The 144,179-nt window shown below is 43.9% G+C and overlaps 1 protein-coding gene across 1 annotated transcript; it reads right to left on the reverse strand.

Moving 5' to 3' along the window:
• Positions 1 to 394: 394 nt before the first annotated feature.
• Positions 395 to 102,349, reverse strand: LOC134339369 (adhesion G protein-coupled receptor E2-like). Its single transcript, XM_063035811.1, has 25 exons — positions 102,337 to 102,349; positions 97,158 to 97,176; positions 93,142 to 93,245; positions 87,966 to 88,085; positions 87,177 to 87,314; positions 73,411 to 73,550; positions 72,409 to 72,550; positions 70,967 to 71,107; positions 69,969 to 70,109; positions 66,086 to 66,226; positions 63,640 to 63,780; positions 57,336 to 57,467; positions 51,573 to 51,658; positions 47,470 to 47,556; positions 44,579 to 44,753; positions 36,285 to 36,404; positions 21,036 to 21,223; positions 14,763 to 14,933; positions 11,936 to 12,130; positions 10,296 to 10,531; positions 9,034 to 9,100; positions 7,321 to 7,412; positions 4,248 to 4,416; positions 2,672 to 2,758; positions 395 to 604 (listed from the first exon to the last, which is right to left on the reverse strand). The coding sequence occupies exons 1-25, from the start codon at positions 102,347 to 102,349 to the stop codon at positions 563 to 565; spliced, it is 3,087 nt and encodes a 1,028-aa protein (XP_062891881.1). The 3' UTR covers positions 395 to 562.
• Positions 102,350 to 144,179: the final 41,830 nt, after the last annotated feature.

The raw sequence follows: 144,179 nt of genomic DNA on the forward strand, positions 1-144,179 counted from the left end.
TAGACTCTTAGTACAATAAGATTTACTTTTTTAAGATACTTCTATTTTATAAATTTTGATCAACAGTCGTGATTTTGAAGCATGAACAAATTCATAAATAAAGAGCTTTATTCCTCCTAAAAATATCATATTTATTTCTTGTACATATGGTTTTAAAAGGGATGTAGCGCACTACACTGGCAGTGAGTTTCCATTTATAAAGGCAGAAGAGGAGAGGCGTGATGCTTCTCTGGTGCTGAGTTACCCAATAACAGGATATCTGTGCAAAACTTGGAAATTTTTCAAAAATACTGAAATTTATTAAAAATCGCACTCATAATAACAACAAACCGCATACACATTCCTACACAGACTCACTTTCATATTCACACACGTTTAGACATCAAGTTAGATGGTGCCTTTTTACAAGCTCATACAAGCCATATAATTCTGGAGTTGTCACCAGTCCTGCAATGCAACTCACGGTGCTTGGCAGTGGGTCTTGAACCCACAATCTTCAGAGCCAGATGTACAGTGAGGGCAAAAGGGAATTTAAAAAGTAGCTTCACTGAGAAGAATGTTGTCACTGGGTCTTGTCAGCCTCTGCTTGGAATTTTTTATAAGTCTAGGTAAAACAAAATGAGATTGCTATTATTTGTTTTGCTCCAGACAAAATCTAGTTAAGACCAACTTTATGGAGGTAAAATCCTTCTATTCACTGCCCTGGGGGTTCTGCCAGGAGAGTCAAAGCTCCTTGGGATTCATGGTCAGCAGGAGGACTTGAATGGGAATGAGAACCACAGTGTGTTCATCACCTGCGTTGGCCCACAATAGTCTGTTGGAACTCTGACGCCTCCTTGTGTGTGGTGGGCAAAGGATGGGGCAAGGTCAAGATACCTTGCCGAGACCCTGCAGACACCACTCCCAGCAAGGGGAGCAAGCTACCGTGATATTCAATCATTAGATCTGATACAACAGCAGAGGGCAGCAAAAGACAAGTGGAGGCAGAAACATACCCAGCATTTCCATGGATCAGAGCTTTAGCTGTGTGGGTTCACTCTCCATTGTCAGGAGCAGTAACCCCACCAATGTGGGACAAATTGGTGGTTCTGGGAGCTCTGTGGGTCTTGAGCTGAGATCATGAGAGAATGTTGTAGGAATCCAGCAGTGTGTCGGGCCCACTATTGTCACCAAGTGATTCACAGTCATAGAGTTCCTTGTCGGGAGACCAATCATTATGGATCAGTTATAACATCTCCTCCTCACTGACAGTCAAGGATGTGTGCTGAGCTCATAGCTCCACTCTGTCCAAACTCGTGTGGCTCGACCCTGCTCAAGTACCATCTCCTTCATTAGGAGTTCGAGGAGATTCAAGAAGGCGCATCCATCCTTAAAGACCCTCACCATCCGGGACATGCCTTCTTCTTGTTACTACCATCAGGGATGAGGTTTAGGAGATGTCTATCATCAGATTTATGAACAGAACATGAACTCTATCCAGTTGCCTTTTGCACTATTTATTTTGTAACTCTGAGTAACGTTGATGTATTGCACAGTTCCGGGACCAGAAAACAAGTAATTTCACAACATATGTCAGTGATAATAAACATGTATTGTAGGGGAACGAATTGTGAGGGCTAATAATTAGTAAATAGTGATGTGTATTGTGTTAATGTGGTAAAAGGAAACCACAGACAAAGGCAGAGACATAAAATGCAGCAGCGATGACACCCAAGTTTCAGTAACTTCACTAATTATGCAATAGCATGTACTCATTGTTGTGATAGAAAATTGGATTTATTGCTATACATATGGATAATCGTTTTATTCTGCAATCTGACCTAGACTCAATTAACTCTCCCTGTAGATGCCATTCTATTGTCAAAATGTAGTTTTACAGGTAGTCTCATCAACTGAGAATGTAAAAGCTGCATCAAATTCATGTTCAGCTAGATCGGCTTTGCTTGGTTTCCTGGTGTTCAATGGTTCAAATTAATATCAGAGAATGTATACAGTGTACAGCCTGGAACTCTCACTCTTCTCAGACATCCACAAACAAAAAATACCCTAAGAATGACTGACAGAAACATCAGAACCACAAGACCCACCCTCCCCTCTCCCATGCACAAGAATTGATCCTCTGGACCAATTGGTCTATGCTAACAAGAATGCCCCATCCAAGCTTATCACATTTCTCTCATTTGAGCCTCAATTTCTCTGAAATTTTCCTATCTATTTACATCCAACTACCATTTAAAAGTTGTTTTCGCACCTAACTCAAGCACTTCCTCTGGCTGCTCATTCCACATGTACACTACAGTAAATGTGGCTGGTCTGGTTCAGTTAGTTAATGGTGACAGCTCCAGGATGTTGATGGAAGGGACTCAATGACATCATTGAATCTCAGGGGTAAGTGGATTGATGTGCTCTTGATGGAGGTGGTGATTGATTGTCTGTGAATTATTTCTCATTTCTCAGTCCATGCCCGGTTGGAGGACTGAAGGTTCTGAAAAAATTCACTCTTTCTCCCTCTACGGATGTCAAAACAGACCATCAATGTTTGGGTGGATGATCTTTCATTGGAGGAGTTTTGATGGAAGATCATCGACTCAAGTCATTCAGTTTGTTTCTGCCTCCGTGGACACAGCCCAACCTTCTGAATGTTTCTGTCCTTCTGGAGAAAGCTTCTCACCTCAGTCGTGTTCATCTCCACCTGTGAGGGCCCTATGGTGAAGCTCTTCTGTTTACTGGTCAACCATTTCCATAATTTATCAAACACCTTCAATGAAATGAGAATGATACATTAGTCACACCCAGTTTAAATGAATTTTATTTTTGCACAATTAAATTGTTTGATTCTTTGTGCTAATCATGAATTTTGAACCTGTCCTTCATTTTCTGTTATTTATTTTTGCAATGGTCATCGCTATCTATTTTTGTGATGGTTATGCAAATGTCATAACATGGTTTTGAGTGGTGAGAGAAACCTTTAGACACTAACTATTATTTTGTAGCACTCTTTGAAGAATTTGTTAATTTCTACCTAGTAGAATAAAACTACCCTTCAATCACCCTTCAGAGTCCCAAAGTCAAGTAAGAATTAAATTTTATATTGTAACTGCATCCCATTTGCACCTCCAGTGGATCACTCAGACAGAACCAAGTCCACCAAATTTCTTTTATCAAAGAGCAATGAAATCATGATCTTTGAAAAAATTTACAGAGAAGTGGGGAGCTTCTGGATAGGGAGGTGAACGTTTATAAAGGGGGGATGAAAATGAAGATTAGAGGTCACAATCACATCAGCCTGATCAGATTAAATGGTGATGAAAACCTAAGGGACCATATGGCTGACTCTTGCTTCAAATTCATAGTTCAGTAAAAGTCTCTCTAACCATTCATCACTATGATGATCATATGCGGAGAGTAAGATCAGGAGGAGAAATTCACAGAGTTCTGGAGTCATCGAGCAATACAGTTTGGATAGAGGCCCTTCGACCCAACAAGCTCATGCCAGCCACGGTGCCCACCCCGTTAGATCCAAATTCCTGTGTTACACCATGAGGCATTGAAGCAGGATTGGTCCATTCGACCCATTGAGTCTGCTCCTTTCAACCCACAACCCTCAAAGCCCCAACCCTCCATGTACATAACCAAATACTTCTTAAATTATACCACTGTACCTGCCTCAACCACTTCTTCTGGCAGGTCATTCCATATACTCATCATACTCACCACCCTCTACCTCTCAGGTCCCTTTTAAATGTTTCCCCTCTCATCCTAAATCTATGTCCCCTAGTTCTGGTCTCCCCAACCATGTGGAAAGGATTTATCACCCATCTTATATATGTTTCTCATTTGTTTAAACATTTCTACAAGGTTGACTCTCATTCTCCAAAGTTCCAAGGAATAGAAACCGAAGCTGGTCAACCTCTTCCTATCACTCAGGACCTCTAATCCTGAAAACATCCTCAAATATTTTCTGTGCTCTTTCCAGTTTAAAAACAACTTTCCTACAACAGGGTGACCAAAACTATACACAGTATTCCAATTGCATCGTCACCAACAACTTATGAAACTGCAAAATAATGTCCAATCTCCGATGGTCATTTTCTTGACTAATGAAGGCCAGTGTGCCAAATGCCTTTTACACCACCCTGTCCACCTCTGACCCTGCTTTCAAACTCATACCCCTGGGTTCCTCTGTTCCTTTACACCCCGAGTGCCCAACCATTCATAGTATGTGTCCGTAGGGAAGAGATTCTTACCCGGCGATTGAAAACGCAGTAAATAAGGAAAATGAACAGACCCTGGAGACTGTTGATGACCGTGAATAAGTCGGAGAACACTGTAGTGCTCTCATCAACTTGAAATATTCCAAAGATCCATGTGGATCCCAAAACAAACATCCGTGCTGCAGCCTTAATGGTTAGGGATCTGTAGAGAAGAAGGAAAAAGAGACCAGGTGAATGAAAAACACAGGAATGATGAAATTCCTTTCAAGCGGGATCTTTCATACCCTCAGGGTTTTCTCAGCAGCCAACAGCATATTCTTGTGTTTATTGGATACATTGCTGGGCACCAGGCATCACTGGACAGGATATTGCTTACTGCATCAAAACTGCCCTTGAGAAGGCGATGGTGTGCCACTGCCTAGAAATGCTGCTTTCCTTCTGGTGCAGGTGCTCCCACGAAATGGTGGGAAAATGAGTCCCAGGATTTAGACTTGTCATGGCAGAGGAGAAGCAATATATTGCTAATTCGGGATGCGGTGTTACATAAGACACAAAATGGGAGCAGGAATTGGTCTCTTGAACCTGACCTGTGATTTGTTAGGGTCATGGTTGGTCTAATCCTGGCTTCCACAATGCTCTCCTGTTCTCCACAAATCCATTGACTCTCCCATAGCTCAAACATTTGTCAATTTCTGTCTTTAGAATATTCAATAACTGCACATCGGCATCATTCTGGGGTAGAGATTCATTATCTTTCAAATAAAGAAGTGTCCCCTGATTCCATTTTGTAATGCGTCACCCTCTATCTGAAATCTGTTCATTATTCTAAGTAATGAACACCATCCTCTCACATCTTCTCTATCCCCCTCATAATCTTCTATTTTGCAAAGTGGGCCCTTCTCAGCCTTCTAAACTATAATGAGTGAAGATCTGTTCTGCTTAAATGTCTCTCGAACAGCAACTCAGCCGAGGAATCAGCCTGGTAAACCTTCTCTGCAGTGCACACCAGTCAATTTGTGCACAAACAGGAACACAACAATGTAACGTCATCTGGTCATGTTAATGTTGGGTAAATTGACCTCTTCCTTTCATAAAGAACCCAGAGACCAAGAGTTGGGTTTGGAATGCCTGGTGTGTCGGACACTGATGACAGGCCAACAGGTTATTGTCTTTAGCCTGTGATCAAACCTCAGCGTTAGTAGACAGGATTTAATCAACTGACTGATGGGGCTCCATGCTAATAGAATTCAGGAAAATAGGGCTAGATATGCTTTACTTATGTTTAGGGTGGCTGATGGATTTGGTTGTGGTGCTACCACACACCCTCTGGCCCCATAAACAAGAATGGATCCTGAGGGTGAGTGGGAAGAAGCCTTCAGGGCTGCTGAGAATCACCTCATCTGTCTGTGCAGATCTGACTGCAGCAGGAGTACTTTTGTCAGGAAGAAAAGCCCAAATCCTTCTGAAAACCCAATGGCTCCTCCTTCTCTACCTTATTTATTATTAGAGTGACGATAGGAAACATGAGTTTCCCTTCATGATACAATGTTGGCTCTGCTTGTTATGCTCAGATTATTGAAGTGCCTTCTGAATGAGCCCTTAATGCTGTGTCCCATCTTTTAGTGATACCATCAACCTTACATTGTCTGTGCTCCCGTTCCTGGTCATTGGGTTTGAGGGTAAGTGGCAGCAACCGTGTCAGTCCTGACACTGTTCTCACATGGCATGGATGCAAGTATATTTCCCAAAGGCATCTCCAGCCAATGATCTGAACACTGGCCGACAAGCTCCCCACTTCCAAAGTTGCATTGGCAGAGATCAGCACCATGGACAGAGACCCTTCCTGGGAAGCTGCTAACTCTCAACCATAAATATCGTGATATACTCTCAGTGGTCACTTTATTAGACACTGCTGTAAACCTGTTCATTAATGCAAATACTTAATTAGCCAATCATGTAGCAGCAATTCAATATATAAAAACATGCGGACATGTTCAGGAGGTTCAGTTGTTAATGAGAATGGGGAAGAAAATGAACTAAGTTACTTTGATTGTGGAATAGCAGTTGGTGCCAGATGGGGTGGCTTGAATATCTCAGAATCTGCTGCTATCCTGGGATTTTTATGCTCAACAGTATCTAGAATTTACAGAGAATGGTGCAATTTTTTAATCCAGTGAATGGCAGTTCTGTGGGCTAAAACACCTTGTTAATGACAGAGGTCAGAGTAGAATGGTCTAACTGGTTCAAGCTGTAAGGAAGGTAACAGTAACTCAAATAACCATGCATTACAACAGTGGTGTTCAGAAAAGATTCTTTGAACACACAACACATCAAACCTTGAAGCAGATGGACTACAGCAGCAGAAGGTGTTGGTGTATCTAACAGATATGCCTAATAAAGTGACCATCAGTATGTCAGTGATAATGAAGTTTTTCAGTGATAACAAACCTGATTCTGATTCTGAAAGGTGAGGTATGTGCAAGGAGGTCATGGTGACCCCTCCCCCTAATTATCTAAAGAGGATGCAAGTGCATATATTTACTTTGTAACATCAAGGATGCCTGAGACATTTGGAACATAGCCACATGGGTCATGTGCTGTTGGCTCTCAGTAGGGGTGTCTCTGTGTTTTGCCAGGTCATGATCAACAGCAGCTTCCTTGCCAGGAGTCTGCCCCATGTCAGGGTCCCGAGAAGCTGGGCTGGTGATGGACACATAGTGGAACATAGAACAGAGAACACGGCACAGTACAGACCCTACAGTCCATGATGTTGTGCTAAACTTTCAACCTACTCCAAGATTAAGCTAACCCTTCCCTCCCACACAGGGCTTCATTCTACTTTTATCCATGTGCCTATCTAATAGTCTTTCAAATGTCCCTAATGTACCTGCCTCTCCCACCACCCCTGGTAGTGTGCTCCACACTCCCACCACTTTCTGTGTGAACAACTTACCTCTGAGAATCACCACCCTCCCACCCAATACTTCTCCTCCAATCACCTTAAAACTATGCCATCTCATATTAGCCATTGTTACTCTGGGAGAAAGATGCTGGCTGTCCACTTCATGCCTCATATCATCTTATATACATCCATCAAGTCACTTACTTGGTTTCCTTCAGCTTCGACACCTCCTTGTTGCACGAGTTGAAATGGCATCTCAGTAAGTAGAGAGTCGCAAATAAAAGGACTGTATTGACCTGGAGAGAGAGAAAGAGAGAGTGCGAGAGAAGGAGAGATTGCAAGAAAGAAAGAGTGTGTGAGAGAAAGAGAGTGTGTGAGAGAATGATGGAAGGAAAACGAGAGAGTGAGAGAAAGACTGATATTCATGAGCAAGGCAGAACGGATCCCCCAAATCCCGCACTCAATTCACCCCTCCTACTTTCCATTCTCACTCACTGACACTCACACTTACTCCTCAATGATCTCTCTTTCTTTATCTAAAACTCTGCTTCTCTCCACAAAATGCAGCATCGATGCAAAACAGTACAGTTAATATTTCGGGCCTAGGCCCTTCAGCAGTTTCTGAGAAGATTTAAACTTCTTCAGGGTAGATATCCCTGGAAGAGACTTAACTGTACGGCAATTAAATCACAAACAAGAGAAAATGTGCAGATGCTGGAAAGCCAAACAACACACACTAAATGCCCCTGAAGAGTCTCAACCAGAAACGTCGATTGTACTTTTTTCCCCAGGTGCTGCCGTCAGCTGAGTTCCTCCAGCATTATCTGTGTGTTGTTTCAATTTTTAACATCAGCAAATTTTTTCTTTTTTCTGCTTATCCCCCATGTCTCCCCCTCACACTCTTCACTCAATATTTTGGCAAACCAACATTATTCCAGTTGTAACCCACAGGATGAGGTTTTCCATATAATCCGGATCCTAGGAAACCCAGGAGAAGAATTAACTGGGAATTGTTCACCACTCACCACTATGATGAGTCAGTGGGATCTGTCAGCTGGGAATTCCAGGCCAGAAGATTGGGAAGCAGGCCCCCAGTTTCTCTGCTTCTTTCCTCCATCTTGCCCTGAGTCAAAGACCCGGTGCCCCTCAACCTGCCTATTCCTCCTTGCTGCTCCTTTTAGTTATGCAGACGGACACAACCAAACCTAAACCTAGGCCCACCCTACTCAGTGATAAGTAATAGGACAATGAAGATGGTGGAAAGAGATACCATACTTTAACAACAAGAACTTGCTTTTAGATGAAAATCTTTCATCATCTCCAAAGCGTGAAGTATTTTATGAACTGTCCCAACACTTGGGGTAAAGTGGTATCTAATCTGCAAATGTGCCAATGTCTCAAAGGGATGAAAGCAACTATGAGGATTCCGTTATCACTGGGCCCAGTGCACACACGACTCAGAGAGGATCTGGGGGGTGGGGGGGGGGAAATGATGTATGAAAGTACCCAGGGTGTGCAGGCTGGGTGCATCCTTTGTGTTGCTCAGTGGGTGGGGATCAAGATAACACAGGGTTCAGGTTGTTGGGGGCAGTGACACAGGGTTTAAAGTGAAAGCAACAGATCAGAGGTCAAAGGCCAGCCCCTAGGTCAGAGGTGCAATTGACACACACACCTGAGGGCCAGGTTCTCTGATATTTCTTCAGTTATCAAATGTGCTGATCACACTGAGTGTCAGACACATTAACATTGAGAGGACACCGATGCTTCTCACAGTCCATGAGTGATTCGTGAGGGGTTGTGACACTGGACACGGCCCCTCAGCAGAGGCACCACCCCTGACTGTGATCCTTCCCCACTGAGCTTTTGGAGAACCCCGGTCTGGAACGGTTGCAGTGCAGAGAGAAACAGGAAGCTTACCAGAATCACGAAACAGACTGGGCCCTGGAAACTCCAGTTAAACCCCAACTCGTGCTTCAGCCAACAGCTGTGAGGATGGAAGAGTTTCATCACTGGGTGGCAGTCAGTTTGTTAAATACATTGAGAACGTCAGTGGATCGACAGTGCAGGAAAACGGCAGCCAGTCTCTGCATGGCAAGATCCTAAACAATAACAGTGCGCTGATGACCAATCAATGCCATTGGTTAAAGGAAGTCGGCCTGAATGTGGGGAAAAATGGCCCGTGCTCTCCTTTTTTATAGTTTGTTTGGATAACTTCTGTCCATCTGAAACTACAGACCGGACTTGGCTACGATATCTCCTCCAATAACAGCACCAGTGACAATGTGATTCCTCCTCGGCTCTGCACTGGAACTCAATCTCTGTCCACAGAGTTGGGCATCTGTCAGTAAACTGGGAAGGCAGAGCCACCTAGCACAGGAGAGAATTGAGAAGGACGGGGCGGGGCACCACGCCTTCTCCCTCCCTGCTCCACATGCAGAGACTGGGGTTGATAGTGACCAAGTCTCACAGCATCAGGCAACTGGTGTTTCAACAGAAGCCTTGTTTGCCTCTCTCATTGTGGTCAATCCCAGAAGAAGTTGAGGGAATGATTAGCCATTAGCTGACCAGTTCTGCAATGTTCTGTGATGCTGGGATCTCAGCCAGACTCACTTCTGCAGGTCCCTGGATGTAAATCAGTGTGATATCAGGTCACTGCAAACTCTCCCCTTTGATCACAGGTCAACAGGCTGCCGAGGTGGGTGGACACTTGTTCGATCAGGATGTAAAGACTGTGGACCTAGACTAGGGAAATGGGATCCAGTCAGGTTTGATTGGTCGAAACTTTGAGATGCCAAATTGTCTTCTCCTGTTGCCCCTATGATTCCTAGGATTCTCCTCCTGTCCATGGCCAATCTCAGACCTCTCAGTGGTTCAGCAGCTGAGATCAGTTGGGAGAGGATCTGTCAGCGGGTGAATTCAAACCCTCCCCAGTCCCCGGGAGCAACTCAGATAATACCCACAATAACCCTCGCAAGTCTTTTCCTTTTTACAAGTTTCACGGCAACTGCTCCATGCAATCACCATTTAGGGAATATTGAATACAATACTGTCAAGGTTTGATCCCACCTCCCAACAGTGTGTTATTGACAGTAAATTACCCCTTGTTCTGGGTGGGTGGAGAAAGCATCAAACAGTCAGTTGTATCACTCTATCACATTTCCTTATCATTTAATACTCACGCGGTTTCTGTTCCATAGCCTCCAGGGTATATTGCCGCTGAGATAATGACTATCACAGCAGGAACAGCATAAGCAGAAACGTACAGGTATTTTCGTTTGATGATATGTGTGCGAGTGTAATTGGTGACTGTCAATTTTCTGGACATGATGAAAAGCTGCAGACTGTCCAGGAACATCCAGACGAAGACGGCAAGGAAGAGGTAATGCAGACACCCGGCAATCAGGGCGCACACAACCTAAAGAAAGAGGCAACGCAGTGGATAGTGGGCAGCTCGGGGCAAAAGCAGAGGACAGTCAGAGACAGAGATGCAGGCAGGAACATGCGGAGACGGGTCAGAGAGACACAGACGGTTACACACAAGTGGAAAGAAACAGAAAGAGATAATCACAGCTAAAGACATTCACATGGACACAGAGAAAAACACACAGTCAGAAACAGACTGATATTGGAACTGGAACACAGAGAGAAACACAACTTTTTCCAGCTCCCCTCTACCTTTTCTCTTCTCTTCTCCTGCCCATCACTTCCCCCTGGTTCCCATCCTTCCCTTTCTCCCCTGCTCCATGTTCCCATCTGATCAGATCCTTTCTCTTCAGTCCTTTAACTTCTTCACCTCTCACCTCCCGGCTGCTGCATTCATGCACCTCCCCCACCCACACTCCTTCCCCCTCACCTCATCTCACCTATCACCTGTCAGCTTGTATTCCTTCCCCTCTCCTCTCCTCTGATTGTGACTTCTGCCACCTTCCTGTCCAATCCTGATGAAGGGTCTCAGCCTGAAATCTCAACTGTTTATTCCCCTGCATAGATGCTGCCTGACCCACTGAGTTTCTCCAGCATTTTGTGTGTGTATCTCAGAGATACAAACACAGAGACTCTGACATAAATCAGTACACAAACACCTGTACACAATGGAAGAGATAATCTGCAAACATATAAAGAACACGGTGGTGATATACACCGAAGATTTATTAATTAGTAGTAAATTAGTGATAAAATTAGAATAATACACAAAGAAGATGGAGGAACTCCAAGGGTCAGTAGGTATCTATGAAGGGACACGGACAGTAGACGTTTCCCATTGCCTGACCTCCTCTGTTCCTCCAGCTCCTTTGTGATTTGCTCCAGATCTCCAGTGTTTACAAACTCTTGTGAGTCCATAAACTTAGAACAACTTTGGTACTTTTTACAAAATATCTTGTTGCAGCTCCAGATCTGCAAAGTGTTCTGATGTCACTCATTCTCCAGTGACCGGGAAACTCAGTGACAGGGCTAATCCACTGCACCCCAGGGTGAATGTGAATGAGGAGGTTTGGAGTGTCCCGTGAGGTCATTGGGCAGGAGGGCAGAGGGAGGGAAAGGGCAACGTTCTGTGGTGACAAGACTGTGGGGAAGGGGTGAGACTCCAATGCTCGAGGGCTTTGGCTACCGTTGCAATGAGCATCTGATTAAAGGGATGGCACGCTGGTCATGATGAGCCAATGGGAGGAGAGGACACCAGAGGAGAGTGGTGGGAGAGCAGGGGCTGAGATCCCACTACACCCACATTAAGTCTGGCTTTGCTGCAGAATTTGACCAACTGCACATTCAGAAACTCTATGAGAATTAGAGTTTGGTTTTGGTAATGTGGTTTTCTTACCGACTGCTTAACCTGCATTCCGATCAGAAAGATGAACTGTGCCAGGAAGAGGGTGATACTCAGGTGCTTGTGAAGATTGGTGTTAGCATTCTGGATGGATTTGAAGTTGACAAATCCGATGACAGAGGCAGCGAGGCAGAAAAGGGAGATGATGAGGCCGATGTAGGTGATCAGCTCCAAGTGCCAGTCGTCAGTCTGCAAGCACAAAGTGGGGAGCCACGTTCAGGAATCGACTGTGATAGAGTCTCCAGGGACAGAGTCACTGTGATAGAGTCTCCAGAGACAGAGTCACTGTGATAGAGTCTCCAGGGACAGAGTTACTGTGATAGAGTCTCCAGGGACAGGATTAGACAGAGTTACTGTGACAGAGTCTCCAGGGACAGAGTTACTGTGATAGAGTCTCCAGGGACAGGATTAGACAGAGTTACTGTGATAGAGTCTCCAGGGACAGAGTTACTGTGATAGAGTCTCCAGGGACAGCATTAGACAGAGTTACAGTGATCGAGTCTCCAGGGACAGGGTTACTGTGATAGATTCTCCAGGGACAGTATTAGACAGAGTTACTGTGATAGAGTCTCCAGGGACAGAGTTACTGTGATAGAGTCTCCAGGGACAGGATTAGACAGAGTTACTGTGATAGAGTCTCCAGGGACAGAGTTACTGTGATAGAGTCTCCAGGGACAGCATTAGACAGAGTTACAGTGATCGAGTCTCCAGGGACAGGGTTACTGTGATAGATTCTCCAGGGACAGTATTAGACAGAGTTACTGTGATAGAGTCTCCAGGGACAGTATTAGACAGAGTTACTGTGATAGAGTCTCCAGGGACAGCATTAGACAGAGTTACTGCAAGTTTACACTCATGGGATGTCCAGCCCTTACAGTCCTGTGTTGGTGATTCTGTTCCACACATGGGTCCTCCCTCTCCTCTTTATCCAACCCATCAATTCACCCCTCCACCACTTATCAGTAGTTCCTTCACTATAGATTACTAGATCCTGACAATCTGGGATCTCTGATTCTGACCCCTTACTCTCTAAACCAAAAACAAGATTGGATTTATTTGTCACATGTAGATCGAAACATCAAAACATGTTGTGAAGTGTGTCATTTTACGTTGATAACCAACCCAGACTGAGGATCGTGCTGGGAGCAGCCGATAAATGCTGCCACACTTCCAGCACTAATATAACATGTCCACAACTCACTAAACCGAACCCAAATCGTACGTCATCGGAAAGTGGGAGGTAATCGGGGCATCTGGAGGCAACTCACGCGGTCACGGGGAGAAAGTACAAACTCCTTACAGGCAGTGGTGGGAATCAAACCACAATTGGTGATCACTGGTGGTACAAAGCGATTGTGCTCACCGCTATGCTACCATGCCATCCACACCAAATACTGTACTGTATCCTTGGCACAATTAATAAAGGTAGGAATGCTACAGTTCCATCCATAACTAATACCATACCATAACCTTGGCACAACTAATAAAGGTCGGAGCATTAATTGATCTGTTGGAGGAACTCAGCGGGTCGAGCCGTGTCTGTGGGAGGAAAGGAACTGTCAGTGTTTTGGTTTGAAATCCTGAATCAGAACCAGAATGTCACCTCAGTCCTGATACAGGGTTCGGACCTGAAATTTTGACAATTCCTTTCCCCCTACAGATGCTGCTCGACCCGTTAAGTTCCTCCAGCAGATTGTTTGTTGCTCCTCAGTCCAGCGTCTGTGGTTACTCGAGTATCTGTAATAAGGGTAGGTCTTACAGAGTGAATGGTGAGGACCTGCTGTGTGGAGGAACAGTGTGTAAAGTCAATGTGTTCCTGAAGGTGGAAATAGAGGTTGCTAAGGCAGTAAAGAAGGCATCGGTTACTTCCTGCATTAGTCAGGGAATAAAATATAAATACAGTACAGGCAGGAAATGGTAAAAGTCTAAGCAACATTATCTAGACCACAGCTAGAGTGCTGCTGAGTGAGCTGCTGACTTGTTCTCTGTAACTGAGGCTACATAATTTTCTGAGAAATGGTGACAGAGGGACTCCTTCTGTTACAAGCCTCCTGCCAACATTTGGCGGTTTCCTGTCTCCCTCTGCATTGTGCGAAAGTGTCATGAAAAATATCAATGGAGAGGGTGAAGAGGTGATTCACGAAGCCCTAGCTCACCCAACCCATCCACATAAGACATGCTTTCCAATCGTAAATCCCCTCTGAAGCCTCTCTAAATCTTCCACAGCGTTCCTATAGTGAGGCAAACAGAACTGAACACAGTACTCCGAGGGCAATCTAACCCAGAGTTATCTCGAGTTAGAATATTTCTTTTTGGTTCTTGAACACAACCTCCCCTCAACCCATCCGACTAAGGAAGGCCAACACACCATATGCCTTCTGAACGACCCTTTTGACTTTCATAGCATCATTCTTTTGTTTTCCTTGGAGCAGAAGATGTTGACAGAGCATGGAATGAATAGATACTGGGAAAATTTACACCATAGCAGAAGTGTCGAAATGCAGACAGTAGAGGTTGAGAGGAAGGGGTGTGGATTTTGAAGGGATTTGTGGAAGGATTGTTTCACCCTTTGGGACACACTGCCTTGAGGGGGTGGCACAGGCAGGTGCATCACCACATTTCAGTGACATTTAGAGGAGGATTTGTATCACCAATATATAGAAAGCTACAGAACAAATTTTAATGTAGATGATTGTTAATGGTCAGCATGGAGAATGTGGGCTGAAGGGTCTGTTTCTGAGTTTGTGTCTCTTTCAATCTGACTCTCTTCATTCACCCCTTTTTATCTGACTACAGATTTTTCTATTGAATGATCTCTTACCTCAATCTTAACTGGAGCCATTAAAATAGCAAAGCTTGTCAGATGGTTACACTGGCAGGTTACATGGGTCTGATTGGAATCGATCCGTTCACAACCATCAGATTTCCAGACACTGTTCTTTTTGGTATTACTCCAATAGACACATACTGGCTCTTTGCCGACTTCCTTTTCCTGTTTCCAGATAAGGAGAAATTCTTTTCACCATTATTGAAAATATTCTAATAACAAGTTAAATATTTACAAATCCCAAAGTAGTACAAATGCAGAAATTGTTAGGTACACCCTAATCCCATAGATACAGCAAACAGAATTATCTCCTGTAGGTGGGAAACAAGTCACAGAATTGCACTTAACACAAAAGAGGGAATATCATTCTAACCAATCCCATGGCACTGTTCCATCAAACAGTCCCAGGACAGGAGACACTGGTTAGAAACAGAGCGAAGCTCCATCTACATTGTCCCATGACACTGACTTGCGGAGGGGGGTAGACAATATAAATGGAAAATGGAACTCCCAGAATATCTCATCAAAATTTTGAAGTGCAGTTAATAAAATTAGAAGAGATTACCTTTATTTGCCTCATGAACATAAATTGAAATGTACAGTGAAATGCATCATTTGTGTCAAAGACCAACACAGTGTTTGATGCATCATTTGTGTCAGTGGATGAAGATGAGATTACTTCACCAAGCACAGATGACGTGGTCTTTTCAACCACTGATTCACAAGCCACAGCGATTCACTCTGGAGAGAGTCATCATACTCCAGGTCAGACGAGAGATAACCCAGGTCAGGTTTCAGACCACAGTACCCAGGTAGATCCTTTGCATGATGGTAGAAGTGAGGAGGTAGAGAAGAAGAGGAAGGTCAAGTGGCCAGCAATGGCAGATAAGAAGGCTCGGCATGTATTTGATGAGGATATCAGTATGATGTTGGAGAACACTCTCAGGGGAACATCAAAGAGAAAGTTGGAAGTGACGGGTGATATAATTTATGATGTTGGAAAGTACAGGTTTGGTTTGGTTTGGTTGAGATGAAGAAAGCAAAGCCTACACAGCAACCAAGCAGGCGCCAGAAGATTAGTAGGTTGAGGAGAGAGCTTTGATCGTTGAGACAGAGGTGAGGGTGACAAGCCAAGGCTTGCTTATCTCCGAGAGCATTTTCGAATAAAGTTAGCATCACTCCATCATGTGGAGTCACAATGTAAAAAGAGAAAGAAGAGAGAGAAGGCAAGAAAGTCATTCTTTGAGAACCCTCATGAGTTCACAAAGAAACTGTTTGAACAAAGTAAGAGCGGGCAGCTTAACATCTCTCAACAAGAACTTGAGGATCACCTGGCAAGCACTTACTCTAACAAACAGCGGGAGGCTCCTTTGCTTGACATTTCGGGGCTTGTGAAGCCTACCCAGCCAGGAGTGAAGTTCGATCTGTCAGAACTCAAACTGGCAGAAGTCGAACTGTTCATCAGAAAGGCAAGGTCAGGATCAGTGCCAGGACCTAATGCAGTGCCGTATAAGGTGTTCAAGAAGTGTGATGAGCTGAGGAAATACTTGTGGAGATTGTTAAAGGTGGTGTGGAGACAAGGTGTTGTTCCTTTGTTGTGGAGTGAGGCTGAAGGAGTATATATCCCAAAGGAAGAGAATCCTTCTACATTGAATCAGTTCCGACCAATTTCACTTCTGAATGTAGAGGGGAAGATTATGTTTGGCATTCTGGCAGAAAGAATATTTTCATTTGTGATAGAGAATGGATTAGTAAATACATCTGTGCAGAAGGCAGGAATACCAGGCTTCCCAGGATGCCCTGAACATTCTAATATGATATGGCATACCATCCAGGAGTCAAAAAGGTTGAGAAGAAATCTGGCTGTAGTTTGGCTTGATCTGGCAAATGCGTATGGTTCTGTTCCCCATGTCCTGATTGAGTTTGCGATGGAATTCCTATGGATTCCTGCTAAGGTGAGGAACTTTGTTATGCAGTACTACAACGATTTCTGGATGAGGTTTTCCACTCAGCAGTTTACAACTAGGTGGCAGAGCTTGGATGTTGGAATCCCAATGGGATGTGTGATTTCACGCATCCTTTTTGTGTTAGCCATGGAGGTCATTGTGAGGGCTGTAGAATCAGTGGAACCAGATGTCCCACTTGATGGCGGAGGGGAGTTACCACCAATATGAGCGTTCATGGACAATCTCACCCTTTTGGGTCCCAGCATGGAGGAAGTGGAAAATGTACTACCTGGACTCGATGAGCTAATGGATTGGGGAAGGATGAAGTTCAAGACCAAGAAGTCAAGGAGCTTTGTTCTTAGGAGAGGAAAGCTGGTTGACTTTCATTTCACCCTTTGTGGAGAGGAGATTCCATCCATTCAGGAACAACCAGTTAAGAACCTCGGGCGATGATACACAGAGGAGCTGAGAGACACCAAGTGGGTTCAAGAGACAGGAGAACAGATCAGCAGAGGTCTGATGTCCATTGACAAGTGTGGCTTGCCTGGCAAGTTGAAGTTGTGGTTCTTGCAGTACGGACTGATGCCACGGATAATGTGCCACTAACTGTCTATGACGTGGCAGTGTCCCATGTTGAGGCAATGGAACGGAAGATCACCAAGTATGTGAAGAAGTGGGTTGGAGTACCGAGCAGACTCACCAACGTTGCAATCAACAGTAGCCAGACAAAGCTTACCATCCCAGTGCAATCCCTTGTTGAGGAGGTCAAGGTAGCCAAGGTAAGATCATTCTTGATGCTTCGAGACTCAAAAGACCCCGTCATCAAGAACACCTAGTTGGACGTGAGATCAGGCAGGAAGTGGTCAGCCCATGTAGCAGTTGATGAGGCAGAGTCTAGATTGAAGCACAAGGAGATGGTTGGGACTATCCAGCTAGGCCGCCAGGGACTTGGATAGACAACCCACGTGGTGGTCATCTTCTACAGGTAAGGAGCGCCGTGAGCTTGTAACACCAGAAATCCAAGAGGTAGAAGAAAGAAGAGGTTAGCTAAAACAGCTGGCCTGACCAAACAAGGGGCTTGGACCTGGTGGGAAAGTGTTGAACAACGACATCTATCTTGGAATGTTCTGTGGCGGATGGAACCGCTCCGCATTTGTTTTCTATGCAGAGCAGTGTAGGATCTGCTCCCAACACCTGCCCACCTCAGCACCTGGTATGAAGATAAGACAGACAGGTGTGCTGCTTGTGACGAGAAGGGAACACTTCAACATATCTTGAGTGCATGCAGAGTCAATCTTTCCAGCAGCATGTACACTTGGAGACATAACAACGTTCTCAAAGTTGTAACAGAAGCGGTTGAGCAGAGAGTACTGCAGCACAACTTATCCCATGCCCCATGCTGCACAGAACATCGCATATCGTTTGTGAAAGAAGGCTCCAAGTCAAGGGTGTACAGTGCAGGCTCACGATCAAGCATACCTTCTTCAGCCAATGATTGGTGTGTCAAGGCTGACCTGGACGGGAAAGGGAGTTTCCCAGAGCAAATAGCTATCACCACATTGCGTCCAGATATAATCATATGGTCTGACACCAGTAGAGAAGTGGTTATTGGTGAACTCACAGCCCCTGGGAAGACAACATCGATGAAGCCCATGAGCGCAAGTTAACCAAGTATGCAGAATTAAGATCAGAGTGCAGAGACAGAGGGTGGAAGGTCTCATGCTATCCATTCAAAGTAGGCTGCCGTGGGTTTATTGCATTCACTCTCCAGAAGTGGCTGCGTGACCTTGGCTTCACTAGAAGAGAGATCAAGTCATCCAGCAGGGCTGTAGCTGAGGCAGCAGAGAAAGGATCAGCATGGGTGTGGACCAAGTATGTCCAGAGGGGCAGATAGTCAGACAGTGTATACATATCTTGCAAACCCTTCAGTAGTTGCATAGACACCTGAAGAGCAGACTATCTGTTGGATGGAAGTGACTGATAGAGGCAGATGCCAAGTTTTTAAGCTCACCAGTGGGAGGTGGTGCTTTTGCATTACTGGCCCACCACCTCGAGGGAGTCTTGATCATAAGCGGGCCGAAACTCCTGAAGACAGGTGGCAGATCAACTGATGATCCCACTGGTGATAGCACAGGACAGTTATCATCTTAGTCCACATGTATTTTTTAACTCATGAAACCCATGTGATCACGAAGAGAAAGTACAAACTCCTTACAGACAGTGGCGGGAATTGAACCCCTGTCTTATTGCTGGCACTGTAAAGCGTTATGTGAACCACTCTGCTACAGTGCAAACTCGATGGCTGAATGGGTAATTACAGTAATGCAGTAATGGGTATTTTCCTTTCAGTGAAATGGTGGTTGTACTTTGTAACCAGTTACTCAATGACCTGAGAAATGACAGCAAGGGACTCCTCCTCCTCTGTGTCTCTCCACCAGTCTCTAAACAATTCCCCGTCTCTCTCAGATGAGGGATCTCCACTTCCTCTATCAGGCCCCACTGTACTGTCCCTGAGTAATGGGGACTAGAAAGGCCATCATAAAATGACCTGCAATGGCCCAAACCCAGTTTCCATAGAAATCTAAACACGAGGAAATCTGCAGATGCTGGAAATTCAAGCAACACAGACAAAATGCTGGTGGAACACAGCAGGCCAGACAGCATCTGTAGGAAGAAGCACAGTCGACGTTTCAGGCTGAGACCCTTCATTAGGACTAACTGAAAGAGGACATAGTAAGAGATTTGAAAGTGGGAAGGGGAGGGGGGGATCCAAATTGATAGGAGAAGACAGGAGGGGGAGGGATGGAGCCAAGAGCTGGACAGTTGATTGACAAAAGGGATACAAGGCTGGAGAAGGGAGAGGATCATGGGATGGGAGGCCTAGGGAGAAAGAAAGGGGGAGGGGAGCACCAGAGGAAGATGGAGAGCAGGCAAGGAGTTATAGTGAGAGCGACAGAGAGAGAAAAAAGAGAGAAAAGGGAAAAATAAAAAAATAACAAACAAATAAATAAATAAATAAATAAATAAGGGATAGGGTAAGAAAGGGAGCAGGGGCCTTAGCGGAAGTTAGAGAAGTCAATGTTCATGCCATCAGGTTGGAGGCTACCCTGACGGAATATAAGGTGTTGTTCCTCCAACCTGAGTGTGGCTTCATCTTGACAGAAGAGGAGGCCGTGGATAGACATATCAGAATGGGAATGGGACGTGGAATTAAAATATGTTGCAACTGGGAGATCCTGCTTTGCCTGGCAGACAGAGCGTAGGTGTTCAGCAAAACCATCTCTCAGTCTGCGTCGGGTCTCGCCAATAGGCTGCATTGGGAGCACCGGACGCAGTATATCACCACAGCCGACCCACAGGTGAAGTGTCGCCTCACCTGGAAGGACTTTCTGGGGCCCTGAATGGTGGTGAGGGAGGAAGTGTAAGGGCATGTGTAGCACTTATTCCACTTACAAGGATAAGTGCCGGGAGAGAGATTGGTGGGAAGGGATGGGGGGGACGAATGGACAAGGGAGTCACGTAGGGAGCGATCCCTGCAGAAAGCAGAAAGAGGTGGGGAGGGAAAGATGTGCTTGGTGGTGGGATCCCGTTAGAGGTGGCGGAAATTACGGAGAATTATATGTTGGATCCGGAGGCTGATGGGGTGGTAGGTGAGGACAAGGGGAACCCTATTCCTAGTGGGGTGGCGGGAGGATGGGGTGAGACCAGATGTGTGTGAAATGGGAGAGATGAGTTTGAGAGCAGAGTTGACTTCTCTAACTTCGGTTAATGCCCTCCTCCCCTTCTTACCCTAGCCTGCCTGCCTGCCTGCCTTTCTTTCTTTCTTTATTTATTCATTCAGTCATTCATTCTTTTCCCCTTTTTTCTCTCTCTTTTTTCTCCCTCTGTCCCTCTCACAGTAACTCCTTGCCTGCTCTCCAACTTCATCTGATGCTCCCCTCCCCCTTTCTTTCTCCCTAGGCCTCCTGTCCCATGGTCCACTCATATCCCTTTTGCCAATCAACTTTCCAGCTCTTAACTCCATCCCTCCCCCTCCTGTCTTCTTCTATCTTTTCAGATCTCCCCCTCCCCCACCCACTTTCAAATCTCTTACTATCTCTTCTTCAGTTAGTCCTGACGAAGAGTCTCGGCCCGAAACATCAACTGTGCTTTTTCCTATAGATGCTGCCTGGCCTGCTGCGTTCACCAGCATTTTGTATGTGTTCTTTCCATGGAAATGTCATACCTAAACCCAGGCTCAGCGCCTGTTCAACCTCCCATTTTGCCTTTTAGCAGGAAGATCATTTTCAATTGGGGAACATCACAGATTGTATCTACAAACCTGGTTGAGTTTCAGAGCCAAATTGAACTTTTCCTTCCGATTAGAGCTGACAGCTTTGTTGCTGATGGTGGCGGCTATCACCTTGGAGTTTAATGAGACATTGTTCTGAGATGAACGGCCGCCCTTAATCTCTTGGTTCAGCAGGGATTCCAAGTCTTTGAACACAATTAAGGAAACAGCCTGAAACTCTGTGGAGATAATAGATCAGCCTTTGGTGAATGTGGAGAAACATCACTGAAACACTCCAGCAACTGGATATAAAGGCAGGTCAACACAAAACACACCCATTGCAGTAGCGCTTTGTAAGTCTTTGAGTATCAAAATCAGCTCTCGATGGGGATGGACAAGGAGATCATCATGTGGGCTGCTTTATCGTGGATGGTGTTAAGTTAATTTGTGTTGGTTAAGCTATACTCTTCCAGGTCAGTGGGATTTTATCACATTCCTGACCTTTGTCTTGTGGATAGTCCAAAATCTGGAGATCCACAGAAAATGGTGCCTTTCTGGGAAAGAAGATAAGACCATAAGACAAAGGTGCAGAATTAGGCCATTCAGCCCATCGAGTTTACTCCACCATTCCATAATGACTGATTTATTATTCCTCTCAACCCCATTCTCCTTCCTTCTCCACGTAAACGTTGATGCCTGGCTAACCAGAATCAGAATTATGTTTAATACAGAGACACCTCTTTTTCCTTTATGAGGGAGAGTGCAAGCCTGGGGTATGTCGAATTACTGGGTGAAGGAGTAGTCGTCGGGGTACTGCAAGTCTGTGTCTTTATTGATTATTTGCTACACACTCAACTGTTTGCTGGGGGGCACCGATTCTTTTTTGCTGGTGGGAGAGGGAGAGATCATTGTTTTGCTGCTGCTTACATGTGGGAGGGAGGAGCTGGGGGGGGCGGCTTTGGGTTCAAACATTTAACCGTTATTCATTCTTTGGGGCACTGCTCTGTTTTCCTGAATGTTTGCGAAGAAAAAGAATTTCAGGATGTATATTGTATACATTTGTCTGATATTAAATGTACCTATGAAACCTTTGAAACCTTCTAAACCTTATTATCACTGGCATATGTGTGAAATTTGTTATTTTGGGCTATTGCAACATTGCAATACATAATAATAATAATAATAATAATCCTTTAAATTACAATAAATCATATATAAAGAATTAAATAAGTAGTGCAAAAGGAAATCATAAAATAAAACAGAGTGAGGCACTTAGTGGTTCATGGTTTCATTGTCCATTCAGTAATCTGATGGCGGAGAGGAAGAAGCTGTTCCTGAAAGGCTGAAAGTGTGTCTTCAGGCACCTGTTTCTCCTTCATTGATGGCAGCAATGAGAAGAGAGCATGTCATGGAAGATGGGGGTCCTTAATGCCATTTTGAGCCATTGTCTTTTGAAGGTGTCGTTTATGTTTGGGAGGCTGGAGCCCATGATTGGGCTAGCTAAGTTTACAACTTTCTCCAGCCTTTTCTGATCCTGTACAGCGGCCACTCCATACTAGATAGTGTTGCAGCCAGTTAGAATGCGCTCTACAGTACATCTGTAAAATTCGTCTTTTCTGACATACCAATTCTCCTCAAACTCTGAATGACAAATAGCCACTGTCGTGCATTCTTTGTAATTAAATCAGTATGGGTCCAGGACAGACCTTCAAAACTGTTGACACCCAGGTACTTGAAACTGTTTACCCTTTCAAGTGCAGGCCCCTCGATGAGGATGTGTGGTTCCTCGACTTCCCCTTCCTGAAATCCACAATCAGCTCCTTGGTCTTACTGATGTTGAGTGTAGGGTTGTTGTGACACCTCTCAACCAGCTGATCTATCTCACTCCTGTACACCTCCTCATCACCACCTGAAATTCTGTCAACAATAGTTGTGTTGTCAGCAAATTTATGGATGGAATTTGAGCTGTGCCTAGCCACACAGTCATGGGTGTAGAGAGAGTAGAGCAGTGGGTAAGCACACATCCTTGAGGTACACCAGTCTTGATAATCAGCAAGGAGGAGGTTATTTCTGATCTGCACTGACTGTGGTCTCCTGATGAAGGAGTCAAGGATCCACTTGCAGAGAGGGGTACAGAAGCCCAGGTTTTGGAGTCTGTTGATTAGAATTGAGGGTATGATTGTGTTGAACGCTGAGCTGGAATCAATAAACAGCAGCCTGACGTAAGTGTTGCTATCATCCAGGTGATCCAAGGCCGAGTGCAGAGCCAGTGAGATTGCATCCTATTGTGGCGATAGGCAAAGTTTGTTCTATTTTATTTAGAGATACAGCATTTAACAGGCCCTTCTGACCCTTTGAGCCTTGCCACCCAGCAAACCACTGATTTAACCGTAGCCTAATCTCGGGACAATACACTACTAACCGGACTGACTTTGAATGGTGGGAGGAAATCGGAACACCCAGCAGAAAGCCATGCACACACAGGAAGGAATGTACAAACTTGCTTCCAAAGGACACTGGAATTGAACTCTGAACTTTGATGCCCGAGCTGTCTATGCCAACTGCTATGCAACCATGGCACCCTCACAACAGGTCCAGGTCCTTGTTTAGGCAGGAGTTGATTCTGGCCACGACCAACCTCCCAACGCACTTCATCACAGCAGCTGTGAGTACAACTGGGTGGTAGTCATTGAGGCAGCTCACCCTGCCCTTCCTGGGTGCTGGTATGGATGTCGCCCTTTTGAAGCAGGTGGGAAATTCTGACTACGGCACTGAGAGATTGAAGATGTTCTTGAACAATCCCACCAGTTGGTTGGCACAGATTTTCATTTCCCTGCCAGGCACACCATCCGGACCCGACGCCTCTTGAAAGCTGTCTGATGTGGTCCTCTGAGACAGAGATTACAGGGTCACCAGATGCTGCAGGGATTCACACAAGCATAGATTTATTCTCTCTTTCAACGTTCGCGTAAATGGCACTGAACTCATCTGGGAGTGAAGCATCACAGCCATTCATGATGTTAGGTTTCTCTTTGGAGAAAGTAATGGCTTGTAAATCTTGTCAGAGCTGTTGTGCGTTTGGTTCCATCTCTGATTTCAATTGGCATGTTTATTTCTTTCTTTCTTTATCAATCTTCTTATTAATTTTTTTTTAAAAGTACATATATACAAACAAGTGGATGATTATCTCAGATATCTATGATGATAACAATACATATAAAAGGTAAAATAAACATTATAAAGCTCATACATTGTATTAATTTAATAGTATGTAATAAAAATTAAAATACTCAATTCTTCTCTTATCATTTCATACAAAGAGAAAAAAGATAAAGCAACTTTTATTATTTTATATTTAGAAAAAAAACACTATTCTATATAAACAAAAACAAAAAATAGTTAAAAAAAAATAAAAGAGAAAAAATAGGGGACTAGGCAGCCATTACTGAGAGTAAAGCAAGTGAAAAAAAAACTTTTTGAACAAATCCAAAGTTTTGAGAAAGTAACTGGGAGAGTAATAAATCAAACCATATGAAAGTATTGAATGAAAGGTTACCAGGTTTCTTCAAATTTAAAGGATGTATCAAATGTCCGACTTATTTTCTCTAAACTTAGACAAGACATAATGGAGGAAAGCCAATAAAAAACAGTAGGTGTATTAGAGACGCAAACAACAGGAATTCTGCAGATGCTGGAAATTCAAGCAACACACATCAAAGTTGCTGGTGAACGCAGCAGGCCAGGCAGCATCCCTAGGAAGAGGTACAGTCGACATTTCAGGCCAAGACCCGAGACCTTCCTTTTAAGCAAAATGGCTCTCCTAGCCAATAAAGTTGTAAAAGCTATCATCCATTGAGCGGAAACAGGAACATTTCCTGCTTCCGGTGGAATGATCCCAAAAATTGCTGTGAATAAATTCAGTTGTAGGTCCAAATTCAAAACTTTTGATAAAGTTTTAAAGACATCTTTCCAAAAATTACCTATCTTGATACAAGACCAAAACATATGAGGTAAAGTAGCCACCTCAATATTACATCTGTCACAAATAGGATTAATATTGGGAAAACTACGGGCTAATTTATCCTTTGACATATGTGCCCGATAGACTACCTTGAACTGTATCAAGGAATGACGGGCACAAATAGATGAGGTATTTACCAAATGAAAAATTTTATCCCATTGATTATCTGAAAGTGACTCTCGAAATTCCAATTCCCATGCACCTTTAATTTTATCGTTAGATACCTTTCACAAATTCAATAACCATTTGTAAATTATAGCTATCAGGTTTAACCTGAAAAAGAGTATCTATTATATTGGGTGGATAAACAGAGGGAAAATTTGAAAGTAAACTACGTACAAAATTCCTAATTTGTAAATATCTAAAAAAGTGTCATTAGATAAATCATATTTGTCCACTAATCGAGTGAAAGACATTAAACAATCCTCCATAAACAAATCCAAAAAAATTTATTATTCCAACACACATCAAAGTTGCTGGTGAATGCAGCAGGCCAGGCAGCATCTCTACGAAGAGGTACAGTCGATGTTTCGGGCTGAGACCCTTCGTCAGGACTAACTGAAGGAAGAGCTAATAAGAGATTTGAAAGTGGGAGGGGGAGGGGGAGATCCAAGATGACAGGAGAAGACAGGAGGGGGAGGGATGGAGCCAAGAGCTGGACAGTTGATTGGCAAAAGGGATATGCGAGGATCATGGGACAGGAGGCTCAGGGAGAAGGAAAAGGGGTATGGGGGTAAAACCCAGAAAACGGGCAAGGGGTATAGTCAGAGGGACAGAGGGAGAAAAAGGAGAGAGAGAGAAAGAATATGTGTATATAAATAAATAACGTATGGGGTACGAGGGGGAGGTGGGGCATTAGTGGAAGTTTGAGAAGTCAATGTTCATGCCATCAGGTTGGATGCTACCCAGACGGAATATAAGGTGTTGTCAGGTTGGAGGAACAACACCTTATATTCCGTCCGGGTAACCTCCAACCTGATGGCATGAACATTGACTTCTCAAACTTCCGCTAATGCCCCTCTTCTCCCTCGTATCCCATCCATTATTTATTTTTATACACACATTCTTTCTCTCTCTCTCCTGTTTCTCCCTCTGTCCCTCTGACTATACCCCCTGCCCATCCTCTGGGCTTTTTTCCCCCCTCCCCCTTTTCCTTCTCCCTGGGCCTCCTGTCCCATGATCCTCTCATATCCCTTTTGCCAATCACCTGTCCAGCTCTTGGCTCCATCCCTCCCCCTCCTGTCTTCTCCTATCATTTCGGATCTCCCCTCCCCCCCCACTTTCAAATCTTTTACTAGCTCTTCCTTCAGTTAGTCCTGACGAAGGATCTTGGCCCAAAACGTCGACTGTACCTCTTCCTAGAGATGTTGCCTGGCCTGCTGCGTTCACCAGCAACTTTGATGTGTGTTGCTTGAAATTCCAGCATCTGCAGATTTCCTCGTGTTAAAGTTATTATTCCTTTGGTTTTCCAAATTAAAATGGTTTGATCGGAAATTGATGGTTTAAAAAATAATTAAGATGGATTTTACCAGAAAGAACAAAGTTATTAAACTCAAAAAAATCTACGAAACTGAAACCAAACTCTTAATGTATGTTTAATAATGGGATTGAGGTCTTGACCACCAATTTTAGAAAGCAAAAAAGGAAGAGAAGCTCCCAGTAAAGAGCCCAAAGAATACCCCTTCACCGAGTTTTTCTCCAAATCTACCCATAAAGGACAATCATGTATGTCTGAATAATGAATCCAAAGCGAAATACACTCTATGCTCGTTATATACGTCTTCAGACTATGCGGATTCACAGTTATGCGAGGAACCTATTTCTACCAACGTCTCGTTAAGTGCATCCAAAACTCAGTTATGCGAGGAGCACCGCTTTCCCGCCAATACAAGTCACATGCGCACACCTGACAGTCTCACCGTTGGGACAAGGAGCACCGCTTTCCCGCCAATACAAGTCACGCACGTGCGCTTCACGGTCTCACCATTGGGACGAGAAGCACCGCTTTCCTGCCAACACAAGTCATGCACGTGCGCTTCACGGTCTCACTGTTGGGACGAGAAGCACTGCCTTCCCGCCAAAACAAGTGATGCACGCGCGCTTTACGGTCTCACTGTTGGGACGAGAAGCACCGCTTTCCCACCAATACAAGTCAGGTGCGCGCGCCTCACAATCTCTCTCCCTCGCATTGGTTTTGGCAAGGTGTGGATGTGCCATCTTAAACTTTGGTTGGTTTTACCTACGGTGCAGTGATTTTGTGCTTGAAATATTTAACTATGCCTCCTAAGCGTCCGATGTCATGTCTTGGGCCGTCAGCCGAGCGGCAGAGAACCGCTTTAATACTTGAAAAAAGTTGTTAATTATAAACAGCGTGGCAGCAGCTGAAGGTAACACAGCTCTGAGACGCTACTGCTGGGAACAGAATCTTCCCTTTAAAGTTCTTTTGTTGCTTGACAATGTGCCAGTCCATCCTGAACATTTGGACAGCATTCATCCTAACATAACAGTGTGTTTCCCGTCGTCTAACACAACATTGCTGATTCAACCACTCGACCAAGCTGTAATCCACATTCAAGGCGTACACATTTCTTTACAGCGAATTATCTCGCAGATACTGCAAGCAACAGACGATTTTGAAAATACCGGGAGTTTACCAAAGGTGAGGAAATGGTGGAAGTTGGAACACTTGACACAAATGGCGATGGACATGGACCCAAGTTGAGAATGGAGTCAGCATTTCAGTCGTTCCCTGCCGTCAACTCTTCTTCCCTACAAGCAAATTTAAAACAAAATGTTGCCTAGCAAACAACCCTCACCATTTTATGCAAATCGCTGTAATCTGCTGCTGCCGGCAGTTCTAAGAGTTCTATGAGTCTTCCTTCACCCCTTGCTGTGCTTGATATTATCCTGACGACCACAACCATCCACCTTATCCGTGTAAAGCTGCCCAACACCACAACAACCACTCATCTCCCGGAGCAAACACACCTGCCACTGTTGGTGAGTACTGTATACCAGAGGATGTTAACTTTCTGTGATTTATTACATTGAATATTACCTTAAATTGATTAAATATAATATAAATGTTGACTTGTAGTACTGCTTTTGTGTCGTATTGGTATAAAAATGTGAATAAATTGCGGATAAAACATATTTAGGAAGCGCTCTGGAATGCATCCCTATTTTCTCCATTTAAATAATTTTTCACATTATGCGTCAACTTCAAGGAACGCACCATGCTTTTTCGATTTCTGCAATAGAGGTTTACTCAATCTTGGATTTTTATTGCTCCAAGTATAAGATAAAATTTTAGAGTCTATTCTATCAAAAAATCGTTGAGGAACAAAGGAAGGTATTGCTTGAAATACATATAAGAACTTCGATAGCACTATCATTTTAATAGCATTAATTCGACCAATTAAAGATAATGTCATCGGAGACCATTCAGAAAGTATTTGTTGCATGTATTCAATTAATAGAAGAAAGTTATATTTATATAGGTCCTTAAAATTTTTGGTAATTTTAATACCAAGATAAGTGAAGTTATTTTTAGCAATGCTAAAAGGAATTTGATGGTATTGATCTAAGTAGTTATTAACAGGAAATAACTCACTTTTGAGCAAATTTAATTTATATCCAGAAAAACTACTAAATTCAGAAAATATATATATAATATAGAAGGAATAGATTTCTTAGGATCTGAAATATAAACTAATAAGTCATTCTGCATACAATGAAATCTTATGCGCCTCATCTCCTCTCTTAATACCCTGAACATTGTTGGAGTCCCAAAGGACAATAGCAAGAGGTTCTAAAGCCAGATTGAATAACAGGGGACTAAGAGGACAACCCTGCTGGGTAATTCCATTTAGCCTAAAATATGGAGATTTTTGATTGTTAGTTATAACTGCCGCCATAGGAGCTTGATAGATCAGCGTAATCCAGGAAATAAAAACTGGACCAAATTTAAATCTTTCTAAAACTTAAATAAATAGGACCACTCTACCCTATCAAAGGCTTTCTCTGCATCAAGGGAGACAACACATTCAATTTCTTTAGATGCAGAGGAATGAATAATATTCAATAATCTCTGAATATTAAAATATGAGTATCTATTCTTAATAAATCCAGTTTGAAAATTCAGGGCTATCTACATTAGGTGCATACACACACACCAAAGCCATCTTTTGACCACATAACAAACCAGTAACAATTAAGTATCTTCCAATTGAATCAGTGACAGTATTAAGATGTACAACAGCGGTTTTAAAATTAATAAAAATAGACATCCCTCTAATTTTAAATACTGATGAAGAGTGAAACTGAGAGCCCCTCCAAAATTTAAAAAAACGGTTTTCATCCTCCCTACGGATATGGGTCTCTTGCACAAAAATAATATCAGCTTGAAGTGTTTTTAATTTCTTAAAGATCTTTCTACGCTTAATAGGTTGGTTCAAGCCATTCAGGTTCCAAAAGATTATATTAATTTTATTAACGTCCATTATAAGGCTTTAATTTAAGGTTTAATAAAATAAGTTAGTGTGTCTGCAGAAACCACACCCCCAGGGAAGAACAAATTATGGATTCAATCAGAGAGAAAAAAAATAACATGATTGAAACATAGAAAATAGGTGCAGGAGTAGGCCTTTCGGCCCTCCGAGCCCGCACTGCCATTCATTACGATCATGGCTGATCATCCAACTGAGAACCCTACACCTGCCTTCTCTCCATACCCCCTGATCCCTTTAGCCACAAGGGCCATATCTAACTCCCTCTTAAATATAGCCAGCGAACTGGCCTCAACTGTTTCCTGTGGCAGAGAATTCCACAGATTCACCACCCTCCGTTTGAAGAAGTTTTTCCTAATCTCGGTCCTAAAAGGCTTCCCCTTTATCCTCAGACTGTGACCCCTCATTCTGGACTTCCCCAACATCGGGAACAATCTTCCTGCATCTAGCCTGTCCAATCCCTTTAGAATTTTATAGGTTCCAATAAGATCCCCCCTCAATCTTCTAAATTCCAACGAGTATAAGCCTAGTCGATCCAGTCTTTCATCATATGAAAGTCCTGTCATCCCAGGAATCAACCTAGTGAACCTTCTTTGCACTCCCTCTATGGCAAGAATGTCTTTCCTCAGATTAGGGGACCAAAACCGCACACAGTACTCCAGGTGTGGTCTCATCAAGGCCTTGTACAACTGCAGTAGTACCTCCCTGCTCCTGTACTCGAATCCTCTTGCTATGAATGCCAGCATACCATTCGCCTTTTTCACCGCCTGCTGTACCTGCATGCCCACTTTCAAAGACTGGTGTATAATGACACCCAGGTCTCGTTGCAATTCATTTAATAAAAATAGATGGTATATTCAAAAAAGATAGATCCAACCAAGTAATATGTTATGACTAGTGTTAAACTCTTACAAATCCTAAAGGAGAAAATAAAACAGGCAAAATGATGTCTGGGCAGTCATAAAACGCAGATTAAGCTTTCAGCGATCCAGTTACAAATGACTCCCAGCCGGGGTTAAGTGTTTAAGTTGCTTGCAAGATAGGCTTAAACTCCTTTACAAATTTCCAAGCCTCTTCTGGGGAATCAAATCGTTTTGGGTGAGCATTAAATGTGGAAATCCTCAAACGAGCTGGATAATGCAAAGAGGGGCGACAGTTCTTATGAAGTTCAGCCATCACTTCCCGGTATTTAATTCTTTCTGCATAAACCTCTGGGGCAAAATCTTCAACTATGTAAATCTCTACTCCATTATAAATTAGCTTCCCCTGCTTCCTAGCATCTCGAAGAATTGCTTCTTTAGTAGTAAAGTAATGCAAACATACAATCACCGGGCGAGGTTTCAACTCAACAGAAGGTTTTGGGTGAAGGATTCGGTGAGCTCTATCTATCATCGGAGGAACTTCAAGTATCTCACTAAAAAGTGAGTGTAGCATATTCATGAAAATCTTTAGTGCCTCACAGGTTTCCATGTTTTCAGGCAAACCCAGTACATGTAAATTCATCCTACGACTTCTGCTTTCCAGATCAGTCATTTTCTTCTTAGTTCTTAGTATTTCTGAAGAAACCTCAACAATTTTCCTTTCCACAGTAGATATCTTTAAACCTTGTTCATTAATCACTTGACTCACAATCTCCAGTTCTCTTCCGATTCTATTAGCGTCCTTTTTAATTGACTGATATTGAAATTCCAGATTCTTCAAAGATCCCTGGACAGCAGAGACGGGTTTTTAAGCTTTTCATTAGCATACGTCAGATTATCAATCTTGGTCTCCACCATCCCGATCTTGATATTAATATCTTGCACCAAAGAAAATATTCTTTGTGAAGTAGAGACTTCCTCTGACTCCTTTGTTTGTTCAGGTTTGGAAACAATTTTGCCACATCTTAATTCGGTTCCAGTTCGGGTTCCAGCCATCGTGATTAATTCGTAAATCCTTCACGAAAATCTTCAAAGTTTGAACAAAACTAGCAGTGGAAAGTAAGTTGTGAAAGGAAGGAGTAGCGCCAACAAGCGTCTTACTCCATTGCTGCCAAAAGGAGACTGGGCATGTTTATTTCTCTCTTAAAGTAGCCTTCCGTAGATCACCAGTCTAGAATACCACATATCCAGCTCTCAGCAGTCTACAAATCTCCTGGTTTATCCATGGTTTTTGGTTTGGTAATGTCCAGTATGGTCCTGAAGGCACACCCTCATGATTCCCATCTGAGTTGCATGCGAAGAGTTGCCACTTATCAGCACCATCATGAACCTATCAAGGCCCATTTTAAATATACCCAATCACTTGGCCTCCAGAGCCATAGATTCACCATCCTCTGACTAAAGAAATACCTGTACACCTCTATTCCATTGGGATGTCCTTGTATTCTGAGGCTGTGCTCTCTGGTGCAAGATTCTCCCTGGCCTTTCGATAGTCGATATGTTTCAGTGAGATCCACCCTCATTCTTCGTATCTCCCTCATACGTTAACCTATCGTTCCCATAATCATTCTATTGAACTTTCTGCTGACCCTCTCCATGATCAGATAAGCAGATATCCTGAACTTAGCAAATATATGTCAGTCTGCAAACTACATATAAAGGTCCATAAGACCATAAGAAATAGGAGGAGAATTAGGCCATTTGGCCCATCAAGTCTGCTCCACTATTCAATCATGGCTCACTCTTTTTTCCATGGATATTACAACTAATACATCCAATATCTCAGATGCCACATCTTTTTCATGATCACAGGATCAAGAAGCCTGCGTCAACCTTGAATTCTGTCAGTCTACCTGATACCAATTCTCTCATGATGGTGACGTTATTTAATTCATTCCAGCATTATCCTCATTCATGGAAGGTTCATAATAGTTTCCAGTGCCAAATGATCGCCAGTTGAACTCCTCACCAGTAATCTCACACTTACTTTATCAGCTTCATTTTCAAAGGTGCTGTGTTTACCTGGATCTCCTTTTCCTTTCTGTTGTTAAAGCTTCTATTCTTCACGATTTACATTCTCTCATGTTTCCCCTCCGTTGCTGCAACAAAAATCTGTCTACTGCTAAACTTTGCCCTTGTTTTCTCTTTCACTGTCTGCTGAACGTTTGTGGTAGATCGACCAGTCCATGTCTCCCTCCCCACCGTGCAGACCCACGTCTCCCTCCCCCACATTTGAGAGTCGGCTGCTGTCTGCCAATTGCCTTTACACTTGTTCTTTCTCCCACCAGCAGTTTCTGAAATTCTCTCCAACTCCAACCGCCAGCACACTTCCCTGGCGCAGCCAGAACACTGATCAGACATGGGCAGTGTTGTGTCTGCCCTGTGAGTGAACAATGTCATTGTGTAGGGAAAGCTTCATTCTGCTGCACCGACCAAACCCCTGCTTTTCTGTTATGTCTATTAACAAGAAACAGCACTCTTTCACTGTCCCTCGTCTCACTCAGCCCAGTGACATTAATGCAAGCACTCCAGTCCACACTGAGAACTGCTTCTCTTAGCAACACACATAAAATGCCGGAGGAACTCAGCGCGTCAGGCAGCATACATGGAGGGGAATAAACAGTCGACGTGTCGGGCTGAGACCCTTCACCAGGACTGCATCTCTTAGACCAGACATTGACAGAGTCTGGTGTCTCCAGTGATCACACAGGATCCTGATGTGAATAGGTGCAAAGGGTCAAGCCAGAGCTCTGGCCTCCACCTACCTTTGCCAAACAAGATTTCTAGTGATTACCGCATTCCTTTTGTGGGATCATCTCTGTGAAATTGTCCTGCATCTGTACGGTAACCACAGTTCCAAGATCGCAGAATGCTCTGGGTCATCCCAATTGGGAAGTGTGGGTGATATAGAGATGGAAATCTTTCACTATTTGCAACATCCCCACTCTGTATCATTCCAACTGATGGGAAGAGCTGTCTGACTGTTCAGCATGTCCCGCACCAGATCTCACAAGGTTGACACCTGATAACAAAGAACCACCCATAATGATGACACAAAACTTGGAAAAAAAGTAAATTGTGAGGAACTTAGAAAGAGGAACGGTGTCAGAGCCAGAGTACAGAAACAGCAGGTACTGAAACCCAAATTAACAGTAATTACTCCAAAAAGCAGAGCAGATGTTACAATGATTGTGAATGAGGATTGCTGGTGAGCAAGCATGGAACCGTCCTACAAGGGGCAAGGCAAGCTGAGAGGTTACTAATATGATCCTCAGCTTTAACTTGGACTGGATGAAAACCAAGGAGGTCTTTGAAATGAGATTACTGCATCCAACACCAAGGAGGGTAGGAAGGCATAACAACAGTCCTGAGCATGAGGTATCAACACACACACACACACACACACACCAAATGTCAAAGGAAATCAGTGGTGGACCAGGCAGCAACTATGGAAGGGAATAAATTGACATTTCAGGTTGAGATCCTTCATCAGGACTGGTAAGGAAGGGGGCAGAAGGTGGAAGGGGATTCAGGACTGAGGTTGTTACTGAGGCAATTAGGAAAGAGGCACTAATAATCCTGAAGAATTTGAATAAAAGGAGGAGAGTTGGTGATCGGAGATAACAAGAAACAATCCATACACTGCCCGAGGGCTTTGCAAAGTCAGCAGGGATATGGGACCACACGGAGAGCTCTTTGAAAGAGCCTCTACAAGCAAAATGAGCCAAATGGACTAGTGCACAGTTTCCCACTTTAAATTCAACATACTTGAGCCCTTGTCAGCAGAAGGAGAAGATGGCAGCACGACGCGCGTGCGCAGCTCTCCGATGAAAATGATATCGTTTCTGTTAAGTAGAGGCCGTGGACAATTCTGATTTGATGGAGACAGACGTGAAAGCACAGAGGAACATCTGGAGAAATTTCTGAAACGCCGGTTCGCTGCCGCTGTTACTGGGTGATCAAGAATCTTCCAGAGGGAAGGCCCCAAAATCCCTGGCTTTGCCTGCTGCTGGCAACTGAGGCTGAGGTCGAATTGTTCGGATAGAGATGGTGCTCGGTACTCAGTGTCAGAGGGCTGATCGGAGGCTCGAAGTTTTCGGATGACTCAGAGTCGGACTGTTGTTGGGCATGGCAGGGAGAATTTTCTTCCTTCTCCCGTCTGCGTGAGATGTGGGACATTCGAGAGACTTTGAACTTTTTTACTGTGCCATGGCCTGTTCTTCATCAAATTATGGTATTGTTGCACTGTTGTAACTATATGTTATAATTATGTGGTTTTTGTTAGTTTTTCAGTCTTGGACTGTCCTGTGATTTTGTGATATCACATGGAGGAATATTGTATCATTTCTTAATGTATGCATTACTAAATGACAATAAAAGAGGACTGTGTGTCCTCATAATCTATAAAACATGTGAGGATCGGTACCTGTGGAAACAGCTTGATTAGAGCTTGAATGACCGGATCATTACATTGAACTTTTGCGGTAATGATGGGGCTGTGCATATGACTGAGAGTCACCACTCCCAGAACCTGCCCTGCCTCAGTGGTCTCTCAGGTTAATACAGAGTTTGATACCATAAATTGGATCTTAATGTGGATTACACATGGATTAAAATCAATGGCCGAGCACTGCTCATTCTGAACTACGTTTGGTTTCAATATATATTAATGACTTGGATGAGGGAATTAAATGCAGCATCTCCAAGTTTGCGGATGACACGAAGCTGGGTGGCAGTGTTAGCAGTGAGGAGGATGCTAAGAGGATGCAGGGTGACTTGGATAGGTTGGGTGAGTGGGCAAATTCATGGCAGATGCAATTTAATGTGGATAAATGTGAAGTTATCCACTTTGGTGGCAAAAATAGGAAAACAGATTATTATCTGAATGGTGGCCGATTAGGAAAAGGGGAGGTGCAACGAGACCTGGGTGTCATTATACACCAGTCATTGAAAGTGGGCATGCAGGTACAGCAGGCGGTGAAAAAGGCGAACGGTATGCTGGCATTTATAGCGAGAGGATTCGAGTACAGGAGCAGGGAGGTACTACTGCAGTTGTACAAGGCCTTGGTGAGACCACACCTGGAGTATTGTGTGCAGTTTTGGTCCCCTAATCTGAGGAAAGACATCTTTGCCATAGAGGGAGTACAAAGAAGGTTCACCAGATTGATTCCTGGGATGGCAGGTCTTTCATATGAAGAAAGACTGGATGAACTGGGCTTGTACTCGTTGGAATTTAGAAGATTGAGGGGGGATCTGATTGAAACGTATAAGATCCTAAAGGGATTGGACAGGCTAGATGCGGGAAGATTGTTCCCGATGTTGGGGAGGTCTAGAACGAGGGGTCACAGTTTGAGGATAGAGGGGAAGCCTTTTAGGACCGAGGTTAGGAAAAACTTCTTCACACAGAGAGTGGTGAATCTGTGGAATTCTCTGCCACAGCAAACTGTTGAGGCCAGTTCATTAGCTATGTTTAAAAGGAAGTTAGATATGGCCCTTGTGGCTACAGGGGTCAGGGGGTATGGAGGGAAGGCTGGGTTCTGAGTTGGATGATCAGCCATGATCATAATAAATGGCGGTGCAGGCTCGAAGGGCCGAATGGCCTACTCCTGCACCTATTTTCTATGTTTCTATGTTTCTATGTTTCTACTCAAGGCAGAATTGTCTTCACTGAGATTTACATAAGGAAGACCAAACACAGCAGCATATTTTGATGTAGGGGAGCACAGGCTGATCCCACAGAGTAATAGTTCAGTCAACAACTTGGGCAAGGTAGAACATCCCCTGTGAATGAGTCTGTAAAACTCATTCTTATACCATGTACACAAGCACGGGAAAGACACAGAAAATTTACCAGTCTTATTTTCTCCAGCAATGGTTCTCCGGGAAATGTCGAAGGAATTATTTTGAGTTTCTAATTTCACCAGTTGGTCTGCATTCGCATTATTCCTTTCAGGCACCTTGACCTTAAGAACTATGAGGAAATGCAAAGTAAGGTGAATCATTCAGTGGCAAAAAGGATGTGTTCCCTCTTTCCCTCTCTCCCTCTCTCCCTACCAATATGAACAATACTTCTCTGCAAAGTCTTGTTCAGGCATTCTGAGAATCCCATCTGATGGATACAATTTGCAACTGGGCTTTCTTGGGCTGAGTTAGCTTACTGTAGCAAGAAAACAATTAGTCTCAGCTCCCACAGAACTGAGAGAAAATACTCATGCATGTTCTTTACTGTCTAGTGGCACTGATCAAAAGCAGGTAAACTGATAAATTCTGGCTCAAATGTATTACATCAGCAGGTCTAATATCTTACCAGCACTTCTCAACCTTGGCACAGACAGTGATCTTCACTCCTTACCAGAGTTAGTGAGGATTCCCGCTCCCATATCAGGAACATTGAAGTTTCATGACTTCAGTCTTTTTCCCAACTTCAGAATGTCCTCCTAGATGCTATTTTTGAAGTGTGGTGGAATTAACATCAGAAATGATTGAGCTACTTTGTGTTTGGTTACCATACTTAGAGGGAGTGCAGAGAAGATAGAGCAGGAAGATGCAGTTGATGAGGAACATCAGATCCATTGACAGACCAGAGAATGTGGCATCGTTCTTCTTTAGCAGTGAAGGTTGAGAGATAATTTGATAAAAATCTTCAAGATTGTCAATGGTTTCGGCAGAGTCGATGAAGAGAAAGTTCTTCTATTAAAGAAGGTTGGAGAACCAACAAACAGAGGATTAAAGGTGACATTGTTGAACCAGAGGTGCCAGGAGGGAAACCCTTTCCACGCAGAGAGTGGTCAAGGAACTCACTGCTTGGATAGGAAGTGGAAGCATTTCATCCCAAGTTTTCAAATGGGAAAATACATGGGAGTGTTGGAGAGATAGTGTACGGGGGAATCAAGAAACAGAGGATGACCAGACTGTAATGTCCCTGTCGAGACTGAGCATGGTTTCAATGGGCAAAATGACCTGCACAACAATGCTCCTATGATACTACAGTGGCGGTGAACACATTGGAGTGGGACATTTGCAGACAGTGAGGTCACAAAGAAATTAAATAACTCCTTATATAATGTGAATGAGTGTTTGGGGATACAACTTGTCTGGAATATAAAGCAGAAAAGGGTAGTTAAAGTGAATGGAGGTCCCCTGGAGAACAAGAACGGGGAATTAATATTGGGAAATGAGCAAATTGCCAAGGCTTTGAATGACTATTTTGTGTCAGTCTTCACGGTGAAGGACATGTCTAACATGCCAAAGAGAGATTATATGGATGCGATGGGAGCTGAGGTCCTCGATACAATAGCTGTCACTAGGAAGTAGAGCTGAACAAACTTGCGGGCCTGAAGATGAACAAGTCCCCTGATCCTGATGCAATGCATCCCGGGGTACTGAAAGAAATGGCTTTGGTGATAATTTACCAAAATTTTCTGGACTCTGTGCAGGTCCCAGCAGAATGGAAAATGCCGCATGTCACACTACTGTTAAAAATAGGATGTAGGCAAAAGGCAAATAATTATCGGCCAGTTAGTTTAACATCTGTAGTTGGGAAAATGCCTGAAGCTATCGATAAAGAAGAAATAGCGAGGCATCTGGAAAGAAATGGATCCATCAGACAGACAAAGCATAGATTCAGCAAAGGCAGGTTCTATTTGACAAACTTACTGGAGTTCTTTGAGCATATAACGAGCACAGTGGATAGAGGGGAACAGATGGACGTTATTTACTTAGATTTCCAGAAGGCGTTCAATAAGGTGCCATATAAAAGACTTATCCATAAGATAAGGATGCATAGAGTTGGGGTGATGTATTAGCATGGATAGACGATTGATAAACTAATATATAGCAGAGAGTTGGGATGCATGGATGTTATTGTAGTTGGCAATCAGTGGCGAGCGGTGTGCACAGGGGTCAGTACTGGGCCCACAACTGTTCTTGATATACATTAACGATCTGGAAGAGGGGACCAAGTGTAGTATATGTAAATTTGCTGATGACACTAAATTGAGTAGAAAAGCAAATTGTGCAGAAGATATGGAGAGTCTGCAGAGGGATATACAGTTTCTCTGTCAGGGACAGAGAATGGGAGCACTCAGACCGAAGATGTAGGGGAGAAGGAAGAAAAAGATAACAAAGTTGTTTGCACCATTAGGGATAAACAGAGAATAAGAGGTGGAGAGTTTCTTAAATACATCTATTTTAATGCTAGGAGCATTGTAAGAAAGGTGGATGAGCTCAGAGCATGGATTGATACCTGGAAATATGATGTTGTCGCTATTAGTGAAACATGGTTGCAGGAGGGGTGTGATTGGCAACTAAATATTCCTGGATTTCATTGCTTCAGGTGTGACAGAATCGGAGGGGCAAGCAGGGGAGGTGTTTGCATTGCTTGTCAGAGAAAATATTACAGTGGTGCTTTGGCAGGATAAATTAGAGGACTCGTCTAGGGAGGCTATTTGGGTGGAATTGAGGAATGGGAAAGGTGTAGTGATGCTTATCGGGGTGTATTATAGACCACCTAATGGGGACCGAGAATTGGAGGAGCAAATTTGTAAGGAGATAGCAGATATTTGTAGTAAGCACAAGGTTGTGATTGTGGGAGATTTTGATTTTCTCCACATAGACTGGGAAACCCATACTGTAAAAGGGCTGGATGGTTTGGAGTTTGTAATCTGTGTGCAAGATAGTTTTTTGCAGCAGTACATAGAGGTACCAATTAGAGAAGGGGCAGTGTTGGGTCTCCTGTTAGGGAATGAGGTAAGTCAGGTGACAGAGGTATGTGTTGGGGAGCACTTTGGGTCCAGTGATCACAATGCCATTAGTTTCAATATAATTATGGAGAAGGATAGGACTGGACCCAGGGTTGAGATTTTTGATTAGAGAAAGGCTAAATTTGAGGAGATGCAAAACGATTTAGAAGGAGTGGTTTGGGACAATTTGTTTTTTGGGAAGGATGTAGTAGAGAAATGGAGGTCATTTAAAGGTGAAATTTTGAGAGTACAGAATCTTTATGTTGCTGTTAGGTTGAAAGGAAAGGTTAAAAGTTTGAGAGAGCCATGGTTTTCAAGGGATATTGGAAACTTAGTTCGGAAAAAGAGAGAGATCTACAATAAATATAGGCAGCTTGGAGTAGATGAGATGCTTGAGGAATATAAGGAATGTTAAAAGAATCTGAAGAAAGAAATTAGAAAAGCTAAAAGAAGATATGGGGTTGCTTTGGCAAGTAAGGTGAAAATAAATCCAAAGGGTTTCTGCAGTTATATTAATAGTAAAAGGATAGCGAGGGATAAAATTGGTCCCTTAGAGAATCAGAGTGAACAGCTATGTGCGGAGCCAAAAGAGATGGGGGAGATTTTGAACAATTTCTTTTCTTCGGTATTCACTAAGGAGAAGGATATTGAATTGTGTAAGGTAAAGGAAACAAGTAGGGTAGTTATGGAAACTATGATGATTAAAGAAGAGGAAGTAGTAGCGCTTTTAGGAATATAAAAGTGGATAAGTCTCCGGGTCCTGATAGGATATTCCCTCGGACCTTGAGGGAAGTTAGTGTGGAAATTGCAGGGGCTCTGACAGAAATATTTCAAATGTCATTAGAAACGGGGATGGTGCCGGAGGATTGGCGTATTGCTCATGTTGTTCCATTGTTTAAAAAGGGTTCTAAGAGTAAACCTAGCAATTATCGGCCTGTGGGTTTGACATCAGTGGTGGGTAAATTGATGGAAAGTATTCTTAGAGATGGTATATATAATTATCTGGATAGACGGGGTTTGATTAGGAATAGTCAACATGGATTTGTGCATGGAAGATCATGTCTGACAAATCTTATTGAATTTTTTGAAGAGGTTACTAGGAAAGTTGACGAGGGTAAAGTGGTGGATGTTGTCTATATGGACTTCAGTAAGGCCTTTGACAAGGTTCCACATGGAAGGTTAGTTAGGAAGGTTCAATCGTTAGGTAATAATATTGAAGTAGTAAAATGGATTCAGTATTGGCTGGATGGGAGATGCCAGAGAGTACTGGTGGATAACTCTTTGTCAGATTGGAGGCCGGTGACTAGTGGTGTGCCTCAGGGATCTGTACTGGGTCCAATGTTGTTTGTCATATAAATTAATGATCTGGATGATGGGGTGGTAAATTGGATTAGTAAGTATGCAGATGATTCTAAGATAGGTGGAGTTGTGGATAATGAAGTAGGTTTTCAAAGCTTGCACAGAGATTTAGGCCAGTTAGATGAGTGGGCTGAAAGATGGCAGATGGAGTTTAATGCTGATAAATGGGAGGTGCTATATTTTGGTAGGACTAATCAAAATAGGACATACATGGTAAATGGTAGGGCATTGAAGAATGCAATAGAACAGAGGGATCTAGGAATAATGGTGCATAGTTCCCTGAAGGTGGAATCTCGTGGATAGGGTGGTGAAGAAAGCTTTTGCTATGCTGGTCTTTATAAATCAGAGCTTTGAGTATATGAGTTGGGATGTAATGTTGAAATTGTACAAGGCATTGGTAAGGCCAAATTTGGAGTATTGTGTACAGTTCTGGTCACTGAATTATAGGAAAGATGTCAACAATTTGAGAGAGTACAGAGAAGATTTACATGAATGTTACCTGGGTTTCATCTCTTAAGTTACAGAGAAAGGTTGAACAAGTTGGGTCTTTATTCTTTGGAGCGTAGAAGGTTGAAGGGGGACTTGATAGAGGTATTTAAAATTATGAGGGGGATTGATAGAGTTGACGTGGATAGGCTTTTTCCATTGAGAGTGGGGGAGATTCAAACAAGAGGACATGAGTTGAGAGTTAAGGGGCAAAAATTTAGGGGTAACATGAGGGGGAATTTCTTTACTCAGAGAGTGGTGGCTGTGTGGAATGAGCTTCCAGCAGAAGTGGTTGAGGCAGGTTCGATATTGTCATTTAAAGTTAAATTGGATCGCTATATAGACAGGAAAGGAATGGAGGGATATGGGCTGAGTGTAGGTCAGTGGGACTATGTGAGAGTAAGAGTTCGGCATGGACTAGAAGTGCCAAGATGGCCTGTATCCGTGCTGTAATAGTTATATGGTTATGTGGTCATGCAAAAGTTTGGGCACCCTTGGTCAAAGTTTCTTTTACTGTGAATAGCTAAGCGAGTAAAAGATGACCTGATTTCCAAAAGGCATAAAGTTAAAGATGACACATTGCTTTAATATTTTAAGCAAGATTACTTTTTTATTTCCTTCTTTTACAGTTTCAAAATAACAAAAAATGAAAAGGGCCCGAAGCAAACGTTTGGGCACCCTGCATGGTCAGTACTTAGTAACACCCCTTCTGGCAAGTATCACAGCTTGTAAATGCTTTCTGTAGCCAGCTAAGAGTCCTTCAATTCTTGCTTGGGGGATTTTTGCCCATTCTTTCTTGCAAAAAGCCACAAGCTCTGTGAGATTCTTGGGTCGTCTTGCATACACTGCTCTTTTCAGGTCTATCCACAGATTTTTGATGATGTTTATGTCGGCGGACAGTGCGAGCCATGGCAAAACCTTCAACTTGCGCCTCTTGAGGTAGTCCATTGTGGATTTTGAGGTGTGTTTAGGATTATTATCCTGTTGTAGAAGCCTTTCTGTTTTCACCTTCAGCTTTTTTACAGATGGTGTGAAGTGTTCTTTACATGAAATTCTGCACCCTTTTTTCTCCAAACATACCTTTACTCATTGCAGCTAAAAAGTTCTATTTTAACTTTATCAGTCCACAGGACTTGTTTCCAAAATCCATCGGGCCTGTTTAGATGTTCCTTTGCAAACTGCTGACGCTGAATTTTGTGGTGAGGTCACAGGAAAGGTTTTCTTCTGATGACTCTTCCATGAAGGTCATATTTGTGCAGATGTCGCTGCATTGTAGAACAGTGCACCACCACTCCAAAGTTTGCTAAACCTTCCTGATGGTCTTTTGCAGTCAAACGGGGGTTTTGATTTGCCTCTCTAGCAATCCTACGAGCAGTTCTCTCAGAAAGTTTTCTTGGTCTTCCAGACCTCAACTTGACCTCCACCGTTCCTGTTAACTGTCATTTCTTAATTACATTACGAACTGAGGAAATGGCGACCTGAAAATGATTTGCTATCTTCTTACAGCCTTCCCCTGCTTTGTGGGCATCATTTATTTTCATTTTCAGAGTGCTAGGCAGCTGCTTAGAGGAGCCCATGGCTGCTGATGGTTGGAACAAGGTTTGAGGAGTCAGGGTATTTATAAAGCTTTGAAATTTGCATCACCTGGCCTTTCCTAATGATGACTGTGAACAAGCCATAGCCCTAACAAGCTAATTAAGGTCTGAGAGCTTGGTAAAAGTTATCTGAGAGCTCAAATCTCTTGGGGTGCCCAAACTTTTGCATGGTTCTCTTTTCCTTTTTCTCAGTCTGAAATTGTACAAAACAAAAATAATACACTATTCTTACTTAAAATCTTGAAAGGAATGTTTCATCTTTAACTTTATGACTTTTGGAGATCAATTCATCTTCTACTCACTTAACTATTCACAGTAACAGAAATTTTGACCGGAGTGCCCAAACTTTTGCATGCCAATGTAGATAGGTTAAGTGATTGGGCAAGGATCTTGCAGATGGAGTACAACATTGGTAAATGCGAGGTTATCCACTTTGGAGGGAAAACTAGAAAAGCAGATTATTATTTAAATTGTAAAAATATTGCCACATGCTGCTGTCCAGAGGGACCTGGAAGTGCTTGTGCATGAAACGTTGGTTTGCAGGTGCAACCGGCTATCAGGAAGGGAAATGGAATATTGACCTTCATTGCAATAGGAATTGAAGTTAAGAGCAGGGAGGTTATGCTGCAACTGTCCAGGATACTGGTGAGGTCGCACCTGGAGTACTGCATGCAATTCTGTCTCCTTACTTGAGGAAGGATATACTGGCTTTGGAGGCAGTGCAGAGGAGGTTCACCAGGTTGATTTCAGACATGAGGGGGTTAGATTATGAGGAGAGATTAAATCACCTGGGTCTGTACTCGCTGGAATTCAGAAGAATGAGAGGAGATCTTATAGAAACATTTAAAAGTATGAAAGAGATAGCTAAGATAGAGGCAGGAAAGTTGTTTCCACTGGTAGGTGAGACAAGAACTAGGGGAAATAGCCTCAAGATTCAGAGGAGTAGATTTAGGATGGAGATGAGGAGGAAGTGCTTTTGATTCCTGGAAAGTGGTGAATCTGTGGAATTCTCTGCCCAATGAAGCAGTGGAGACTACCTCAGTAAATATATTTAAGACGAAGTTGGATAGATTTTTGCATAGTAAGGGTATTAAGGGTTATGGGGAAAAGGTAGGTAGGTGGAGATGAGTCCATGGCCAGATCAGCCATGATGTTATTGCATGGTGGAGCAGGCTCGATGGGCCAGATGACCTACTCCTGCTCCGATTTCTTATGTTCTTGGTATAATTCTTCTGCTTTTCTATGATTTAGTGCCTTGTATTCACACCAACAGAGCAGATGACAGATTGTCCCATGCCTCAGTTCTGCACTGGACAGGAACCTAGACATTGTGCTCTACAGACAGCAGTGAGGGTGAGAACAGAGAGAATGGAACTACACTTAGTTGCTGGCAAAGTCAGCACCATACAAGCAAGAAACAGCCTCTTCCATCAATCATTTCTGCAGAGTTCTGGGGAACAGAAAACCTGGCTGACAGTGATCTCATTATCAGATTTCCTGAGAAGATGTCGTAACAGTTGCAACACATGAGAACTGACTATCAGTGACACAGCATGTTTCAGCACAGCCTTTCAAAGCAACCTCATGAAATCAGAAATAAAAGCAGAAAATGTTGGTGAATTCAGCAGGTCAGGCAGAAACATTAGAATGTGAAACAGTTAACTTCTTCAACATGAACATTAACTGTTTCTCTTCCCACGGACACTGTCTGACCAGTCAACTACTTCCAGCATTTTCCTTTCTCCCATATTTCCTGTCGCTTGGTTGATATTTAAACTTTAGACATATTAAACAAAGATTTCTATCAAGAGTCAACATGCTGATCATTTCCAAATCCAGATGGTTATTTAGAAACTAATCTCCACATTTCCTTCCTTTAACTTGAAACCAGTTTCACAGACTCGATAACTAGCAATGAGGACCTTTGCTCTAGTGGTCAATGTTTTCAGTGTCCAATACTTTACCAAAAGAGTTTGTTTCTATGGTCTTTGCCTTTGAACTGGGTAGTTTCAGAGCAATGGCCATTGCCATGTTCTCCAAGAGGTCCACTGCGGCCGATACCACCTTCAGCCTTTGAATGGTGTCCATGCTATCCAGCCGCAAACTGTTAAGAACATTGTTTACAAACGTCGTCAAATCCTACGGATGAAAAGGAACACTTAATAAATTGAGAAGCAAAATACTACAGATGCTGGATGTCAAAAAAAAAGGGAAATGCTGGTTTTCCAATGAAGGATCATTGAGTAAGAACATTAATTCTGTTTTCCTCTCCACAGATGCTGACTGATTTGCAGAGTCCAGCAATTTCTATTTGCTCTTGCCCCAGTTCTGTGGAAGGGTGACTAACACAAAATGTTGACTGCTTTCTCTTTCCATCGATACTGCCACACTGGCTGAGTTTTTCCAGCATGTTCTACTTTAGTAGGGGCTAGCAGTGGAAAGAGGGAGATGCTTTATGTTCCTGGGTGTCAACGTTCGAGATTCTATTCCAGGCCCAACACATTAATGTGATCATGAAGGCACGTTGGTGGTTAGACTTCATTAGGAGTTTGAGAGATTTGGTATGTCACCAAAACTTCCAGCAGATTTCTGCAATGAATTCTGCCTGGTTGCAGTACTGCCTGGAATGGAGGCTCTAAAAACAGGTTTGAAAGAGACAGAAAAGGGTTGTACACTCCGCCAGACCTATCATGGTACAACCCTCCCCACCACTGAGGATATCTTCAAAAGGTAGTGCCTCAGGAATGCAGCATCCATCATTCAGGACCATCGCCACCAGGACATGCTCTCTTCTCATAACTACTATCAAGGAGGTAGAGAAGCCGAAAGATGCACGCTCAACATTTCAGGAACAGCTTCTTCCCCACACCATCAGATTTCTGAATGGTCTGTGAACCTCACTATTCCACTTTTGCACTATTTATTTATAATAATTTTGAAGTTCAAAGTACATTTAATATCAAAGTATATATACTACATGCAACCTTAAGATTAATTTCCTTACAGGCAGCCACAAAACAAAGAAACCCAATAGAGCCCATCAAAAATGAAGACCGTCAAATTATAATAATTTGTCTTAGACTGTACAACTACTCAAAATAACAGATTTCATGATATGTCAGTGATGATAAACTTTATTCTGTAATTCTCAACACTGAACTGATTCCACAACCAACAAACCCTTTTTCAAGGACTCTACGACTTGGTATTACTTATTTACATTTTTCATTATTTCCAGGATTTATTTTCTTTTGCACGTTTGTCATTTGTCACCCTTTGTTATTTATAGTTCTTAGTAAATTGTATTGTATGTCTTCATTTTCCAGTGAATATCTGCAAGGAAATGAACCTCAGTGTTGTATATGGTGACGTATATGAACCTTGATAATAAATTGACTTTGATTAGCAGTTCTATTAGTTTTCCTTTAACAAGTTCTAATCTCCAATAAAGGATTTGTATGCCTTTCTGTTTTTTTTGTTTCTACTGTATTACTTGTTGAATCTTTCTCCACCAACATTCCTCTTTTCTCTCCCTTCTACTCCAACACCCTTTTTTTCTCCCTTCACTTCCAACTTTGACTACCTCTCTTTCTCCATTGCCTTCTGTTCCACTGCTCCCACTTTCCCAACCCTTTCCCTTTCTCCACCTCTTTTTTGTCCCTCATCCTCTGGTAACCATCCCAGTGCAGACACTGTGGGGGCAAGAGCAATGCTGTGCTGTGAATTTCCTATGAATCGATGAGAAAGGTGTTGTAAGAACATTCCGCCATTCCTTAAAACCCATGTAACCTCGTTCCATCTGGTGACAATTCTCCCACCCCGTTACTACCTTCAGTTAACAAAATCCATCCATCTCGGGTCTGGAATCCAACTTTGACCCAAAACTGATGGGTCGCTGGGGAGTGTTCTGGTTTTCCACCACTGGCTGGGTGTGCAAATCTTTTGAAATTTCACTCCTGAAAGGCATGACTTTAACTTTCAGACTCTGCCCTCTTGTTCTGGATCTTCCTCTGCTTTCCCTACCTCGTCCACACCCCACACTCCCTCCCTTCACATCTGCTCCTCTCAGCTCTGTTTTCCATAGTACACAGATCATAGCACAGTACAGCACAGGAACAGGCCATTCAGCCCACAATATCTGTGCTGAACGTGATGCCAAAATTAAACCATTTCTCTTCTGTATCCACATTATCTACAGTATATCCCTCCATTCCCTGAAACTTCATGCGTTTATTGAATAGAGTCTTCAACACCACTATTCCCACCATTATGTCCGGCAGCCTGTTCCCGACATCCAACACTCTGTGTGAAAACCTGTCCCACACATCTGTTTTAAACTTCCCCACTCTCACCTTAAATGCATGTCCTACAGTATTTGACATTTTTACCCTGGGAGGAAGATACTGACTGCTTACTCTATCTATGCTCCAGAGAAAAGACCCAAGTTTGCCCAACCGTGTCTTCTAGATTGTAATGTGAAAACAACAAATCACCTTGCCAGTTCTGGCTGAAAAAATCCCCCCCACCCCCAAGCAGTGTACTTTTAGATACTGTATCTTTGTCTCTCTTTCTAACAATGTATTCAAGACCCTCTGTCTGAGGAAACTGTCTGTTCAACTTCCTTCCTAACTTTCTTCCAAATACTTCTTGTCCATTGTTACTGATATTTCTGGAGAGGTGAACAGACCTTTATATATCCTCAGTGCTCTCTGCTCCAAGAAAGCCAACTTTATCAGTCATTCCTCAGTCAAAATCCTCCTGACTATATCCTTGTAAATATCCTCTTTACTCTCTCCACCTCAGGAACACACCATTTTTACCACAGGGTAAAATTGTTGGGCTTTTAATTCCTTACCTTGGTATCCTTTGTCCCACTGAAATTCTGACAGATTTTATCACGGTAGCAATCAGCTAACTTCAGCACGTCTTCTGCAGAGTTTAACTGGGCAGAGGAACAAGACAACAGTTAAATATACTAGGACAACCAAACAAACAGCAATAATCAAGAGTAACAAGCAATCTGAAAAAAATAATGTCTGAAGATGAAGCCTCTAAAATAAAGTCTGAAACTGAAACCTTTCACAGGTGACTCTGACATAGTGTAGAAGGGCAACACTTACTGGAGGTCATGGGGTCAATGAAAGGACACCTCTGAACATGGAAAAGTGGGAAGGAACGACCTAAAATAAGACTGACCCTTTATCTAATGCCCTTCGCAGTCTCAGAGCATTCCAACATGCCTTATAGGGTCTGGCAGAACTGTGGTACAGATCTTGGCCAAACAATCCAGAGGCATGGACCAATGATCAGCTGATCAAACATAGAAACATAGAAACATAGAAAATAGGTGCAGGAGTAGGCCATTCGGCCCTTCGAGCCTGCACCGCCATTTATTATGATCATGGCTGATCATCCAACTCAGAACCCTGCACCAGCCTTCTCTCCATACCCCCTGATCCCCGTAGCCACAAGGACCATATCTAACTCCCTCTTAAATATAGCCAATGAACTGGCCTCAACTGTTTCCTGTGGCAGAGAATTCCACAGATTCACCACTCTCTGTGTGAAGAAGTTTTACCTAATCTCGGTCCTAAAAGGCTTCCCCCCTTATCCTCAAACTGTGACCCCTCGTTCTGGACTTCCCCAACTTCGGGAACAATCTTCCTGCATCTAGCCTGTCCAATCCCTTTAGGATTTTATACGTTTCAATCAGATCCCCCCTCAATCTTCTAAATTCCAACGAGTACAAGCCCAGTTCATCCAGTCTTTCTTCATATGAAAGTCCTGCCATCCCAGGAATCAATCTGGTGAACCTTCTTTGTACTCCCTCTATGGCAAGGATGTCTTTCCTCAGATTAGGGGACCAAAACTGCACACAATACTCCAGGTGTGGTCTCACCAAGGCCTTGTACAACTGCAGTAGTACCTCCCTGCTCCTGTACTCGAATCCTCTCGCTATAAATGCCAGCATACCATTTGCCTTTTTCACCGCCTGCTGTACCTGCATGCCCACTTTCAATGACTGGTGTATAATGACACCCAGGTCTCGTTGCACCTCCCCTTTTCCTAATCGGCCACCATTCAGAAAATAATCTGCTTTCCTATTTTTGCCACCAAAGTGGATAACTTCACATTTATCCACATTAAATTGCATCTGCCATGAATTTGCCCACTCACCCAACCTATCCAAGTCACTCTGCATCCTCTTAGCATCCTCCTCACTGCTAACACTGCCACCCAGCTTCGTGTCATCCGCAAACTTGGAGATGCTGCATTTAATTCCCTCATCCAAGTCATTAATATATATTGTAAACAACTGTTGTCCCAGCACTGAGCCTTGCGGTACCCCACTAGTCACTGCCTGCCATTCTGAAAAGGTCCCGTTTATTCCCACTCTTTGCTTCCTGTTTGCTAACCAATTCTCTATCCACATCAATACCTTACCCCCAATACCGTGTGCTTTAAGTTTGCACACTAATCTCCTGTGTGGGACCTTGTCAAAAGCCTTTTGAAAATCCAAATATACCACATCCACTGGTTCTCCCCCATCCACTCTACTAGTTACATCCTGAAAAAATTCTATGAGATTCGTCAGACATGATTTTCCTTTCACAAATCCATGCGGACTTTGTCCGATGATTTCACCGCTTTCCAAATGTACTGTTATCACATCTTTGATAACTGACTCCAGCAGTTTCCCCACCACCGACGTTAGGCTAACCGGTCTATAATTCCCCGGTTTCTCTCTCCCTCCTTTTTTAAAAAGTGGGGTTACATTAGCCACCCTCCAATCCTCAGGAACTAGTCCAGAATCTAACGAGTTTTGAAAAATTATCATTAATGCATCCACTATTTCTTGGGCTACTTCCTTAAGCACTCTGGGATGCAGACCATCTGGCCCTGGGGATTTATCTGCCTTCAATCCCTTCAATTTACCTAACACCACTTCCCTACTAACATGTATTTCGCTCAGTTCCTCCATCTCACTGGACCCTCTGTCCCCTACTATTTCTGGAAGATTATTTGTGTCCTTCTTAGTGAAGACAGAACCAAAGTAATTATTCAATTGGTCTGCCATGTCCTTGCTCCCCATAATCAATTCACCTGTTTCTGTCTGTAGGGGCCCTACATTTGTCTTTACCAGTCTTTTCCTTTTCACATATCTATAAAAGCTTTTACAGTCAGTTTTTATGTTCCCTGCCAGTTTTCTCTCATAATCTTTTTTCCCCTTCCTAATTAAGCACTTTGTCCTCCTCTGCTGAACTCTGAATTTCTCCCAGTCCTTAGGTGAGCCACTTTCTCTGGCTAATTTGTATGCTTCTTCTTTGGAATTGATACTATCCCTAATTTCTCTTGTCAGCCATGGGTGCACTACCTTCCTTGATTTACTCTTTTGCCAAACTGGGATGAACAATTGTTGTAGTTCATCCATGCAATCTTTAAATGCTTGCCATTGCATATCCACCGTCAATCCTTTAAGTGTCATTTGCCAGTCTATCTTAGCTAATTCACGTTTCATACCTTCAAAGTTACCCCTCTTTAAGTTCAGAACCTTTGTTTCTGAATTAACTATGTCACTCTCCATCTTAATGAAGAATTCCACCATATTATGTTCACTCTTACCCAAGGGGCCTCTCACGACAAGATTGCTAATTAACCCTTCCTCATTGCTCAAAACCCAGTCCAGAATAGCCTGCTCTCTAGTTGGTTCCTCGACATGTTGGTTCATAAAACCATCCCTCATACATTCCAAGAAATCCTCTTCCTCAGCACCTTTACCAATTTGGTTCACCCAATCTACATATAGATTGAAGTCACCCATTATAACTGCTGTTCCTTTATTGCACACATTTCTAATTTCCTGTTTAATACCATCTCCGACCTCACTACTACTGTTAGGTGGCCTGTACACAACTCCCACCAGCGTTTTCTGCCCCTTAGTGTTATGCAGCTCTACCCATATCGATTCCACATCTTCCTGGCTTATGTCCTTCCTTTCTATTGCATTAATCTCCTCTTTAACCAGCAACGCCACCCCACCTGCTTTTCTTTCATGTCTATCCCTCCTGAATATTGAATATCCCTGAACGTTGAGCTCCCATTCTTGGTCCCCCTGGAGCCATGTCTCTGTGATCCCAACTATATCATAATCATTAATAACAATCTGCACTTTCAATTCATCCACCTTGTTACGAATGCTCCTTGCATTGACACACAAAACCTTCAGGCACTCTTTTACAACTCTCTTAGCCCTTATACAATTATGTTGAAAAGTGGCCCTTTTTGATGCTTGCCCTTCAAGTTGAAATTCAGTCATGAATTCAGACAGCATGGAAACAGGCCCTTCGGCCCATTGAGTCTATGCTGACCCTCAGACTCCCATTGATGCTGATGTTAAACTCATTCCTTTATATTCTCTTTACATCATGATAGGGACATTTAAGAACTCTTAGGTAAGGACAGGAACGTGCAGAGAATCATGGATATGGACGTTGTGTAGGCAGAATGGATTAGTTTATTTTGGTGTTTAATTACTAGTTTCCACCACCATTTTGTGTACAAGTCTTTTCAAATTTCACTCCTGAAAGGCGTGGCCCAAAGTTTCAGACTCTGCCCACTAGTTCTGGACCTTCCTATGCCCTCTCTACCCAATGCACACTCCCTCCCTTCACATCTGCTCCTCTCTAGCTCTGTTTTCCATAATACACAGATCATAGCACAGTACAGCTCAGGAACAGGCCATTCAGCCCACAATATCTGTGCTGAACATTATGCCAAATTAAAACTAATTCTCTTTGGTACCCACATGATCACTGACAGCCCAAGAAACACTGCTGACTCTGGTGAGGACTGCGTCTGCAGGAAGATATTCCAATAGATTCACATCTGGGGATAATGGAAGTTAAGTTTGCTCCTTGGAGAAACAGAGTGAGTGAACATCAGAAGAACTTCTCATACCTGCTGGGCATTTGCTGAATAATCCAGGTTGCACTGCGACAGCGTAGAGTTCTGCTTCTCAGAGACAGGACAGGAAAGTGGATCCACTGGAATGAAAATGGCATTTTAGAGATCTGTGTATCCACCTACAAACTCTACCACCACCTTCCCTTCCCCAACCTTCTTATTCTGTCTTCTTCACACTTCCTCTCCAGTCCTGATGAAGGGTCTCAGCCCAAAATGATGACTGTTTATTTCTCTTATTAGATGCTGCCTGACCGACGAGTTCCTCCAACATTTTCTGTGTGTGACATCAGGACCCATGTTTGATGTAAAGTTGTTTCAATGGGCTGGGGTGAGACCATTCAGCACCAAGTGACAAGGTGCTGAATTTACTTATCTTCTTTATACGTTAAATAATCTTGTCTACACTCTCCCATCTCTACAATCCCATTCTCTGCTCACTCATCACCTTCCCACCACTCACAGAGACCAGCCTAACCTGTTCCTCCTGCGACTGACTTGAGGACTGGAGCCAGTGGTATGAACATCTGGGGTGAGCTGCCCATGTCTGAGATCAGTCTCTGGATTGGGGCTCTGGGGTCATGAGGAATTCCTCATCAGAGGCTACAGACCTTTGGAATTCAGTGAGCCGTGGTTTCTCAGACTACTATGTAAATTCAAGGTTCATTGTAGTTCTTTGGACACCAAAGGTGCTGGGAATCGGTCGGAGTTGTGGAGTTTAGGGTGGGTGTGGAATGGAGGTCTACATGATCCTCTTGTGGAGGAAAGGACTTGGGGACTGGGAGTTAGCAGAATTGTGGGGAGAATATGAAAAACACAGAATGGGACTACCTTCTTTGTCTTAACAAACAATAGATCATGAGGAACCGATTGTATGGGTGGAAATTGTCTGAGAGACAACATGATTAGCGGCTTGTTTGGTACTCTGAGCAATGAGTAACCTATTGGAACACTCACAACACGCTGGAGGAACTCAGCAGGTCGGGCAGCATCCATGGAAACAATTAGTCAACATTTCGGGCTGGTACATTGATTGATCGTTTCCACGGATGCTGCCCGACCTGCTGAGTTTCTCCAGTGTGTTGTGAGTGTTGCTTTGACCCCAGCATCTGCAGAGTATTTTGTGTTTACGAGTAGCCTATTGGATAGGTACTAATGTTGTATAAATTGTGGAAACAGTGTTTGGAGACCGGCTGACCTTGTGTGATTAGATTTACTGTATAAATTTGAATTGTAACCTCATGTTGATGGAGACAGGTGGAAAAGTTCCCCATAAATTCACGAATTAAGGCAGTAACAAGCTTTGAGCCTACTTTGTGTTTCATCAGTACTAAACTCTCTAACAGAATGTGGTTAAGAAAGTGTACGGAGTATGGGCCTTCATCAATCACGGAACTGAATTTAGGAGCTGAGATGTAATGTTGCAGCTATATTGGACCCTGGTCAGACCCCACTTGGAGTACTGTGCTCATTTCTGGTTTCCTCACTACAGGGTGCAGAGGAGATTTACAAGGATGTTGCCTGGATTGGGGAGCATGCCTTATGAGAATAGGTTGAGTGAACTCGGCCTTTTCTCCTTGGAGCAACGGAGCATGAGAGGTGACCTGAAAGAGGTGTATAGGATGATGAGAGGCATTGATCATGTGGATATCCAGAGGCTTTATCCCAGGGCTGAAATGGTTGCCACAAGAGGACACAGGTTTACGGTGCTGGGGAGTTTTTTTACTCAGAGTGGTGAGTGCGTGGAATGGGCTGCTGGCAACAGTGGTGGAGGCGGATATGATAGGGTCTTTTAAGAGACTTTTAGATAGGACATGGAGCTTAGTAAAACAGAGGGCTATAGGTAAGCCTAGTAATTTCTAAGGTAGGGACATGTTCGGCACAACTCTGTGGGCCGAAGGGCCTGTATTGCGCTGTAGGTTTTCTATGTTTCTAGAATCTGGCGATGAGGATGGGATCCCTACAATACGGGATCCCAATGAACCCATTGGAGAAGTTTTCTTATCGTCAACATCGGACCGGCGTACCCATCCATGAGACTTGCTTGAAAGATAGAAGTCAGACTGGGGGAGGGAGTGGAGTTGCCCCATACTGGCTGGTGACCATCTCTGACTTCAGACTCAGAACAAGACAAGCTTTGGAAGAAGGGAATTAAAACGAAGGCAATTAAAGGACGGTATTAAAACTAAGTCAACTGAGACCTTGAGATTAGAATCTGGATCCATTGGCCAATGGAAAAGGGAAAGAAAATTACATGGAGGACACCCCACACTGACCCAGCCTCACTCTCCACTGTCCCCAACACACCCGACACTGACCCAGCCTCACTCTCCACTGTCCCCTACACCCCACACTGACCCAGCCTCACTCTCCACTGTCCCCTACACCCCACACTGACCCAGCCTCACTCTCTACTGTCCCCAACACACCCCACATTGACCCAGCCTCACTCTCCACTGTCCCCAACACACCCCACACTGACCCAGCCTCACTCTCCACTGTCCCCAACACACCCCACACTGACCCAGCCTCACGCTCCACTGTCCCCAACACACACCACACTGACCCAGCCTTACTCTCCACTGTCCCCAACATACCCCACACTGACCCAGCCTCACTCTCCACCGTCCCCAACACACCCCACACCGACCCAGCCTCACTCAGCACTGTCCCCATCACACCCCACACTTACCCAGTCTCAGTCTCCACTCCTCACTGTCCCCAACAAACCCCACACTGACCCAGCCTCACTCTCCACTGTCCCCAACACACCCCACACTGACCCAGCCTCACTCTCCACTGTCCCCAACACACGTCACACCGACCCAGCCTCACCCTCCACTGTCCCCATCACCCCTCACACTAACCCAGCCTCACTCCCCATTGTCCCCAACACACCCCACACTGACCCAGCCTCACTCTCCACTGTCCCCAACACACATCACACCGACCCAGCCTCACCCTCCACTGTCCCCATCACTCCTCACACTAACCCAGCCTCACTTCCCGTTGTCCCCAACACACCAATCACTGACCCAGACTCACTCCCCACTGTCCCCATCACACACAACACTGACACAGCCTCACTCTCCACTGTCCCCAACACGCCCCACACTGACCCAGCCTCACTCTCCACTGTCCCCATCACACACAACACTGACACAGCCTCACTCTCCACTGTCCCCAACACACCCCACACTGACCCAGCCTCACTCTCCACTGTCCCCATCACACACAACACTGACACAGCCTCACTCTCCACTGTCCCCATCACACCCCACACTGTCCCAGCCTCACTCCCCGCTTTCCTCAAGACATCCCACACTGACTTAGCCTCACTCTCCACTGTCCCCAACACACCCCACACTGACCCAGCCTCACTCTCCACTGTCCTCAACACACCCAACACTGACCCAGCCTCACTCTCCACTGTCCCCAACACCCAACACTGACCCAGCCTCACTCCCCACTTGTCCCCTGCACCCCACACTGACCCAGCCTCACTCTCCACTGTCCCCAACATACCCCACACTGACCCAGCCTCACTCAGCACTGTCCCCGTCACACCCCACACTTACCCAGTCTCAGTCTCCACTCCTCACTGTCCCCAACAAACCGCACACTGACCCAGACTCACTCTCCACTGTCCCGAACACACCCCACACTGACCCAGCCTCACTCCCCACTGTCCCCAACACATGTCACACTGACCCAGCCTCACTCTCCACTGTCCCCTACACACCCCACACTGACCCAGCCTCAGTCTCCACTGTCCCCTACACACCCCACAGACCCAGCCTCAGTCTCCACTGTCCCCAACACACCCCACACTGACCCAGCCTCACTCTCCACTGTCCCCAACACACCCCACACTGACCCAGACTCACTCTCTACTGTCCCCTACACACCCCACACTGACCCAGCCTCACTCTCCACTGTCCCCAACACACCCCACACCGACCCAGCCTCACCCTCCACTGTCCCCATCACCCCTCACACTAACCCAGCCTCACTTCCCATTGTCCCCAACAAGCCAATCACTGACCCAGACTCACTCCCCACTGTCCCCTACACACACACTGACCCAGCCTCACTCTCCACTGTCCCCATCACACCCCACGCTGACACAGCCTCACGCTCCACTGTCCCCTATACACCCCAAACCAACCCAGACTCACTGTCCACTGTCCCCTGCACACCCAACACTGACCCAGCCTCACTCTCCACTGTCCCCAACACACACACTGACCCAGCCTCACTCTCCACTGTCCCCATCACACTCCACACTGTCCCAGCCTCACTCCCCGCTTTCCTCAAGACATCCCACACTGACCTAGCCTCACTCTCCACTGTCCCCAACACACCCCACACCAACCCAGACTCACTCCCCACTGCCCCCTACACCCCCAACACTGACCCAGCCTCACTCGCCACTGTCCCCAACACACACCACACTGACCCAGCCTCACTCTCCACTGTCCCCAACACACCCCACACCGACCCAGCCTCACCTTCCACTGTCCCCATCACCCCTCACACTAACCCAGCCTCACTTCCCATTGTCCCCAACACGTCAATCACTGACCCAGACTCACTCCCCACTGTCCCCTACTCACTCCCCACTGTCCCCTACACACACACTGACCCAGCCTCACTCTCCACTGTCCCCAACACACCCCACACTGACCCAGCCTCACTCTCCACTGTCCCCAACACACCCCACACTGACCCAGCCTCACTCTCCACTGTCCCCAACACACCCCACACCGACCCAGCCTCACCCTCCACTGTCCCCATCACCCCTCACGCTAACCCAGCCTCACTTCCCATTGTCCCCAACACGTCAATCACTGACCCAGACTCACTCCGCACTGTCCCCTACACACACACTGACCCAGCCTCACTCTCCACTGTCCCCAACACACACCACACTGACCCAGCCTCACTCTCCACTGTCCCCAACACACATAACACTGACCCAGCCTCACTCTCCACCATCCCCTACACACCCCACACTGACACAGCCTCACGCTCCACTGTCCCCAACACACCCAACACTGACCCAGCCTCACTCTCCACTGTCCCCAACACACCCGACACTCACCCAGCCTCACTCTCCACTGTCCTCAACATATCCCACACTGACCCAGTCTCACTCTCCACTGTCCCCTACACACCCCACACCGACCCAGACTCACCCCCCACTGCCCCCTACACACCCAACACTGACCCAGCCTCACTCTCCACTGTCCCCAACACACCCCACACTGACCCAGACTCACTCCCCAGTGTCCCCAACACACCCCACACTGACCCAGACTCACTCCCCACTGTCCCCAACACACCCCACACAGACCCAGCCCCAGCCCCACTCCTCACTGTCCCCAACACACTCGAATCTGACCCAGCCTCACCCTCCACTGTCCCTACACACTCCACACTGACCCAGCTCCAGCCTCACTCCTCAGAATCCTCTACACACCCCAAAGTGTCTCCTTGACAGTCAATGATACTCAGAAACTTGTAGAGACACAAGGTATTCTGTAGATGCTGGAAATCCAGAGCAACACACATACAACTTAGCAGGTTTGTCAGAGACTGCGTAGCGATAAATGGAGTTGATGTTTCAAAGTTTCAAACTCTTCATTAACACTTTGAAACACAAATTCTTTTTCTTTGCATGGGTTCTCCCTGACTTGTGCAGTGTTTGCATTATCATCTGTTTTGATTCTCAGCTCTCAGTAATCACTCTATTTTCACCTGTACAGGCCAGCTGAGTGTCTCCCTGTTTCTGGTGATATCCCGCTTTGCAGGTGCAGTAAAAAGACCCAAAGGAGTTGCGACAGGTCGTGTTCACTCCGCACGGATTTTTATCCTGGCATTCGTCCACATCTGTTGTAGAGAGGAACAGAGGTACAAATATTACCAACACAGACGTAGTCATAGTGTCATCGAGGACTACAGGACAGAAACAGGCCTTGCTGCCCATCGAGTCTGTGCTGAACTGTTATTCAGCCTAGCCCCATTGACCTGCACCCAGAACATAGCCCTCCATACCCCTCCCATCTATGTATTTACTCAAATTACTGTTAAATGTTGAAATTGAACCCGCTTCCAATACTTCCACTGGCAACTCGTTCCACTCTCACTCCACCCTCTGAGTGAAGATGATGAAAATTACAACGACAGATCTTGACTGGAAAGTGAATGGTGTATGGAGTCCCACAGGAGCTTCACTCAGATCGTTGTTCCCCATACTCTACATCACACATTATTAACCATTTCCTGCATGGATTCCCCTGGATTTAACATCAGGAGTCACAGTGCTGCATCTACTTCAGATGCTACTCCATGGGCCCAGCAGCCCGGGTCCAATTGGAATTAAAATTCCTCCACAGTAGCTGCAATTTAGGAAATGATTTGTCATAGGGACATCTCTCACTAAAATGAACAAGTTGTCTTAAAATGTCATCTGTAATGTCCTCCTGGATTGAGCCCCTGGATTCGCGATAGGTGTTTGATGTTCAAGGCCCAGTGTTTGATGATCGGTGTGCCCTGGACTTGGATGTGGTCCTAAAGGTTGTGTTGCATGGTTTCCTGTTTTCAGTCTTATGTACACTTGACAAATAATCAAGAATCTTGAAACCTGAATCTCGAGGATGGAAATATGATGACCTTGCTTAGACAAGCCTGTGTGATGAGAAGCATCAATGTGGTAACTCACAAATTTCCCATGAAAGGATCTGGAACTCAAGCAATGAACGCCTTTTTCTGATGTAATTGAACCTTATAAACCTGTGAGGTTTTTCACCACAGCAAAGAGCATCAAACAGATGAAAAACACCATCATCTGCAATGTTCATTTCCCTGATCTGGAAAGAATTTGGAATTCTTTCCCCATTACACAGTCTGGCAATTCCCACCCTCAGCACTTCAGAACATTTTTACCAGAACAACTGCACCAATACAAGTAGTCAGCTCTTGAGCAAACTCTCCAGAGTGAAATACAAATCAAGTCTGCAAAAAGTGCTTCTCAGATCAAGTTATGTCAGAGAACAGGAAGTGTGAGGAACTACACACAGATAAATTACAACAGAACAAGCCAATTCTGAAAGAAACAGCAAAGACGAATGTAGTAAGAATCCTAATAATGTCGTAATAATCCTAAGATGTCGGCCAGAGAGCACAAGGAACAATTGTTGGGATGAAATGTGTGATGTGTGGGCGAAGGGTCACCTGGGTGATAGCTGACCAGGGTATTGTCTCTGCAGACCTGAGCCTGTAGTGCCCAAGGCAATGGACATGTGATGGGTCAACCTGGACAAAGGATCGACCCAAGTAGGGGTGGAGAGATGTGATCACGGCATAAAAAATTGAATACACCACTAGTGAGGTTTCTTGGATTTGGTCTCACCACAGGTTAGATTGCAACTGACGCTGTGGACCAATTGGGATTCGACACTGCAGTCAGATGGGTTCAGGTATGCTTCCAAGATAAGTACCACTTGTTGTAACTTAGCAGTAAAGTGTGTTGTGTGCAGCATTGCATTGGACAAGGCTTCTTTCTATTGGATCTGCAAACAGTCCCTAACTTTTGGCACAACACATACTCGTAGAATTCTGTATCAAAACACTACCACATGTCAAATGGAAGATGAGGTGCTGGTTCTCAAGCTTACCTTGTGCCTCTTTAGAACAGTGTAGGAGACCATGGACAGAGGGATCAGAGAGAGAGCATTTGGAGAATTCTATTGACAGGCAACCACGAGCTCACGGCTACCCCAGATGATGAAAGCAGCTGCACTGAAGGATGGCCACCCTCTGCATTTGGCTTTTCCAGTGAAGAAGAGGCCACATTGTGAGTAGCGAACATTCTGGATAGTGAACAGAGGCCCAACCAGTTCCCCTCCACCAGTGAACTCATACGGTTTGAGTGAATTCGTTCTCTGGTGATGTGACTAGTTAGAATGCTGAAGATGTTATACAGTTGGCCATGAAGGTGGACCCAAATGCAAGACACAGACACTGGAGTTCTAGGAACAGGACGAGGTTTGGCAAGAAAGCAAGGGGAGTGGGGAAGAAAGGACACTGACATTGACACAGGCCCTGGACAAGACTAGGATGCAGGACCTGGGATAGGACATGGACAAAAAACACGGAACTCGGAAAAGGAATAGGAACAAGGACAAAGGACTCCGGACCTAGAACCTGGACAAAGACCTGGAACCTGGGTCTTGGTTAGGACTAGGAACCTGGGTCTTGACTCAGAACCAGAATCTGGGCTTAAGCTGAGACAAGACATGGCTACAGGACTGGACGTGAGACTCCTGGACAGGACCCGGGAACTCCAGCACCGGACGAGGAATCTCCAGCACAGGGCTGGGCGAGGTACTCATTGACAGGACGAGAACACGAAGCCATGACTTGGTCTTGGGAGTCAGGAATCTCGAAGCCTTGGACTTGAGCACAGAAACATGGAACACAGAGGCAGAATCCCTCATTGGGAGCAGGATGTAGGGCCAGGACTTGAACACAGCACACTGAGCCAGGACCCTCTCCTTGGGAACAGGACCAAGGGCCGGGGCTCTTTCTATACACAGGACACTGAACATGAAGAGACAGTTCTCCACTCAGGGTAGCAGCAAACAGCTGGACCTATCCAGTGGAGGCAAGGACACAAAGAGACAGTTCCCAACACAAGGTAGCGGCAAACGGCCAGACCTACCTAGCAAAGGCGAGGACACAGAGGCAATTCTCAACTCAAGGTAGCGGCGAACGGCCTGACCTACGTAGCGAAGGCGAGGACACAAGGAGACGGTTCCCAACACAAGGTAATGGCAAACAGCTGGACCTACCTAGCGAAGGCGAGAACACAGAGACAGTTCCCAACCTAAGGAAGCGGCAAACATGCAGACCTACCTAGTGAAGGCAAGGACACAAAGAGACAATTCCAAACAATGACAAACTGTTCCTTATCTTGACACAGCAAAGCCCCGGTCTTGCTCCAGCAGTTGAACTTGACGTTGTTACAAAGTTGTGCCGAACATGTCTTTACCTTAGAAATTACTAGGGTTACCCATAGCCATCTATTTTTCTAAGCTCCATGTATCTATCCAAAAGTCTCTTAAAAGACTCTATCATATCTGCCTCCATCACCGTTGCTGGCAGCCCATTCCACACACTCACTACTCTCTGTGTGAAAACACTTACCCCTGACATCTACAACTGACTCCTGTGTACCTACTCCCAAGCACCTTAAACCTATGCCATTCTGTGGCAGCCATTTCAGTCCTGGGAAAAAACCTTTGACTATCCACACGATCAATGCCTCTCATCGTCTTATACACCTCTATCAGGTCAACTCTTATCTTCTGTCGCTCCAAGGATTCACTCAACCTGTTTTCATAAGGCATGCTCCCCAATCCAGGCAACATCCTTGTAAATATCCTCTGCACCCTTTCTATGGTTTCCACATCCTTCCTGTAGTGAGGCGACCAGAACTGAACACAGTACTCCAAATGGGGTCCTATATAGCTGCAACATTACCTCTCGGCTACTAAATTCAATTCAACAATTGGTGAAGGCCAATACACCGTATGCCTTCTTAACCACAGAGTAAACCTGCATAGCAGCTTTCAGCGTCCTATGGACTCGGACCCCAAAATCCCTCTGATTCTCCACACTGCCAAGAGTCTTACCATAAATATAATATTCTGCCATCATATTTGACCTACCAAAATGAACCACTTCACACTTACCTGGGTTGAACTCCATCTGCCACTTCTCAGCCCAGTTTTGCTTCCTACCAATGTCCTGCTATAACCTCTGACAGCCCTCCACACTATCCACAACACCCCCAACCTTTGTGTCTGGAGAAGACCTCTGCTGGAGCAAAGGATTGAGTGGCTATTCTTGGGAAGGGGTCTAATGGCTTGAGAAAGAAAATCAGGTGAACGGAGTTAAGGAACAGGAAAAAGCTTTAAGAATTGAGGTGAAAAGGCAGCTGGATGGAGCTGACAGTTAGATTGCTACAGATATACAACGTTGAGTATTCTGACGGACTGCATCATCTTCAAGTGTAGAGGGGCCAGTGCATAGCACCAGAAAAACATGCCGAGGGTTGTAAACTCAGCCGGTTTCTATGGGCGTTAGTCTCACCACCATTTAGGGCATCTTGAAAACACACTGCTTCAAACAGGTGGCATCCATCATGAAGGAACCCCGCCACCCAGGACATGCCCTCTTCTTAATACTGCCATCATGCACGAGGAACAGAAACCTGAAGACAAACATTCAACTTTTTAGGAATATCTTCCCCTCCTACATCAGATTTCTGAACAGACAATGAACCCGTGAATATTACCTCACTATGCTTGCTCTCTTTATTTGCTACTTGTTTTTAATTTTCTAATATATATTTATTACTCCACCCTATAGGATATTTTATGTATTGCACTGTACTACTGCAGCAGACCAACAGATTTCATGACATATGTCAGTGATAGTCAACTGGAATTTATTTTTCATTCTGTTGGAGCCGTGTATTAACGCTGTGTGTTGTAGGGGGGAAGTGGTCGATGGGGAGTTGTACAGGGTGTCTGTGGCTCTATTGAACAGTAACGTAGCTCTGAGCCTAGGCTGGGGTTGGACACATTTCAATCCCAGTGCATTGCCCAGCCGCTCCACTGAATGGGTTCTGCGAGTATGACTTTGCCCAAGTGGGAATATGGGATGCAGGACTGGAAAAGTAATGAGCACGGCAGCTATAGCTGATGTTAACAGTTGTGCTGGAATTCAATCCTCTCCAGACTACCTCGCTGGTCTCCTGTTTCCAAGGGATCTGCTCGGTGAATATTCATGTCCAAAATATTCAAAGGAACTGATTAATAAAAATTCCATCGAAATCCAACACACACAATTTATCGAAGGGATTTACACAGTGCAGACACTGTCTGTTTATTCTTTACTTCCAAGAATATCTTCGGGATAATCTTGGAGAATCAATGACAGCAAACCTGCCTTGAGATAAACTCTCCACTTTCATGAAGATACGAAGCCCTTACCTTCACAAACCTTCCCTGCAGTGAGGCTGGCAGTCGCAGTAGATGCCTGATACCCTACAACACAGTTGCACTGGTAGGAACCCAGTGTGTTGTTGCAACTTGCAAGTTGGTGACACGGAGAGGATTCACACTCGTCAATATCTGTGTGAACAGACAAAATCCTTCACAATTATAAACATTGTTTGCTCCCTGTTAAACATGTCTGGCATTCTGTGAGACAAAAGTATGACTCTGCTATTTCACAAAATGCAAGCTGGGGCTGATCTTTGGTGGGATACAATTCCTTGCTTCAATCCTGTCCAGACTATCTTGCTCAACCCTTAGTTATGATTGCATTGATACTGCTTCTTTAAATCATACAGAACTGTGAAATGTTATCAGGATGGATGACTCTTTTCAAGATACACTCATCTTCATATGGTCCATCGCTGACTCTTCCCCTCCCTCTCAGGATCACATCCCTGTTCCCAGGGATTACTCAGACCGTCACTAAACCACCTCCGAGAGGGTGACAATAGACTGTGCGAGAGTTTGAGAACCAAGACGAGAATACTAATCAACACGCCAGCTACAGCTCCACTTCTAGTCACCCCTGTCCCTGGACAATGCAGTACTCTGTCTCCTGTTCCTAATGGAACATGACTGGTCAACGAATTCATTTCCCAAACTCTTAAAATATAGAGTCACAAACTTGTCAAACACAGAAAAAGGCCTTTTGGCCCATCTCATGCATGCTGACCACAATGAGCTATTCCCATTTGCTTGTGAGTCCCTTTTCCCTTCTCATTTGAACAAATCATCAGATTTATAAAAGAAATTAACAGTAAAAGTAATGATAGCTATCCCACCTCCCAACAACGACTCCCCTGTGTAATTTGCAGAGTGCTGAGTCCATTAAATTCTTCTTCAGTTATAGGCCTCTGCTGGAGATTTGTGGAGCACTGATATCTACAATAAGTAGGGATTTATTCACCATTTTCATGTTGAGACAAAGTCCTCACCTTCACAAACCTTCCCTGCCACGAGGTTGCAGGTCGCAGGTAATTCCCAAAACCCTGTGCTGCAGTTACACTGGTAGGAGCCCACTGTGTTGATACAAGTTGCATGTTTGTGACAAGGTGAGGACTTGCATTCATCGATATCTGTGTGAACAGGGAAAATCTCTCTCAGCAGTAAACATGGATTCCTCCCTTTTATACCTGGGCTCTGTGGGTCGGCATGGAGTAACTCAGCACTGTGTCGTTTAATCCAGAGAAGACCTCTGCTGGAGCAAAGGATTGAGTGACTATTCTTGCGAAGGGACCTTATGGTTTGAGAAAGAAAATCAGGTGAATGGAGTTAAGGAACAGGAAAAGACTTTTAAGAATTGAGGTGAAAAGGCAGCTGGATGGAGCTAACAGTTAGATTGCTAGAGATATACAACGTTGAGCATTCTGACTGACTGCATCACCATCAAGTATGGAGGGGCCAGTGCACAGCACCAGAGAAACATGCCGAGGGTTGTAAACTCAGCTGATTTGAACGGGCGTTAGCCAAAACCGCCATTTAGGGCATCTTGAAAACACACTGCTTCAAACAGGTGGCATCCATCATGAAGGAACCCCGCCACCCAGGACATGCCCTCTTCTCAATACTGCCATCATGCACGAGGTACAGAAGCCTGAAGACAAATATTCAACTTTTAGGAATATCTTCCCCTCCAACATCAGATTTCTGAACAGACAATGAACCCATGAATATTACCTCGCTATGTTTGCTCTCTTTATTTGCTACTTGTTTTTAATTTTCTAATATATATTTATTACTCCACCCTATAGGATATTTTATGTATTGCACTGTACTGCTTCAGCAGAGCAACAAATTTCATGACATATGTCAGTGATAGTCAACTGGAATTTATTTTTCATTCTGTTGGAGCTGTGTATTAATGGCTGTGTGTTGCTGGGTGGAAGTGGTCGATGGAGAGGTGTACAGGGTGTCCGTGGCTCTATTGAACAGTAACGTAGCTCTGAGCCTAGGCTGGGGTTGGACACATTTCAATCCCAGTGCTTTGCCCAGCCGCTCCACTGAATGGGTTCTGCGAGTATGACTTTGCCCAAGTGGGAATTTGGGATGCAGGACTGGAAAAGTAATGAGCACGGCAGCTATAGTTGATGTTAATGGTTGTGATGGAATTCAATTGTCTCCAGACTACCTCGCTGGTCTCCTGACTCCAAGAGATCTGCTTGATGAATAAATTCATGTCCAAAATATTCAAAGGCACTGATTAATAAAAATCCCTTCGTAATCCAACACACACGATTTATCGGAGGGATTTACACAGTGCAGACACTGTCTGTTTATTCTTTACTTCCAAGAATATCTTCGGGATAATCTTGGAGAATCAATGACAGCAAACCTGCCTTGAGAGATATTCTCCATTTTCATGAAGATACGAAGCCCTTACCTTCACAAACCTTCCCTGCAGTGAGGTTGAGAGTCGCAGTAGATGCCTGATACCCTACAGCACAGTTGCACTGGTAGGAACCCAGTGTGTTGTTGCAACTTGCAAGTTGGTGACACGGAGAGGATTCACACTCGTCAATATCTGTGTGAACAGACAGAATCCTTCACAATCATAAACATTGTTTGCTCCCTGTTAAACATGTCTGGCATTCTGTGGGACAAAAGTATGGCTCTGCTATTTCACATAATGAAAGCTGGGGCTGATCTTTGGTGGGATACAATTCCTTGCTTCAATCCTGTCCAGACTATCTTTCTCAACCCTTAGTTATGATTGCATTGATACTGCTTCTTTAAATCATACAGAACTGCGAAATGTTATCAGGATTGATGACTCTTTTCAAGATACACTCATCTTCATATGGTCCATCGCTGTCTCTTCCCCTCCCTCTCAGGATCATGTCCCTGTTCCCAGGGATTACTCAGACCGTCACTGAACCACCTCCGAGAGGGTGACGTTTGACTGTGCGATAGTTTGGGAACCAAGACTAGGATAGTAATCAACACGCCAGCTACAGCTACCACTTCTAGTCACCCCTGTCCCTGGACAATGCAGTACACTGTCTCCTGTTCATAATGGAACATGACCGGTCAACGAATTCATTTCTCAAACTCTAAAATATAGAGTCACAACCTTGTCAAACACAGAAAAAGACCTTTTGGCCCATCTCATCCATGCTGACCACAATGAGCTATTCCCATTTGCTTGTGAGTCCCTTTTCCCTTCTCATTTGAACAAATCATCAGATTTATCAAAGAAATTAACAGTAAACGTAATGATAGCTATCCCACCTCCCTACAATGACTGCCTTGTGCAATTTGCAGAGTGCTCAGTCCATTAAATTCTTCTTTAGTTATAGGCCTCTGAAGGAGATTTCTGGAGCACTGATATCTACAATAAGTCGGGATTTATTCACCATTTTCATGTTGAGACAAAGTCCTTACCTTCACAAACCTTCCCTGCCACGATGTTGCAGGTCGCAGGTAATTCCCAAAACCCTGTGCTGCAGTTACACTGGTAGGAGCCCACTGTGTTGATACAAGTTGCATGTTTGTGACAAGGTGAGGACTTGCATTCATCGATATCTGTGTAAACAGGGAAAATCTCTCTCAGCAGTAAACATGGATTCCTCCCTTTTATACCTGGGCTCTGTGATTCGGCATGGAGTAACTCAGCACTGTGTCGTTTAATCCAGAGAAGACCTCCGCTGGAACAAAGGATTGAGTGACTATTCTTGCGAAGGGACCTTATGGTTTCCGAAAGAAAATCAGGTGTGTGGAGTTAAGGAACAGGAAAAGACTTTAAGAATTGAGGTGAAAAGGCAGCTGGATGGAGCTGGCAGTTAGATTGCTACAGATATACAATGTTGAGCATTCTGACTGACTGCATCACCATGACGTATGGAGGGGCCAGCGCACAGCACCAGAAAAACATACCGAGGGTTGTAAACTCAGCTGGTTTCTATGGGCATTAGCCTCACCACCATTGAGGGCATCTTGAAAACACACTGCTTCAAACAGGTGGCATCCATCATGAAGGAACCCCGCCACCCAGGACATGCCCTCTTCTCAATACTGCCATCATGCACGAGGGACAGGAGCCTGAAGACAAACATTCAACTTTTTAGGAATATCTTCTCCTTCGCCATCAGATTTCTGAACAGACAATGAACCCATGAATATTACCTCGCTATGTTTACTCTCTTTATTTGCTACTTGCTTTTAATTTTCTAATATATATTTATTACTCCAAGCTATAGGATATTTTATGTATTGCACTGTACTGCTGCAGCAGAGCAACAAATTTCATGACATATGTCAGTGATAGTCAACTGGAATTTATTTTTCATTCTGTTGGAGCCGTATATTAAGGCTGTGCGTTGCAGGAGGGAAGTGGTCAATGGGGAGTTGTACAGGGTGTCCGTGGCTCTATTGAACAGTAATGTAGCTCTGAGCCTAGGCTGGGGTTGGACACATTTCAATCCCAGTGCTTTGCCCAGCCACTCCACTGAATGGGTTCTGCGAGTATGACTTTGCCCAAGTGGGAATATGGGATGCAGGACTGGAAAAGTAATGAGCACGGCAGCTATAGCTGATGTTAACAGTTGTGTTGGAATTCAATCCTCTCCAGACTACCTTGCTGGTCTCCTGTTTCCACGGGATCTGCTTGATGAATAATTCATGTCCAAAATATTCAAAGGCACTGATTAATAAAAATCCCATCGAAATCCAACACACACAATTTAATGGAGGGATTTACACAGTGCAGACACTGTCTGTTTATTCTTTACTTCCAAGAATATCTTCGGGATAATCTTGGAGAATCAATGACAGCAAACCTGCCTTGAGATAAACACTCCACTTTCATGTAGATACGAAGCCCTTGCCTTCACAAACCTTCCCTGCAGTGAGGTTGAGAGTCGCAGTAGATGCCTGATACCCTACAACACAGTTGCACTGGTAGGAACCCAGTATGTTGTTGCAACTTGCAAGTTGGTGACACGGAGAGGATTCACACTCGTCAATATCTGTGTGAACAGACAAAATCCTTCACAATTATAAACATTGTTTGCTCCCTGTTAAGCATGTCTGGCATTCTGTGGGACAAAAGTATGGCTCTGCTATTTCACATAATGCAAGCTGGGGCTGATCTTTGGTGGGATACAATTCCTTGCTTCAATCCTTTCCAGACTATCTTGCTCAACCCTTAGTTATGATTGCATTGATACTGCTTCCTTAAATCATACAGAACTGCGAAATGTTATCAGGATAGATGACTCTTTTCAAGATACACTCATCTTCATATGGTCCATCGCTGACTCTTCCCCTCCCTCTCAGGATCATGTCCCTGTTCCCAGGGATTACTCAGACCGTCACTGAACCACCTCCGAGAGGGTGACATTAGACTGTGCAAGAGTTTCGGAACCAAGACTAGAATAGTAATCAACACGCCAGCTACAGCTACCACTTCTAGTCACCCCTGTCCCTGGACAATGCAGTACTCTGTCTCCTGTTCCTAATGGAACATGACTGGTCAACGAATTCATTTCCCAAACTCTAAAATATAGAGTCACAAACTTGTCAAACACAGAAAAAGATCTTTTGGCCCATCTCATCCATGCTGACCACAATGAGCTATTCCCATTTGCTTGTGAGTCCTTTTTCCCTTCGCATTTGAACAAATCATCAGATTTATCAAAGAAATTAACAGTAAAAGTAATGATAGCTATCCCACCTCCCCACAATGACTCCCTTGTGTAATTTGCAGAGTGCTGAGTCCATTAAATTCTTCTTTAGTTATAGGCCTCTGCAGGAGATTTGTGGAGCACTGATATCTACAATAAGTAGGGATTTATTCACCATTTTCATGTTGAGAAAAAGTCCTTACCTTCACAAACTTTCCCTGCCACGAGGTTGCAGCTCGCATGTAATTCCCAAAACCCTGTGCTGCAGTTACACTGGTAGGAGCCCACTGTGTTGATACAAGTTGCATGTTTGTGACAAGGTGAGGACTTGCATTCATCGATATCTGTGTGAACAGGGAAAATATCTCTCAGCAGTAAACATGGATTGCTCCCTTTTATACCTGGGCTCTGTGGGTCGGCATGGAGTAACTCAGCACTGTGTCATTTAATCCAGAGAAGACCTCCGCTGGAACAAAGGATTCAGTGACTATTCTTGGGAAGGGACCTTATGGTTTGAGAAAGAAAATCAGGTGAATGGAGTTAAGGAACAGGAAAAGGCTTTAAGAATTGAGGTGAAAAGGCAGCTGGATGGAGCTAAGCGTTAGATTGCTACAGATATACAACGTTGAGCATTCTGACTGACTGCATCACCATCAAGTATGGAGGGGCCACTACACAGCACCAGAAAAACATACTGAGGGTTGTAACTCAGCCGGTTTCTATGGGTGTTAGCCTCACTACCATTGAGGGCATCTTGAAAACACACTGCTTCAAACAGGTGGCATCCATCATGAAGGAACCCCACCACCCAGGACATGCCCTCTTCTCAATACTGCCATCATGCACGAGGTACAGGAACCTGAAGACAAACATTCAACTTTGTAGGAATGTCTTCTCCTCCACCATCAGATTTCTGAACAGACAATGAATGCATGAATATTACCTCGCTATGTTTACTCTCTTTATTTGCTACTTGCTTTTAATTTTCTGATATATATTTATTACTCCACCCTATAGGATGCTTTATGTATTGCACTGTACTGCTGCAGCAGAGCAACAAATTTCATGACATATGTCAGTGATAGTCAACTGGAATTTATTTTTCATTCTGTTGGAGCTGTGTATTAAGATTTGTGTTGCTGGGGGAAAGTCGTCGATGGGAATTGTACAGGGTGTCTGTGGCTCTGTTGAACAGTAACATAGCTCTGAGCCTAGGCTGGGGTTGGACACATTTCAATCCCAGTGCTTTGCCCAGCTGCTCCACTGAATGGGTTCTGCGAGTATGACTTTGCCCAAGTGGGAATATGGGATGCAGGACTGGAAAAGTAATGAGCACGGCAGCTATAGTTGATGTTAATGGTTGTGATGGAATTCAATTGTCTCCAGACTACCTCGCTGGTCTCCTGATTCCAAGGGATCTGCTTGATGAATAAATTCATGTCCAAAATATTCAAAGGCACTGATTAATAAAAATCCCTTCGTAATCCAACACACACAATTTATCAGAGGGATTTACACAGTGCAGACACTGTCTGTTTATTCTTTACTTCCAAGAATATCTTCGGGATAATCTTGGAGAATCAATGACAGCAAACCTGCCTTGAGAGATATTCTCCATTTTCATGTAGATACGAAGCCCTTACCTTCACAAACCTTCCCTGCAGTGAGGTTGAGAGTTGCAGTAGATGCCTGATACCCTACAGCACAGTTGCACTGGTAGGAACCCAGTGTGTTGTTGCAGGTTGCAAATTGGTGACACGGAGAGGATTCACACTCGTCAATATCTGTGTGAACAGACAGAATCCTTCACAATCATAAACATTGTTTGCTCCCTGTTAAACATGTCTGGCATTCTGTGGGACAAAAGTATGGCTCTGCTATTTCACATAATGCAAGCTGGGGCTGATCTTTGGTGGGATACAATTCCTTGCTTCAATCCTGTCCAGACTATCTTGCTCAACCCTTAGTTATGATTGCATTGATACTGCTTCCTACAATCATACAGAACTGCGAAATGTTATCAGGATAGATGACTCTTTTCAAGATACACTCATCTTCATATGGTCCATCGCTGACTCTTCCCCTCGCTCTCAGGATCATGTCCCTGTTCCCAGGGATTACTCAGACCGTCACTGAACCACCTCCGAGAGAGTGACATTAGACTGTGCAAGAGTTTGGGAACCAAGACTAGAATAGTAATCAACACGCCAGCTACAGCTACCACTTCTAGTCACCCCTGTCCCTGGACAATGCAGTACTCTGTCTCCTGTTCCTAATGGAACATGACTGGTCAACGAATTCATTTCCCAAACTCTAAAATATAGAGTCACAAACTTGTCAAACACAGAAAAAGACCTTTTGGCCCATCTCATGCATGCTGACCACAATGAGCTATTCCCATTTGCTTGTGAGTCCCTTTTCCCTTCTCATTTGAACAAATCATCAGATTTGTCAAAGAAATTAACAGTAAAAGTAATGATAGCCATCCCACCTCCCCACAACGACTCCCCTGTGTAATTTGCAGAGTGCTGAGTCCATTAAATTCTTCTTTAGTTATAGGCCTCTGCAGGAGAATTGAGGATTGATATCTATAATAAGTTGGGATTAATTCACCATTTTCATGTTGAGACAAAGTCCTTACCTTCACAAACTTTCCTTGCTGTGAGGTTGCCGGTCGCAGGTAATGCCTGAAACCCTGGGCTGCAGTTGCACTGGTAGGATCCCACTGTGTTGATGCAAGTTGCATGTTTGTGACAAGGTGAAGACTTGCATTCATCGATATCTGTGTGAACAGGGAAAATCTCTCTCAATAGTAAACATAGATTGCTCCCTTTTATACCTGGGCTCTGTGGGTCGGGATGGAGTAACTCAGCACTGTGTCATTTAATCCAGAGAAGACCTCCGCTGGAACAAAGGATTGAGTGACTATTCGTGGGAAGAGACCTTATGGTTTGAGAAAGAAAATCAGGTGAATGGAGTTAAGGAACAGGAAAAGGCCTTAAGAATTGAGGTGAAAAGGCAGCTGGATGGAGCTAAGCGTTAGATTGCTACAGATATACAATGTTGAGCATTCTGACTGACTGCATCACCATCAAGTATGGAGGGGCCAGTGCACAGCACCAGAAAAACATGCTGAGGATTGTAAACTCAGCCAGTTTCTTTGGGCGTTAGCCAAAACCGCCATTTAGGGAATCTTGAAAACACACTGCTTCAAACAGGTGGCATCCATCATGAAGGAACCCCACCACCCAGGACATGCCCTCTTCTCAATACTGCCATCATGCACGAGGTACAGGAACCTGAGACAAAACATTCAACTTTGTAGGAATGTCTTATCCTCCACCATCAGATTTCTGAACAGACAATGAACCCATGAATATTACATCGCCATGTTTACTCTCTTTATTTGCTACTTGCTTTCAATTTTCTAATATATATTTATTACTCCACCCTATAGGATATTTTATGTATTGCACTGTACTGCTGCAGCAGAGCAACAAATTTCATGACATATGTCAGTGATAGTCAACTGGAATTTATTTTTCATTCTGTTGGAGCCGTGTATTAAGGCTGTGTGTTGCTGGGGGGAAGTGGTCAATGGGGAATTGTACAGGGTGTCCGTGGCTCTGTTGAACAGTAACGTAGCTCTGAGCCTAGGCTGGGGTTGAACACATTTCAATCCCAGTGCTTTGCCCAGCCGCTGCACTGAATGGGTTCTGCGAGTATGACTTTGCCCAAGTGGGAATATGGGATGCAGGACTGGAAAAGTAATGAGCACGGCAGCTATAGCTGATGTTAACAGTTGTGTTGGAATTCAATCCTCTCCAGACTACCTCGCTGGTCTCCTGTTTCCAAGGGATCTGCTTGGTGAATATTCATGTCCAAAATATTCAAAGGCACTGATTAATAAAAATCCCATCGAAATCCAACACACACAATTTATCGGAGGGATTTACACAGTGCAGACACTGTCTGTTTATTCTTTACTTCCAAGAATATCTTCGGGATAATCTTGGAGAATCAATGACAGCAAACCTGCCTTGAGAGAAACACTCCATTTTCATGAAGATACGAAGCCCTTACCTTCACAAACCTTCCCTGCAGTGAGGCTGGCAGTCGCAGTAGATCCCTGATACCCTGCAACACAGTTGCACTGGTAGGAACCCAATGTGTTGTTGCAAGTTGCAAGTTGGTGACACGGAGAGGATTCACACTCGTCAATATCGGTGTGAACAGACAAAATCCTTCACAATCATAAACATTGTTTGCTCTCTGTTAAATATGTCTCACATTCTGTGGAACAAAGGTATGGCTCTGTTATTTCACATAAGGCAAGCTGGGGCCGATCTTTGGTAGGATACGAGTCCTTCCTTCAATCCTGTCCAGACTACCTTGCTCAACCCTTAGTTATGATTGCATTGATACTGCATCCTACAATCATATAGAACTGCGAAATGCTTTCGGCATAGATGACTCTTTCTAAGATGTTCTCATCTTCATATGGTCCATCGCTGACTCTTCCTCTCCCTCTCAGTATCCCATCCTGTCACCGTGGATTACTCAGACCGTCACTGAACCACCTCCGAGTGGGTCACATTAGACTGTGCGAGAGTTTGGCAAACAAGAGTAGAATAGTAATCCAGCACGCCAGCTACAGCTGTCACCTCTAGTCATACCTGTCCCTGGACAATGCAGTACTCTGTCTCCTGTTCCCAATGGATCATGACTGGTCAATGAAATTATTTCCCAAACTCTAAATTATAGAGTCACAGACTTGTCAAACACAGAAAAAGACCTTCTGACCCATCTCACCCATGCTGACCACAATGAGCTATTCCCATTTGCTTCTGAGTCTCTTTTCCCGTCTCATTTGAACAAATCATCAGATTTATCAAAGAAATTAATAGAGAAACTAATGATAACTATCCCACCTCCCCACAACGACTCCCCTGTGTAATTTGCACAATACTAAGTCCATTAAATTCTTCATTAGTTATAGGCCTCTGCAGGAGATTTGTGGAGCACTGATATCTACAATATGTAGGGATTTATTCACCATTTTCATGTTGAGACAAAGTCCTTACCTTCACAAACTTTCCCTGCCACGAGGTTGCTGGTCGCAGGTAATTCCCGAAACCCTGTGCTGCAGTTACACTGGTGGGAGCCCACTGTGTTGATACAAGTTGCATGTTTGTGACAAGGTGAGGACTTGCATTCATCGATATCTGTGTGAACAGGGAAAATCTCTCTCAGCAGTAAACATGGATACCTCCCTTTTATCGCAAACAACAGGAATTCTGCAGATGCTGGAAATTCAAGCAACATACATCAAAGTTGCTGGTGAACGCAACTTCCTGACGAAGGGTCTCGGCCTGAAACTTCAACTACACCTCTTCTTATAGATGCTGCTTGGCCTGCTGCGTTCACCAGCAACTTTGATGTATGTTACTTCCCTTTTATACCTGGGCTCTGTGGGTCAGCATGGAGTAACTCAGCACTGTGTCATTTAATCCAGAGAAGACCTCCGCTGGAACAAAGGATTGAGTGACTATTCGTGGGAAGGGACCTTATGGTTTGAGAAAGAAAATCAGGTGAATGGAGTTAAGGAACAGGAAAAGGCTTTAAAAATTGAGGTGAAAAGGCAGCTGGATGGAGCTAACCATTAGATTGCAACAGATATACAATGCTGAGCATTCTGACTGACTGCATCACCATGATGTATGGAGGGGCCAGTGCACAGCACCAGAAAAACATACCGAGGGTTGTAAACTCAGCTGGTTTCTATGGGCGTTAGCCTCACCACCATTGAGGGCATCTTGAAAACACACTGCTTCAAACAGGTGGCATCCATCATGAAGGAACCCTACCACCCAGGACTTGCCCTCTTCTCAATACTGCCATCATGCACGAGGTACAGAAACCTGAAGACAAACATTCAACATTTTAGGAATATCTTCTTCTCCACCATCAGATTTCTGAACAGACAATGAACCCATGAATATTACATCGCCGTGTTTACTCTCTTTATTTGCTACTTGCTTGTAATTTTCTAATATATATTTATTACTCCACCCTATAGGATATTTTATGTATTGCACTGTACTGCTGCAGCAGAGCAACAAATTTCATGACATATGTCAGTGATAGTCAACTGGAATTTATTTTTCATTCTGTTGGAGCCGTGTATTAAGGCTGTGTGTTGCTGGGTGGAAGTGGTCAATGGGGAGTTGTACAGGGTGTCCGTGGCTCTGTTGAACAGTAACGTAGCTCTGAGCCTAGGCTGGGGTTGAACACATTTCAATCCCAGTGCTTTGCCCAGCCGCTGCACTGAATGGGTTCTGCGAGTATGACTTTGCCCAAGTGGGAATATGGGATGCAGGACTGGAAAAGTAATGAGCACGGCAGCTATAGCTGATGTTAACAGTTGTGTTGGAATTCAATCCTCTCCAGACTACCTCGCTGGTCTCCTGTTTCCAAGGGATCTGCTTGGTAAATATTCATGTCTAAAATATTCAAAGGCACTGATTAATAAAAATCCCATCGAAATCCAACACACATAATTTATCGGAGGGATTTACACAGTGCAGACACTGTCTGTTTATTCTTTACTTCCGAGAATATCTTCGAGATTATCTTGGAGAATCAATGACAGCAAACCTGCCTTGAGATAAACACTCCATTTTCATGAAGATACGAAGCCCTTACCTTCACAAACCTTCCCTGCAGTGAGGCTGGCAGTCGCAGTAGATCCCTGATACCCTGCAACACAGTTGCACTGGTAGGAATCCAGTATGTTGTTGCAAGTTGCAAGTTGGTGACACGGAGAGGATTCACACTCGTCAATATCGGTGTGAACAGACAAAATCCTTCACAATCATAAACATTGTTTGCTCTCTGTTAAATATATCTCACGTTCTGTGGAACAAAGGTATGGCTCTGCTATTTCACATAAGGCAAGCTGGGGCCGATCTTTGGTAGGATACGAGTCCTTCCTTCAATCCTGTCCAGACTACCTTGCTCAACCCTTAGTTATGATTGCATTGATACTGCTTCCTACAATCATACAGAACTGCGAAATGTTATCGGCAAAGATGACTCTTTCTAAGATGGTGTCATCTTCATATGGTCCATCGCTGACTCTTCCTCTCCCTCTCAGTATCCCATCCTGTCACCGTGGATTACTCAGACCGTCACTGAACCACCTCCGAGTGGGTCACATTAGACTGTGCGAGAGTTTGGCAAACAAGAGTAGAATAGTAATCCAGCACGCCAGCTACAGCTGTCACCTCTAGTCATACCTGTCCCTGGACAATGCAGTACTCTGTCTCCTGTTCCTAATGGAACATGAGTGGTCAATGAAATTATTTCCCAAACTCTAAAATATAGAGTCACAGACTTGGCAAACACAGAAAAAGACCTTCTGACCCATCTCACCCATGCTGACCACAATGAGCTATTCCCATTTGCTTCTGAGTCTCTTTTCCCGTCTCATTTGAACAAATCATCAGATTTATCAAAGAAATTAATAGAGAAACTAATGATAACTATCCCACCTCCCCACAACGACTCCCCTGTGTAATTTGCACAGTACTAAGTCCATTAAATTCTTCATTAGTTATAGGCCTCTGCAGGAGATTTGTGGAGCACTGATATCTACAATAAGTAGGGATTTATTCACCATTTTCATGTTGAGACAAAGTCCTTACCTTCACAAACTTTCCCTGCCACGAGGTTGCTGGTCACAGGTAATTCCCGAAACCCTGTGCTGCAGTTACACTGGTGGGAGCCCATTGTGTTGATACAAGTTGCATGTTTGTGACAAGGTGAGGACTTGCATTCATCGATATCTGTGTGAACAGGGAAAATCTCTCTCAGCAGTAAAGATAGATTGCTCCCTTTTATACCTGGGCTCTGTGGGTCGGCATGGAGTAACTCAGCACTGTGTCGTTTAATCCAGAGAAGACCTCTGCTGGAGCAAAAGATTGAGTGACTATTCTTGCGAAGGGACCTTATGGTTTGAGAAAGAAAATCAGGTGAATAGAGTTAAGGAACAGGAAAAGGCTTTAAGAATTGAGGTGAAAAGGCAGCTGGATGGAGCTAATAGTTAGATTGCTACAGATATACAATGTTGAGCATTCTGACTGACTGCATCACCATCAAATATGGAGGGGCCAGTGCACAGCACCAGAAAAACATACCGAGGGTTGTACACTCAGCCGGTTTCTATGGGCGTTAGTCTCACCACCATTGAGGGCATCTTGAAAACACACTGCTTCAAACAGGTGGCATCCATCATGAAGGAACCCCGCCACCCAGGACATGCCCTCTTCTCAATACTGCCATCATGCACGAGGTACAGAAGCCTGAAGACAAACATTCAACATTTTCGGAATATCTTCTCCTCCACCATCAGATTTCCGAACAGACAATGAACCCATGAATATTACATCGCCATGTTTACTCTCTTTATTTGCTACTTGCTTGTAATTTTCTAATATGTATTTATTACTCCACCCTATAGGATATTTTATGTATTGCACTGTACTGCTGCAGCAGAGCAACAAATTTCATGACATATGTCAGTGATAGTCAACTGGAATTTATTTTTCATTCTGTTGGAGCCGTGTATTAAGGCTGTGTGTTGCTGGGGGGAAGTGGTCAATGGGGAGGTGTACAGGGTGTCCGTGACTCTGTTGAACAGTAACGTAGCTCTGAGCCTAGGCTGGGGTTGAACACATTTCAATCCCAGTGCTTTGCCCAGCCACTCCACTGAATGGGTTCTGCGAGTATGACTTTGCCCAAGTGGGAATATGGGATGCAGGACTGGAAAAGTAATGAGCACGGCAGCTATAGCTGATGTTAACAGTTGTGTTGGAATTCAATCCTCTCCAGACTACCTTGCTGGTCTCCTGTTTCCAAGGGATCTGCTTGATGAATAATTCATGTCCAAAATATTCAAAAACACTGATTAATAAAAATCCCATCGAAATCCAACACATACAATTTATCGGAGGGATTTACACAGTGCAGACACTGTCTGTTTATTCTTTACTTCCAAGAATATCTTCGGGATAATCTTGGAGAATTGATGACACCAAATCTGCCTTGAGATAAACACTCCATTTTCATGAAGATACGAAGCCCTTACCTTCACAAACCTTCCCTGCAGGGAGGTTGAGAGTCGCAGTAGATGCCTGATACCCTGCAACACAGTTGCACTGGTAGGAACCCAATGTGTTGTTGCAAGTTGCAAGTTGGTGACACGGAGAGGATTCACACTCGTCAATATCTGTGTGAACAGACAAAATCCTTCACAATCATAAACATTGTTTGCTCCCTGTTAAACATGTCTGGCATTCTGTGGGACAAAAGTATGGCTCTGCTATTTCACATAAGGCAAGCTGGGGCTGATCTTTGGTGGGATACAATTCCTTGCTTCAATCCTGTCCAGACTATCTTGCTCAACCCTTAGTTATGATTGCATTGATACTGCTTCTTTAAATCATACAGAACTGCGAAATGTTATCAGGATGGATGACTCTTTTCAAGATACACTCATCTTCATATGGTCCATCGCTGACTCTTCCCCTCGCTCTCAGGATCATGTCCCTGTTCCCAGGGATTACTCAGACTGTCACTGAACCACCTCCGAGAGGGTGACATTAGACTGTGCAAGAGTTTGGGAACCAAGACTAGAATAGTAATCAACACGCCAGCTACAGCTACCACTTCTAGTCACCCCTGTCCCTGGACAATGCAGTACTCTGTCTCCTGTTCCTAATGGAACATGACTGGTCAACGAATTCATTTCCCAAACTCTAAAATATAGAGTCACAAACTTGTCAAACACAGAAAAAGACCTTTTGGCCCATCTCATCCATGCTGACCACAATGAGCTATTCCCATTTGCTTGTGAGTCCCTTATCCCTTCTGAGTTGAACAAATCATCAGATTTATCAAAGAAATTAATAGTAAAAGTAATGATAGCTATCCCACCTCCCCAGAACGACTCCCCTGTATAATTTGCAGAGTATTGAGTCCATTAAATTCTTCTGAGGTTCTGAGCAAGGCCTGGGGAAAGAAGAAGGTATTTTTGAACAGGAAATTAATATATTTTGATCAAGATAACCCCCCAGTTGTCCTGGAGAAATGTAAGGAATATTCTGAAGCAATGTGAGTATTAAAGCAAACAAAGATTCGCCTCCAGACCCCGTACCCTGCTAAACTGCGAGTGTTTTATGAAGACAGGATGCAGCTGTGTCAGACAGTGAAAGAGGGGACTGCAGACATGAAGGACAGAGAGTTGCCTGTCAGCATGATCAAACCGAGGGAAAGCCTGGCTGAGCAGCTATCCCACTCTGCTTGGGAAATAGTGAGAGAATCGAGAAAGCAGGGGATGGGAGAAGGGCAAAGGAAGAATATCTGGAAGAGACTGTGAGTTTTCAGAAGACAGCCCTCACCCTCTCCAAAAGAGCCACAAGGTCTGACTAATTTCAAAAGTGTTGATAAGCTAAACAGAAGGAAAAATAGACGGTGCTATACTTATCTCCAGAAATACATATTACAATATGGAATTTATAATTACTCAATTATTTTATTTTTTATTCATTCATTCGCTCCTTTTTCCCCACCTAAATCAGAGTATATACATGGGAGGAATACACAGGGAAGTCTTTTCTGTGTAATGGACATAGATTTTTTCATTTACTTTTATGGGTACTGCAGTGGGGGCCCTCAGCTCACAGGTAGGAGAGGCTAGCCCCCACGGCTAGACGTTTCCTCTAGCTCAACCCAGGGTCATCTACTAGAGACCTCAGCCTTGGAATCACACCTTCATTACCATTCTTTTCATTCGTGTTTCTTGGTTCTTATTTGTTCAAGAAGTAGATCGATTAAGTTTTATTCTGCTAATTTCAATGATATACTGACAGATAAATACACATGGCAAAGGACAAAGTAAAATTCATTTCTTTTAATGTCAAAGGGCTGTTAAATCCAATCAAACGCCGTAAGATTCAGTCAAAAATGAAGAAAGAACAAGCCCATGTAGTATATTTACAGGAAACTCAGTTAAGTGATAATAAGCATGGAAAACTAAAAAGAATGGGCTTCACTAATTTGTTTTTCTCCTCATATAAACCAGGACATAGGGGAGGAGTTGCTATTGTCATCTCAAGCAAGCTAGATTTTGAAAAAGTATTCAAAATGGGAGATAAGGACGGCAGATATATTCTGGTAAGGGGGAATATAGGTGGAAATTCAGTTATTCTATTGAATATATACGCACCCCCAGGAAGTGATATTACTAATATTATGGTAACGGAAACAGAAGGTCTCTTGATATGTAGGGGAGATTTAAATTTACGTTTGTACAATTACAACCAAAGTTAGACTCTTCCAATAGAAAAACCTATGAAACAAAGTCCTTACATAAGAAAGTTAACACATGTTTTGAGGACGTTGGTCGAATTGATATATGGAGGGACCTTTTCCCCGACAGAAGGGATTACACTCATTACTCTGTCCCCCCATTCTGTATATACAAGATTAGACTATTTCATAACATTTGGAAAAGATAAAGATGAAATAAACGCCTGTGGAATTGGGACAATAGATGTAAGTGGCCATGCGCCTATATATTTATCTGTTGATTTTGACCAACAACCAAGGAATACTATTTGGAAACTAAATTCAAGTCTACTCAATGGTCCCTATTTTAAGAAACATATTTAAAAAAAATTGGTCTTTACTTAGAATTCAATGATATTGGAGAGGTTTCACCATATCTTCATAAAAGAAAAAAATAAAGAATAAAACAGAGGAATTACAAAATAAGCTGAAGGAACTAGAAAAAAAAACACAAATTGAGTTTGGCACAGGATACATTAGAGGATATTTTAAAAATTAGGAATGAAATTAATAGTTTGTCTACACAAGAAATCAGGAAAAATTTAATGTTTCTGAAACAGAGACACTATGAAAGTGGATCTAAATCTATGAAAATACTGGCATGGAAACAAAAAAAAAGGTAGCATAAAATACAATTCATAGAATTAGGGATCCAAGAACAAAAGTGATAAAAAAGAAACTAAGTGAAATTCAAGAAGCTTTTGAAGTGTTTTACGAAACATATATTCCAAAGTTGAGGGGGAAGCATAACCCAAAATGGACACCTTCCTGAATTCTCTAGAGTTACCCATTTTAAGCGAAGAACAAAATGGAACGATGACTGCTGACATAACTGAAGCTGAACTAAAAACTGCAATTAGCAGGCTTAAATTAAGCAAGTCACCAGGATCAGATGGATATACGGCAGAGTGGTGTAAAGAATTTAAAAATGAGTTAATTCCTGTTTTACTCCCCACATTGAACTGGGCTCTAAAAAAGGTGCAAATGCCACCCAGCTGGAAGGAGGTGATAGTCTCAACTACATCGAAAAAAGGCAAGGATAAAATGGATTGTGGGTCTTCTAGACCAATATCTGTTTTTAATGTGGATTATAGATTATCTCCCTCCATCATGGCCAAACAATTAGAAGAGTTTCTACCCACACTGATACATAATGAACAGACAGGTTTTATACAACAATGCCAAACACAAGACAATATATGAAGGACACTTCACATTATTGATCATATACAAAAAAATAAAATTGAAGCAATAGTGATCAGCGTGGACACTGAGAAGGTATTTAATTCGGTTAATTGGAACTTCCTTTACAGAGCTTTACATAGATTTGGTTTACATGACACAATTACTAAAACTATACAGGCATTATATGGCAATCCTACTGCTAGGATTAAAATCAATGGATATTTATCCAATAGTTTTACCCTAGAAAGGGGCACAAGACAGGGTTGTACATGGTCACCGCTACTCTTCACATTATATCTGCAACCATTAGTTTAAACATCAGACAAAATGAAGATATCAGAGGAATTACTATTAAAGGGACAGAGCATAAATTGGCCTGTTACGCAGATGATACTTTGATCTATCTAGGGCAACCAACATACTCTTTACCTAAATTGATGCAATCCTTTGAACAATATGGTCAATTATCAGGATACAAGATCAACATAGATAAAACCCAATTACTTTCATATAACTATAGCCCACCAAGAGAAATTGAAATTAGATATCCCTGGGAATGGTAAACAGAGTCTTGCAAATATTTGGGTGTCATTATGCCAAAAGATTTGGCAAAATTATCAGAATGCAATTATCCGCTTATGCGGTATATAAAAACAATTAAGGAAGATATAACAAGATGGAACCTAATTCCTTTTTTAAGTCTCAGTTCAAGGATTGAATCCATTAAAATGAATATATTGCCCAGACTATTATATCTCTTTCAGACCCTACCAATAGAGATTAACCAAAATTAATTCAATGAATGAAACAAAATGTTATCAAGATATATGTGGCAAGGTAAAAGGCCTAGAGTTTGTCTCAAAACTTTGCAATTAGCCAAGGAAAAGGGGGGATGGAGCCTACTTTCTATTAGAGATTACTATTTTGCAGCACAGTTGAGAGCTGTGAAATGCTGGTGCAACCCATCATATGACGCTAGATGGAAAAACATTGAGGAGAGGATACTTTCCATCCCCATACGGGCAATTTTGGCTGATAACAACCTGCAAAGGTACACAAATACTATTGATAACCCATGGGTGAAATGGACTCTTAAAATATGGAAAACTATTATAAAAGTATATAAACTAGAGGGGGATTTTGCAATTCTTAAATGGTGTGCATATGACTCGGGTTTTACGCTGAATAAACTGGATGCTAGATTTAAGGAGTGGACAGCTAAAGGAATAACAGTTCTTTGCAATATAATGAAAACACTGTTTAGTTTTGAAATGCTTAAAGAGAAACACTTATTAGAAAAACAAGACTTTTATCGGGATTTACAGATGCAACAGTATGCTAATAGGAGGGTTAAAAATGTAACCAAGTCAAGTAAATGTTTGATAGAGCTATTTAGAAAAGTATATAATTCAGATAATGGTAGTAGAATCATTTCAAGCATATATAAGGGTTTGTCAAATCTTAGAACACATTCGACTTCATACATTAAAACAAAATGAGAGAAGGAAGGAGGGATAATTATATCTGAGGAAGAATGGACAATAATATGGAGGCATCAATGGAAGTGTACCAGTTCACAGAAATGGAGGGAGTTTGGATGGAAAAAATTGATAAAATATTTTATTACACCTCCTCAGAAATCCCATTTTGATAGTAACCGCCCTGTTTGCTGGAGAAATTGTGGAAATCAAAATGCGAACCATTGTCATACTTTCTGGGATTGCCCCGTTATCAAAGGCTATTGGAGTGGGATACACAATGCCCTTCAAGACATCTCTAAATGTGAAATACCCTTAGAAAGTAAGACCATATGTTTTGGGTATATACCTCAAGAGTGGTTGAAAAGAGATGAATATTTAATGAATATACTGCTGGTGGCTGGTTACCAGGAAATAGTTATCACAGCAGAGCCCAACTTTAAATGCATGGATGGAAATTACAATGGATGTTTACAAAATGGAGAAGACAACAGCATCTGTTAGTCATAAGTTGGAACAATTTGATTCATACTGGGAAAAATGGTTTAACTACATAACACCTCATAGGTCTGATTTTATTCTCACAAATCAATGAATATGTTGTAAAAACAAAAAAATCTACTTCTACATAGTTTTCTCCTTTAGCTTGTTCATTCTTTCATCTCCTTTCTATACCTCAGACAAATATGATGTGGATGTTTGTGGCAAATATGAATATATAATCTATATGTACAGTGTCTGAAGTACATCTTATGGAAATGTTTGTTCAATGATGAACTTCCATAAAAAATAAATTGCAAAAAATAACGAATAATAATCATAACAGAATCAATGAAAGATGCCCAACTAGGGCGGTCACCCAGAGTGCAGAAGACAATAAACTCTGCTAATAGAAACAGGAATAATAATAATAATAAATAAGCAATAACTATCGACAACATGAGATGAGGAGTCTTTGAATCTGGTTCTGGGAACATGTCAATGATGATGCAAGTGAAGTTTTGTGACGTTATTTCCTTTGGTTCAAGAGCCTGCTGGTTTAGCGGTAGTAGCTGTTCCTGAACCTAGTGGTGTGAGTCCAGAGGCTCTTGAACCAAAGGCAATAATTTCTGTCAGTAGATGAATCACAGTGTTGTATATGCTGACATATATGTACTTTGATAATAAATTTACTTTGACTTTGATTATGATGTTGATCGATGTGGGAATTTAGGATTCCGGACTTAAGCAGTAATGACCATGGTAACTAAAACTGTTAACCAGCTTGGATGTGGTCCTAAAGGTTGTGTTGATGGTGGTTTCTTGTTTTCAAACGATCTGTCTGGTCAATATAGGTAGATGGAGCTAACAAATTGCTACAGATGTACAACAGAGAGCATTCTGACTGACTGCATCACCATCAAGTATGGAGGGGCCAGTGCACAGCACCAGAAAAACATACTGAGGGTTGTAAACTCAGCCGGTTTCTATGGGCGTTAGTCTCACCACCATTTAGGGCATCTTGAAAACACACTGCTTCAAACAGGTGGCATCCATCATGAAGGAACCCCACCACCCAGGACATGCCCTCTTCTCAATACTGCCATCATGCATGAGGTACAGAAGCCTGAAGACAAACATTCAACTTTTTAGGAATATCTCCCCCTCCTCCATCAGTTTTCAGAACAGACAATGAACCCATGAATATTACCACACTTGTTTTGCTCTCTTTATTTACTACTTAATTAATTTTTGAATATGTATTTCTGACCAATTTATAGTACGTTTCATATATCGCACTGTACTGCTTCAGCAAAGCAACAAATTTCACAACATACCTCGGTGATCATAAACCTGATTCTGATTTCTGTTTGTGTTGGAGCCGTCTCCTGAGGCAATAAATTCCACAGATTCACCACCCTCTGCTAAAAAATTCAAGCGACTACAGCAGGGGTCCCCAACCTTTTTTGCTCTGTGGACCGGTTTAATATTGACAATATTCTTGTGGACCGGCTGACCGGCAGGGTGTGGTGTTAAACACGACCGGAATATAGGTGATAAATCAACTATGAGTCACTTACAAGTGGCTAATACACTCAATTTCGTTTCTAAGGGGGTTTGTCTAATGAACTTAATATTAAGCACACAGTGCATATTTTCCTCACATCAATATAGTGATAAGTGAATTATAACAGTGGTCCCAAACCTCCGGGCCGCGGACCAATACATTGCCGTGAAGAATTCAGCGGTTCAGTGGTAGCCGGAATTCACCCAGCACATCTTTAAGAAAAAAGCCGAAATAAACAAGCCGATTGTGTTGCCTCTGATCTGGGCCGGCATCAATTAGCTTGTTTATTTCGGCTTTTTCTTAAAGATGTGCTGGGTGTGTTCCGGCTACCGCTGTTCCACTGCATTCTTTGCGGTCCGGAGGTTGGGGACCACTGAATTATAAGTCACTTATAAGTCAATAGCATCATAACATTTTAAGTAACGTTTGGATATTAAACACACAGCGCATACTGTCCTCGTGTGAACATATTAAATCATTGCAACACACCAATATCGCTGAATCAGTGGGAGCCCTGGGCTTGTTTTCCTGCAACAACATGCAACAACAACAACATATCGAGGGTTGATGGGAGACAGCGATACTCGAATGGGTTCCTTATGTCCACTCTATTTGGCAATTTATTTTTCGTTGCATTCATTGTAGAAAACTCCACTTCACAGCAATATGATGTTGGAAATGGAAGCAATGTTTTCAGTGCTTTCGTGGCTATCTCAGGATATTCAGCCTTGACTTTGATCCAGAATGCTGGCAGAGATGTTATGTCAAACATATTTTTCAGCCCACCGTCATTTACAAGCTCGAGGAGTTGATCTTTTTCCCACGCTGACATGGGAGATCACCGGAAACATTCACAAATGGGTCACGGACCCATTCCTTTGCACGTCTTGGGTCACTGATGACCTCGCGTGCGTTAAAGTTCAACAGTGGGCGTGACAGGGTATGAGGAAAGGTGCAGCTGACTCATATCGTTTCATATCGCCAAATCATATTGTTTCCTCGCAGCCCGGTATCACGTGCTTTGCGGCCCAGTGGTTGGGGAGCACTGGACTACAGGCCTAGAATCATCAAATGCTCCTCATATGTTAATCGTGTCATTCGTGGGATCATTCTCTGGACCCCCTCCATTGCCAGAACATCTTTTCTTAGATAAGGGGCCCAAATCCGTTCTGACCAATGCCTTCTCAAGCCTCAGCATTACCTTCTTGCTTTCATATTCTAGTCCTCTCTTTTATTCAGCATTAATAACCAGAGCTGTCCAAAGATCTAAAACCCCCACTTTTTTTTTGCCTTACCTCATCTTTAATATTTCCTCTCAAAGCAGCAGCAGCCATGAGATTATTCTTTAATTTTAGGATATGCCCCAACACTGCGACATATTTCTCGCCAACTATTAGTGACAGAAAATCACTGTTTTTTGAACACAAACACACACAACTGATGCTTCAGCAGAATCCGGTTAATTAGGGAAGCCATTTTTGGGACAACTCTTAAAGAACAAAAACTAAATTGAGAAAATAGCCTCATTTTCTTTCAGCATTTGGGACAACTATGCTGCTTAATTGGAGTAGGAGCTTTTCCAAACAGTTTCTAACTAGTGTGATTCACGTCCACTTGCATGGCCGTTAGACACTGCGCTATGCTTAGAGCAATCAGCCTTTAAGTAGCGTCAGTTACATGTGTTTGTGTTCAAAATGCAGTGACTTTTGTCATTGAAAGCTGGCAAGAAATTAGCAGCAGAATTCGGAACTGTTTTGCTCAATGGAGTTTCAACCGTTCCGACTTGAAGATACCAGACATGGCCAAGAGTGAAAATGAAACCATATCACTACTTCAACAAATTAGGAATTACAAAGGTATGGACAATCATTATGAATATTATCAATAAAAATGAAGAATTGGAGGATGCAATTGTCCAAAGTAATCTGTAAAAGCAGTCTGTTGTCTGTACTACAAACGTTTGTAGCTGTCTGCACTGATTTTGTTCATTTACAGCCAATCAGAAGTACACAGCAGATTAATTCCTCTGTTGATAACTATTAAGAATTAATACACAGTTTTATAGTACTCTAGTAGTACTGGCGGTGTACTAATTAGGTCTGCATTTCATTTAAATACGTAAATTGTTAGTTAAATGATGTTTGACATTTTAATAATTTTTAATATTTCCATGACAACCATTGATTGGACCAAAATGTGCTGGTCTTGATGCGTCCCAATTATCAAGAAACAATTGTATTTAAAAACTCTGCCCTCAGCAGAGTTTAGCGTCCAATATACACACACGTATGCATGATTGACACTAGTTAGAAATTGTTCGGCAACCGTCTCCTGCCCCAAATAAGCTGCATGGTGTCCAAAGTAACTGAAGGGATTCTTGGCAATGTTCACAATTAGTTTTTGTTTTTTCAGCGTTCTCCCAAATAAGCGGCTGCCCCAATTAACTGATGGCCCAATTAATTAGAATCCACTGTATTTAATGTATGTTTTTCTTGTGAATGACTCTTACATCATGCTATGTGCCTGTGATGCTGCTGCAGGTAAGACCGTAAGATCAAAAGACATAGGAGCAGAATTAGGCCATTTGGCCCATCTGGTAAGTTTTACATTGTACTAGAGCATACATCTATTTGTGCATATTACAATAAACTGAACTTTGACTTTGACCTTGACCATCCTGGAGATTGGCAATTTGATCTTTATTCTATGTCACAGTTATTTATGGTAATTACCTTCACAGCTCCTCCTTCCACTGGAGCCAGCCTTCTCAGTCGACTGAAAACCTGTGCTGCAAATACACTTGAATGAACCATCTGTGTTCTGACAAGTTGCTTCATGGGCACACGGAGTGGAAGTACATTCATCGATATCTGTGCAGACGGAGAAACATTTCAGGGATCTTTCAACTACACATTAGGGTCCCTTCGTTCTTCAATATTCCCTAGTGTCCTACCATTCATGGTATATACCCAACCTTCAAGGTCTCCACCCTCACACTTATCAGAGTTAACTTTCATCGACCACTACCGTGCCCAGACTTCTGTACAAACTCCTTACAGAATACACTGGAATTGAACTCCAAACTCTGAAACCCCGAACTGTAATAGCGTCGCACTAACCGCTACTCTACCGTAGCGCCCCCTAGAGTCATGGAAAAGTACAGCACAGAAGAAGCATCAGCCCATCTCGTCAATGCCATCAACCTGCACCGGTAACACTCCATAACCCTGCTATCCATGTACCTATCCAAACTTCAGGTGCTGACAACTCCTTCCACACTCTCACAACCCTCTGAGCGATGAAGATCCCCTCATCTTTCTCTGTTTGGAGACCCATCCAACCTCAGTGGAAAAATCCTGTTTGCATTTTCCCTATCTACAATGTACCCCTCGTAATTTTGTTTCATTCACAGTCGCTAACATAGTGGTCGCCAACCAGTCGATCGCTACCTAACACATTCATAACCAACAATTCAGATCTCGAAAATCATTCTTGATTTCATAGTTATTTAAATTCCTCACCTTCACAGTCCTGATTGACTGTGTTGTACCCTTGCTTGCATTGACACTTGTAAGAGCCAGCTGTGTTCCAACACCTTTTGCGAGGTCCACATATAGTAACATTTTTACATTCATCGATATCTGTGTAAGGAGGAAAAATTCTTTACAATCGTAAACATTTTGCTGTCCATTACAAGTGGATTCTACTGTAGTTGATGGAATTTAGAAAATAACATCAGGGATGCCACGGTAATGTAGCGGTCAGCACAACGTTATTACAACTCAGGCTATTCCGAAGTTCAGAGATCAATTCCGACACTGTCTGTGAGGGACTTGTACATTCTCCCCACGAGTGTGTGGATTTCCTCCAAGTGTTGTGGTTTCCTCCCAATGTCCAAAGATGTACTGGTTGGTAGGCTAATTGGTTATTGTAAACTGTCCTGTGATTAGGGTAGAGTTAGATAGGTGGGTTGCTGCAGTGTGGCTCATTGGATCAGAAGGCCTGTTCCATGCTATATCACTAAATAAATAAATAATATTAAAGTTGACTTTTGTAGCGATATGATTTTTAAAAAGTGCCAGATTTTCTTCAAAACCATTTGGTTCATACATACCCTTCATAGAAGGCCACCCACTGTCTTCACTGGTCGATGTGTCAAGTCCAGACCCATTAATGTGCTTGACATATACATTTCGATCCCATCTTCACACCAGGGACACCCCCCTGAATATTGTGCAACACTACCATCACATTAAATCAACCGGTTAAAAAGGCCTCTGGTGTTTTGGCCTTCATTAGTTGAGGATTTGTGTTCAAGAGCAGAGACCCGCATGGTAGTTTGCCTCCCTGGTGCCAGGGTCCGGGATATTTCTGATCGTGTCCAAGATATCCTGAAGTGGGAGGGTGAGGAGCCAGAGGTCATGGTATGTATAGGTACCAATGACATAGGTAGGAAAAGGGATGAGGTCCTGAAAGGAGCATATAGGGAGCTAGGAAGGGAGTTGAGAAAAAGGACCGCAAAGGTAGTAATCTCGGGATTACTGCCTGTGCCATGCGACAGTGAGAGTAGGAATGCGATGAGGTGGAGGGTAAATGCGTGGCTGAGGGATTGGAGCAGGGGGCAGGGATTCAAGTTTTTGGATCATTGGGACCTCTTTTGGTGCAGGCGTGACCTGTACAAAAAGGACAGGTTACACTTGAATCCTAGGGGGACCAATATCCTGGCAGGGAGATTAGCGAGGGCTACTGAGGTGACTTTAAACTAGAATGGTTGGGGGGTGGGAATCAAATTAAAGAGGCTGGGCGTGAGGAGGTTAGTTCACAACAGGGGGATGGGAACCAGTGCAGGGAGACAGAGGGGTGTAAAGTGAGGGTAGAAACAAAAAGTACTAAGGAGAAAAGTAAAAGTGGCAGGCCGACAAATCCAGGGCAAGCATTAAAAAGGGCCACTTTTCAACATAATTGTATAAGGGCTAAGAGAGTTGTAAAAGAGCGCCTGAAGGCTTTGTGTGTCAATGCAAAGAGCATTCGTAATAAGGTGGATGAATTGAAAGTGCAGATTGTTATTAATGATTATGATATAGTTGGGATCACAGAGACATGGCTCCAGGGTGACCAAGGATGGGAGCTCAACGTTCAGGGATATTCAATATTCAGGAGGGAAAGACATGAAGGAAGGGGAGGTGGGGTGGCGTTGCTGGTTAAAGAAGAGATTAACGCAATAGAAAGGAAGGACATAAGCCGGGAAGATGTGGAATCGATATGGGTAGAGCTGCGTAACACTAAGGGGCAGAAGATGCTGGTGGGAGCTGTGTACAGGCCACCTAACAGTAGTAGTGAGGTCGGAGATGGTATTAAACAGGAAATTAGAAATGTGTGCAATAAAGGAACAGCAGTTATAATGGGTGACTTCAATCTACATGTAGATTGGGTGAACCAAATTGGTAAAGGTGTTGAGGAAGAGGATTTCTTGGAATGTATGCGGGATGGTTTTTTGAACCAACATGTCGAGGAACCAACTGGAGAGCAGGCTATTCTGGACTGGGTTTTGAGCAATGAGGAAGGGTTAATTAGCAATCTTGTCGTGAGAGGCCCCTTGGGTAAGAGTGACCATAATATGGTGGAATTCTTCATTAAGATGGAGAGTGACATAGTTAATTCAGAAACAAAGGTTCTGAACTTAAAGAGGGGTAACTTTGAAGGTATGAGACGTGAATTAGCTAAGATAGACTGGCAAATGGCACTTAAAGGATTGACGGTGGATATGCAATGGCAAGCATTTAAAGATTGCATGGATGAACTACAACAATTGTTCATCCCAGTTTGGCAAAAGAATAAATCAAGGAAGGTAGTGCACCCGTGGCTGACAAGAGAAATTAGGGATAGTATCAATTCCAAAGAAGAAGCATACAAATTAGCCAGAGAAAGTCGCTCACCTGAGGACTGGGAGAAATTCAGAGTTCAGCAGAGGAGGACAAAGGGTTTAATTAGGAAGGGGAAAAAAGATTATGAGAGAAAACTGGCAGGGAACATAAAAACGGACTGTAAAAGCTTTTATAGATATGTAAAAAGGAAAAGACTGGTAAAGACAAATGTAGGTCCCCTACAGACAGAAACAGGTGAATTGATTATGGGGAGCAAGGACATGGCAGACCAATTGAATAATTACTTTGGTTCTGTCTTCACTAAGGAGGACATAAATAATCTTCCAGAAATAGTAGGGGACAGAGGGTCCAGTGAGATGGAGGAACTGAGCGAAATACATGTTAGTAGGGAAGTGGTGTTAGGTAAATTGAAGGGATTGAAGGCAGATAAATCCCCAGGGCCAGATGGTCTGCATCCTAGAGTGCTTAAGGACGTAGCCCAAGAAATAATGGATGCATTAGTGATAATTTTTCAAAACTCGTTAGATTCTGGACTAGTTCCTGAGGATTGGAGGGTGGCTAATGTAACCCCACTTTTTAAAAAAGGAGGGAGAGAGAAACCGGGGAATTATAGACCGGTTAGCCTAACGTCGGTGGTGGGGAAACTGCTGGAGTCAGTTATCAAAGATGTGATAACAGCACATTTGGAAAGCGGTGAAATGATCGGACAAAGTCAGCATGGATTTGTGAAAGGAAAATCATGTCTGACGAATCTCATAGAATTTTTTGAGGATGTAACTAGTAGAGTGGATAGGGGAGAACCAGTGGATGTGGTATATTTGGATTTTCAAAAGGCTTTTGACAAGGTCCCACACAGGAGATTAGTGTGCAAACTTAAAGCACATGGTATTGGGGGTAATGTGGATGGAGAATTGGTTAGCAGACAGGAAGCAAAGAGTGGGAATAAACGGGACCTTTTCAGAATGGCAGGCGGTGACTAGTGGGGTACCGCAAGGCTCAGTGCTGGGACCCCAGTTGTTTACAATATATATTAATGACTTGGATGAGGGAATTAAATGCAGCATCTCCAAGTTTGCGGATGACACGAAGCTAGGTGGCAGTGTTAGCTGTGAGGAGGATGCTAAGAGGATGCAGAGTGACTTGGATAGGTTGGGTGAGTGGGCAAATTCATGGCAGATGCAATTTAATGTGGATAAATGTGAAGTTATCCACTTTGGTGGCAAAAATAGGAAAACAGATTATTATCTGAATGGTGGCTGATTAGGAAAAGGGGAGGTGCAACGAGACCTGGGTGTCATTATACACCAGTCATTGAAAGTGGGCATGCAGGTACAGCAGGCGGTGAAAAAGGCGAATGGTATGCTGGCATTTATAGCGAGACAGTTCGAGTACAGGAGCAGGGAGGTACTACTGCAGTTGTACAAGGCCTTGGTGAGACCACACCTGGAGTATTGTGTGCAGTTTTGGTCCCCTAATCTGAGGAAAGACATCCTTGCCATAGAGGGAGTACAAAGAAGGTTCACCAGATTGATTCCTGGGATGGCAGGACTTTCATATGAAGGAAGACTGGATGAACTGGGCTTGTACTCGTTGGAATTTAGAAGATTGAGGGGGGATCTAATTGAAAGGTATAAAATCCTAAAGGGATTGGACAGGCTAGATGCAGGAAGATTGTTCCCGATGTTGGGGAAGTCCAGAACAAGGGGTCACAGTTTGAGGATAAAGGGGAAACCTTTTAGGACCGAGATTAGGAAAAACTTCTTCACACAGAGAGTGGTGAATCTGTGGAATTCTCTGCCACAGGAAACAGTTGAGGCCAGTTCATTGGCTATATTTAAGAGGGAGTTAGATATGGCCCTTGTGGCTATGGGGATCAGGGGGTATGGAGGGAAGGCTGGGGCGGGGTTCTGAGTTGGATGATCAGCCATGATCATAATAAATGGCGGTGCAGGCTCGAAGGGCCGAATGGCCTACTCCTGCACCTATTTTCTATGTTTCTATGTTAAGAGCTGTGAGGAAATATTGCAGCTCTATAAAACTCTAGTTACACCATATTTCACAATTATCCATACTGGAATTTATTTATTTACCGGAGAGGAACTCAGAGGGATCAATATACAGTGCTGTGCATTCAGAGATGCCCTTCTACACACCATTGTTGTAACACATGGTTATTTGAGTTACTGTCGCCTTCCTATCAGCTTGAACCAGTCTGGCCATTCTCCTTTGACCTTTCTGTTGTGTATTTAATATCTCAGAAATAATTGAGTAATATTGTAAATATATTGTTTGAGTAAGTGTTCTGGTTCATTTAAACAAAACTAAATGTACATGAGTTATCCCTGGCTCTGGCTCTGTGGTTTTGCTTTTAATTCGTTTTGTGTTTTGGAGTTACAAAACATAACACTTTCTCATTACAAGGTGTTTTCACTCACAGAACTGCTGTTCACTGGATGTTCTAGAGTCTGTCGTGTGTGAAAATCCCAGGAGATCAGCAGGTCCTAAGATACTCAACCCACCCTGTCTGGCACCAACAACCATTCCACAGCCAAAGTCACTTACATCACATTTCTACCCCATCCTGATCTTTGGTCTGAACAACAATTGAACCCTTTGCCCATGTCTGCATGCTTTTGTGCATTGAGTTGCTGCCACATGATTGGCTGATTGGACATTTGCATTAATGAGCAGGGGTACATGTGTACCTAATAAAGTGGGCACCAAATGTACATTCATTGAAACCATTAATTGAACTGTATCACCCATTTAAACCTCAACCAAACTCAGTCACCTGAGGGAATTTAAAACTCACCGAAACATTTGTTTTGTGATGGTTTAAATCGATGACCTGGCTGACACTTGTGATTTTGGGACAGAATGTCTTGGAACATACCACAGCACAAGATAACTAGAAGAATGAAAATGAAGCAGTTAGACTTTGGTTCTGTCATTTTTACTCCTTCCCTCCTGGAACACAACACCCCAATACTGAACATAGCCAGAGATGATGACAACTGTGGGACGGTGAGAGAGTTAATAGCCCCACCTCCTGAGATGGGCAAAATCAGACTTTGGATTGATGGCATTGATCACAGGAGTGTCTGTGCTTTGTTCTCAGTGACCAAAATCCAGCCACCAGTATTGACTTCTGACACTGGTCTCCAAAGCTCATGTGACTCCACATCACCTGTTGAAGTTATCTGCACTGGTTCAGGAGGCTGATGGTTAAGGGTAATAACTTCCTGAACCTAGTGGTGTGAGAAGCAAGTTTTGCCTTCTTTTGTATTTTGATTGTTTGTTAGTCTTTGTTTATGTAGAGTTTTATATAAATTTTACTGTATTGCTTTATTTCCTTGTAAATGTCTTCAAAAATGAATCTCAGAATAGTACATGGTAACTTACCATATGATAATAAATTTATTTTGAACTTTGAAGTGATAAATATTAACTAATATCCAAACAAGGTGTTATGAGATAGTATTCGTGAGTTCATGGACATTTCAGAAATCTGATGACAGGACTGATGGCAGCTGTTTGGAAAACATTGAGTGTGGGTCTTCAAGCTCTGTACTGCTTTGTTGATGGGACTATTGAGAAGAGGAAAAGTCCTGGATGGTGAGATACAGGAGCCTTAGGTCTCAATAACTGTTCAGGAACAGTTATTACCCAACAACCATCAATCTCCTGAACTACCATGGATAACTTCACTCTCCTCAATGATGAACTGATTCCACAACCTATCGATTCACTTTCAGGAAGTCTACGTCTCATGTACTCTGTATTATATATTTACTTTTTCTTATTGACATGATTTGAACTCTTTTGCAGATTGCTTGTTTGTCAGTCTTTATTATTTTATAATGTTTAATAAATTCTATAGTATTTATTTATGTTCCAGTTTTTGCCTGCAAGAAAATGATTTCCAAAGTAGTATATGGTGACATATACTTATTTTGATAATAAGTTTACTTTGAGCTTAAGATTTCCAGTTTAAGTGTAATTTTCTCTCAACCATCAACAATGGAACTAATTATTTTCCATCCCATCCCTCCAAAAGATGAACTCCAATGATTGGAGTGCTGCACCATTGGAATTCCCAGCAAATTCCACAGCATCAACATCAACACAACATATCCTGGGCCCAATACATTGATGCAGTCATGAGGAAGGGACATCAGTTGCTACACCTTGTTAGGAATTTCTATGGAGGAGAGTGGTCCGATGGGTTGCATCACCACCCAGGATCAAAAGAGTCAGTAGACTCAGCCAGTTCCATCACAGACACCACCCTCCCATCATCAAGGACATCTACAAAAGACAACGCCTCAAAAGGCAGCATTCATCATTTGGGACCTACCCCCTTCTCATTACTACCATTAGAGAAATGGTGAAGATGCACACTCAACATTTTACGGAACAGCTTCTTCTCCACTATCTTCAGATTTCTGAATGGCCCAAGAACCAATGAACACTACCTCATTAGTCCTTCTGTTTGTACCATGCATCTATTTTATAATTTATCGTAATTTTATGTCTGCTCTATAATGCTGACATAAAGCACGAATTTCATGTTATAGAAGACAGTGATAATGAATCTGGGTCTGATCCTTTTGTGCCAGTTTCCCAAGGACTCAATGCCTTGATTTTGCAAATACTTAGAGTATCTATTTGCACGTTAAATATTCCTAATGATCCAGCCTTCACCATCCTTGGTGAATTCAGAGCTCCAGAGATTTACTGTCCTCAGGGAAGAAATTTTTGTGCATCACAACATGCCATCACTGGGGGTAAATTAGGTTACCCTGGAATTTGGAAAGAAAGATTTGGAATTCCTCTCCCCGAGACAGAAACAGATAAGGGCTGAGAGTTGCAAGACAAGGGTCAGTCATTTTCCTTGTAACTAAAATACGAGAAAATCTGCAGATGCTGGAAATCCAAGCAACACACACAAAATGCTGGAGGAACTCAGCAGCCAGGCAGCATCTGTGGAAAAGAGTAAACAGTCAATGTTTTGAGCCAAGACTCTCCAATAGGATTGGAAAGGAAGGGGAGAAGTCTTAGTGAGAAGTTGGGGAAAGGGGAGAAACAAGTACAAGGTGGCAGGTGATAGATGAAACCGTAAGAAGGGGAGGAGGTGAAGTAAAGAGCTGAGAAGTTGATTGGTGAAGGAGATAAAGGGTCGCAGAAGGGGGAATCTGACAGGAGAGGACAGAAGACCATGGAAGAAAAAGAAGGAGGAGAAACACCAGAGGGAGGTGATGGGCAGCTAAGGAGATAAGGGGAGAGATGGAAACAGGGAATGGGGTATAGAGAATGGTGAAGGAAGGGTGGGGGGAACAATTGCCGGAAGTTCAAAAAATCAATGTTCACACCATCAGGTTGGAGGTTACCCCGATGGAATATAAGATGTTGTTCTTCCAACCTGAATGTGGCCTCATCATGGCAGTAGAGGAGACCATGAACTGACATGTCAGAATGGGATTGGGCATGCAATCCAGAATTGAATTGGGTGGCCACCGGAAGATCATATTTTGTGGCAAATGGATCAAGGGTGCTCAGTGAAGTGTTCTCCCAGTCTACGTCGGGTCTCATGAATACGCAGGACACAGGGAGCACTGGATACAGTACGTGACCCCGGCAGACTCACAGGAGAAGTATCACCTCACCTGGAAAGACTGTTAGTGGCTCTGAATAATAGCGAGAGAGGAGGTGTAGGGGAAGGTGTGACACTTGTTCTACTTACAAGGATAAGTACCAGGGGTGGAGATCATTGGAGGGGGGATGAGTGGACAAGGGAGTCAAGTAGGGAGTAATCCCTGTGGAAAGAGGAAACTGGTGGAGGGGGGGAAGGTGTGCTTGGTGATGGGATCCCATTGGAGATGGCAGAAGTTACGAAGGTTATGTGCTGGAAGTGGAGGCTAGTGGGGTGGTAGGTGAGGAACTCTATCCCTGGTGTAGCAGAAGGAGGATGGGGTGAGGGCAGACGTGTGCAAAATGAAAGAAATGAGGGTGTGGGCAGCATAAATGGTGATGGAAGGGACGTCCCTTTCTCTGAAGAAAGAGGATATTTCAGTTGCCTCATAAGCAACTTCCCCCAACTTCTCACCCTGACTTCTCTCCTTCCGTTCCAATCCTATTGAAAAGCCTCAGCCTGAGAATGGGTGCAGGATGCAGCACCAATGCAGTCGTCAATGTAGTGTAAGAAGAATTTGGAGGATGATGCTTGTGTAGGCTTGGAACATGGACTGTTCCACGTAGCCGATCAAAAGGCTGGCATTTCTGGGTCACCTGTGAGCGCCCATGGCTGCATCTTTAGTTTGAGGGAAGTGGAATTAACCAAAGGATAAATTATTGAGGGCAAGAACCGGTTCTGGAAGACAGAGGAGAGTGGTGGGAAGGGAAGTGTTTGGGTCTGTTGTCCAGAAAGAAGCAGAGAGCTTTAAGGTCCTCCTGAAGGGTGATGGAGATGTATTGGGAATGGACACTCATGGTGAAAATGAGACTATCAGGGTCGGGGAACTTAAAGTCATTGAAAAGATCAAGAGTGTGTGAAGTGTCACGGACGTAAGTTGAAAGGGACTGAACCATGGGCACAAAACAAAGTTGAGGTATGCAGCCACAAGTTCAGTGGGACAGGAACTGGCAGAAACAATGGGTCTACCTGGACAGTCAGGTTTATGGACTTTGGGAAGGAGGTAGAAACGGGAGGTGCGGGGTAAGGGAACTCTCAGGTTGGTGGCAGTGGGTCGGAGATCCTCAGAGTCGATAAGGTCAGCAATGGCGCACGAGACAATGGCCTGGTGCTCCTTAGTGGGGTCCTGTTCAAGGGGCAAGTAAGAGGAGGTGTCTGAGAGTTGCTGCCTGGCCTCAGCAAGGTAGAGGTCAATCTGCCAGACTACTACAACACCCCACTTATCTGCGGGCTTGATGGTGAGGTGGGGTTTAGTGCGGAGAGAGTGGAGGGTTACACGTTCAGAGGGACTGAGGTTAGAATTGTAGAGATGAGTGTTAGTCAATATGGCGTATGTCCCATTGGCAGTTAGAGATCAAAAGCCCCAGAGCAGAGTGTCCAGGAAGAGAAGGAGGGTTGAAGACAGGAGAAGGGGTCATCGGTGCAGGCTGAAGAGTCCTTGCCAAAGAAGTAGGGACAGTGATGGCGACAATGGAAGAAGAGCTCGGCTTCACTGTGGGCATGGCGGGTGCAGGGGCACAAAGGTGAGGCTCTTACTGAGGGCAGGACGTTCCACCTCAGAGAGGGGAAGGTCAGAGAGAATTGAGAATATCCGGTATGGACGAGAACTGTGATCAGAGAAGGGAAGAAGTTTGGTAGTACCTGAGGAGGGAGGAGGGTTGGGGTGTTCTGTTATCACCTCACTGTTCCAACTCATTGCCTGTAAGACACCACTAAATGTCTCTAGCAGTAAGGAGAAAGTAGGCATTCTGATGGAAGAGGGAAGAAGACGAAGGCCCACAGCACAATACGGGTCCTTCAGCCCACAATGCTGTGCTGAACACGTACTTACTTTAGAAATTACTTAGGGTTACCCATGGCTATTTTTCTAAGCTCCATGTACCTATCCAGGAATCTGTTTAAAGACCCTATTGTATCAGCCTCCACTACCATTGCTGGCAGCCCATTCCATGCACTTACCACTCTCTGCCTAAAAAATTTACCCCTGACATCTCCTCTGTAACTACTTCCAAACACCTTAAAACTATGCCCTCTTGCGATAGCCATTTCAGCCCTGGGAAAAAGCCTCTGACTATCCACGCAATCAATGCCTCTCATCATCTTGTACACCTCTATCAGGTCACCTCTCATTCTCTGTTGCTCCAAGGATGAAAGGCTGAGTTCACTCAACCTATTCTCATAAGGCATGCTTCTCAACCCAGGCAACATCCTTGTAAATCTCCTCTGCACCCTTTCTATAGTTTCCACATCCTTCCTGTTGTGAGGTGACCAGAACTGAGCACAGTACTCCAAGTGGGGTCTGACCAGGGTCCTATATATCTGTAACATTACCTCTTGGCTCTTAAACTCAATCCCATGGTTGATGAAGGCCAATATACCATATGCCTTCCTAACCACAGAGTCAACCTGCGCAGCAGCTTTGAGTGTCCTATGGACTCAGGCCCCAAGATCCCTCTGATCCTCTACACTGCCAAGAGTCTTACCATTAATACTATATTCTGCTATTGTAGAATACCAAAATTAACCACCTCACACTTATTCGGGTTGAACTCCATCTGCCACTTCTCAGCCCAGTTTTACATCTATCGATGTCCTGCTGTAACCTCTGACAGCCCTCCATGCTATCCACAGCACCTCCGGCCTTTGTGTCATCAGCAAATTTATTAACCCATCCCTCCACTTTTTCATCCAGGTCATTTATAGAAATCACGAAGAGAAGGGGTCCCAGAACAGATCCCTGAGGCACACCACTGGTCACTGAACTCCCTGCAGAATATGATCCATCTACAACCACTCTTTTCGTTCTGTGGGCACGCCAATGCTGGATCCACAAAGCAAGGTCCCCTTGGATCCCATGCCTCCTTGCTTTCTCAATAAGCCTGGCATGGGGTACCTTATCACATGCCTTGCTGAAATCCATATACACTACATCTACTACTCTACCTTCATCAATGTGTTTAGTCACATCCTCAAAAAATTCAATCAGGCTTGTAAGGCATGACCTGCCTTTGATAAGACAGGCTGAATATTCCAAATCATATTATGCCTTTCCAAATGTTCATAAATCCTGCCTCTCAGGATCTTTTCCATCAACTTACCAACCACTGAAGTAAGACTCACTGGTCTATAATTTCTTGAGCTATCTCTCCTCCCTTTCTTGAATAAGGGAACAACATCTGCAACCTTCCAATCCACCAGAACCTCTCCCATTCCCATTGATAATGCAAAGATCATTGCCAGAGAATCAGCAATTTCCTCCCTCACCTCCCACATCTGGGGTACATCTCATCTGGTCCCGGTGACTTATCCAACTTGATGCTTTCCAAAAGCTCCAGCACATCCTCTTTCTTAATGTCTATATACTCAAGCTTTTCAGTCCCCTGTAAATCATTCCTACAATTGCCAATATCCTTTTCCGTAGTGAATACTGAAGCAAAGTATTCATTAAGTACCTCAGCTTTCTCCTCCAGTTCCATACACACTTTTCCACTGACACACTTAATTGGTCTTATTCATTCACATCTTATCCTTTTGTTTTTCATATACTTGTAGAATGCCTTCGGGCTTTAATTAATCCTGCTCATCAAGGCCTTCACTTGGCTCCTTTTGGCTGTCCTAATTTCATTCTTAAACTCTTTCCTGCTCGCCTTATGATCTTCTAGATCTCTATCATTACCTAGTTTTTGATCCTTTCGTAAGCTTTTCTTTTCTTCTTGACTAGATTTTCAACAACTTTTGTACACAACGGTTCCTGTACCCTACTATCCTTTCCCTGTCTCATTGGAATGTACCTACGCAGAACCCCACGCAAATATCCCCTGAACATTTGCCACATTTCTTCTGTACGTTTCCCTGAGAACATCTGTTCCCAATTTATGCTTCCAAGATCTTGCCTGATAGCCTCATATTTCCCCTTACTCCAGTTAATAGCTCTTTTATTTTATTCTTTTTTTATGGGCATGATGTGGTTTTTATTCTCTGCATTTTGGGTGTTACTATATATATATAGATATAGTTTATATATATATATAGATATATAGATATAGTTTTTTAATGGTACACCTCCATGGCATAAAAATTGGTCAAGTATCCCATGAAATACTTCCAGACCAGTGACTACGTGGGTTAAATACAGAGTAACACTCCTTCTGTGTCATCCCATCAAACATATCCTCAGCAGGATATCATGGGTTAAATTCATGGTAACTCTTCGTTTGCAATGTACCACAAGCTGTCAGGGCACTGGAGCAGGGATCCAATCGCAGACCCAGTACTGTGCACACAGTGATATTAACTGAGTATCAAGTCCCAAGGTGCAAACAAGATCACCGTCAAAGTTCAGGCAGAGATCAAAACATCCAGAGAAATCCAAAAACCAGAATCGGAGAAACAGAGTCGATATTCAGACAGACAGAGTTCAGATACGAATGCTGGAAAGGCTCAGGAAAATTCACTGGCACAATCTGGCAACAAACAGGTGAAAACACAGGACTGAAATACACTGAGCAATAAACAGAGAGGCAGATGATAGTTGGAGCACAATGAGACACAGGGGGCAGCAGTACAGGTAATAATGAGAAACCGATGAAAGACGGAGTGCTCACTAATACAGAAGCCAGAGTAGAGCAGGAGCGGGGACAGGAGCACATGGCAATACAAAACCACAGACTGACAGCTAGGGGGAAAACACACATAAAGACAGAGTTCAGGTGGAGGTACTGACACAAGCACATCTGAGGCAAGCACATCATGGTGTAAGTACAGAATGAAGCTCCCTTCACATTGTCCCATAAATATATCATGGGCAGAGACAACATGAGTTATATACAGAGTAAAGCTACCTCCACCAAATTCAATCAATTGTGAGGGGGCAGACCACAGACTAAGTTCTGGGATGGAATTCCTTCAGAGGGACATGGATATGAGAGTCTAGCCTGGTTCAAGCTGTGAAGGAGCCAGTCCCGGGACAAAGGTACCAGGGTTTGAAGAGTCCACTAACAGACCTGCAGCTCATAATGTACTAAAATGTGCAAGGTCCCAGATAATCTGGACTGTGACTCGCTCTTCTGACTGGTGGGGAAATGGTGGAGGCTTCATCACCAGATCAGGAAGATATGCTCGATGACAGCCCTTCCTGCTCATAGAAACATAGAGGATAGGATGAGACCATTCAACCCTTCAAGCCTGTGCTGTCAGTATGATAATTATACCTGGCCCTCTATCTCTGACCATTTTCCTGCTCTGTTCCCAGTCAAGGATCCAGAGGGAATAGGACACTTGGCCTGTACCTTTAACAGACTGTTCTCGCCTAATCAATCCATCCAGGATGCACACACAGTTTGTGGGACGACCTTCCAAACATTGGCTCAGATACTCCCGAACATTGGTGGAACTGACCATTGTCCTCCACCAGCTCTCAATAAGATCAGTCACCAGGGCAGGCTGGGATGACCTTGGAGATCCTCAGAGATTCTGGAATCAAGCACTTGGGAAAACCAGGTGACTGGGTGGATGTCTCTCTTGTGACACAGTGTGGTCATTGCCATGTTACTGACTTGTGTGCCAGCCAGAAGCCATTCAGCCCATCCATCCCACACCAGCTCCAGCAGAGCAACCCCTTCTGACTTCTTACTTGCTGAGGCCCAGCGCCAACTCTCAGACGCCTCCTTTTACCTACCCCTCGAAAAGGACCCCACTATGGAACAGCAGGTCACAGTCACCAACACTACCACCAACTTTTTTGGCTCTGAGGATCTCCCATCCACCGCCACCAACCTCACAGTTACCGCACCCCACACCCCCCATTTCTACCTCCTACCCAAGATCCACAAACTCATTTCATGCATGTCTGCTTACCCCATCCTCCTGCCACCCTACCAGGGATAGGGTTCCTCTTGTCCTCATCTAATATCCCTCCAGCCTCCGCGTCCAGCACATAACTCTCCGAAATTTCCACCACCTCCAATGGGATTCCACCACCAAGCACATCTTTCCCTCCTCCCCCACACTTTCTGTTTCCTTATGAGACTCCTTTGTCCAATTGTCCCTCCTGATACTTATCCTTGCAAGCGGAACAAGTACAGCTGCCCCTACACCTCCTCCCTCACGACCATCCAGGGCCCAAAACAGTCCTTCCAGGTGAGATGACACTTTACCTGCGGTTCTGTTGGAGTCATTTACTGTGTTCGGTGCTCACAGCATGGCCTGCTGTACATCGGTGAGACCCGACATAGATTGGGAGACCGCTTCGCTGAGCATCTATGCTCTATCTGCCAGAACAACTCAGATCTCCCAGTGGCACCTTTCTAATTTCACTTCCCATTCCCATTCCATTATATCCATCCATGCCCTCCTCCACTGTCATGACGAGGCCACACTTAGGTTGGAGGAACAACACAATATATTCCTCTTGGGTAGCTTCCAACCTGATGGCATGAACATCAATTTCTCATACTTCCGGTAATGCTCTCAACCCCAGTCCATCCCCACCCCTTCTCCATTACCCATCCCTTTTTCTCCCTCTCATCTCATCTCACCAATCAACTTCCCAGCTCTTTACTTCATCCCTCCCCCTGGTGGTACTTTCTCCCCTAGCCCACCTTTTAAATCTACTCCTCCACTTTTTCTCTCCAGTTCTGCCAAAGGGATTCGGCCTGAAACATCAACTGTACTTTATTCCATAGATGCTACCTTACCTGCTGAGTTCCTCCAAAATTTTCTGTCTGGTGCTTGGATTTCCAGCATCTGCAGATTTTCTCTTCTTTGTGTCCTACTTCCCTTCTTATTTCCCTGTTTCCTGGCAACATTCTCCCTCAGATGCCCATCAACTCCCCTTTGGTTATTTTGCTCTTTACCTACACTAAGAGGTAGCTTTCAGTGATAATTAACCCTGTATATCCTTGGGATGTGAGAGGCAACTGGAACACCCAGAGGAACCTCATGTGCATGGGAAGAACATGCAAAGTTCACAGACAGTACCTGAGATCAAGACTAAACCTGGGTCCGCTGACTCTCACTTCCTCAGAAGCTCGAGTCTAGTCTTCTCCCTCAGCACAGATGGCAGCATCTTTGCTCAGAGAACATTCACCCCCTGGGTCACGTGCTGGCCCATGCGATCTACCCTGAACAATACCGTGAATTCATGGCTGGTCTGTTTAGGGTGATGTCTGTTTGTCCGAGATTTGGTCCAACATCCTCAGAGGGTTGGTCCACTGATTTCCTCTCCCTCTTCAGCCAGGAGAAGATGCTCAAAGGGGTGGACAAAGAGTATCTTTACTGGACTCTGGACTCATTCAATTAGCCCAGGATTTAGTTCTGAACACTGCCACAGAACAGGCCCCTGGGTATCAAAGCTGAGGACCAAGACTTTAGTTCAGTACAATACGTAGGCTATAAACTTGCAGGCCTTAATAGGGAGGACAGACAGTAATGCAGATTCTTAGTTTAAAGGACAACATCTAAAGCACTCAAAAATTGACCTTGGCTTAGTTGGCTTAGTAGAGTTATGACGGAGACGAAATATGATGTACCCAATCTTAAATCTTTATTTAGCTATTGCTGCACATACCATAGGCCTGATTTCTCAAGCAATGCCAAAGCGTTTTTATCTAGGTATTTTTCTCAACCATGTGTTCTGAGAAAGTAAAATGGAAATGAGAGATAAAAAGGCCAAGAGAGATGGCACTATGACAAACTAGGAAACTTGACAATAATCCAATAATCTTTTTGAAAAAGGAGATGCTCTGATTCGTGCTCAGCGGCATGTTTCCAGTCGCTAAAACCAGTTTCGAAGATGGACTGAATGTTACCATCACTGAAGATGCGGCATGCAAAACAAACCACACAGCCGGTGGAAGGGGAATATAAGAGCCATATGATATGTACTCACCATTTACGAGCTTGCGTTTGAAGTGAAATTTGGAGAAAAAAACATTTCTGCTGTTTGTATACTTGTTCCGAAGCTTTGATATCCACATCCTTAATCAGGCAGGGCTCCGGCCCTTTCTTAGCCCAGTATGCTCGGACTGAATCATCTGACATTTCCTTTCCCCAGTGAGCAGGATCAGTGCTGTAAGGATCTTCAGTAGTGGTAACGTTAACATTAATGGCAGCCCAACTTGGTTGTTCGGAGGCCTCTGTGGTCGGGAATCCCAAAGTCATGCTCTCTGCCTCTTCAATGTTAGCTGCAGACTGTGGCATGGACGGTGGTCCTGTGCTAATGCTGGTGCTGGCACTAGCTGTTGAACAAGTCTCCATTTGTCCACCGGTCTCAGACTGTGACAAGAGCGATGGTACTGCTGCATCATCGAGAACAGGTCTAAAAAATTCTGTCAATTTCAATGTCTTTTTTAATGCTTCTTTCCCACGTTCCTCTTTTTCTTGTTTCATTTTTCTTTTCTGTGCTCCACTTCCGTATTTTTTTTTGTTCGCTGTGATGATAGCTACCTATTTTGGGCCCCCCTGCAGCTCTGGTCCCTGGGCTGCAGCCCAGCCTAAAGTCCAGCCCTGGTTGTAGTCTTTAAGATGGAAAGGAACGGACAAGCAACAGGAATATGATGAGGAAAGTTAAGAGAGAGGGGAAGAAGGGGGAGGGGAGGACAAATAGCAACAGAAGGGAGGGAGTGAGGAGGAAGAAGGGAGGTAGAGGAGTGGAGAGGGGAGGGAAAAGAGTGGGCCAGAGACAGAAAGAGAAATATTCCAGAATTAACACTTACCCAGAAGAGGCAGGCAGCTGCTCATGTTGCCAAGACCCATTCTCTACGCACCTCCCCCTTTCTAGTGTCAGATGTCACGGTGAGCTCTGGGTTTTATATGCTGTATAATCTCACCATCACACTGACTACACAATGGAGAAGGAAATGAAGTTTGCTTCCTGAAAACGTCTAAAGGCAAGAGTCCTGATGAAAGTCTCAGCCCAAAACATCAGCTCCTTATTCCCCACCATAGATGCTGCTGAGTCCCTCCAGCATTTTGTGTGTGTTCAATGGGATCTCTTGTGTAAAGTGGGGCATTGTGGTATTATGTCCCAACCATCAATTCAATAGGGGGTCGTGCACAAAGTCGTTGAGAGCAGGGTTGTTGCTGTGACACCACTCAAGTCACTGTTAAATCTCACTCCTCTAAGACTATTTGCCACCATCTGAAAATCTGCCAACAAAATGTCTATCATCAGCACATTTATAGATGGCATTTGAGTTATGCCTAGCCACACAGTCATGGGTGTGGATAGAGGAGACCAGTGGGCTAAGCGTTCATCCCTGAGGTACACCAGTATCAATTGTCAGTAAGTTGGAGATGTTATTTCTGATCTGCACAGATTGTGGACTTCCAGTTAGGAAGACAAGGGTCTAATTGCAGAGAGAGATACAGAGGCTCAGGATCTGGAGATTTTTGATGGGAAAAATTGTGTTAAACGCTGAACTGTAGTCAGTAAACAACATCCTGACATAGTTATTTGTATTGTCCAGTAGGTTCAAGACTGCATGAGGAGCCAATGAGATGACATCCACTGTAGAACTATTGTGGCGATAGGCAAGTTGCACAGGGTCCAGGTCGTTGCTGGGACGGGAGTTAATTGTAGCAATAACTAACCTCTCAAAGTACTTCATCACTATATGTGTGAGTGCTACTGGACGATAGTCATTAAGGCAGCTCACCCTGCTTTTCTTGGGCACTGGTATAATTGTTGCCCTTTAAAGCAGGTGGGAACTTCTGACTGTAGCAATTGGAGATTGAAAAACTCTCCCAATCGGCCCAAGATCCTTCATCAGGTCTGGAAATGAAGGGCAAGAAGCCAGAATAAGAAGGTGAGGGAGAGGAAGGAGTACAAGCTGTCAGGTGATAGGTGAGACCAGGTGAAGGGGAAGGTGAGTGTGTGGGGGAGGGGGATGAAATCACAAGCTGGGGGGGGTGATCATTGGAAGAGATAAAGAACTGGTAAAGGTAAAACCATGGAAGAAAGGGAAGGAAGACAGGAACAAGAGGGAGAGATGAGCAGGTGAGGAGAAGGGGCAAGAGGGTAACCAGAATGGAAAAATAGAGAAGGAGGGAGAAAGATAACTTCCTATAACCCCCCTTCCCCTTTCTCTCTTCCATTCCCCTGGTTACCCTCTTACGCTTTTTCTTCTCACCTTCCCATCTCCTCCCTCTAGTCCCCCTCCATCCATCCCTTTCTTCCATGGTTCACTGTCCTCCCCAATCAGATTCCTTCTTCTTCTTCAGCCCTTTACTTTTTCCACTTATTCCCCCACCCATCTTCTTACTTCATCCCACCTACTCACTTTCCCCTTCTGCTGGTCTCACCTATCACCTGCCAGCTTGTTTCCTATCTCCTCCCCACCTTCTGATTCTAGCATATGCCTCTTTCCTTTACAGTCCAGAAGAGGGTCTCGACTCAAAATATCGACTGTCTATTCCCCTCCATAGACGATACGTGACCTGCTGAGTTTCAGTAATGAGTTCCAACTGCTGGAACAATTCAGACTGTGGGAGGAGCTTCCAAATGGAAGCCCTGAATGGGTTTTATTTGTTTCACTGACATTTGGTCTTCTGCAGTTATAGTGATCATAACATTGAGAGTTATCAAGAAAAAACAATTAACATCCTTCAACAAATCAGAATCAGGTTTATTATAACCGGCATGTGTCGTGAAATTTGTTAACTTAGCAGCAGCAGTTCAATGCAATACATAATATAGAAGAAGATGAAAAAAATAATAAAATAATAAGAGTAATAAATAGATAAATTACAGTATACGTATATTGAATAGATTAAAAATTGTGCAAAAACTGAAATAATGTATATTAAAAGAATGAGCTAGTGTTCACTGGCTCAATGTCCATTTAGGTATCAGATGGCAGAGGGGAAGAAGCTATTCCTGAATCGCTGGGTGTGTGCCTTCAGGCTTCTGTACCTCCTTCCTGATGGTAACAGTGAGAAAAGACCATGCCCTGGGTGCTGGAGGCCCTTAATAATGGACGCTGCCTTTCTGAGACATCGCTCCTTGGAGACGTCCTGGGTATCTTGTAGGTTGGTATCCAAGATGGAGCCGACTAAATTTACAACCCTTTGCAGCTTCTTTCAGTCCTGTACAGTAGCCCCCCGCCCCATACCAGACAATGATGCAGCCTGTCAGAATGCTCTCCACGGTACATCTATGGAAGTTTTTGAGTGTATTTGTTGACATACCAAATCTCTTCAAACTCCTAATGAAGTATAGTCACTGTCTTGCCTTCTTTATAACGACATCAATATGTTGGGACCAGGTTAGATCTTCAGAGATCTTGACACCCAGGTATTTGAAACTGCTCACTTTCTCCTCTTCTGATCCATCTGTGAGATCAAATGAAGGTTACAGTCACCACCCAATCCAAACAACATACAGTAAGTGATTAATTTTGTCCCTGCTACTCTAAAACCATTGTGAGAAGGATGTTGAAGAGATAAGCAAGACCCGGATTGGGGAGCATGCCTTATGAGAATAGGTTGAGTGAACTTGGCCTTTTCTCCTTGGAGCAGCGGAGGATGAGAGGTGACCTGATGGAAGTGCATAAGATGATGAGAGGCATTGATCGTCTGGATAGTCAGAGGCTTTTTCCCAGGGCTGAAATGGCTAACACGAGATGGCATAGTTTTAAGGTGCTTGGAAGTAGGTACAGAGGAGATGTCAGGGTTAAGATTTTTATGCAGAGAGTGGTGAATGCGTGGAATGGGCTGCCAGTGATGGTGGTGGAGGCAGATACGATAGGGTCTTTTGAGAGACTCCTGGACAGGCACATGGAGCTTAGAAAAACTGAAGACTGTGGGTGACCCTCGGTAATTTCTAAAGTAAGTACATGTTCGGCACAGCATTGTGGGTTGAAGGGCCTGTATTGTGCTGTAGGTTTTCTATGTTTCTATGTTAAACTTACAGAAACTGGCTCAAGGCTTGAGCTGATATGTAGATCAGCCCTGGGCAGTGAGAACACAGGATATGCTGTAAATGGGGAATGAGAGCATTAGAGTACTGTGGAAATCACTTTAACAGCATCCACATCTCCCGCTGACTGCTCCAAAGAGCTGCTGCTAGGAGGGCTTGCTGAAAAATGACTGCATCCAGGGCAGGAGGTGCTGCTCTCAGACTGGTAGCTGCTCACAGTGTTGTTATCGCTCAGGAAACTACACGTATGCACCAACGTCCATGTATGTGGGTGGGAGGAAGAAAATTTGTAGCCTGCATTTTGCCTCCAGGGAAAGCAAGGGACAAAGTTGGTTTGGATCCATCTTATTTATATTTTTTGTCCAATCACCTACACTCAGTGGCCACTTTATGAGTTACCTTCTGTACACAATAAAGTGGCCATGAAATGTATGTTCTTGGTCTTCTGCTGCTGTAGCACACCCACTTCACATAAAATGTGTTCTGCATTCAGAGATGCTCTTCTGTACAGCAATGTTGCAATGCATAGTTATTTGAATTACTGTTGCCTTCCTGTCGTCTTGAACCAGTCTGTCCATTCTCCTCTGGCGTCTCTCATTAACAACATGTTTTTCACCCACAGAACTGCTGCTCACTGAATGGTTTTAGTTTTTCACACCATTCTCTGTCAACTCTGGAGACTGTTGTGCGTGAAAATACCAGGAAATCAACTCCTTCTGAGAAACTCAAACCACCCCATTTGGCAACAAAAATCATTCCGCAATCAGTCACTTAAATCATTTTTCATCCCCATTCTGATGTTCGGTTTGAACCTTTTGACCCTGTCTGCATGTTTTTATGCATTGAGTTTCTGCCACATGATGGCTGATGAGATACTCACATTAATGAGCAGGTATGCAGGTGTAGCTAATAAAATGGCCACTGAGTGTGTGTCCCGTAGTGGTGGACAGCTTCACCATGGGGAAATAGATTTGTACTTTCTGCCCCAGTTATGCCACTTGTAGAGTTCCAGTTAAAATCAGATCAGACGTGTTCCCATTGATGGTGGATCAGGTTTGAGGAACTGATTCTTGCTGCTGTTTCCTGATGGTGAGGAAGTGCAACAATTGGCAACTTTTGTAGTGTTGGGTTGGACTGGGGCAACACTATCACAGCTCGGGGTGTCAGAGTTCAAAGTTCAATTCCAGTGCTGTCTGTACATTCTCTCCGTGGGTTTCCCCAGCTGCTCTGGTTGCCTCCACAGTCCAAAGACGCACTGATTGGTGGGTTAATTGGTCATTGTAAATTGTCCTGTGATTGGGCTCGGGTTAAATTGGTGTATTATCGGGAGGTGTAGTTTAGCCAGAAGAGCCTGTTCCATCCACACTGTAGCTCTACATAAAATAAACAAAATAATTATTATTTCCCTTGTAGTTCAATTTTCTTATGCTTGCTGGTATTTTATATAATCAACTATATATATGTAATTGCTCATTGTGTTTTTAGTGCCTTTGCATCTTTCTTGAAACTTCTCAGTTTCGGTGGTGGGAATCACATTACTTGAATCGGGGCTTTCTTATTGGTTAATCTAGGCAATGGAATTTGAGTGGTACTGGTATAAGAGGACCAGACCATGTTGGTTTGTTCTCTTTTGTCTCATCTTCCCTCGGCCACTTGGTTTTGCTTTTGCTCTCCACTATCATCCTTTCCCCTCATTTGCTTTGATCTTGTAACAATTAATGAAATGTTTGTATGCAGCAAGTCTTATGCCTCATTCTTGAATTCCAAAGTGGTGAATTGCAAAAACATCAGGATACGATGCAGAGACAGTGGATATCACACCACGAATAGTTAAATCCATCACCTCCTCATCTCCTTTGCCGTGCGTGTGTGTGTGTGTGTGTGTGTGTGCGTGTGTGTGCGTGTGTGTATATACGTGTGTGTCCTTGCATAATTCTTTCAGCTGTCCTTTATCAGAATCAGATTTATGTTGTGAAATTTGTTGCTTTGTGACAACAGTACAGTGCAATATATTTTAAAACATCACAATTGTATATATATATATCTTCACGGAATGTTGCCTCAATAAAGTGGAGACATTGTCAAGAATTCCTGCCACCCTTTGCAATTCCCTTTTCTCCCTTCTACCTTCTGGGAGAAGACACAGGAACTTGAAAGCCCAGAACTCAAACTCAAAAACAGATTCTTCCCCACTGCAGTCAGATTCCTGGACCAGTCACCTCTTTCACACACCCTTCCCGATGATGCTACCACATGCTCGGACTCTTCACTTGACCTCTCTCGGTACCTTTTGCGTTGCTTTCAGTACCGTTTAGAATGCATGGCCATCGTTGTGTCATTCTGTTGTCCTGTGCTCATGTTGGATTTACATTCAGCGACTGCTTTATGCGGGGCGCCTGCATACCTGCCCTTTGATGCAAATATCTCATCAGCCAATCATGTGGCGGCAACTCAATGCATAAAAGCATACAGACATGGTCAAGAGGTTCAGATGTTGTTCAGCCCAAACATCACAATGGGGAGGAAGTGTGATCTAAGTGATTTTGACTGTGGAATGATTGTTGGTGCCAAGCAGGGTGATTTGAGTTTCTCAAAAAGAGTTAAACTGCGTGGTATTTTCACACACGACAGTCTCCAGAGTTTACAGAGAATGGTGCAAAAACCTAAAACCATCCAGTGAGCAGCAGTTCTGTGGGTGAAAGTGCCTTGCTAATGAGAGAGGTCAGAAGAGAATGGCCAGACTGGTTCAAGTTGACAGGAAGACAATAGTAACTCAAATACAGCATGTTACAACAGTGTTGAGCAGGAGATCATTTCCAAACACACAACACATGGAGAGGCTACAGCAGTAGAAGACCACAAACGTACAGAGATACACTCAGTGGTGTAGGGTAATGTACAGTGGTGTTAGAAAGTGTGTGAACCCGATAGAATGTTCCCTATTTATATATATATATATATGACCTAAAATGTAATCAGATCATCGCCTAAGTCCAAAAACTAGATAAAGGGAACCCAATTCAATAAATAACACAAAAACTTCATACTTGTTCATTTATTTATTGGGAAAAGAATACAATATTACTTGTATTTGTTGGAAAAAGTATGTGAACCTTTGCTTTCAGTAATTGGTGTAACCCTTTGTACAGCAATAACTTCAACCAAACATTTCTGGTAACTGTTGATCAGTCCTGCACATCGGCTTGAAGGAATTTTAGGCCATTCCTCTTTACAAAACTGCTTCAACTCTGGCATGTTGATGGGCTTCCTTGCATAAACTGCTTGCTTCAGGTCCTTCCACAACATTACTATAGGATTAAGGTCAGGACTTTGACTTGGCCATACCAAAATACTAATTTTCTTCTTCTTAAACCATTCTGTTGTTGATCTACTCTTGACTTTCAGATTATTGTTTTATTGTATTATCCAACTTCTACTGAGCGTCAGGTGATGGACTGATCCCCTGACATTCTCCCATAAAATATCTCAACACAATTTTGAATTCATTGTTTTCCCAACAATTGCAAGCTGTCCAGGCTCTGAGGCAGCTCCAAACCATTGTGCTCCTTCCACCATGCTTCACAGTTGGGATGAGTTGGTGTGCAGTGACATTTTTCCTCCAAACGTAGCAATGTGCATTTCTGCCAAAGAGTTAAACTTTTGTCTCATCTGTCCACAGAACATTGTCCCAAAAGTGTTGTAGAACATCCAGGTAGTCTTTTGCAAACTTGAGATGTGCGGCAATGAGTTTTTTTTTTGAAGAGCAGTGGTTCTGGACACTAGACTCTAGAATACTACAACAGAGTACAGGCCCTTTGGCCCTCGATGTTGTGCCGACCCATATATTCCTTAAGAAAAATGTACTAAACCCACACTACCCCGTAACCTGCTATTTTTCATTCATCCATGTGCCTGTCCAAGAGGCTCTTAAATACCCTTAATGGTTTAATCTCCACCACCATCCCTGGCAAGTCATTCCAGGCACCCACAACCCTCTGTGCAAAAAATGTACCCCTGATGTATCCCCTAAACTTCCCTCCCTTAACTTTGTACATATGCCCTCTGGTGTTTGCTATTCATGCCCTGGGAAACAGGTACTGGCTATCCACCCTATCTACGCCTCTCATAATCTTGTAGACCTCTATCAAGTTCCCTCTCATCCTTCTATGCTCCAAAGAGAAAGTTCCAGCTCTGCTAACCTTTCCTCATAAGAATTGTTTTCCAATCCAGGCAACATCCTTGTAAATCTCTGCTGCACCCTCTCCATAGCTTCCACATCCTTCCTATAATGAGGTGACCAGAACTGAACACAATACTCTAAGTGTGGTCTCACCAGAGATTTGTAGAGTTGCAACATGACCTCTCTACTCTTGAATTCAATCCCCCTATTAATGAAGCTTAGCTTCCCATAGGCCTTCTTCACTATCCTATCAACCTGTGCAGCGACCTTGTGGGATGTATGGATTTAAACCACAAGGTCCATCTGTTCATCCACATTCTTAAGTAACCAACCATTAACCCTGTACTCAGCCTTCTGGTTTGCCCTTCCAAAATGCATCACCTCACACTTACCCGGAATGAACTCCATCTGCCACTTTTCTGCCCAACTCTGCATCCTGTTCATATCCTCTTGTGACCTTTGACAACCTACAGTTCCATCCACAACTCCTCCAATCTTCATGTCATCCGCAAATTTACTCACCCATCCTTCCGCCTCTTCATCCAGGTCATTTATAAAAATCACAAAGAGCAGGGGTCCCAGGACAGATCCTTGCGGCACTTCACTAGTCACCAACCTCCAGGCGGAATACTTTCCTTCCACTATTCCCCTCTGCTTTCTTCCTGTAAGACAATTTTTTATCCAAACAGTCAAGGTTCCACTGATCCCATGCCTCATGACTTTCTGGATGAGTCTCTCGTGGGGGACATTGTCAAATGCCTTGCTAAAATCCGTGTAGACCACATCTACCACCCTACCCTCATGAATTTCTTTTGTTACCTCTTCAAAAAACTCAATTAGGCTCGTGAGGTACAACCTTCCCTTCACAAAGCCATGTGGACTATCCTTGAGTAGACTGTACTTCTCCAAGTGCTCACAGATCCTATTATTAAGAATCCTTTTCAATAGTTCGCAGACCACCGACGTAAGACTCACTGGTCTATAGTTCCCAGAATTCTCCCTATTACCTTTCTTAAGCAAGGGAACTACATTTGCCATCTCAAATCCTCCGGCACCTCCCCAGCAGCCAAAGAGGATTCAAAAATGGTTCCTTTGTGGTGTCCTTCCATGAACATCATTCTTGTTCAGTGCTTTTCTTCTAGTGGGCACACGAACAGAGACTTTTGCAGCTTTTAGATTTCTGCAGGTCTTTTGCTGTTACCCTTGAGTCCTTTTCCACATCCTTCAGCATTGCATGTTGTGCTCTCGGTGTGATCTTTGCAGGGTACCCACTCCTAGGGAGGGGAGCAACAGTATTGAATTTTCTCCATTTGTAGATAATTTCTCTTACTGTGGACTGAGGAACACTCAGATCTTTAGAAATGCTTTTGTAGCTTTTCCAGCTTCATGCCTCTCTACAATTCTCCTCTTAAGGTACTGTGAAAATTGTTTTGATCGAGGTATGGTACACATAAACAGAGCAAGCTCTGTCTGCAACCTGACGTTGTGTGTCTTTTTTATAGGGCAAGCTACCCCTACAACCCACTCCTCCAATCTCATCTCATTGATTGGAAGACCAATCAAGCAGCAAATGCCTATTCAAGTTTGCATAGCCCTCAAAAACGCACCCGTGAAGGACTATAGTGAGCTTGCTAAAATGGTTGATAGTCTACACTCAGCTAGGCAGCAATGCATCATTCCTCCTCTTCCCCTTCCCTGCTTCAGTAAGCCCCGTCAGCAGGGCCCCTAGCATAAGGACGACCGTGGCTGTGAAACAGATGATGCTGGGTCTGTGTTTTTACCACGTTTGCTTTGATACGAACGCCAGGAAGTGCTGACTGCCTTACATCTTCGACAGTGCCAGTGCATCGGAATGTCAGAGGTCTGAGAACACCATGGGTTCCAGCTGCCTGGGTGGTCTGCTGTTTATTATGGACACCCTTTCATGGTGACGCTTCCTGTGTGACATGGGTGCTCAAGTGAGTCTGCTGTTAGCATTGCCTAATGATGAGAAACCAACGAGTGACGATACCTCGCTGGAGGCTGCCAACAGCAACACAACCCAGACTTAACAGGACACGACGGGTGACGCTCTGCTTCAGTGGGCGGTTACTTGTGGGACTTTGTCCTGTCTAAAATGACTAGACCTCTGCTTGGTGCGGACTTCCTGCGTGCCCAAGGACTGTTAGTCGATGGTTATTCGAACTGCCGGATTGTGGATGTCAAGGATGTTGGGTCGTTACCCTGCTCCCCCAGTAAGTTCTCCACAACGACAGGAGTTTATAGGCATGGTGAATTTCTATCACCGCTTCATTCCACAAGCTGCTGACCTTAGCCTCACCCTGTATACCTGTATAGTGCACTTAAAGGCAACGTCCCTAATCACATGCTTGACTGGTCATGGATTTGACCAGGGAATTTGATGATACCAGATAAGCTCTTTCCAACGTGACCCTACTGGCACACCCGCTCCCCAACGCACCTGTAGCCATTACTATTGATGCTTCAGATGATGCTGTGGGTGCTGTGCACGAACAGTTGGTCGGAGGCGTGTGGCAGCCCCTTGCCTTCTTCAGCCGGCAGCTCCATCCCCCTGAAAGGAAGTACAACGTGTTTGACTATAAGTTTCTCGGTCTCTATCTGGCTGTCCACCATCATCATTTTCTTCCAGAGGGTCGCCATTTCACAGCATTCATTGACACAAAACCCTCGTGCATGCGATGGCCAAAGTATCAGACCCTTGGTCTGCAAGGCAGCAACACCACCTGGACTATATATCAGAGTTCTCAACTGAAATATTGCATATCAAGGGGAAAAATAATGCTGTGGCTGATGGTCTCTCAGGGCCAACCACTGAGGCCATACACACAGGGGTTGACTATGCTGGCATGGCAGCCAACCAAGCTACTAACCCCGAGCTCCAGGCTTACTAAACAACAGTCACGGGCCTGCGGTTTGCTGACATTAAGTTTGGGGAAGCTGTGGTTTCTTTCCTCTCCAAAATCTCAACCAGTCACCCTTGCCCCACTGTGCCCACAAACTGGAGACGGATTGTTTTTGACAAGGTCTCTCATGTACGGGCCAGAGGGCTTCACAGAAACTGTTTACACTAACGTTTGTGTTATGCAAACAGTTTCTACCTGCCTTTTCCCTATAACCCTTAATTCCCTTACTATGTAAAAACCTATCTAACTGTTTCTTAAATATATTTAGTGAAGAAGCCTCAGCTGCTTCCCTGGGCAGAGAATTCCACAGATTCACCACTCTCTGGGAAAAAACAGTTTCTCCTCATCTCCATCCTAAATCTCCTCCCCTGAATCTTGAGGCAATGTCCCCTAGTTCTAGTCTCACCTACCGATGGAAACAATTTTCCTAATTCTACCTTATCTATCCATTTCAAAATTTTGCATGTTCCTGTAAGATCCGCTCTCATTCTTCTGAACTCCAGAGAGTATAGTCCCAGGAGACTCGATCTCTCCTCATAGGTTAGCCCTTCCTCCCTGAAATCAACCTGGTGAACCTCCTCTGCACTGCCTCCAAAGCCAGTATATCCTTCCTCAAGTATGGAGACCAGAACTGCACACAGTACTCCAAGTGTGGCCTCACCAGTACCCTAGATAGTTGCAGCATGACCTCCCTGCTCTTGACTTCAATTCCTGTAGCAACGAAGGCCAACATTCCGTTTGCCTTCTTAATAACCTGTTGTACTTGCAAGGCAACTTTTTGCGATTAAAACTTCTTTTAGAGCAACCCATTTATCTTAGGAATTATCCAAGTGAATCTCCACTGGACTGCCTTCACTGCTGATGTGTCATTTCTAAAATATTAGTAGTAAATCTGTACATTATATTCTAGATGTGTGCTCTCTAACACCCTGTAGAATTGTAACGGCATTTCCCTATTGCTAAACTCTATTACCCCTTGCAATAAATGTAAATGTGCTATTTGCTTTCTTAAGTATCTGCTTTCCTTTATGCAATCTGTACAGAGCTGATAATGCCCCAGCATGGACCAGTGTTGCTTCTGCTATGTTTAATTTCAATTAATTTCTGTCTCATTTCCTTGTTCATGCCAGTTCCTGTATTAACACTTTATTACCAAATACTGGCCTGTCAGAGGCTCATCGTGTGGCTGTATCCGCTTCAACACACCCTGTCAATTACAATTCACGTATAAACAGCCCAGTGCTTAACAGCGACCAATTACACACCAAGTACAATATATACTGCAACTATTCTTTCCACAATATCAAATAGCATTGCACTAGGTTCTTAAACAGCCCAGTATTCTACACCGATCCTGTGCAGGTGAAGGAGTGGTGGGAGAATTATCTTTGTGATCCATCTTTCTTGGTCCACTATACAGTCTTCCTGAATACATAACCCAATGCCCAGCACTGGCACAATGACAAAGTGGAGGGAATTAACCAGTGGACTATATCTATCACAGTTCCATGATACATTACTCAGTGTCCTCTGTGAGAATGCTGCTATAAAAAATTTATTACAATCATGACTATTCTTCTGGAGGTTTAAACTCTTCTATGTCAGCTCCATATAGCTCTCAAGTCCCCAGTCTTTCATACTTATTCTCTCCTTTTTAAATTATTCTAGTGATCTATGCTTCCTCTACAACCTACAAGGTTGAGAATTCCAGCTCAATTTTAAATGACTGCTCCCTTATTTTGCAGGTATATCCACTCATTGGAGATTCATCCACTGGTAAAACATCTCAACATCTGTCTTTCATGCCTCTGTACAATATTATACATTACACTAGGACTATGCATCATTTTCCTTATTTTCAAAGACCAGTAAAATATCAATAGGAAAATCAGGAATAGGAAGATGGAATACAATGCTGGGAAGTGTATGGTCATGCACTTTGGTAGAAGAAATGAAAAGGTTGACTATTTTATAAATGGACAAAAAAATACAAATAACTGAGGTACAAAAGGATTTGGGAGACCTTGTTCAGGATTCCCTAAAATTAATTTGAAGATTGAGTCTGTCATAAGGAAGCCAAATGCAATGTTAGCATTCATTTCAAGGGGACTAGAATATAATTTCATTTCAAGAGGAATAGAATAAAAGCATGGATGTAATGTTGTGTCTTAATAAAGCCCTGGAGAAGCCTCACTTGGAGTATTGTGAGCAGGTTTCGGCCCCTTATCTTACAAAGGATGTGCTAAAACTGGAAAGGGTTCAAAGGAAGTTCACAAAAATTATTCCAGGATTGAGTGGCTTGTCATATGAAGAGTGTTTGATGGATGTGGGCTTGTGTTCACTAGAATTCAGAAGAATGAGGGGTGACCTAATTGAAACTTATCGAATGGTGAGATGCCTTGACAGAGTGAATGTGGAGGGGATGTTTCCTATGGTAAAAGAGTCTAAAACCAGAGGACACAGCCTCAGAATAGAGGGGTGTCCTTTTAGAATAGAGATGAGGAGGAAAGTCTTTAGCCAGAGAGTGGTAAATTTGTGAAAGTCTTTGGCACAGGCATCTGTGGAGGCCAAGTCTTTATGTATATTTAAGGCAGTAGTTGATAGATTCTTGATTGGTCAGGGCATGAAGGATACGGGAAGAAGGCAGGAGATTGAGGCTGAGAGGAAAATTGGATCAGGCATGGTGAAATGGCGGAGCAGATTCAATGGGTCAAATGGTCTAATTTTGCTCCTATATCTTATGGTCTTATGGGCAATGCTCTAACTCTATGAATGAACTGCCTACAATACTACAAAAATCCTTTCTAAAAATAAGAGGTCAAAACTGTGTACTATGTTCAAGATATGTGTTCACTTAAAACCTGAGCATTTGCTAAAGTACTCTTTTTCCAAACTCCAGTCCATTTATTAACTAAACGCATTTAGAAGATGGACCAATATAGTCTAGAAAAAACCTTTGACTAAAATCTCCATTATGCCAGTTTAAATCACACAGATGCATTTGGCTTACATCTTTCTATTATCTATTTGTTTGTGTCAGCCCAAATGTCTCTTAACCATTTCTGTCAAATGCCACCAAACAAATTTCACATCTTTTAAGTCAGTGATAATAAATCTTATTCTACTTCTACCAATTCACTTGGCAGCATATTCCTGACATAAGACTGTGTTTTTATAGGATGCTGTAAAAACAACTCCGCACATAAATTTCAGTTGAACTTTCTCACAGGCATTCAGGTGCCTTATCTATTATTTAATACTTCCCTCCTGGGGAATGACCTACCATATCCATGCCCCTCAGTATGTTTGCCACTCAAAATGCATTACTCTAGAGAAAATAATTCACGTTTGTCAAGCCTCTGCATATACTGAGTACTCTTCAATACAGGCGCTATCCTGGGGAACCTCTTCTACGTGGTCTTCAAAACCTCCAGATCTTTTGTGTAATGGGATGTCCAGAAATACTTTTTCGAGACCTATCCAAAATTTTATACAGCTGCAACAGCTGGATCTGATGTGTCTTTATCTTTTGGATCTCCCTACCCTGAGGCACCTTGCTAAATGATTTACAAAAGTTAATGTATACAACAGCCCCGTCCCTCTCTTACCAATCTTCTCTGTGACCTGCTCACCATACTCTATCAAGTTTGTAAGACATAAACTTTCCTGTACAAAGGCAAGTTAACTGTCTCTAATATTTCTGTGCTTTTCCAGATATGAGTAGCTCATAAGACGAGAAGACATAGGAGCAGAATTACGCCATATAGCGCATCGACTCTGCTCCACCATTCCATCATGGCTGATCCAAAATCCCACTCAACTCCATACACCTGCCTTCTCACCATATCCTTTGATACCTAACTGATCAGGAAATGATCAACTTCTGCCTTAAATATACCCACGTTCTTGGCCTCCACCGCAGTCTGTGGAAGAGCATTCCACAGATTCACTACTCTCTGGGTAAAAACATTCCTCCTTACCTCTGTTCTAAAAGGTCATGCCTCAATTTTGAGGCTTTTCCCTCTAGTTCTGCAGACCCCCACCATAAGAAACATCTTCTCCACATCCACCTTATCTAGTCCTTTCAACATTCGGTAGGTTTCAATGAGATTCCCCCCAACATTTTTCTAAATTCCAGTGAGTAAAGGCCCAAAGCTGCCAAAAACTCCTCATATGTTAACCTCTTTATTCCAGGAATCATCCTTGTGAACCTCCTCTGTACTCTCTTCAATATCAACATATCCTTTCTGAGATACGAGTCCCAAAACTATTGACAGTGCTCCAAGTGTGGCCTAACTAGTGTCTTACAAAGGCTCAGCATTATATCCTTGTTTTTATATTCTGTTCCACTTGAAATAAATGCCAATATTTCATTTGCCTTCCTTACCACAGACTCAACCTGTCAATCTTGCACAAGTGCTCCTACGTCCCTCTGCACTTCTGATGTTTGAACATTCTCACCATTTAGATAATAGTCCATAGTATTATTGTTCCTTTTACCAAAATGCATTATCATACATTTCCCAACACTGTATTTCATCTGCCACTTTTTGCCGATTCTTCCAATTTGTCAAAGTCCTGCTGCAATCACATTGCTTCCTCAGCACTACCTAGCCTTCCACCCATCTCCATATCATCCACAACCTTTGCCACAAAGCCTTCAATTCCATTATCCAAATCATTGACAAACATTGTGAAAAGTAGCGGTCCCAATACTGACCCCTGAGGAATACCACTAGTCATTGGCAGCCAACCAGAAAAGGCTCCCCTTTATTCCCACTCACTGCCTGCCAGCCATTCATAGAAACATAGCAACATAGAAAACCTACAGCACAACACAAACCCTTTGGCCCAAAAAGTTGTACCGAACATGTCTTTACCTTAGGAATTACCTAGGGTTACCCATGGCCCTCTATTTTTCTAAGCTCCATGTACCTATCCAGGAGTCGCTTAAAAGACCCTATCGTATCTGCCTCCACCACCATCACGGCAGCCCATTCCACCCACTCACCACTCTCTGCATAAAAAACTTACCCCTGACATCTCCTCTGTACCTACTCCCAAGCACCTTAAAACTGTGCCCTCTTGTGCTAGCCATTTCAGCCCTGGGAAAAAGCCTCTGACTATCCATGTGATCAATGCCTCTCATCATCTTATACACCTCTATCAGGTCACCTCTCATCCTCCATCGCTCCAAGGAGAAAAGGCCAAGTTCACTCAACTTATTCCCATAAGGCATGCTCCCCAATCTAGGTAACATCCTTGTAAATCTCCTTTGCACTCTTTCTATGATTTCCATGTCCTTCCTGTAGTGAGGTGACCAAAACTGAGCACAGTCTATCCGTGTTGCCCTTAAGACATTTGTTTGACTTTGCTGGGTCTATGTTTTAAATGATTTGTTTGTAACTGTTTTCTAATTAAAGTTAAAGGTTGATAACTATGTTACAGTCTAACAAAGGTAAATTCATTGCCTGAGGTATAGCGCGGCGTGCGATGACGGCACCAACGGTTTCGCCGCGTCTTGGTTCAGGAAGGTGTGAACGCGGGTGCCATGCGTGCGGCATGATCGTGAGGAGCTCCGTTTCTACCCACGGAGAAACATTATAGAATTAACGCCGTAAGTTCATAAGAATATATTTGAAGTAAAAATATTAACGCGGTTTCTGTGAAGGGAGCGGCGGTTGGGGCGGGGCGCGTGCCGGCTTTTCAATTTCAAACGCGGGTTGGGCTCGAGCCCGACGGCGGTTTGACGCGACCCCTCGCGCGCTACTCGGGGCGGCTGGAGACTCTCGCTAAAAGCAGAGAGAGCGCCTGGTCTCCAGAATGAAACCGACGCTCTATATGTTTGTATTTTTTTATCAATAGTTTTCATCATACGATGTTAATGTAGAAGAGTGCACCTTACCACCACTCTGTCTTCATTGGCTCTGGTTTAACTTGGTGTTCAGTCAGAGTTTCAACACACTGCATGAGAACACTACACTATCCATGCCAGTACCTTTCCTGTGATGCCATAGGATTGTATCATGTTAAGCAGCCTCATGTGTGGCATTTTTTGAAAAATGTCTTCTGAAAATCCAAGTAAATTACATCCACTGCCACTCCTTTGTTCACCCTGCTGTTCCTTCCTCTAACAGATTTGTCAGGCAAGATTTCCCTTCACAGAAACCATGCTGACTTTGACATATTTTATCATTAGTTTCCAAGTATCCCAAAGCCTCATCCTTAATAATAGACTCCAACATTTCCCAACCACCGAGGTTAAGCTAACTGGCCTATAATTTCCTTTCTTTTGCCTTCCTCCCTTCTTAAAGAGTGGAGTGGCGATCCTATCCCTAAGAATATTCTCCAATAATTTCCCTTCCAGTGATGTCAGACTCATTGGCAATGTCCCATTCACTTTCCTCACTCTACTGCATTAGTGTACTGAGGTATCAGTGCATCAGGCAGAAGAACACCCAGGTCCCTTCGTACTCTACTTGTATACTTTATACTTTTATACTTTATTGTCGCCAAACAATTGGTACGAGAACGTACAATCATCACAGTGATATTTGATTCTGTGTTTCACAGTCCCGGGATTACAAATATTAAATATTAAAAATAGTTAAAATTAGTAAATATTAAAAATTTAAATGATAAATCATAAATAGAAAATAGAAAAGGGAAAGTAAGGTAGTGCAAAAAAACCGAGAGGCAGGTCCGGGTCAGGATCCGTTCAGCAGTCTTATCACAGTTGGAAAGAAGCTATTCCCAAATCTGGCCATACTAATCTTCAAGCTCCTGAATCTTCTCCTGGAGGGAAGAGGGACGGAAAGTCTGTTGGCTGGGTGGGTCGTGTCCTTGATTATCCTGGCAGCACTGCTCCAACAGCGTGCGGTGTAAGGTGAGTCCACGGACAGAAATTTGGTTTGTGTGATGTGCTGCGCCGTGTTCACAATCTTCTGCAGCTTCTTTCGGTCTTGGACAGGACAACTTCCATACCAGGTTGTGATGCACCCTAGAAGAATGCTTTCTACCGTGCATCTGTAAGAATTAGTGAGGGTTTTAGGGGACAGGCCAAATTTCTTTAGTTTTCTCAGGAAGTAAAGGCGCTGGTGGGCCTTCTTGGCAGTGAACTCTGCTTGGTTGGACCAAGTCAGGTCATTTGTGATATTGACCCCGAGGAACTTAAAGCTTTAGACCTGTTCCACTTGCGCACCACCGATGTAAATTGGGTCGTGCGGTCCACTACTCTTTCTGAAGTCAACAACCAATTCCTTCGTCTTGCTGACGTTGAGGGATAGGTTATTGTCTTCGCACCATGCCACCAGGTTCTTGATTTCCTCTCTGTACTCAAAATCATCATTATCCAAGATACAGCCTACAATTATTGTGTCATCAGCAAACTTATATATTGAGTTTGATGGAAACTTGGCTACACAATCATGAGTGTACAGTGAGTACAGCAGGGGGCTGAGTACACAGCCTTGTGGGGTACCGGTGCTCAGAGTGACTGTAGAGGAGAGCTTGTCCCCTATTTTTACAGCCTGGGTCCTGTCTGTGAGGAAGTTGAAGATCCAGCTGCAGATCTCAGTGCTAAGGCCCAGGTTCTGGAGCTTAGGAATCAGTTTATTTGGAATGATGATATTAAAGGCAGAGCTGTAGTCAATGAAAAGGAGCCTTACATTTGCGTCTTTATTCTCCACGTGTTCTAAGGAGGAATGTAGGGCCAGAGAGATGGCATCTGCCATTGACCTGTTGCTCCGGTAGGCGAATTGCAAAGCGTCGAGGTTGACCGGTAGGCTGTGGTTGATATGTGCCATAACCAATCTCTCGAAGCACTTCATAGCAATTGATGTCAGAGCCACAGGTCGATAGTCATTCAGGCATGCCACCTTGCTCTTCTTCGGCACTGCGATTATCATTGCCTTCTTAAAACACGAGGGGATCGTAGACTGAAGCAAGGAGCAGTTGAAGATGTCAGCAAACACTCCAGCTAGCTCGCTTGCACAGGCCCGGAGAACCCATCCCGGGACACCATCTGGGCCGGTCGCCTTCCTTGGATTTATCTTCAGGAAGGCCCTTCTAACGTCCTCCTCGGTGAAGATGAATCTCGATGCCACCAGGTCCGGTTCATCCGGACGGAGTGGGACGCTCCTCTTCTGTTCGAATCTTGCGTAGAATACGTTAATACAATGTAATTCTCTATATAGATAACTTTGATTGCTTTTACATAACTACATAACCTCATACCTATTGTTTATTCATATTCAAATTTATGATCAATAAACCTGGGTACATAGTCATAGAGTTATAGGTTCTTACAGCTTGGAAACATGCCCTTCAGACTATCTTGTCCATGCCAACTATGTTACCCAGTTAGCTTGTCCCATGTGCCTGCATTTGGCCCACAGCCTTCTCCAATTTTCATAGCTTTTAAAGGTTGCTAACTTGCTTGTCTCAACCATGATTTCTGACAGCTCATTCCAAGTACCCAATACTCAGCTGCCTTTCATAAAGCTATTAATATAATGAATAACCAAAGGCCAAGCACTAATCCATGTCCCATTCTACTAGTTACATCCTTCTAACTTAGAAATACCAAATTATCCAACACTCACCAGTCTGTAGGTGCTGTATACGTCTTATAGCCACAGACATTCCAATAGTCAATAGTCATTGTCATACTTTATTGATCCCAGGGGAAATTGGTTTTCATTACAGTTGCACTATAAATAATAAATAGTAATAGAACCATAAATAGTTAAATAGTAATATGCAAATTATGCCAGTAAATTATGAAATAAGTCCAGGACCAGCCTATTGGCTCAGGGTGTCTGACCCTCCAAGAGAGGAGTTGTAAAGTTTGATGGCCAAAGGCAGGAATGACTTCCTATGATGCTCTGTGCTGCATCTCAGTGGAATGAGTCTCTGGCTGAATGTACTCCTGCGCCCACCCAGTACATTATGTAGTGGATGGGAGACATTGTCCAAGATGGCATGCAACTTGGACAGCATCCTCTTTTCAGACACCACCGTCAGAGAGTCCAGTTCCATCCCCACAACATCACTGGCCTTACGAATGAGTTTGTTGATTCTGTTGGTGTCTGCTACCCTCAGCCTGCTGCCCCAGCACACAACAGCAAACATGATAGCACTGGCCACCACCGACTCATAGAACATCCTCAGCATCGTCCAGCAGATGTTAAAGGACCTCAGTCTCCTCAGGAAACAGAGACGGCTCTGACCCTTCTTGTAGACAGCCTCAGTGTTCTTTGGCCAGTCCAGTTTATTGTCAATTCGTATCCCCAGGTATTTGTAATCCTCCACCATGTCCACACTGCCCCCCTGGATGGAAACAGGGGTCAGCGGTACCTTAGCTCTCCTCAGGTCTACCACCAGCTCCTTAGTCTTTTTCACATTAAACTGCAGATAATTCTGCTCACACCATGTGACAAAGTTTCCTACCATAGCCCTGTACTCAGCCTCATCTCCCTTGCTGATGCATCCAACTATGGCAGAGTCATCCGAAAACTTCTGAAGATGACAAGACTCTGTGCAGTAGTTGAAGTCCGAGGTGTAAATGGTGAAGAGAAAGGGAGACAAGACAGTCCCCTGTGGAGCCCCAGTGCTGCTGATCACTCTGTCGGACATGCAGTGTTGCAAGCACACATACTGTGGTCTGCCAGTCAGGTAATCAAGAATCCACGATACCAGGGAAGCATCCACCTGCATCGCTGATCTAAGCTATTCTGCAATTATTTGCTATGTCTCTGGCAAATGAGAAGTAAAATTATCTGCCATGGCCCTATTCATCTCTTCCAGTGGTTCACAGAACAACCTGGTATGGATCTCAATCATACATTATGTTCCTGTATACACAGCTCTTAGTCCATCATGAGCACTGTGATGATGTGGGGTATTTATTGATCGACTTCATATCTGTTCAAAGTGAATTTTTTAAATATATGAGGGATACTGGAACAGGTTAATATGATGGGGTTAGTCGAAGGGAGATGGAAGGGACTACTGCAGAACATAACTACAGAATGGATTTGGTTGGTGTGTTCAGATCTGTTTTATTTATTATACACTATGGCCATTTTATTAGGTACACCTGTACACCTGCTGATTAAAGCAAATCCCTAATCAGCCGGTCATGTAGCAGCAATTCAATACATAAAAGCAGGCAGACAATTTCTGGAATGCTCTGCCACAGAGTGCAGTGAAGGCCAAGTCCGTGTGTGAATTTGTTTATTTCCTGCTCTGTCAGGGCATCAAAGGATATGGCAAGAAAGCAGGTGTATGAGGTTGAGTGAGATCCAGGATCAGCTATGATAGAATGGTGGAGCAGACTGGATGGAATAAATGGCTTAATTCTGCTCCTATTTCTTGTAGTGTTATGGCCTAATGTCAAGAAGTTCAGTTGTTGTCCAGACCAAACATCAGAATGGGGAAGAAATGAGATCTAACTGACTTTGACAGTGGAATAATTGTTTGTGCCAGGAGGGGTGGTTTTAGTTTTTCATAAAATTCTGAGCTCCTGGAATTTTCACACACAACAATCTCCAGAATTTTTTGAGGAGACTGGACAAATGCTTCAAGTTGACAAGAAGGCAACATGAACTCCACAACTATGTGATGACTATGTGTGCAGGAAATGTGTCCAGCTGCAGCTTCTGGCAGACTGCATTGAGCAGCAGGAGCTGCGACTGGATTCAGACTGGAGCATCCGCGATGCTGAGAAAGTCGTGAATAGCACGTTCAGTCAGTTGGCCACACTGCATGTAAAGGCTACACAGGCAGAAAAGAAATGGGTGGCCACTAAACAGCGTAGCAGTGGGCAGGTAGTGCAGGAGTCCCTTGAGGTCATCTCCCTCCTTAACAGATATGCTATTTTGGATACTGTTGGAGGAGATGTCTCATCAGGGGAAGGCAGCAGCAGCCGAGTTCATGGCACCATGGATGGCTCTGTGGCACAGGGGGGAAGGAAAAGGAGTGGGAGAGCTATAGTGATATGGGATTCGATTGTAAGGGGAATAGATAGGCGTTTCTGCGGCCACAAATGAGATTCCAGGAGGGTATGTTGCCTCCCTGGTGCAAGGGTCAAGTATGTCTCTGAGCGGCTGCAGAACATTCTGGAGTGGGAAGGTGAACAGCCAGTGGTCGTGGTGCACATAGGTACCAACAATATAGGTAAAAAACGTGATGAGGTCCTACAAAGTGAATTTAGGGAGTTAGGAGATAAACTAAAAAGTAGGACCACAAAGGTAATAATCTCTGGATTACTCCCAGTGCTATGTGCTAGTCAGAGTAGAAGTAGGAGGATATTTCAGATGAATATGTGGCTTGAAAAATGGTGCAAGGGGGAGGGATTCAAATTTCTGGGGCATTGGAACCGGTTCTGGAGGAGGTGGGACCGGTACAAACAGGACGGTCTGCACCTGGGCTGGACTGGAACCAATGTCCTAGGGGGAGCGTTTGCTACTGTTGTTCAGGAGGATTTAAACTAATGTGGCAGGGGGATGGGAACAAGTGCAGAGAGACAGAGGGGTGTAAAATGAGGGTAGAAGCAAAAAGTAGTAAGGTGAAAAGTAAAAGTGGCAGGCCAGCAAATCCAGGGCAAAAATCAAAAAGAGCCACTTTTCAACATAATTGTATAAGGGCTAAGAGTGTTGTAAAAGCAAGCCTGAAGGCTTTGTGTGTCAATGCAAGGAGCACTCGTAACAACGTGGATGAATTGAATGTGCAGATAGTTATTAATGAATATGATATAGTTAGGATCACAGAGACATGGCTCCAGGGTAACCAAGGATGGGAGCTCAACATTCAGGGATATTCAATATTCAGGAAGGATAGACATGAAAGAAAAGGAGGTGGGGTGGCATTGCTGGTTAGAGAGGAGATTAATGCAATAGAAAGGAAGGACATTAGCTGGGAGGATGTGGAATCGATATGGGTAGAGCTGCATAACACTAAGGGCCAGAAAACGCTGGTGGGAGTTGTGTACAGGCCACCTAACAGTAGTAGTGAGGTTGGGGATGGCATTAAACAGGAAATTAGAAATGTGTGCAATAAAGGATCAGCAGTTTTAATGGGTCACTGCAATCTACATACAGATTGGGTGAACCAAATTGGTAAGGGTGCTGAGGAAGAGGACTTCTTGGAATGTATGCGGGATAGTTTTCTGAACCAACATGTCGAGGAACCAACTAGAGAGCAGGCCATTCTAGACTGGGTATTGAACAATGAGGAAGGGTTAGTTAGCAATCTTGTCGTGCTGGGCCCCTTGGGTAAGAGTGACCATAATATGGTGGAATTCTTCATTAAGATAGTGAGTGATATAGTTAATTCAGAAACAAAGGCTCTGAACTTAAAGAAGGGTAACTTTGAAGTATGAGATGTGAATTAGCTAAGATAGACTGGCAAATGATACTTAAAGGGTTGACGGTGGATCTGCAATGGCAAGCACTTAAAGATCGCATGGATGAACTACAACAATTGTTCATCCAGTTTGGCAAAAGAATAAACCAGGGAAGGTAGTGCACCCGTGGCTGACAAGGGAAATTAGGGATAGTATCAATTCCAAAGAAGAAACATACAAATTAGCCAGAAAAAGTGGCACACCTGAGGACTGGGAGAAATTCAGAGTCCAGCAGAGGAGGACAAAGGGCTTAATTAGGAAAGGGAAAAAAGATTATGAGAGAAAGCTGGCAGGGAACATAAAAACTGACTGTAAAAGCTTTTATAGATATGTGAAAAGAAAAAGATTGGTTAAGACAAATGTAGGTCCCTTACAGTCAGAAACAGGTGAATTGATCATGGGGAACAAGGACATGGCAGACCAATTGAATAACTACTTTGGTTCTGTCTTCACTAAGGAGGACATAAATAATCTTCCGGAAATAGTAGGGGACCGAGGGTCTAGTGAGATGGAGGAACTGAGGGAAATACATGTTAGTAGGGAAGTGGTGTTAGGTAAATTGAAGGGATAGAGACAGATAAATCCCCAGGGCCAAATGGTTTGCATCCCAGAGTGCTTAAGAAAGTAGCCGAAGAAATAATGGATGCATTAGTGATAATTTTTCAAAACTCTTTAGGTTCTGGATTAGTTCCTGAGGATTGGAGGGTGGCTAATGTAACCACACTTTTTAAAAAAGGAGGGAGAGAGAAACTGGGGAATCTGGGGAAACTGGGAAACTGAGTAAACCTGACATCGGTGGTGGGGAAAATGCTAGAGTCAGTTATCAAAGATGTGACAACAACACATTTGGAAAGCGGTGAAATGATCGGACAAAGTCAGCATGGATTTGTGAAAGGAAAATCATGTCTGACGAATCTCATAGGATATTTTGAGGATGTAACTAGTAGGGTGGATAGGGGAGAACCAGTGGATGTGGTATATTTAGATTTTCAAAAGGCTTTTGACAAGGTCCCACACAGGAGATTAGTGTGCAGACTTAAAGCACACGGTATTGGGGGTATGGTATTGAAGTGGATAGAGAATTGGTTGGCAGACAGGAAGCAAAGAGTGGGAATAAACGGGACCTTTTCAGAATGGCAGGCAGTGACTAGTGGGGTACTGCAACGCTGAGTGCTAGAACCTCAGTTGTCTACAATATATATAAATGACTTAGACGAGGGAATTAAATGCAGCATCTCCAAGTTTGCGGATGACACGAAGCTGGGTGGCAGTGTTAACTCTGAGGAGGATGCTAAGAGGATGCAGGGTGATTCGGATAGGTTAGGTGAGTTGTCAAATTCATGGCAGATTCAATTTAATGTGGTTAAATGTGAGGTTATGCATTTTGGTGGCAAGAACAGGAAAACAGATTATTATCTGAATGGTGGCCGATTAGGAAAAGGGGAGGTGCAATGAGACCTGGGTGTCATTGTACACCAGTCATTGAAAGTGGGCATGCAGGTACAGCAGGCGGTGAAAAAGGCGAATGGTATGCTGGCATTTATAGCGAGAGGATTCAAGTACAGGAGCAGGGAGGTACTACTGCAGTTGTACAAGGCCTTGGTGAGACCACACCTGGAGTATTGTGTGCAGTTTTGGTCCCCTAATCTGAGGAAAGACATTCTTGTTATAGAGGGATTACAAAGAAGGTTCACCAGATTGATTCCTGGGATGGCAGGACTTTCATATGATAAAAGACTGGATTGAGTAGGCTTATACTGTCACAATGGGGGGCATTGGGAGCAAGGGTGGACCCAAATGCAAGACACATCTTGTGAGATTAATTGAATTTAGTTTATTGTTTGCTACCAGGAGAGCAAAGCAGAAGCAGGAATAGCAAACTGGACAAGGATTCAGGACTACGACTAGGCTGGGACTAAGGGTCTGGGCTAGGACTCAGAATTGGATTCCAGAACTAGAGGCGACATGAAGAGGCTGCGGTATGGACTCCGAGCCAGATACTGGGCAAAGACCCAGTACCTGGGTCTTGCCCGGGGCTCGGACCCCAGAACCAGGCATGGACATGACATGGGCTAGGGAGAGGAGGAACATGGAAAAACAGAGCCTCGGTCTCGGGAGAGCAGGTACATGGAACCATGGACACATACACAGAACACAGAGTCGGGACCCTTCCTAGGGTACAGGACATAGGGCCGGGACTCACACACAGAACAGAGAGCTGGGACCCCTCCTTGGGTACAGGACATAGGGCCGGGACTCACCTTCTCCACACCAAGGTGGGATAGGTCCATCTGTTGGGTAACGGCAAGATGGCCAGTCTTAACCCATGGAGGCGAGGACAAGACAAGACAAATACCAAAGAACAACAGGCAGTTCCTATCTAGCTCCGGCGATAGATCTAGATCGAGGTGCAGTCGAGGGCTACAGACGAGGGCTAGAGGTGAGAGGGTAGAGAAGGAATTCAGACAGTGGGGTAGGACAGGAATCACAGACCGCCAGGGTCAGGACTTGACTCGGAATTTGGATGCCGCCAGGACCGGGACTTGACTTGGAACTTGGATTCCGCCAGGACCGGGACTTGACTCGGAACTTGGATGCCGCCAGGGACGGGATTTGACTCAGAACTTGGATGCTGCTAGGACCGGGACTTGACTTGGAACGTGGTTGCCGTCAGGGGCGGGACTTGACTCGGTACGTGGATGCCGTCAGGGCCAGGACTTGACTCGGAACTTGGATGCCACCAGGGCCAGGACTTGACTTGGAGCCTCCAGGTAGTGGCGAGCTCTCGACTCGGCCCAGGAACAATAGACAGCGGTTCTCGATAACCTCCGGCGGGTTAACTGACGGACCTACCTCAGTGAGGAAACTTTGCAGGCTCGCTTTGGCGAGGTAACTTGACAGGGTTGCTCCGGTGAGGAAAGGCGAATTACCGGCACTTGCTTCGGGCGGAGACTAGGCTTGCTCCGGCCAGATGACATTGGCACGCCGTACCTTTAGTGACTTTGCAGACACTCCCGCGGCGAACAGCTGAAAGCCGGAGACTATAAACTACTGGTTCAGCCGAGAGTAAATTGCCTCGAATCACCAAGGCCGAGGGACACGGGAAAACATGGAGTCAACGGTCCGGATCGTAACATAAACAAAGTAAATTTAAAGAGACCACGATCCGGACCATGACAGTACGCCCCCCCCCCCCAAGGGTGCCTCCAGGCAACCAACAGATTTGCCTGTATTATCGATGACCCGGGTGGGTGGAGGAGGTTTTGGCCGGCGGGCAAAACAGAACAACAACACCTTGACTTTTGGATGACAAGAGTTTGGAAAAACAGTATTTGTGTCTGCTGGGTCCATGGTTGGCGAGGGCGTTCTGTCACAATAGGGGGGCATTGGGAGCAAAGGTGGACCCAAATGCAAGACACATCTTGTGAGGTTAATTGAATTGAGTTTATTGTTTGATACCAGGAGAGCAAAGCAGGAGCAGGAATAGCGAACTGGACAGGGACTCAGGACTACGACTAGGCTGGGACCAAGGGTCTGGGCTAAAACTCGGAAATGGATCCCAGAACTAGAGGCGATATGAAGAGGCTACGGTATGGACTCCGAGCCAGGGACTGGGCAAGGACCCATACCTGGGTCTTCCCCCATGCTCGGACCCCAGAACCAGGCATGGACATGACATGGGCTAAGGAGAGGAGGAACATGGCAAAACAGAGCCTCGGTCTCGGGAGAGCAGGTACATGGAACCATGGACACATACACAGAACACAGAGTCGGGACCCCTCCTTGGGTACAGGACATAGGGCCGGGACTCACACACAGAACAGAGCCGGGACCCCTCCTTGGGTACAGGACATAGGGCCGGGACTCACCTTTTCCACACCAAGGTGGGACAGGTCCATCTGTTGGGTAACGGCAGGACGGCCAGACTTACCCAACAGAGGCAAAGACGACAAGACATGTCCTCCCACAGGGCAACATCAAGACGGCCAGACTTACCCCACGGAGGCGAGGACAAGACAAAACATGACCCCCCCGTGGGGCAATGGCAAGAAGGCCTGACTTACCCCACGGAGGCGAGGACAAGACAAGTCAAGACATGACCCCCTGCGGGGCAACGACAAGACGGCCTGACTTATCCCACGTAAGTGAGGACAAGACAAGACAAACACCAAAGAACAACAGACAGTTCCTATCTAGCTCCGGCGATAGAACTAGACCGAGGTGCAGGTGAGGGCTACAGACGAGGGCTAGAGGCGAGAGGGACAGAGAAGGGATTCAGACAGGGGGGTAAAACAGGAATCACAGACCACCAGGGCCAGGACTTGACTCGGTACTTGGATGCTGCAGGGGACAGGACTTGACTCGGTACTTGGATGCCGCGGGGGTCAGGACTTGACTCGGTACTTGGATGCTGTGAGGGTTGGGACTTGACTCAGTACTTGGATGTTGTGAGGGTTGGGACTTGACTCAGTACTTGGATGCAGCCAGGGACGGGACCTGACTCGGAACATGGATGCCGCCAGAGCCGGGACCTGACTCGGAACGAGGATGCTGCCGGGGACGGGACCTGACTTGGAACTTGGATGCCGCCAGGGCCGGGACCTGACTCAGAACTTGGATGCCGCCAGGGCAGGGACCTGACTCGGTACTTGGATGCCGCCAGGGCCGGGACCTAAGTCAGAACTTGGATGCCACCAGGGCCAGGACCTGACTTGGAGCCTCCAGGTAGTGGCGAGCTCTCGACTCAGCCCGGGAACAATAGACAGAGGTTCTTGATTCCCTCCGGCGGGTTAACTGATGGACTTGACTCGGTGAGGAAACTTTGCAGGCTTGCTTTGGCGAGGGAACTTGACAGGGTTGCTCCGGTGAGGAAGGCAAATTACTGGCACTCGCTTCAGGCGGAGACTAGGCTTGTTCCGGCCAGATGACATTGGCACGCCATACCTTTACTGACTTTGGAGATGCTCCCGCACTGAACAGCTGAAAGCCGGAGACTATAAACTACCGGTCCAGCCGAGAGTAAATTGCCTCTAATCACCAAGGCCGAGGGACACGGGAAAACAGGGAACCAAAGGGAAACAGGGAGTCAATGGTCTGGATTGTAACATAAACAAAGTAAATTTAAAGAGACCCCAATCTGGACGATGACATATACTCTCTGGAATTTAGAAGATTGAGGGGGGATCTTATTGAAATGTATAAAATTCTAAAGGGATTGGACAGGCTAGATGTAGGAAGATTGTTCCCGATGTTGGGGAAGTCCAGAACGAGGGGTCACAGTGTGAGGATAAAGGGGAAGCCTTTTAGGACTGAGATGAGGAAAAACTTCTTCACACAGAGAGTGGTGAATCTGTGGAATTCTCTGCCACAGGAAACAGTTGAGGCCAGTTCATTGGCTATATTTAAGAGGGAGTTAGATATGGCTCTTGTGGCTAAAGGGATCAGGGGGTATGGAGAGAAGGCAGGTATAGGGTTCTGAGTTGGATGATCAGCCATGATCATACTGAATGAAAATGCAGGCTCGTAGGGCTGAATGGCCTACTCCTGCACCTATCTTCTATGTTTCTATGTTTTCAATAACCACTTGTTACAACAGTGGTGTGGAGAAGAGCATCTCTGAACACACAATGTGTCTAACCTTGAAGTGGATGGGTTACAATTACAGGAGATACCTAATAAAGTGGCCTATGAGTATATGTTCCTTGCTGTCTACAGATGCATTGCATTGTTCTTCAATTGGGTGTGGCCTCTGGATGTTCTCTGACATCTGCTGTCCATTAATATTTCAATTGTCAGACCACACTATTTAATTGTGTTCCTAACTGATAACTGAAGTTATGACAACTATGGGACCTCCATGTTAGACAATGTATTGTGTAAATCCACACAGATGACATTGAACAAAGCTGAGGTGAGAGAGGGTGCTGGGACAGAAGAGGGAGTGTGCTTCCTCCAGCCTTAAACCACTCTGCTGCACCCATTATCCTGAATTTAGATCATTCAACAAGGATCCTCCAGCTGTCCACCTGGACTGGCTGCTCTAGAATGACCTCCTTTCATAGCTCCACCTTGTTACTCTAGAACATTACTCAATCGGTGCTGAAGTAGGTCACCTGACCACTCAGGCCTGTGAAACCTAGGCTACCACCAAAAAAAGCCATGGCTGATCTGTCCCAGAACTCAACCACTGTTGTCAGAAAAAGAGAGTTTCAAGTGTGCACAATTATACACACATGATTTCTAGCCTTGGTGATTCATATGCTCATTAGATAATTGAACATTGTGAGAGTTTCTTACTCACATCACTCTGTCAGGGAGTGGATGTGGAAAGGATGTTTCTTATATTCAGTGAGAATAGGACCAAAGGACACAGTCTCAAGATAGAGGGACATCTATTTCGAACAGAGAAGAGGAGGAATTACTTTAGCTAGTGGGTAGTGAATATGTGGAATTCATTGTCATGGATGGCTATGGAGGCCAAGCCATTGAGTGCACTTAAAACAGAGGTTGATAGGTTCTTGATTAGTCAGGATGAGCTGAATAGCTTAAATCTGCCTCTATGTCAAATGGTTTTGTGGTCTTTTGGTATTCAGAAAAGTTTCCTTCATTCCAAGAGATCCCAAGGAGAGAGTGTGATACTAGATCTCCCATTAGGGAACAAGACAGGCAGATGGTGATGTGGGTGTAGGGCAACATAAAACCACAAGACATAGAAGCAGAATTAGATCATTTGGCCCATCAAGTCTACTCTGCCTTTCTGTCATGGCTGATTTATTATCCCTCTCAGCTCCTTTCACTACCTTCTTTCCATAGCACTTGAATCCCTGTCCAATCAAGAGCAGTTACATCATCCTTCCTTTAGAATATTTATTCATCTTTGGGATGTATCTATCCTGTGCCTTCCTTATTGTGCCCAGAGACTTCAGCTATTCTGTTCTGACATCATCTCTGCTATTTTCCCCTCTCAATTAACTTTGGCCAGTTTCCCTTTCGTGCCTCTGTAATTCCCTTTATTCCACTGTAATACTGATACACCTGATTTTCAAGCTGGTGATCAATTCCATTAGTTTGAAGATAATCAAGGAAAAGCATAGGGTTGGTCATTGGGCTGAGATTCTAAATTGGAGAATGGCTAATTGTGATGACATCAGAAAGGATCAGGCAAGTGTGGATAAGAAAGGTTGGTAAGTAGGGAGCCTTCAAAAGTGAGATTTTGAGAGTACAGTTTTGTATGTTCCTGTCAGAATAAAAGTCAAGCCAAATAGGTTTAGACACGTTTTTTGAGAGAATATGAAACCCTGGTTAAGAAGAAGACGGATGTGCATATAGGCAAGAAGTAACAAATGAGAGAGATTCTTGAGGAGATTAAGAAATGCAAGAAAACACTTAAGTGGTAAATCAGAAGGGCTAAAAGAAGGCATGAGACCATAAAACCCTAAAACATAGGAGCAGAATTAGGCCATTCTGCTCATCGAGTCTGCTCCGCCATTTCATCATGGCTGATCCCATGTCCCACTCAACACCATGCACCTGCCTCCTCACCACGTCCTTTGATGCCCTGGCCGATCAGGAAATGACCAACTTCTGCCTTAAATGCATACACGGACTTGGCCTCCACTGCAGTCTGTGGAAGAGCATTCCACAGATTTACTACTCACTGGCTTAAAGAATTCCTCCTTACGTCTGTTTTAAAGGGTCGCTCCTCAATTTGGAGGCTGTGCTCACTAGTTCTGGATACCCCCACAGGAGGAAACACTCTCTACACATCCACCCTTTCAACATTGGGTAGATTTCAATGAGATCCCCCCACGTTCTTCTAAATTCCAGTGAGTACAAGCCCAAAGCTGCCAAATGCTCCTCATATGTTAACCCCTTCATTCCCAGAATCATCCTCTTGAAATTCCTCTAGACTCTCTCCAATGACAATATATCCTGTTGACAATACTCTAAGTGCAGCCTGACTAGTGTCTTATAAATGCTCAGCATTATCTCCTTGCTTTTATATTCTATTCCTCTTGAAATAAATATCAGCATTGAATTTGTCTTCTTTACCACAGACTCAGCCTATAAATTAACTTCAGGGGAATCTTGTACGAGGATTCCTAAGTCCCTCTGCACCGCTGTTGTTTGAACCTCTTCCCCATTTGGATAATATTCTGCGCTAATATTCCTTTTAACAAAATGCATTATCATACATTTCACAACACAGTATTACATTTGTCACTTTTTTGCCCGTTCTTCCAATTTTTCTAAGTCCTGCTGCAATCTTCCTGTCATCCACGAATGTTGTCACAATGCTATCAATTCCATTATCTAAATCACTGACAAACAATGTGAAAAGCGGCGGTCCCACTACTGATCCCTGAGGAGCACCACTAGTCACCGGTAGCCAACCAGAAAAGGTGTCTTTTATTTCCACTTGCTGCCTCCTGCTTGTCAGCCATTCCTCTATCCATGCTAGCATCTTTCCTGTAACTCCATAGAATTTTATCTTGTTAAGCAGCCTTGTGTGTGGCACCTTACATACACATTCTGAAAATCCAAGCAAATGACATCCACTGCCTCTCTTTTGTCCACCCTGCTTGTTACTTCCTCGAAGAACTCTAACAGATTTGCCAAGTACCTTGAACCCTCATCCTTAATAATAGAATCCAACACTTTCCCAACCACTGAGGTTTGGCTAACCGACCTATAATTTCCTTCCTTTTGCCTTCCTCCTTTCTTAAAGTGATATTTGCAAACTTCCAGTCCTCTGAAACCATGCCAGAATCAACTGATTCTTGAAAGATCATGACCAATGCATCCATTACCTCTTTAGCAACCTCACTCAGGACTCTGGGATGTAGTCCATCTGGCCCAGGTGACTTATCCACCTGAAGACCTTTGAGTTTGCCTCGAACTTTTTCCTTTGCAATAGCAATGGCACTCAATCCTGCTCCCTGACACTCACGGACCCCTGGCACTCTGCTAGTGTCTTCCACAGTAGAGACAGATGCAATGTACCCATTTAGTTCATCTGCCATTACTACCTGTCCCCTGTTACTACCTCACCAGCAACATTTTTCAGTAGTCCAATATCAACTCTCACCTTTCTTTTACTCTTTATATAACTGAAAAAACTCTTGGTATCCTGCTTTATATTATTGGCTAGTCTGTCCTCCTATTTCATCTTTTCCCTTCTTATAGATTTTTTAGTTGCATTTTGTTAGATTTTTAAAACTTCCCAATCATTCAACTTCTCAGTCACTTTTTCTACCTTGTATGCAGTTTCCTTGGCTTTTATGCAGTTTTTAACTTGCCTTGTCAGCCACAGTTGCCTACCCCTGCCATTTGCAAACTTCTTCATCTGTGGGACAAATCTGTCCTCCACCTTGTGAACTATTCCCAGAAACTTCAGCCACCTCTGCTCTGCTGTCATCCTCACCAGTATCCTCCTCCAATCCACCTGGGTAAGACCCTCTCTTGTGCCTCTTTAATACGCTTTATTCCATTGCAATACTGATGCATGTGACTTATGCTTCTCCCTCTCAAATTGCAGTATGATTTCAATCATATTATGATCACTGCCTCTAAAGGGTTCCTTTATATTATGCTGTCTAATAAGATCTAGGTTATTACAGCACACCCAATCTAATATAGCCTTTCCCCAGGTAGGCTCAAGCACAAGCTGCTCTGAAAAGCCATCTCACAGGCACTCAACAAATTCCCTTGTTTGCAATCTGACACCAATCTGATATTCCCAACCCGCTTACATATTGAAATTTCCTGTTACAATTGTGTCACTACACTTATCACATGCCTTTTCCTGCTCTCTTTGCAATCTCAACCCCACATCTTGGTTACTATTTGTAGGCCTATATATGATCCCAATAATTGCTTTTTTAAGACTGTAAGACCATAAGACATAGGAGCAGAATTAGGCCGTCAGGTCTATCAAGCCTGCTCTGCCATTCAATCATGGATGATCCTTTATTCCCTCCTCCTCCTCAACCCCAGTTCCCGGTCTTCTCCCTGTAAACTTTGATGCCATGTCCAGTCAAGAACCTATCAATCTCTGCCTTAAATACAGCTAACGATCTGGCCTCCACAACTCCATGTGACAATAAATCTCACAAATTCACCAGTGTTTGGCCAAAGAAACTTTTACGCATCTCTGTTTTGAAAAGGCACCCCTCTATCCTGAGGCTGTGCCCTCTTGTCCTAGACTCCCCCACCATTGGAAACATCCTTTCCACATCTACTCTGTCAAAGTCTTTCAACATTCAAAAGATTTCAATGAGATTCCCCCTCATCCATCTGAATTCCAGTGTGTACAGACCCAGAGACATCAAACGTTCCTCGTATGATAACCCTTTCATTCCTGGAATCGTCCTTGTGAACCTCCTCTCCAATGCCAGCACATCTTTTCTCAGATGAAGGGCCCAAACTGTTCACAATACTCATGGTGAGGCCTTACCAGTGCCTTCTAAAGCCTCGCCTTGAGTATTGTGAACAATTTTGGGCTCCTCATCTTAGAACACATCCTTGCTCTTGTATTCTAGACCTCTTGAAATGCATGCTAACATAGCATTTGCCTTCCTTACCACTACCCATTCTGCAAGTTAACTTTTAGGTTGTTCTACACAAAGACTCCAAAGTCCCTTTGCATCTCAGAGACTTGGATTTTTTTCCCTTTTAGAAAATAGTCCACACATTTATTTCTACTACCAAAGTGCATGACCATACATATTTCAACTTAATATTTTATTTACCACTTCCTTGCCCATTCTCCTAATCAGCCTAAGTCCTTCTGCATCCTACCCATTTCCTCAACATTACCTGCCCCTCCACCAATCTTCATACCGTCTTCAAACTTGGCAACAAAGCCATTTTTCCATCATCGAAATCAGTTATATACAGCATAAAAAGAAGTGGTCCCAATACTGACCCCTATGGAGCACCGCTAGTCACTGGCAGCCAACCAGAAAAGGATTCTTTTGTTCCCACTCGCTGCCTTCTACCAATCAGCTGATGCTCTAACCATGTTTGCAACTTTCCTGTAATACCATAGGCTCTTAATTTGGTAAGCAGCCTCATGTGTGGCCCGTTGTCAAAGGCCCGCTGAAAGTCCAAATATACAACATCCATTGCATCCCCTTTATCTATCCTACTTGTAATCTCCTCAAAGAATTCCAGCAGGTTCGTCCGGCAGGATCTTCCCTGAAGGAAACCATATTGATTTTGTACTATCTTGTCCTGTGTCACCAAGTACTCCATCACGTCATCCTTAACAATTGACTCTAACATCTTCCCAACCACTGAGGTCAGGCTAAATAGTCTATAATTTCCTTTCTGCTGCCTTCCTCCTTTCTTAAAGAGTGGAGTGACATTTGCAATTTTCCAGTCCTGTGGCACCATTCCAGAGTTCAATGATTTTTGAAAGATCAGTTCTAGTGCCACCACAATCTCTAACATTGCCTCTTTGAGAACCCTAGGGTGCAGTTCATCTGGTGCGGGTGACTATGTACTTTTAGGTCTTTCAGCTTTTTGAGGACCTTCTCTATTGTAACTATAACTGTACTCACTTCTCTTCTTTCACACACTACAACATCCGGCATACTGCTAGTGTCTTCCACAGTGAAGACTGATGCAAAATACTCATTTAGTTCATCAGCCATCTCCTTGTCCCCCATTCTTATTTCTCCTGCTTCATTTTCTAGCGGTCCTATGTCAACTCTCATTTCTCTTTTATTTTTAACATAGTTGAAAAAACTTTTACTATCCATTTTGATATTATTTGCTAGCTTGCTTTCATATTTTATCTTTTCCCTTCCAGTGATTTTTTAGTTGCTTTTTGTAGGTTTTGAAAATCTTCCTAATCCTCTATCTTCCCACTCATTTTTGCTTTGTTGTATGCCCTTTCTTTTGCTTTTACAATAGCTTTGACTTCCCTTGTCAGCCATGGTTGTATTATTTTACCACTTGAGTATTTCTTCATTTTTGGAATACGTCCTGCACCTTCCTTATTTTAACACTTTCAGTTTTTAACTCCACCCACAAAGATACAATATTCTCTGACCCTGTGTCATATCTTTCTAAAGATGTAATTCCATCACCACACCACCGCCTATGCCTTCCTGCCTGTCTTTTCAATACGAAGTATATCCTTTGATCTTTGAGCTCCCAACCATGGCCTTCTTTCATTCATGACTCAGTGATGCTCACAATGTCCAACCGACCAATCTCTAATTGCACCACATATTCGTCCAACTTATTCCAAATGCCATGCATATTTAAATACAACACCTTCAGTCCTGCATTCTTCGCCCTTTTGTATTTTGCCACTGTGGTACAATTTAACTCTTTACTCTGTCTGCATTTGTACCCAATGATTTGCTTGTCTTTCCTTACATTCATGTTATATCCATCATCTATTTGTAAACCTGCTGGCTCTTCCTGACCTCTGTCATACTGGATCCCATCCACCTGCTGTGGTGATATCACGTGATATGATGTGTCAGAACGTGATTGGACAGAGTTCGGAGCATGCACCAAAATGACAGAATGATCGAGAAACTTGTATGGTGAAAACGTGGTTTGGTTTGCTTGTTGTAAATAAAAGTTCTAGTTTTAATTCTTTCAGAATATTGTTTGTTGTTAGTAACCCACAGTACATATAAAGAACACAACATGGTGTCAGAAGTCGGTCCGGAAGAATAATACATTTCGCTAACAGGGGAGAAGCGAAGATAATCGAAAAAAAGAGCGCAAGCTGTTTTGGTGTTTGCTAAAAGTTTTAAAAATGGAAGTTTTGTAGCCCTCATCGTAGCTGAAAACTGGAAAAGATTTAAACAGCATTTTGAAATTTATTTTTCGGCAATCGAAGCGAACAAAAAATCGGAAAAGAACTAAAGCTGCAATTCTACTCCACGTAATACGTGACAAGGCAATTGAGGTATATAACAATTTTGCTTTTGAAAATGGAGATAACTTGAATCTAAAAGTGATAATGGACAAGTTTGACACATTTTGTATACCAACGTGGACTGTGACAGATGAACGGTACAAATTTTTCAAATGTCAGCAATTTGTTATGGACAGTAGAAGATGCGAGTTTGCAGAGCTGACAGACTCTCTCATTAAGGACAGAATTGTTTGCAGCATTCTGGATAATGGTCTGAGAGAAAGACTAACAGAGCACAACACATCGACTTGGAAAAGGCTTTGGCACTCTTCAAAGCTTTGGAAACCGTGACATCGCAGGCTGATGGACTTTTCAAAAAAACTAGAACATAGACGCTGTAAAGAAGCGCAAAGATATTAGAAAAATTAATAAAGCAACCACAATTCGAAGCAAGAAGGCTGCGAGTGAATGGCTAAGGATTTCCGGAGAGAAGGCATTTTTACTGCTCAGAGTAGAGAGAGGCAAGACTGCACAGGTGCATGACGTCAGCCAGTAGAGCGAGAAAAGTTTAAAAAGAAGACCACCATATCCAGCGTGCAGCAGAGTGAGAGGTGACAGAGTGATTGGGCTTTGGCTTAACGGACTTAGGTGGTAATGAGGCAAGGTAGGTCTACCTGTGTTAATTGCGGAAAAGAAGTAGTATGAGTGTGAGGCCGGTTTTCTGTGCTTGGTGTCAGATGTGGAGGTCCTGAAGTCTCCCATCCTCCCGATGGCCATATCTGCACCCGGTGTGTCGAGCTGCAGCTCCTGAGGGACCGCGTTAGGGAACTGGAGTTGCAGCTCGTTGACCTTCATTTGGTCAGGGAGAGCGAGGAGGTGATAGAAAGGAGTTATAGGCAGGTGGTCACACTGCGGCCATGGGATATAGACAAGTGGGTCACAGTCAGGAGAGGGAAGGGGAAGAGTCAGGTACTAGAGAGTACCCCTGAGGCTGTACCCCTTGACAATAAGTACTCCTGTTTGAGTACTGTTGGGGAGAAGAGCCTACCTGGGGGAAGCAACAGTGGCCATGTCTCTGGTCCTGTGGCTCAGAAGTGTAGGGAAAGGAAGAGGAAGGCAGTAGTGATCGGAAACTCTATCATTAGGGGGTCAGACAGGCGATTCTGTGGACGCAGGAAAGAAACTCAGATGGTAGTTTGCCTCCCAGGTGCCAGGGTCCCAGAATGTTTCAGATCGCATCCAAGATATCCTGCAGTGGGAGGGAGAACAGCCAGAGGTCGTCCTACATATTAGTACCAATGATGTAGGTAGGTAAAGGGGAAGAGCTCCTGAAAACAGACTACAGGGAGTTAGGAAGGAAGTTGAGAAGCAGGACCGCAAAGGTAGTAATCTCGGGATTACTGCCTATGCCACACAACAGTGAGTATAGGAATAGGATGAAGTGGAGGATAAATGTGTGGCTGAGGGATTGAAGCAGGGGTAGGGATTCAGATTTCTGGATCATTGTGACCTGTACAAAAAGGACAGGTTGCACTTGAATCCCAGGGGAACAAGTATCCTGGCAGGGAGGTTTGCTAAGGCTACTGGGGAGAGTTTAAACTAGAATTGCTGGGGAGTGCGAACCGAACTGAACAGACTGGGGAAGAGGCGGCTCGCTCACAAATAGAGTAAGCAAGGAGACAGTGTGTGAGGGAGGATAGGCAGGTGATAGAGAAGGGATGCTCTCAGATGGAAGGTTTGAGATGTGTCTATTTTAACACAAGGAGTATTGTGAACAAAGCAGATGAGCTTAGAGCATGGATCAGTACTTGGAACTATGATGTGGTGACCATTACAGAGATTTGGATGGCTCAGGGTCAGGAATGGTTACATCAAGTGCCGGGTTTAAATGTTTCAGAAAGGACAGGGAGGGAGGCAAAAAAGATGGGGGCGTGGCACTGTTGATCAGAGATAGTGTCATGACTGCAGAAAAGGTGGACGTCATGGGTGGATTGTCTACGGAGTCTCTGTGGGTGGAGGTTAGGAAAAGGAAGGGGTCAATAACTCTACTGGGTGATTTTATAGGCCGCCGAAAAGTAACAGGGATATAGAGGAGCAGATAGGGAAACAGACCCTGGGAAGGTGTAATAATAACAGAATTGTCGCGATGGGAGATTTTAATTTTGCCAAATATCAGTTGGCATCTCCCTAGAACAAGGGGTTTAGATTGGGTGGAGTTTGTTAGGTGTGTTCAGGAAGGTTTCTTGACACAATATGTAGATAAGCCTACAAGAGGAGAGACTGTACTTGATTTGGTATTGGGAAATGAACCTGGTCAGGTGTCAGATCTCTCAGTGGGAGAGCATTTTGGAGATAGTGATCATAATTCTATCTCCTTTACAATAGATTTGGAGAGAGATACGAACAGACAAGTTAGAAAAGTGTTTAATTGGAGTGAGGGGAATTATGAGGCTATCAGGCAGGAAATTGGAAGCTTAAATTGGGAACAGATGTTCTCAGGGAAAAGTACAGAAGAAATGTGGCAAAAGTTCAGTGGATATTTGTGTGGAGTTCTGCATAGGTATGTTCCAATGAGACAGGGAAGTTATGGTAGGGTACAGGAACTGTGGTGTACAAAGGCTGTAATAAATCTAGTCAAGAAGAAAAGAAAAGCTTACAAAAGGTTCAGGGAGCTAGGTTATGTTAGAGATCTAGAAGATTATAAGGCTAACAGGAAGGAGCTTAAAAAGGAAATTAGGAGAACCAGAAGAGGCCTTGGCAGGCAAGATTAAGGAAAACCCCAAGGCATTCTACAAGTATGTGAAGAGCAAGAGGATAAGACGTGAAAGAATAGGACCTATCAAATGTAACAGTGGTAAAGCGTGTATGGAACTGGAGGAAATAGCAGAGATACTTAATGAATACTTTATCTCAGTATTCACTATGGAAAAGGATCTTGGTGATTGTAGTGCAGACTTGCAGCAGACTGAAAAGCTTGAGCATGTAGATATTAAGAAAGAGGATTTGCTGGAGATTTTGGAAAGCATCAAGTTGGATAAGTCGCCGGGACCGGATGAGATGTACCCCAGGCTACTGTGGAAGGCGAGGGAGGAGATTGTTGAGCCTCTGGCGATGACCTTTGCATCTTCAATGGGGACGGGAGAGGTTGCGGTGGATTGGAGGGTTGCGGATGTTGTTCCTTTAGGGAGTAGAGATAGCCCAGGAAATTATAGACCAGTGAGTCTTACTTCTGTGGTTGGTAAGTTGATGGAGAAGACCCTGAGAGGTAGGAACATTTAGAGAGGTATAATATGATTTGGAACAGTCAGCATGGCTTTGTCAAGGGCAGGTCGTGTCTTATGAGGCTGATTGAAGTTTTTGAGAACGTGACTAAACACATTGATGAAAGAAGAGCAGCAGATGCAGTGTATATGGATTTCAGCGAGGCATTTGATAAGTTACCCCATAAAAGGCTTATTGAGAAAGTAAGGAGGCATGGGATGCAAGGGGACATTGCTTTGTGGGTCCAGAACTGGACTGCCCACAGAAGGCAAAGAGTGTTTGTAGATGGATCATATTCTGCATGGAAGTCGGTGACCAGTGGTGTGCCTCAGGGAGCTGTTCTGGGACTCTTACCCTTCGTGATTTTTATAAATGACCTGGATGAGGAAATGGAGGGATGGGTCAGTAAATTTGCTGATGACACAAAGGTTGGGGATGTTGTAGATAGTGTGGAGGGCTGTCAGAGGTTACAGCGGTACATTAATAGGATGCAAAACTGGGCTGAGACGTGGCAGAAGGAGTTCAACTCAGGTAAGTGTGAAGTGGTTCATTTTGGCAGGTCAAGTATGATGGCAGAATATAGTATT

This window comes from Mobula hypostoma, chromosome 29 (assembly GCF_963921235.1).
Source record: "Mobula hypostoma chromosome 29, sMobHyp1.1, whole genome shotgun sequence".
In the NCBI taxonomy this organism is placed as follows: domain Eukaryota; kingdom Metazoa; phylum Chordata; class Chondrichthyes; order Myliobatiformes; family Myliobatidae; genus Mobula; species Mobula hypostoma.

What these genes read in the sequence shown, in the direction of transcription:
- LOC134339369 (XM_063035811.1), bottom strand. An exon ending in TGGCTCTGAAACTCAACCAG is followed by an intron (nt 14,934 to 21,035) that starts GTTTGTAGATAC and finishes ATCTGGAAACAG; the next exon opens with GAAAAGGAAGTCGGCAAAGA. An exon ending in CAGTCTGTTTCGTGATTCTG is followed by an intron (nt 7,413 to 9,033) that starts GTAAGCTTCCTG and finishes CTCTCTCTCCAG; the next exon opens with GTCAATACAGTCCTTTTATT.